This window comes from Cnephaeus nilssonii (assembly GCF_951640355.1).
Source record: "Cnephaeus nilssonii genome assembly, chromosome: X".
In the NCBI taxonomy this organism is placed as follows: Eukaryota; Metazoa; Chordata; class Mammalia; order Chiroptera; family Vespertilionidae; genus Cnephaeus; species Cnephaeus nilssonii.
In genome coordinates this window covers 40,851,086-40,995,264 of record NC_137071.1, presented here as the reverse complement: position 1 = coordinate 40,995,264, position 144,179 = coordinate 40,851,086, and the positions used below count along the sequence as shown (strand labels likewise).

At 41.0% G+C, this 144,179-nt stretch overlaps 1 protein-coding gene across 2 annotated transcripts; it reads left to right on the top strand.

Annotated features, from left to right (window-relative positions):
• The first annotated feature begins 29,174 nt into the window (after positions 1–29,174).
• Positions 29,175–112,929, top strand: UPRT (uracil phosphoribosyltransferase homolog). 2 transcript variants are annotated; one of them, XR_013813199.1, is made up of 7 exons: positions 29,175–29,700; positions 58,441–58,483; positions 90,184–90,253; positions 91,290–91,352; positions 109,668–109,829; positions 109,949–110,180; positions 110,483–110,581. XR_013813199.1 is itself a non-coding variant. In XM_079764775.1 (7 exons), exons 1-7 carry the CDS (start codon positions 29,324–29,326, stop codon positions 112,772–112,774), a joined length of 921 nt encoding a protein of 306 aa, XP_079620901.1. In that variant the 5' UTR covers positions 29,175–29,323; the 3' UTR covers positions 112,775–112,929. The 2 variants fall into 2 exon arrangements, 1 of the variants encoding a protein (XP_079620901.1); XM_079764775.1 differs by lacking the exon at positions 109,949–110,180 and adding an exon at positions 112,668–112,929.
• Positions 112,930–144,179: the final 31,250 nt, after the last annotated feature.

Below are 144,179 nucleotides of genomic sequence, written 5' to 3'. Positions count from 1 at the left end.
AACAGGTTTTCTATTCCTTGCTCAGTTTCCTTTCCTTCAGCTACCCCTATTATCCTGATGTTGTTTTGTTTCGTGTTTTCCCGTAGTTCTCTTAGGCTCTCCTCATGCTTTCTAATTTTTGTTTCTAGAAGCTGTTGTACTTGGGTATTTTTTTCCATCCTGTCTTCCAGCTCACTTATGCAGTCCTCTGCTTCTTCTAGTCTACTCTTGATGCTTTCTATTGAGTTCTTTACAGCAGTGATGTCATTTTTCATTTCTTCTTGGTTCTTCTTCATTTCCTCTTGGTTCTTACTCATATTGTCGAATTTGTCTTCCATCCTTTTCAGCCACCTATGACCATTTCTCTGAATTCTTTCTCTGATAGGTTGTTTGCCTCTAATTCGTTTACTTCCTTTTCTGGTGATGCCTGCTTTTCTTTCCTATGGGGGCTATTTCTTTGTCTCCCCATGGTCTCTCTTCTCCGGGTGTCTGGTTATGTAGTTCTCTCTCTCTGGCGTTGATTTAAAGGTACAAAATACAACACAACCAGGCACAACACACAAGGCACTGAACAGAATTGTATTCACGATATTAATAACCTCCAATAAAGGTGACCACCAGAGAAAGACAAATTAGGGAATAGGAGAGGATGAGGAAGAGTAAAAAGAAAGAACAAAAACAAACAAACAAACAAAAAAGATTGTGAATCTGAACTTGGAAAAAGAGAAGAAAAAAAAGAAAAGAAAAAAAGTAAGAGAGACAAGAACGATACTAAGAGAGAAAAGGGGAACAAACTATATATATGTGGAGTAAACTCCAATAGAACAACCACTAATCCCAGCAAATTTCAGCAACACGAGCCTGAGGATTAATACAAACTGCAACACCAACTAATATCAAGTGACGCAAGGGAAAACAAAAGTAAAAAACAAACAAAAACAAAGCAAATAAAAGAACCAACCAAAAAACAAAAAGAATAATCAAAACAATCTCACAAGAAAGCATAAAAATTCAATCTAATCAACATTCAAGCAAACAACAACAAAAGGCCAGAGAGAAAAACAATTTTTTATGGTAGCATAGATAGAGGTATATATGGACTTGGAGCAGGGGGTTGGGAATTAGATATATAAGTAGGGTGAAATTTTAGCAGAGGATAGACTGAAAAAGTAGGGAAAATCTAAAGCCCGAAAGGGTTAAGGTAAACAGGAGACCAAAAAGGGGAAAGGGTAGGAGGAGAGTGATGGCATAATGTTAGCATTGAGATAGGGTAAAACGATTGTAAGGGAAAGATGCAAATAGAATGTAGGACACTAATCCCAAAATAAAAGAAAGAGAAAATCAAATGACATTTAAAAAAAAAAGTAAAATAATAGTAATAATAATGCTGATTGAAAATAAAAATGTAATAATTGAAAAGGTAAAAATCGACTGAGGAAAAAGAAAAAAAATTAGTTTCTTAAGTAAAAGATGCAAAAAATGAAAATAAAAAATTAGAATAAAAAATGAAATAAAATAATAAATTAAAAAAAGAATTTAAAATAAAAAATAGGAAGACTAAAATGTGCAGTAGCGGCTGTCATTCACTTCCTCTATTATTCTGTTTGGTACGCCTGTTTCCCAGTCTGGGCGGTATTTCAGTTCCCCCGTCGTTCCAGTGCTCCTCAGTGTTGTAAGCCAGTCCTGATTTTTAAGCCGGCCGTGTCTTAATTTCTGGTATTTATTTTTGATTACACCAGAGACAATTAGCGTTTCAGCCCCTGGGTGGCAGTGTTTCTGAATTGACTTCCAGGCCTCTCTAGCTTTTTTTTTTTTTCCCCCTCTATGGCACTCACTACTGGTTTGTGGAGGTGTGCGCCTCAGAGCTGCCTCTCCGATGGTCACACCCATCTGTGCTCCCCAGGTTTCGAAAAACAACTTTCCCCTGCAGTCTTTCAGGGTATTTCCCAACTGGGTTTTCCTATGTATTGGGCTTAGTAATCAGAGTCGGAAAGAGCCCAAGTATGCTGACAGTGGGTTTGCGCGCAAGACTAAGGAGCCTGCACTACTTTGAAAATTCTTAGTCTGACCCTCTTCGTCAGATTAAAATGAGTTGCTTTTTTTTTAATGAATCTTTATTGTTCAGATTACAATTGTTTCTCCTTTTCCCCCCCATATCTCCCACCACCCAGTTCCCACCCCCCCTCTGCCCTTACCTCCCCCCCCCACTGTCCTTATCCATAGGTGTATGATTTTTGTCCAGTCTCTTCCCATACCCCCCACACAGACACCCCTTTCCCCCTGAGAATTATCAATCCATTCCCATTCTATGCCTCTGATTCTATTAAGTTCACCAGTTTATTCTGTTCCTCAGATTTTTAATTCACTTTACTTTTAGATTCACTTGTTGATAGATATGTATTTGTTGTTCATAATTTTTATCTTTCTTCTTCTTTTTCCTCTTTTTAAAGAATACCTTTCAGCATTTCATATAATACTGGTTTGGTGGTTATGAACTCCTTTAGCTTTTTCTTATCTGTGAAGCTCTTTATCTGCCCTTCAATTCTGAATGATAGCTTTGCTGGGTAGAGTAGTCTTGGTTGTAGGTTCCTGCTATTCATCACTTTGAATATTTCTTGCCACTCCCGTCTGGCCTGCATGGTTTCTGTTGAGAAATTAGCTGATAATCGTATGGGAGCTCCCTTGTAGGTAACTAACTGTTTTTCTCTTGCTGCTTGTAAGATTCTCTCTTTGTCTTTTGCCCTTGGCATTTTAATTATGATGTGTCTTGGTGTGGTCCTCTTTGGATTCCTCTTGTTTGGGGTTCTGTGTGCTTCCTGGACTTGTAAGTCTATTTCTTTCATCAGGTGGGGGAAGTTTTCATTCATTATTTCTTCAAATAGGTTTTCAGCATCTTGCTCTCTCTCTTCTTCTGGCACCCCCATAATTCTGATGTTGGTTCGCTTGAAGTGGTCCCAGAGGCTTCTTACACTATCTTCAACTTTCTGAATTCTCTTCTCTTCATACTTCTCTGGAGCAGTGTCCTTTGCCTCTTTGTATTCCAAATCTTTGAGTTGATGCTTGCGATCCTCTAGTCTGCTGTTGGGTCTCTGTATAATATTTTTTATCTCAGTCAGTGTATGTTTAATTTCTAGTTGGTCCTTTTTCATATCTTCGAGGGTCTCATTGAATTTATCGGCCTTTTCCATGAAATTCTTGAAAAACCTTATAACCGTGGTTTTGAACTCTACGTCCAGTCGCTTGTTCTCCTCCATTTCTTTGGTTTGTGATCTGTTTCCTTGCCTCCTCATTTCGCTGCTTCCCTGAATTGGTAGGGTAGCTTTTTGTACTAGATGTCCTATTGGTTCAATGGGTCAGCCTCTCAGTTACTTGAGGTGGACACTCTTGGTGTACCCTTGTGTACTGTGTGCCCCCCAGCAGGAGCTACAGCAAGAACTAGTTTTCTCCTCCTTTGCTTGGGCGGTTTTGGAGCAGTCTGACTGGAGCTGCAGTTTATTTGGTTAAGCTGCCACAGAACAGGCCATTTATATGCAAAAGCCGCTGTGTGGAGCCTGGGCAGGTTTGTAGAATGTGCGGGGCGGGCCTCAGGGCGGGGCGGGATCTCAGGGCGTCCCTAGGCTGGGGCGTGGCCAACGGCAATGGCTGGCGTCAGCCTTCTCTGCCTTTCCACGTTTCCAAGTCCCTGCGCCCCGCGTTCCAGCACAGTAAAAGAATGATTGCTGGGAGCACCTCTGCAAAAAAGTCACTCTCACTTTCTGACCCGATGGCCGAGAGTCCAGCTTTTCCCCGTAGGTGTCTGGGTCCCCCGCGAGTCCCCAGAAACTGGGTTTCAGAGTGATCGGGAGCTTGTCTCCCTGCGGGTTGAAGAAAAACCGCGCGCCCAGTCGCCCGCCGCCAGCCTGATTCACGCGCCTCCGTACCTCAGCTTTTCAGCGTTTGTGCTCCTTTCTCTCCTTAGTTGTAAATCTTCCACTCAGCCAGCTTTCCCGTGGTTCTGGGTGGTAGACGTTTTGTCTTTTAGTTGTATTTTTGAAATTGTTGTTCGAGGCAGCAGATTAGTTGTTTAACCATGCCGCCATCTTGGTTCCTCCAATGAGTTGCTTTTAAGAGATCACTTCTGTTAGCAGCTCAGAGGACCCCCTTCCACATTCACGGGTCACGGCAGCTTCTACTGCCGCAGATTTTTGTAGGCACAGACCTCCCAGGTCCTGCCGGTCCTGCGGCTCGCGCGCTTCCCTCTCCCACCGTGGTGACGAGAAACCACACCTTATCCCAGGCGAAATCTGACCTTTCCGTGGTGCAGTGAAGAGTTCCTTTGAATCCGAATGTTTGCGCCGATAGGGGACCAGTGTTCTGGTGCTCACAGCTGTTCAGTGTTTGCAGTTGTCGTGGAAAGTCAGGCTTCAATAAAATCCTCCTTTCCTTGCAAGATGGCGAGGCCCCTGGTGAGCCCGCAGCTTCGGGAGGGGACCTAGCCCCTGTGGGTGCTGCACAGTCAGGGGAACCCTGCCTAGCAGTCCCCTGCCTTCTCCTGGAGTTTAGCTGTCCCTTACCTTGCCAACATACACTCCCCCTGCGAACCTCTGCCGCTCCTACTCTCCACCCCAGGACTAGACTCCTAACACGACTCTATTCAGCCGCCATTTTGAGCAGACTCCCATCTTTCCTTTAGTATCATTTTACTCTATCTCAACTCTACCTTTATGCCATCACTCTTTTCCTAACTTTTCCCCTTTTGGTGTCCTATTTCTCTTACCCTTTTCCTTCTTTAGATTTTCCCTATTCTTTCTTTTTACCCCCAGTTAAAATTTCACCCTACTTATATATTTAATTTCCAATCCCCTGCTCCAAGTCCATACACACCGGTCTCTTCTCTTTCTTAACTATCCAAAAAATTGTTTTTCTCTCTGTCTTTTGTTGTTGTTTGCTTGATTGTTGATTATATAGATTTTTTCTGCTTTTTTGTGTGAGATTGTTTTGCTTATTCTTTTTTTGTTTTGTTTGCTTTTTTTTTTTTTTTTTTTTGCTTCTCTTTTCCCTCGCCTCCCTTGATATTAGTTGTTGTTTGTAGTTTGTATTAATCTCCAGGTACTTGTTGCTGGCATTTGCTGGGATTAGTGGATGTTCTATTTGAGTTTACTCCCCATATATATATAGTTTTTCTCCTTTGCTTTCTTAGTCTCTTTCTTTTCTCTATTACTTTTTTTTCCCTTTTCCTAATTTCTTTTTGGCACTCCTATTTTTTCCTCTTCTTCTTTCTCTCCATTCCCCTAATTTGCCTTTCTCTGGTGGTCACCTTTATTTGGGGTTATTAATATTGTGAATACATTTCTGTTCAGTGCCTTGCGTGTTGTACCTGGTTGTGTTGTATTTTGTGCCTTTAAATCAATGCAGGAGAGGGAGAACTACATAACCAGACATCCAGAGAAGAGAGACCATGGGGAGACAATAAAAGAGCCAGCCTATGAAAGAAAAGCAGGGATCACCAGAAATAGAAGTAAACAAAATGGTGGCAAGCAACCTGTCAGAGAAAGAATTCAGAAAAATGGTCATAAGGTGGCTGAAAAAAATGGAAGACAAACTCGACAATATGGATAAGAACAAAGAGGAAATGAAGAAGAACCAAGAAGAAATGAAAGATGATATCGTTGCTGTAAGGAACTCAATAGAAAGCATCAAGAGTAGATTCGAAGATGCGAAGGACCGCATCAGTGAGCTAGAAGACAAGGTGGGGAAAAAGACACAAGTAGAGCAGCTTCTAGAAAAAAAATATAAAGCAGGAGGAGAGCCTAAGGGAACTTTGGGACAACACAAAACAAAACAACATCTGTATTATAGGGCTTCCAGAAGGAGAGGAAACAGAGCAAGGAATAGAAAACCTGTTTGTAGAAATAATGACAGAAAACTTCCCCGATATAGGGAAGAAAAAACCCACACAAATCCAAGAAGCTCACAGAGTCCCAAGCAAAATGAACCCCAGAAGACCAATGCAAAGGCATATTATAATTAAATTGGCAAACATCAACGACAAAGTAAGAATCTTAAAAGTGGCCAGAGAGAGACAGAAACTTACATACAAAGGAACCCCCATCAGACTAGCAACTGATATCTCAACAGAAACTCATCAGGCCAGAAGGGAATGGAATGAAATATACAAAGTCATGCAAAGGAAGGGTCAGAATCCAAGAATAGTGTACTGAGGAAGACTATCAATCAAAATTGAAGTGAAATCAGGAGCTTCACAGACAAAAAGGACTAAGGGAATTTAATACTACCAAACCAGCAATGCAAGAAATACTAAAGGGTCTGCTGTAAAAAGAAGAAATAGGTAGTGAAGAAGGAACACAGGGGTAAAGAATAAAAATGGTGACAAATAAGTACCTATCAATAATAACTTTAGCCGTAGCCAGTTTGGCTCAGTGGATAGAATCGTCGGCCTGCAGACTCAAGGGTCCCAAGTTCGATTCCGGTCAAGGGCATGTACCTTGGTTGTGGGCACATCCCCAGTAGGGGGTGTGCAAGAGGCAGCTGATCGATGTTTCTCTCTCATCGATGTTTCTAACTCTCTATCCCTCTCTCTTCCTCTCTGTAAAAAATCAATTAAAATATATATTTAAAAAATAATAACTTTAAATGTAAATGGATTAAATGCCCCAATCAAAAGACATAGGGTAATGGATTGGGTAAGAAAAAAAGACCCATATATCAGCTGTCTACAAGAAACCCATCTCAGAAAAAAAGACGCACACAGACTGAGGGTGAAGGGATGGAAAAACGTTTTTCAAGTGAATGGAAATGAAAAAACAGCTGCGGGAGCAATACTTATATCTGACAACTTAGATCTCAAAGTGAAGGACATAACAAGATATAAGGAAGGCCACTTAATAATAAAGGGAGCAATCCAACATGGAGAAATAACTCTGGTAAACATATACACACCCAATACAGGAGCACCCAAGTACATAAAACAACTCCTGGAGGATATCAAGGGAGAGATTGACAGAGATACACTCATAGTAGGAGACTTTAATATCTCACTATCACCATTGGACAAATCCTCTAAACAAAAAATCAGCAAAGAAACATCAATCCTAAATGACTCACTAGACCAGATGAAATTAATTGATATCTTCAGACTGTTTCACCCCAAAGCCACAGAATATACATTCTTCTCAAGTTAACATTGGTCACTTTCAAAGGTAGACCATATGTTGGGTCATAGGCAAAGTCTCTTCATATTCAAGAAGATAGAAATCATATCAAGCATCTTCTCAGATCACAGTGGCATAAAACTTTAAATGAATTACAATAAAACAATCCAAAGAAATCCAACACATGGAGACTAAACAGCATGCTAGTAAAGAATGACTTGGTTACCAGGGAGATCAAGGACGAAATAAAAAATATCATGGCAACAAATGAAAATGAAAACACAACAATCCAAAATCTATGGGAAACAGCAAAAGCAGCCTTGAGAGGGAAGTTCATAGCTCTACAAGCTTACTGAAAAAACAAGAAACAATGTTAATAAATTACCTAACTCTATAACTCAAAGAGTTAGAAAGAGAGCAACAAGAAAGGCCCAGTGTAAGCAGAATGTAGGAAATAATAGAGATCAGAGCAGAGATAAACGACATACAGACCAAAGAAACAATACATAAGATCAACAAAACCAAGAGCTGGTTCTTTGAAAAGATAAACAAGATTGATGAACCTCTAGCCAGGCTCACCAAGAGGCAAACAGAGAGGACCCAAATAAACAAAATCAGAAATGAAAGAGGTGAAATAACAACAGAACCCACCAAATTACAAAGGATTGTTAAAAAACACTATGAACAACTCTATTCCAACAAACTGGACAACCTGGAGAAAGTGGACATATTTCTAGAAAAATATAACCTTCCAAAACTCAATCAGGAAGAATCGAAACATCTCCATAGGCCAATAACTATGGAAGAACTTGAAGCAGTCATCAAAAAGCTTCTGGCAAACAAAAGCCCTGGGCCAGACGGCTTCACAGGGGAGTTTACCAAATATCCCAGGAAGAACTAAAACCTATCCTCCTCACACTATTCCAAAAAATTCAAGAGGAAGGAACACTTCCAGGCTCCTTCTATGAAGCCAGTATCACCCTAATACCAAAACCAGATAAAGACAACACAATGAAAGAGAATTACAGACCAATATCCCTCATGAACATAGATGCTAAAATCCTCAACAAAATTCTAGCAAATCGGATCCAGCAGTACATCAGAAAGATCATACACCATGATGAAGTAGGATTTATCCCAGGAATGCAAGGATGGTACAATATCCACAAATCAATAAACGTGATTCATCATATAAACAAATTGAGAGATAAAAATCACATAGTTATATCAATTGATGCAGAAAAATCATTTGACAAAATCCAACACCCTTTCTTGATAAAAACTCTCAACAAGGTGGGAATAGAAGGATCATACCTCTACATAATAAAAGCTATATATGATAAACCCACAGTTAACATCATACTCAGTGGGAAAAACTAAAACCATTTCCCCTAAGAACAGGAACAAGACAGGGATGCCCACTCTCACCACTCCTGTTTGACATAGTACTGGAAATATTAGCTATTGTGATGAGACAAGAAGAAGAAATAAAAGGCATCCAAATTGGAAAAGAAGAAATAAAGCTGTCCTTATTTGTATATGACATGATATTGTACATAAAAAACCCGAAAGACTAAATGAAAAAACTAATATACGTAATAAATGAATTCAGCAATGTAGCAGGATACAAACTTAACTCCAAGAAATCTATGGCATTTCTATACACCAATAGTGAACTTACAGAAAGAGAGACTAAAAAAGCAATCCCATTTACCATTGCACGAAAAAAATTAAGATACTTATCTAAGGAGGTAAAAGACCTATATGCAGAAAACTACAGGACACTTAAAAAAGAGATAGAGGAAGATGTAAACAGATGGAAGAACATACCATGTTCATGGATTGGTAGAATCAACATCATTAAAAACTCCATACTACCCAAAGCGATCTATAGATTCAATGCACTCCCCGTTAAAATACCAATGGCATATTTCACAGACCTAGAAAGAACTCTCCAAAAATTCATCTGGAATATAAAAAGACCCCGAATAGCCACAGCAATCCTGAGAAAGAAGAATAAAGTAGGTGGGATCTCAATACCAGATTTCAAGCTGTATTACATAGCCACTGTTCTCAAAACAGCCTGGTACTGGCACAAGAACAGACATATACACCAATGGAATAAAATAGAGAATCCAGATATCGACCCAAACACTATGCTCAATTAATATTTGACAAAGGAGGCATGAACATACAATGGAGTCAAGATAGTCTCTTCAACAAACGGTGTTGGGAAAATTGGACAGATACATGCAAAAAACTGAAACTAGACCACCAACTTACACCATACACAAAAATAAACTCAAATAGATACAGGACCTAAATATAAGATGGGAAACCATAAAAATACTAGAGGAATACACAGGCAGCAAAATCTCAGACATATGCCGAGAGAAATTCTTCACTGATTTTGCTCCTAGGGCAATGGAAGCTAAAGAGAAAATAAACAAATGGGAGTACATCAATATAAAAAGGTTTTTCACAGCAAAAGAAACCATCAACAAAACAACAAGAAAGCCCACTGTTTGGGACAACATATTTGCAAATGTTATCACTGATAAAGGTTTAATCTCCAACATCTACAGGCAACATATACAACTTAATAAAAGGAAGATAAATGATCCAATAAAAAAATGGGCAGCGGACCTAAATAGAATCTTTTCGAAAGAAGACAGAAGGAAGGCCAAGAGACACACGAAAACATGCTCAGAGTCACTTTTTCTAGGAATATGTCGATTTTGTTGAGGTTGTCCAGGAATTTGTTGAGGAAAAGAGTTGTTCATAGTATTTTTTTTTCTTACAATCGTTTGTATGTCGGTGGGTTCAGTTGTTACTTCACCTATTTCATTTCTGATTTTGTAAATTTGTGTCATTTCTCTTTGTTTCTTGGTGAGCCTGGCTAGATGTTCATCAATCTTGTTTATCCTTTCAAAGAACCAGCTCTTGATTTAATTGATCTTTTGTATAGTTTTTTTTTTTTGTCTCCATGTTTTTTATTTCTGCTCTGATCTATATTATCTCCTTCCTTCTGCTCACTCTGGGTTTTTCTTGTTGCTCTCTTTCTAATTCTTTAAGTTGCAAGGTTAGATATTTTATTACAATTGTTTTCTTGTTTTTTTGAGGTAGGCCTAAAGAGCTATGAACTTCCCTCTCAGGACTGCTTTCATTGTGTCCCATAGATTTTGGATTGTTGTGTTTTAATTGTCGTTTGTTGCCATGATGCTTTTTATTTCTTCTTTGATCTCTTTGGTAACCCAATCATTGTTTTATAGCATGCTATTTAGCCTCCAAGTGTTTGACTTTTTAAATTGTAGTTGATTTCTAATATTATGCCATTGTGGTCTGAGAAGATGCTTGATATATTTCAATCTTCTTGAATTTGAAGAGACTTTGCCTGTGTCCTAATATGTGGTCTATCTTTGAAAAAGACTCATGTGCACTTGAGAAGAATGTATATTCTGTTGTTTTGGGGTAAAATGTCTGAAGATGTCAATTATGTCCATCTGATCAAGTGAGTAATTTAGAATTGCTATTTCTTTGCTGATTTGTTTTGTTTGTTTAGAGAATATATCCAGTGGTGTCAGTGGGGTATTAATGTCCCCTACTATGATTGTATTTCTGTCAATCCCTCCCTTGATTTCTTCCAGAAGTTTTTTTTTTTTATGTATTTGGGTGCTCCTGTATTGGGTGCATATATGTTTACCAGAGTTATATCTTTTTGTTGAATTACTCCCTTTAGTATAATGAACTGGCCCTCCTTATCTATTGTTATGGTCTTTACTTTGAGATATAATTTTTCAGATATAAGTATTGCTACCCCAGTTTTTTTTTTCTCATTTCCATTTGCCTGAAAAATTTTTTTCCATCCCTTCACTCTCAATCTGTGTATCCTTTGTTCTGAGGTGGGTCTCTTGCAGACTGCATATATATGTGTCATGTTGTCTTATCCATTCAGCTACCCTACGTTTTTTGAATGGAGCATTTAATCCATTTATGTTTCATGTTATTATTGATAAGTACAGTTTGTCCTCATTTTTTTTCTTAAAATTTGTGTTTCTTCTTGTCTTTCTGTTTCTTCTTTTTACCGCAGTCCCTTTAGCTTTTCTTGCATTGCTGGCTTGGTACTAATAAACTCTTTTAGCCTTTTTTTTTGTCTGTGAAGCTCCTGATTCCACCTTCAATTTTGAATGATCGCCTTGCTGGGTATGGTATTCTTGGGTTCAGTCCCTTGCTTTACATCACTTTGTATATTTAATTCCATTCCCTTTTGGCTTGGTGTGTTTCTGTTGTGAAATAAGTTGATATTCTAATGGGAGATCCCTTGTAGGTAACTTTATGTTTCTCTCTGGCAGTCTTTAAGATTCTTACTTTGTCATTGATTTTGCCAGTTTAATTGTGATGTGTCTTGGTGTCAGTCTTTTTGGGTTCATTGTGTTTGGGACTCTATGTGCTTCTTGGACTTGTGTGTGTTTTTTTCTTGCCAACATCATGGAAGTTTTGTCCTCATTTCCTCAAACAGGTTTTCTATTCCTTGCTCTTCTTTCTCTCCTTCTGGTACCGCTATGATGTGGATGTTGTTTCGTTTTGTGTTGTCCCAAAGCTCCTTTAGACTCTTCTCCTGCTCTTTTTTTTTCCATTTCTTTATTGATTAAGGTGTCACATATTTGTCCTCATCCCCCCATTCCCATCCCACACCCCTCCCCACGGATGCCCCAACCCCCTGTTGAACTTAACCATTGGTTAGGCTCATATGCATGCACACAAGTCCTTTGGTTGATCTCTCCCCCTCCCCCCACGCTCCCCTATCCTCCCTCTGAGGCCCTATAGTCCGATCGATGCCTCCTTGTTTCTGGTTCTGTTCTTGTTCATCAGTCTATGTTGTTCATCATTTCCCCTAGATGAGCGAGATCATGTGTCACTAGAGATATACTTATATGAACTGAATGTGAGATGAGCAATAATAGTTATGCTGACAGGCAAATGAATCAGTCTGTAGTGAGTTTCTTTCTGGACCAACAGTTCTTTTGAGACCCAATATCAATGTCCACCAGTTCCTTATGTGTACATGTCGGCACTGACCCCTCAGCTCTGGATGGTGGACAAATGGTGGTAATGCAGGTCCAACTCCCTCTGGTTTGGTCTCGGCCGGACCCTCTCCTGCTCTTTAAGGTGTTTTTTCCCCCCAGTTTCTGCTGTGTCTCTATGTTTTTTTACCTTGTCTTCCAATTCACTGGTGCAGTCCTCATCCTCTTCTAATCTACTGATTATGCCTTCCATTGTGTTCTTTATTGCAGCTAGGCCATTCTTCATTTACTCTTGGTTTCTTTTCATGTTGGTGACATTCTCATTCAGCTCCTTATAATTCCTGTTGAGTTGTGTGTATTTGTCATCCAGCTTTTGAGCATCCTTATGATCATTACTCTGAGTTCTTTCTCTGACATGTTACTTGTCTCCATTTCATTTAATTCCATTTCTGGTGATTCCTCTTTTTCTTTCCTTTGGGGATTTTTTTTGGTCTATTTCTTTGCTGTTACATTTTAATTGTTTCTATGTCTCAGATACAACTGCTTTGCTATCCAGGTTCTTTTGGGGGTGGTGCTATGTAGTTGGTGATTTTTGGGACCCAGTGGTGTGGTCTCTTAGGTCTCCTGGGCTTGGTGATCTAGCTGAGCTCCCTACTTGAACTATTTGGGTTCTCTTGATGTTGTTGTGTCTTGAATATCAGTTTATTATTTGTGGATGAAATCTCATCATGGATTGGCAATGTGACTCACTCAGCTTCATTGTGCAAGCTGTTTTGGATGTGATTGTCATTCTGGTTCTTGTGGAAAGGATTGTCTGAGGTCTCACTTGTATGTGCTTATTGTGGGTTCCCAGAATCCACCGTCTGGGAGGAAGGAGTCTCAGGGCCTGAGGCTCAGGTACTGTGACTTTGGCCAGTGTTGTGTGATTCTTGCTAGATTAGTGTCACTCTGCAACTCACCCCCCAGTGGGTGAGGCAGTGGGTCTCTGGCCAAAGTGATTTCCCTCTCTGAATCACGAGGGGGTTCAGGATCCAGCAGCTGGGGATGTGGTACTCTTGGAGTCTGTGGCTGATACAATGTGACCTTGTCCATGGCAGCGATTCCGCAGTAACTCACCAAGGTGTCCAGATATAGGCAGCTTGGAGGGGGATGTCATGGATCCTGCTGAGGGAACTGTGCACCCTTGGTTGGAGAGGTACATGCCCAGTGGCAGCTCACAGAGGTGCCCAGGAGCTGTCTGCCAGGGCTGTATGCTCATGAGGCCCACTCGCTGGATTGGAGCAATTGTGGTCTGCCACTGGCCCTGTGTAGGGAGAAGTCCCAGTTTCTGTGTTGGGAGATGTGCAGTCCTGGTTGGATACGCATGCTCAGCGACTGCTTACAGAGGCATCCAGGAGCTGTCTGCTGGGGCAGTGGGCTCATGGGCCCATGTGCTGGAGGGAGCAGTGCTACCATGGGGATTGGATGCCAGTAGCTGGGGTTTTGCCTTGTGGCAGGTCAAAGAGGCACCCAGGGCTGTCTTACAGGGTAGTGGGCTCAGGTGGCTTCTGCCCTAAATCAGTTTGACTGCGGAGACTGGAGGTCAGTAGCCAAGGAGTGGGAAGTCCGTGTTTCTGCTGCTGGGGCCTTGCACCCTTGGTTGGTTACAAGTGTGCCTAGTGGCAGTTCACAGAGGCACCCGCAGTTGCCTGCCGGGGCGGCGGACTCAGGGGTACTGCATGCTGAAACCACGTGACAGCAGTGTCTGTGGGCAGGAAGCTTGGTAGGGGGAAGTTCAAATTGTTACTGCCTGAGCTGTTTTCCCTTGTTTGGATAAAAGTGTGCCCAGTGGGAGCTCAAAGAGGCACCCAGGAGCTGCCTGTAAGGGCAGTGGGCTCAGGAGGCCTGCATGCTGTAAAGGTGCAACTGTGGTGTCTGGAGGTCAGCAGCCAGGGAGGGGGAATTCCCAATTTTTGCTGCCTTGCGCCCTTGGTTGGATTCACTTGTACCCAGTGGGGGCTCTCTGAGGCACCTGGGAGCCGCCTGTCAGGGTGGCAGGGCTCAGGAGGCTGAAGCACTGGAAAGGCATGACTGCGGTGTCTGGCGGTAAGTAGCTCTGGAGGGGGAAGACTCAGATTTTGTTGCAGGGCCGTGCGCCCTTGTTTGGATAAGAGCATGCCCAGCAGGGGCTCACAGAGGCACCCAAGAGCAGCCTGTGGGGTGGTAGGCTTAGGAGGCCTGCATTCTGGAAAGGTGTGACTATGGTGTCAGGCGGTTAGCAGCTGTGGAGGGGGAAGACTCAATTTTTGCTTCTGGGGCCTTGCCCCCTTGGTTGGATTTGCCATGCCCAGAGTCGTCTTGCAGAGGAGCCTGGGGGCTATTTGCCAGGGCGGTGTACTCAGAGGGGCCCAAGCGCTGAAGCCGCGTGACCATGGTGTCTATGTGCAGGCAGGCGGGGAGGGAAAAGACCAAGTTTCTGTTGTTGGGGCCGTGCACCCTTGTTTGGATATGAGCACGCCCAGTGGGTGCTCACAGAGGCACCCAAGAGCTGCCTGTGGGGCGGTGGGCGGCTCAGGAGGCCTGTGCACTGGGAATGTGCAACTGAGGTGTCTGGAGGTTGGCAGTCAGGGAGGGGGAAGTTGCACTTACTGTTGTGGGAGCTGTGGACCCTTGGAGGTGGACATCTTAGGTCTGCAGGTCTGTGGGTGGGGCAGCAGGATTTTGGCTGGAGTGGCTGCACTATGACGGGCAGTGTCGAAGGCTGGGTGGTGGTGCTGACGATTTCCTAGAAGAGGCCGTTCTCCCCTTCAAGATGGCGTAGGCTCCATGCCCGAGCCCCACAACATAGGGAGTGCATGCGGTGGTGGTAGGTGCTCCCTGTCCAGGAGAGCCTGGTCTGCCAGCCTCTGATACTCCTGCCAGATTTAACTGTCTCTCCTTCACTCACACACACACCACACACATCCACAGACTCTCACCCCCTCACTCACTCACACCCTCTCCCTCACCTCCGTCCTGGCAGCCGCCATCTTCCAAATTGTGATTGGCTCTATTTTATTTTATTTATTTATTTGTTAAATTACTTTATTGATTAAGGTATCACATATTTGTCCTCACCCCCCCCCATTCCCATACCAAACCCCTCCACACGCATGCCCCCACCCCCTTGTCTGTGATCACTGGTTAGGCTCATATGCAAGCACACAAGTCCTTCGGTTGATCTTTCTCCCTTATCCCCACCCTCCCCTACCTTCCCTCTGAGGTCTGACAGTCTGATCAATGCTGTTCTTGTTCTTCAGTCTATGTTGTTCAGCATTTCCCCTAGATGAGTGAGCTCATGTGATACTAGGAATACACTTATAGGATCTGAAAATGAGACAAGCAATAATGGTTATGCTGAGAGGCAAATAAATCAGTCTATAGTGAGTTTCTTTCTGGGCCAACAGTTCTTTTGAGTTCCAATTTTTATGTCCAACAGTTCTTTATGTGTACATAACAGCAATGATATTTCAGTTCTGGATGGTGGACAAATGGTGGTAATGCAGGTCCGAACCTCTCTGGTTTGGTCCTGAGCAATCTGCAGTGACACACATCTGCTGACTGCTAGTATGGCAAGGTATCGTCAGCGTCTTCCATCTCTGGACTGTTTCTCTTCTGTCTTCATGGCTGGAGCACTCCTGTAAATTCCTCTCTATTGCAGGAATCCACCTAGTCTCGGAGTTGTTTTCTGAAAATATACAAACATATTCTCGACCAAAAGTTAATAAAGGAATATTTTCTATAAATTTGACTTGTGATCCTTTTTCATTTTTTGCCCAAACGATTTTCACTTGGCTTGTTTTGACACTATGTATGTTTTACCTGGGTGTCTTGCTGTTAGCATTACAAATGAAAGTTAATATTCTAAAGTAAAAATTTTTTAGATGGAATTTATTTACAGGATATTTTTCCTTACATGATATTCTTCTACTATCCCTCCTTTTTTGGTTTAAATATTAGAAGGCTTTTGGAAATTTTATGCTGTAAACTTGATAGCTTTTAAATTTTACTTTTTTGCACTAAAATGTGACTGTTTTAGGTTCATTATATGTTACACAATTTTACCAATAAAAATTTTAGTTAACACTTTAGGAACAGCTTTTTTGTTCAGTACAATTGATTTTTCTGGAATATTCACTTATTTTGATTGGCCAATTTAAATTAGTCTGAAAACTTGACTACTATTTTACTGTCAAATTTAATACTCTAACAACCATCTTATTTTACCCTGTAAATATTAGTGGAGAGGATTATTTGCCTTCTTGAGTAGGCCCTGAGCATTCCTGGTGCTAGGCTGGGTTTAGATATCAAAGACCCCAGTTCCCCACATCATGGGTGCAAGACATCTTCATCAAGTCTTGTTGCAGTGAGAGGGCATCTGCTGTCAGCCAAGTCTCTGTTACCTGGGTTCCGATTTGAGCTGTGCATGGGAAGCAAAGCAGCCATGGGGGCAGGAGACCTCCCTCAGCAGGGGTGAGGGTTCAGGCCCCTGCAAACTTGGGGAGGTGAAGGTCTGTGCCTCACCTCTGTTGACCCCCAAGTTGTCTCCTGATGGCCCCATTGCGACTGTGCCTGTCTTAGGTTGTTCTTTCCCTAAGGAATCTTACCCGTCTCTGGCTAACCAGCCATCCTCAGGGGCCAAGCAGGGTGATGTGAGGTTTAGTTCTGTTTCCTTGGTCACCTACGTCCCCATGGCCTCCATGCCCAGCACCTGCCTTGGGATCCCCTCGCCTGCTGGCAGGGTCCCAGCACTGATCACATATCTTGTGGAACCCAGGTTTCTTCTCCAAGGAGGCCCAGCTCACCCCACTGGGCGAGAGACAGATCCATGGTTCCAGCTATCACGAGGCTTCAACCTTGGCATGAACAGAAGCTCAGGCAACAGCTGTGGACAATTGGATTGTGAGAAGAGGGTCCCTCTTGGCCAAAAGGGCAAGAGGGGCCGTGATTGGCTCTATTTTAAAGTTCCAGTCCCTTTGGTAAAGTACTGATTTTGTTCATTAATTTGTTTTCTGAGTGCATTAAATTGCTTGTCTGTATTTTTTCACATAGCATTGAATGTTTTCAGAATAGTAATGTTGAATTCTCTGTCATTTATATCACAATTTCCATGTATTCCAGCTTGCTCTCTAGAGATTTTTTTGTTTTCTTTCTGTGCTTCCTCATTCCTGTGGTTATTTCTGGTATTTGCTGGTCTCCTCTGTCTAGGCATCTATGTATTGACCTTTCTATAACAGCTTTCTCTGAAGAGGTCTTTCTATTGTTTTCCAGTAGGTGGTGCTGAATCACAAGATTTTTACATCTGTTACCTCCCTGAGCTGACCTCCTTGGCTTTCATCACACAGTACAGCCACACTGCTTGGGGGTGGGGTCTGTTTTGCCCTCACCTTAATGGCAACCCTGAAACTCTGCCAAGTCCCCTCACATACCCCACCTGGGGATCAATGACAGAGGGAAACAGCAATTCTCCTGCAACAGCTCTTGGTTGCAGATAATGTGCTCCCCTACCTTACACCAAGAGTAACTGGAGGTGTTTTGGGAGTCTAATGGGCAGTGGGACTCTGTGGCTCCATGTCTTTGTTTGGAGCACAGGCCACCTGACAGGAGATAGCAGGGCAGAACTCATACACTGGGTTCTTGCTCAGGTGTCTCAGCTGGCTCAGTCACAGTTCACACTGCTCACCCTGCTGAAGAGCCAACAGAGGCTCTCCTGGCCCATGGAAGTGCCTGCTACCAGCAGTTTCCTCCCTTCTTTGGATGGAGCTGGTCAACAGTTCTCAGCTGCAACACTGCATCTGTGGCCACCTGAGCTTTCTTCCTTTCTTGTTCCCCATTTATTCCCAGTTGCCTATCTTCAGAAGCTTCAATGTTCAGGTCCTTCAGGCATGCTTCTATATTGAGTATGGAATCCATTGTTCAGTTAAAGTTGATTTACTTGTTGAAGTTTTAGTGGGAGATGCCAAGGGATCGCTCATACTACCATTCTTCTGATGTCACTCCCCCATGACTAATTTTATAACTAGAATTTTTTCTTCCTAATCCTCTTTTTCTTTTCTGTTCCTCCCTTCATTCTCTTATCCTCTGGCGACTATCAGTTTTTTCTTTGTATCTATGAGTTTGTTTCTGTTTAATTTTGGTTTTTGTTTGTTTTTTATATTTCACAAGTGAATTCATATGATATTTCTCTTTCTTTGTCCAACATATTTTACTTAACATTAATCTCTAGGTCCATCCATGTTGTTGCAAATGGCAATAATTAATTTTTTATTTCAGAGTAATATTCCATTATATAGCTCACATCTTCTTTACCCATTCATGTACTGATGGAGATCTAGGTTGTTTCAATACCTTGACTATTATAAATAATGCTGCAGTATATGCATAGAGATGCATATATCTTTTTGGATTAGTGTTTTTGTTTTCTTAGGATAAATATCCAAAAGTAGAATTGCTGGGACATACGGCAGTTCTATTTTTTATTTCTTAAAATATATTTTTATTGATTTCAAAGAGGAAGCGAGAGGGAAAGAGAGATAGAAACATCAATGATGAAAGAGAATCATTGATTGGATGCCTCCTGTATGCCCCCTACTGGGGATCAAGCCCACAACCCAGGCATATGCCCTTGACTGGAATCGAAACCTGGACCCTTCAGTCCGCAGGCCAACGCTCTATCCACTGAGCAAACCAGCTAGGGCAGTAGTTCTATTTTTAATTTTCAGAGTAATCTCCATACTGTTTTTTCATAGTGGATGCACTAATTTACAATTCCACCAACAGTGCACAAGGGTTCCCTTTTCTCTACATCCTCATCAATACTTATTACTTGTTATCTTTTTTATAATCGCCATTCTGAAAGGTGTGAGGTGATATCTCAACACAGTTTTGATTTTCATTTCCCTGATGGTTACTGTTGTTGAACACTTTTTCATGTGTTTGTATGGCTTCTTTGGAGAAATGGCCTCTATTTTTTAATTGGATTGTTTGTTGTTGGTTTTTTTTTTTGATGTTGAGTTTTATGACTTCTTAATATATTTTGGATATTAAACTCTTATAGGATGTATCATTTGAAAGTATCTTCTCCCATTATTAGTTGCTTTTTCTCAAGAGAACTTAAACTGAAATTTGTCAATTCTGCTGTTAGTGTCTTTGGTGTAGGTTTACATGATGTCTAACATTGTCTTTTGGTTTTCAAAGATCCATAATATCCATAACCTCTATAACTATAGTGAATCTTAATATCTTGACTCATTTTTTTTTGGTATCTATTTGAGCACCTATCAACATACATGGCAAATAGTGAGGGGTTAAACCAGCATTTGTTAACTTACTGATTTTTTTGAATATGTAGCTGTGTGTAAATAAGACTGAATTTAAAGTCAAAACACTGAGGTTACTGTCTTGTCTCTTTTTCTTTTTGGATGGGTGACCTTGGACAATCACTTTAGGGAGAATAATTATGCATATGTCATTTATAAACTGGGATTGGTTATCCTCAAGCTTTTTTTGAGAATTAAATGAGAAAATATATAGAAGTTCTTTGTAAATTATAAACCACTATATTTAAGGTGTTATGATTAATCCTTAGTGAATTTTGCTTTAATAGCATCTTAAATTCTTAATCTGACTAGATAGATTTGCTAGTGATTATTGGTTAATATAGGGAAATATATGCATGGGTGTTTTCTGTAAGAGTAAAAATAGTTCCTTTGAATTTAATTATGTGCTGGGTGTAAAGATGCACAGACCTTCAAAAGTCAGTCACATTATAATTCTAGGCTGCAATTCTTTTCATCCAATAAAATTTAAACTCTGTATAATTATAGCTAATAGTGTACTGACCTAAAGGGTCAGACAAACACTAGAGACAGTGGGACATAAAGGGATAAAAATAATATTAATACCAAAACATTAAACAAACATGAAATGGATCAATTCCCATCAAAGACCTAGATATTCCTGTTATCTGTTATTTATGTTTCTCTGAATCTCTGCATCTGTTGCTTATGCTCCTGTGTGGAGCAAGACATTTTAAGAATTGGCTGTTTGCAAGGCAAGCAAATAGAATTTTAGAATTTCTAAATTGGAAGAATATTTAGGGGTTAAATTGTTAAAGCATCTCACATAGATGGGGAAGGGATTTGTTAAAAGCTGCTCTTTTTTTTTTTAAGCAAAATTATCAGATTTTTGACTTTCAGCTTGTAGCTCTTTAAAAATGGAGCCTATAAGTCACTGTTCAACAAAAAGTACCATGTAAAAAAATCAGTTTGCTGGATTAGTTGTTAAGAATAAATATTCTTGGGTTCCATCTCAGATTTACTGAAACAGAATCTCAAAAGTAGTCCATGAGAACCTGCATTTTAGCAAGCTCTACAATTGTAATACACACTGATGTTGAAAAGTAGTGCTCTAGCCATTCTTTTTTTTAATTTTTGTTATTATTATTATTATTATTATTTTTATATGTGTCCTTATTCCCCCATTACCCCCCATCCCCAATTCGTGCCCCACCCCCCTGTTGTCTGTGTCCATTGATTAGGCTTCTTGCATGTACACAAGTCCCTTGGTTGATCTCTCCCCCTTTCTTCCACCGACCCCCCTCTTTCCCTGAGGTTTGAGGTTCTGATTGACGTCTCTCAGTCTCTGGATCTGTTGTTGTTCATCAGTCTATGCCGTTCATTATATCCCACAAATGAGTGAGCTCATGTGATATTTATCTTTCTCTGCTTGGCTTATTTCACTTAGCATAATGCTCTCCATCTCCATCCATGTTATTGCAAATGGTAAGAGCTCCTTCTTTTTTTACAGCAGTGTAGTATTCCATTGTGGAGATGTGTCAAAGTTTTATAATCCACTCATCTGCTGATGGGCATTTAGGCTGTTTCCAAATCTTAGCTATGGTGAATTGTGCTGCTATGAACATAGGGGTACATATATCCTTTCTGATTCATGTTTCTAGTTTCTTGGGATATATTCCTAGAAGTGGGATCACTGGGTCAAATGGGAGTTCCATTTTTAGATTTTTGAGGAAACTCCATAATGTTCTCCACAGTGGCTGTACCAGTCTGCATTCCCACCAGCAGTGCAAAAGAGTTTCTTTTTATCCGCATCCTCGCAAACACTTGTCGTTTGTTGATTTGTTGATGATAGCCATTCTGACAGGTGTAAGATGGTACCGCATTGTTGTTTTGATTTGCATCTCTCTGATGATTAGTGACTTTGAGCAGGTTTTCATATGTCTCTTGGCCTTCCTTCTGTCTTCTTTCGAAAAGTGTCTATTTAGATCAGTTGCCCATTTTTTGATTGGGTTGTTTATCTTCTTTTTGTTAAGTTGTATTAGTTCTCTGTAAACGTTGGAGATTAATCCCTTATCGTTGATATCATTGGCAAATATGTTCTCCCATGCAGTGGGCTTTCTTGTTGTTTTATTGATGGTTTCCTTTGCTGTGAAAAAGCTTTCTATTTTGATGTAGTCCCATTTGTTTATTTTCTCTTTAGCTTCCATTGCCCTAGGAGCAGTATCAGTGAAGAAGTTTTTTCAGCATATATCTGAGATTTTGCTGCCTGTGGATTCCTCTAGTATTGTTATGGTTTTCCATCTTATGTTTAAGTCCTGTATCCATTTTGAGTTTATTTTTGTGTATGGTGAAAGTTGGTGATCTAGTTTCATTTTTTTTGCATGTATCTGTCCAATTTTCCCAACACCATTTGTTGAAGAGACTGTCTTGACTCCATTGTATGTTCATTCCTCCTTTGTCAAATATTAATTGGGCATAGTAGTTTGAGTCGATTTCTGGGTTCTCTATTCTATTCCATTGATCTATGTGTCTGTTCTTGTGCCAGTACCAGGCTGTTTTAAGAACAGTGGCTTTGTAATACAGTTTGATACCTGGTATTGAGATCCCCCCTACTTTGTTCTTCTTTCTCAGGATTTCTGCAGCTATTCAGGGTCTTTTTTATTTCCTGATGCATTTTTGGAGAGTTCATTCTAGGTCTGTGAAATATGCCATTGGTATTTTAATGGGGAGTGCATTGAATCTATAGATTGCTTTGGGTAGTATGGGTATTTTGATGATGTTGATTCTACCAATCCATGAACATGTTATGTTCTTCCATCTCTTTATGTCTTCCTCTCTTTTTCTCAGTGTCGTGTAGTTTTCCACGTATAGGTCTTTTACTTCCTTAGTTAAGTTTATTCCTAGGTATCTCAATTTTTTTGGTGTGATGGTAAATGGAATTGCTTTTTTAGTCTCTCTTTCTGTAAGTTCACTATTCGTGAATAGAAATGCCATAGATTTCTTGGCATTAATTTTGTATCCTGCTACAATGCCAAATTCATTTATTAAGTCTAATAATTTTTTGATGGAGTCCTTAGGGTTTTCTATGTACAGTATTATGTCATCTGCAAATAAGGACAGATTTACTTCTTCTTTTCCAATTTGGATGCCTTTTATTTCTAATTCTTGTCTGATCGCAATGGCTAGTACTTACAGCACTATATTGAACAGGAGTGGTGAGAGTGGTCATCCCTGTCTTGTTCCTGTTCTTAGGGGAAATGGTTTTAGTTTTTGCCCATTGAGTATGATGTTGGCTGTAGGTTTGTCATATATGGCTTTTATTATGTTTAGGTATGATCCTTCTTTCCCACCTTGCTGAGAGTTTTTATCAAGAAAGTGTGTTGGATTTTGTCAAATGCTTTTCCTGCATTAATTGATATGTCTATATGATTTTTATCTCTCAATTTGTTTATGTGATGTATCACGTTTATTGATTTGTGAATATTGTACCATCCTTGCATCCCTAGGATAAATCCTACTTGGTCATGGTGTATGATCTTTCTGATGTACTGCTAGATCCTATTTGCTAGAATTTTGTTGAGGATTTTGGCATCTATGTTCATGAGGGTTATTGGCCTATAATTCTCTTTCATTGTGTTGTCTTTATCTGGTTTTGGTATTAGGGTGATGCTGGCTTCATAGAAGGAGCTTGGAAGTGTTCCTTCCTCTTGAATTTTTTGGAATACTAGTCTGAGGAGGATAGGTTTTAGTTCTTCCTTGAATGTTTGGTAAAACTCCCCCGTGAAGCCGTCAGGTCCTGGGCTTTTGTTTGCTGGAAGCTTTTTGATGACTACTTCAATTTCTTCCATAGATATCAGCCTATTGAGATTTTTAGAATCTTCCTGAGTAAGTTTTGGAAGGTTGTATTTTTCTAGGAATGTGTCCATTTCCTCCAGGTTGTCTAGTTTGTTAGAATAGAGTTGTTCATAGTATTTTTTAACAATCCCTTGTATTTCGGTTGAGTCTGTTGTTATTTCACCTCTTTCATTTCTGATTTCGTTTATGAGGGTCCTCTCCATTTGCCTCTTGGTGAGCCTGGATAGAGGTTCATCAATCTTGTTTATCCTTTCGGAGAACCACCTCTTGGTTTTGTTGATCTTTTGTATTTTTTTTTGTCTCTATTTCATTCATTTCTGCTCTGATCTTTATTATTTCCTTCATTCTGCTCACTGTAGGGTTTTCTTGTTGCTCTCTTTCTAATTCTTTGAGTTAGATGATTTATTACCATTTTTTCTTGTTTTTTTGAGGTATGCTTGTGGAGGTATAAACTTCCCTCTCAGGACTGCTTTCATTGTGTCCTATAGGATTTGCAATGTTGTGTTATTATTTTCCTTAGTCTCCAGGATGTTTTTAATTTCTTCTTTGATCTCAATGATAACCCAATAAATTTTTAGTAGCATGCTATTCAGCTTCCAAGTGTTTGGATTTTTTGGAATGTTTTTATAGCAGTTTATTTCTAATATTATGCCATTGTGGTCTGAGAAAATGCTTGATATAATTTCAATTTTTTGAATTTGGGGAGACTTTGCTTGTGACCCAATATGTGGTCTATTTTTGAAAATGACCCATGTGCACTTGAGAAGAACGTATATTCTCTGGCTTTGGGATAAAATGCTCTGAAGATGTCAATTGGGTCCATCTGATCTAGTGTGTCATTTTGAATTGCTGTTTCGTTGCTGATTTTTTTTGTAGAGGATTTATCCAGTGATGTCAGTGGTGTATTAAAGTCCCCTACTATGATTGTATTATTGTCGACCTCTCCCTTGATATCTTCCAGGAGATTTTTTATGTATTTGGGTTCTCCTGCATTGGTGCATATATGTTTACCAGAGTTATATCTTCTTGTTGAGTTGCTCCCTTTAGTATTATGTAGTGGCCTTCCTTATCTATTATTATGGTCTTTACTTTGAGGACTATTTTATCAGATATAAGTATCGCAACCCCAGCTTTTTTCTCATTTCCATTTGCCTGAAAAATGTTTTTCCATCCCTTCACTCTCAGTCTGTGTGAATCCTTTGCTCTGAGGTAGGTCTCTTGTAGACAGCAAATATATGGGTCATGTTTTCCTATCCATACAGCTACCCTATGTCTTTTGATTAGTGCATTTAATCCATTTACATTTAATGTTATTATTGACAAGTACATGTTTGTTGTCATATTTTTCCTTAGTGTTTGTGTTTCTTCTTGCCTTTCTCTTTCTTCTTTTTACAGCAGTCCCTTTAGCATTTCTTGCATTGCTGGCTTGGTAGTGATAAACTCTCTTAGACCTCTTTTGTCTGTGAAGCTCCTGATTACACCTTCAATTTTGAATGATAGCCTTGCTGGGTATTGTATTCTTGCATTCAGTCCCTTGCTTTGCATCACTTTGTATATTTCATTCCATTCCCTTCTGGCCTGGTGTGTTTCTGTAGAGAAATCAGTTGATATTCTAATAGCAGAGCCCTTGTAGGTAACTTTCTGTCTCTCTCTGGCAGCCTTTATGATTCTTACTTTGTCGTTGGTGTTCTCCAATTTAATTACGATGTGTCTTGGTGTCGGTCTTTTGGGGTTCAACTTGTTTGGGACTCTATGTACATCTTGGACTTGCATGGTTTTTTTTCTTGCCAATATCAGGGACGTTTTCTGTCATTATTTCTTCAATCTGTTTTTCTATTCCTTGTTTCTCTTCCTCTCCTTCTGGTATTCTATTAAGTGAATGTTGTTTTGTTTTGTGTTCTCTCAAAGCTCTCTTAGGCTCTCCTCTTGCTTTTTAAGTCTTCTTTCCAGTTGCTGCTGTGTTTGTGTGTTTTTTCCTACCTTGTCTTCTAATTCGCTGATGCAGTCCTCAGCCTCTTCTAGTCTACAGTTTAAGCTTTTCATTGTGTTCTTTATTGCAGCTATGTCGTTCTTCATCTCCTCTTGGTTCTTTTTTATGTTGGTGACATTCTCATTCAGCTCCTTATTATTCTCATTGAGTTGCGTGTATTTGTCATCCAGCCATTTAAACATCCTTATAACCATTACTCTGAATTCTTTCTCAGATAAGCTGCTAGCTTCAATTTCATTTAACTCCCTTTCTGGTGATTCCTCTTTTTCTTTCTTTTGGGATTGCTTTTTTGTCTTCCCATGTTTTCCTGTAATGTTATAGTTGTAGATCCACTTGCTTTGCTACCCAGGTTCTTTTGGGGATGGTGCTACTGGTGTAATCTCTCAGTTCTCCTGGGCTTGGTAATCTAGTGTAGCGCCCTACTTGAGCTATTTGTGTTCTCTTGATGTAGGCCTGTGAGTTTGACAGGCACAACTGCGGTGTCTAGAAGTCAGTAGCTGTGGAGGGGAGTATCCCAATTTTTGCTGTCTTGCACCCTTAGTTGAAATCACGTGTGCCCAGCAGGGACTCACAGTGGCACCCAGGAACCATCTTTTGGGAGAGCTCACAGTGGCTCCTGCTAGCGCCCTGTGGGTAGATGGGCTCAGGGTGCCTGCCTGTTGGAATTCGCATCTGTGGAGGTGTGTTTGCAGGCGCAGAGCTCTGATGCGCTCTGAGGGGTCCTGGCACTGAGGTTGAGCAGCTAGGGCGAATGTTGGCAGTTATTCAGGAAGAGAGGTTTCAGAATTTCTACTGCGGGGCAGCGTGTCCTTGTCTGTACAGAATCACACCCAGCAGGGGTTCAAAGCAGCTCCCCAGAGGACCCTGTGGATATATGTGCTCAGGCTGCCTGCCTTTTGGAAATGTGCACGTCTGTGGCAGTGAGTTTGCTGGCACAGAGCTCTGACACGCTTTGAGGGGCCCTGGCACTGAAGTTACCCTGCTGGGGTGTCTGTGCAGATGTCCAGGATGAGTGAATTCAGAATTTTTACTGCCAGTTGCTGTGCGTTCCTGTTTGTCCAAGATCACACCCTGCCAGGACTCACAGTAGCTCCCACAAGTGTCCTGTGGGTAGATGGGATCAGGGTGCCTGCCTGTTGGAAGTGTGCATGCAGACTTGCGTTGTGTTTGCCTGCACAGAGCTCTGAGACACTTTGAGCGGCTCTGGCACTGAAGTTAAACAGATAGGGTGTATGTGGGCAGTTATTCAGGAGAAAGGAGTTCAGAGTTTCTGCTGTGGGGTAGCGCGTCCTTGGCTGTACAGAATCACACCCAGCAGGGGCTCAAAGCAGCTCCCCAGAGGACCCTGTGGATATATTGGCTCAGCGTGCCTTCCCTTGTCTGTGGTGGTGAGTTTGCTGGTGCAGAGCTCTGACGCACTCTGAGGGGCCCTTGCACTGAAGTTGCACAGCTGGGGTGTCCGTGGGCAGTTATTCAGGAAGAGGGAGTTCAGAATTTCTACTGCAGGGCCGCGTGCCCTTGTTTGTGCAGAATCACACCCTTGGGGGCTCTCAGTGGCTCCCAAGCGCTGCTTAAGTAGTGGAGTGCCTGGCTGCCTATGGGGCTGGTAATGAGAGAATCTGGTGAATCCTGAGTTCTGCAGCGGGGGAGGGGGAGGTTGTACTTACTGCTGCATTGCGGCGCACCTTTGGAGGTGGAGGTCTGCTCTAGCCATTCTTACTGCAAGTATTTATATTGATTCCACACACTAAAAAAGTTTCTTTTTCAAGCATTAAAAAACCCCCACAAGTTGTAATGTTAATTATGGGGTTAGCCCTCGGTAAAGAAAGAATTCATAGCCAACAACTCTAGTGAAAGTTTATTTAGACTTTTAGAAAGAAAGTCATAGAGGCAGAAATGAGCCAGCTGTGTTGAATCATGGATGCAGGAAACAAGTTACAGAGACAAAAGAAGGGCCCTTGGAGACAGGTTCAGGGGCTTAGCCCTGGAAGAGTTGCTGCTGCCTACTACTCCTCTGGTTGCAAGTCTCCTGGCAACCTTTAAGGCTTAGGAGAAAGAAAGCAAAGCTACAAACCTTAGAAAAGAATGGAGGGAGGCACAGGCATGCTATAGACTCTAAGACTGAATTTAAAGTCAACAGCGGCTCGGGGCTTGGGGTAGAGGCAGAATTTATAATATAATGTTATCTCTAGTTGGACTCAGGGTGCTGGATGAGGCCATTTTGAATCAGTTGTCTCAGTTTCCCCATTGTCAAGAGAGAGAGAGAGAGAGAGAGAGAGAGAGAGAGAGAGAGAGAGAGAGAGAGTTAGTTCACTGGGTTCTTTCTCTTAAAGGGTTTTATCTGTTTGGTACAGGCAGGAATTTTAGGGGAGGTCCAAGCAGAGGGTTTCAATAGAATATTAATCAGCTTTCCATGCATATACTTTCAGGGTTGTGCTAAGGTAGGAGATCATTAGTTGTTGCAGCTGGGCCTGATGCCAGCCATGCTGTTGCTTCTGGTTTTGCTGCTTTTCTGGGCCTGGAGCTGAAACATAACTGAGGCCTAGATGTTATCTCTAGTTGGACCAAAACTCTGTCTCTGTTGTCAGCCAGACCTGAGGCTTTTCAGAACCTCATTGTCCTGAGGGCTTAAGGCTTAAGGGAGTCGTAATGCAAGGGAGAAGGGGGCAGTTGACTCAGGGTGCTGGATGTGGCCATTTTGAATCAGTTGTCTCAGTTTCCCCATTGTCAAGGAATTTTCCTGGCTTCTTACTATCCTGCCCAGTAGTGGATCTAAAATGCTATCAGAATCCCCATGGTATTTGTACAATGTAGGATCCAACCAATACAGATAAGGAAAATGCTAGCAGTCAAGCACACTTGGGAAGCTGAAACTGGTTGAACAGTCTAGTAGAGGGAAGGTTCTTGGGCAGCATTCTAGGCATATTTTTACTTCCTCTTTTGGTTAAGTGGGGGCTAAAATATATTAATACTTTTCATACCACCTTCTAAGTTCTTCTGGCTGGGCTAATAACCAAGTGAATAAGGACAGATTGACAGAAGAAAATCAAAGTTTAATACATGCAATGGTGAATTCACATAGATATAATAAATCCATAAAATATCCAAAGACAATGAGGCAACATTAGGTATATAAGACATTTTGAACAAATGAGAAAAGGAGAGGAACAGGACATTAGATTTCAGAAGTGAAAATGGGGGATTTACAGGTAGTTGAGGAAGAGCAAAATGCATATGGCAAAAACATCCTTGCTAGGTAACTCAGAAACATTGGGACACAGTGGGTATCTAGCTACCAGGTCCCTGCCTGAAGTTCTCTTGTTTAGCATACTTAATTCAAATTAGGCTAAAGGGAACACCCTAAATTCTACTTCTTGAATCAGGTTCTTTGAGTTTCTTGGGTAGGTTCTTTCTAAGTCTTATTTTTAAATAAACAGCTTAAACTCAATATCCCCCAAAGCAGCTTCAGGGTGGCAGAACTTTGGTCCTTTCGGTCACATAGAGAAGCTAACTGAAGATGTAGTTATTGAAGTATAAACTCTCTGTCAAGAAACAAAGTCTGAAAACATGGGCCTTGTGTGTGTCATCATTTTATCACCCCCCTAGTTTTTCCTAGCTCTAAAACTCACCCAAAGTTCTGCATTCAGAATCCTCAGGGGCTCCTGAAAGATCCTGCAACGAAGCATACTTAGCCTCAACTGATCTGCCTATCTAGCAGTGGAAACTCACAACACTGGAGTGACTCAAAGGGTTAACAAACAGTGTGCTGCTGCAGAGTGGCAGGGAGAGAAGCCAATAGAGTGTCTAGCAGGCTGTACATTGGTGGCTGGGCTGGGAAAGGGCGTGGCCAAAGGGAACCAGAGGAAGTCTAGCGGGTGAGAGGGCGAGGAGGCTCTAAGTTCCTAGGAGGTGGGGGCTATCAGGAGAGCACGTGAGCACGCACCCTTTCTCCCGGTTTTCCTTTATTCTTAAGGGTTGGTAGCTGTGGGGACAGCCCGGGGTCGGTGTATGGCCACGGAGTTACGGTGTCCGGACTCCATGCCCTGTCACAACCAACAAGTAAACTCTGCCTCTACCCCAAGCCCTGAGCCGCTGCGACCTGGCGACCTGATCCCAGATTATGTGGGGGGAAACAGCACCTCCAAGGCCAAACCGACTCTCCTCACCAGTCATGCCCATTCTAGTGTATTGGGGGAGGGGAGCCCTCAGGCCTGCAGCAGCGCCAGCCTCAACCCGGAGCACAACTGTGGCAGTGGCAACTATGACGCATCGGCCGGCGACTCCCTCCTAAGGGACAGCCAACTCTCCTGGCAGATTGGGGCTCAGCTTAAGCTGCTACCCATGAATGAGCAGATCCGGGAGCTGCAGACCATCATCCGGGACAAGTGAGCCAAGAGCTGAAGGGGAGAGGGAGTTGGAGGGTCTTTCTGGAGGTGGGCGGGAATTAGAAGTAAAAGGGCTCAGGGTTAATTTTCTGGGCCTGGGGAAACTGGCTTGTGGCGATCTGGGCAGGGCTTTTACTTTGAAGGGCTCTCGTGACGCCTACCCTCTTTTTCCTAGTCCCAGTGTTTGACCTCGCTTTGTGTTTCCCCGAGGAAGGAAACCTTGTAGGTAGCCTCCTGCTTTCTCTTTGTCTCTTCTGAGCAATGAGGAATCCATTTCAGGCAGGTAAACGCACCTATGCTATTTGTCCGGTGCCTATCTACGTGGTAAATCTATAAAACTACCTGAGGTTATACGCTACCTGCAATCACCTCAGGCTCACAATAGAAATAAAGCCATTTCAAGGAAATTCTGTTGTGCTCAACAGGCCATCTGTCCCTTTGGGATTTGCTATTACAGATACCTGTTTGTCTAAGGTCTTTTAGTCTTGGAGTTGAGGTTTACTTGGTCACGTGCAAACTTGTCATCCAACTCTTACCAGGATTGTTTTACTGTAAACTTATAGAATATCGACTGTTTCCTGTATAATTAATGGAGGAAAAGGAGCCTAAAGGAGCCTTTGGTGCTCTTCCTAATCTCACAAGCTAAGGTAGCAAAAATTTCATGTTAAATGCTACTTTGAAATCTCAAAACTTATGTTGTAGATGGGGTTTCTCAAGGGTCATATGCACCATGATGGAACTATAGCTGGCTTCTATATTGGCAGAACTTTAAATGAGTATGTACTGCATGTCTAAAAATTAATTTTTTGGTGGATTCTTTGATCTTTTAAAATGACTACTGAGTTAGGACATCACTTCCTAAATCAGACTAGTAACCTTTTCTTAATACTATTGTAATAGGCTCCTAATTTGTTTCCCTGATCCAGTTTTTCTCTTTTCCACATGCATCCACACATTACAGAGCAACTGACCTTATTAATATCCCACTTTGATTAGATAACTGCCCAACTCAGCAGTTCTCTGGCTTCCGAGGGCCTACCATATAGGTAGGCTTCTACTCTCATCTGAAATTCTTTCTACTCCTCTGCATGTTCAAATCCTATCTATTCTTCAAGGTCAAATCCAGCATTAAATGTCCACCTCTGCCAAGAAGCTTTCCTTTAATCATTCTTCCTCTGCTATCTTCCCTGACCTTTTAAATGCATAATTCACCTACTATTTTGTATATTGTTATTTGTGTATTGATCTTATCTCACCTTTTAGATTTTAAGCTCCTTGAGGACAAAAAAATGTATTTTTTACATATTTGGATTCCAACCATGCCTTGTAAATAATAGATACTCGGTTACTAAAGGTTCTTTCTAAAGCTCTTAAAAATTGTAGTTATAAAACTATACTATTTGTTTTAATGAATCCATATTTAAAATCTGTGGTCATGTGATTTAATAGATGAAGTAGTGATCTTAAAATGTAGGACACATAAGCTTGGTAGTTGTGGTGGGGGAAACTGAAATAAAATTAACTGTAAAACAAAGAAAATAGGATGATGATTCTTGTTTCTATAGAACAAGTGTTGCTGGCCTTGAGTTTTGACTCCCTCTGCATCTGTGGATGGGCTTAGGGGCTTTAGTAAACCTTCCAAAATTATCTGGGAAATATTACTTGTATGTGCATTTTTAAAAATAAAATATTTATTGATATATAATTCACATTCCATATCATACACTGTTTAAAGTGTACAATTTAGTGACTTTCTAAAATATTCATGGCTGTGCAACCATCACACAATCAATTTTAGAACATTTTCATCACTCCGACAAGAAACCTCATACTCCTGAGCATTCAGCACCCATTTCTTCCCAACCCACCTGAAGCCCTAGACTACTTTATGACTCTATTGATTTGCCTATTCTGGACATTTCATACAAGTGGAATCATACAACATGTGATGTTTTGTGACTAGTCCCCCCCCCCCCCCATTTAGCATAATGTTTTCAAGGTCTATTCATGTTGTGTCAGTACCCCATTCCTTTTTTGGCTGAATGATATTCCATGTTATGGATATATGACAATTTTTTAATCCATTCATCAAGTGATGGACATTTGGGTGATTTCCACTCTTTGGTTATTATGAATAACACTGCTATGAACTTTTGCACATGTGCCTTTTTTATGGGAAAGGGTTCCTTAGATTTCATTAGATTTTTACATGAGGATGTAAGAGTAAAGCATTGCTGTAGAACTTGGAAAGGGCATGACATTCAGCATTCATATATGACAATATCAGTACCTGATTTTATTACATTACTTAGAAAAGCCTGGGTAGTATAGTAAACCTGGGTGTAAGGGAAACATTTTTTTTTCTGAGTTTGGAAGGGGACATCAGTATCCATAGTGATCTTAGGCAAGATGTTTAGCATCTCTGTGTTTCAACTTTATCATTTGTAAAATGAGGATGTTGGCAGTGTTTCACGGGGTTCCTGGAAGGCCAAAAGAAGATATTTTACTATCTGAAAATTTGTTATAAACAGTGAAGAGCTGTGCACATTTAAGGTATTTCAAGATTTCACATTTGGATTTGTGCATGGTTCTGATTGCATCCATAAGTGCTGGTTTCTTGAGCTTCCAGGAGATAGTAAAAGAAATTAAATTGTACATACAACTCACATTGTTATTTAAAAAAACAACACCAAGAGATTCTAGATAATTTTTATCATGCTATGATACAGTACGGAAAGACGCACTATGATTTTTGATAATTAATTGATGCTTAGTTGCTTAGGCTGCAGACAGTGTTTTAGTTTTGTTTTTGTTAATCAAATCTGTTAAGAGAGGCCTCTTTTGCTTTTATCTTCAAAAATTGGCATCTCTCAACATTAAAAAGACCTGCTTCATCCCATTTAGGGGTTTGTGTAGCGTACCTGTGGTAAGAGGAACTATATTTATTTAGGTCTAGTTATAGAAGGTGCCATCACTTAATCATATGCTGTCTTCCTCGAGGCTTTATACTCTTCTCTATTTTGATGTGACATCATATGATGGGGATGTCTGATAATAGAAGACATTGTAGTACTTGTTATTCCTTTTATTTTTTTTTTAAATATTTAGTGCCTATCTAGTGAAGGGATTGCTTTCTGAATTGACTTTGCTATGGGGAAATAGGGTTGAGCCAGGAGGAATGCATGTTGTTGTAACTATATAAAGCAGGCAAGATTGAGAAAATGGGACTGATTAAAAATGTGCAATATTTGAAACATTTTATGTTGGTTATATTGTGGAATATCAAGGAAATGGTTTTTTATCTCACTGAGAGTGCAGTAATTAAAAACGTCAATGGTCAGATAATTTATTGTTATACATGGGTCACACAAGAGAAATGACTCCTTCAATTCCAATTTCTATTGTTGCAGTGGGTTAAACCACACATACTTCCCCTGCTGCTACCTTTTTGTTCTAAACCCAGGAAAATCTGAGTGTAATGCACTTTTCCCTTATTGGTCATGACCTCATAGTTAAGGCAATACAGTATATTTAAAAAATAAGCGTCCCTCCCTGTTTTTTTTTCTTTTGTCTCCTGAAACATTCAAGTAAAGCTGTTTCATGAGCAGTCAAATATTTGAATATTTCCTATATACTTATTCTCAAAGGGGGGTTGCCATGGCCTCAGTTTGAAGCTTGTATGAAAGTTGAACCATCTTAGCAAGTTTAGTCTGTGAACTAGCATTAAAGAAAGAGTACATTCAGTCTTGTGACTTTATTTTAGTTACCTGGAGTGGAGAAAATTAACGTTAGGCTGTATGAACATCCTGTGCAGTTCTAATGTGAGTGCAGCCTAATGTGATTTGAGTAATCTGATTAGGTAATATAATATTTTTAACCAAAGCTGTGCAACTGAAGTGCCTGGGGAGTCTTTTTTCTGTTTTTACTTCTCATTCTTAGTAGTCTTGGGTGGAACCTGACCACCTGTAGCTTTACAAACACCTCTGGTGATTGTGCTGTGCTCAGGCTGGGCCACTGCCTTTTGTATAGTGATTTGCCTGGCTTCAAATTTAAGATATAGGCTGAATCAAGGATTCCACACACTAAACAGAACTAGCCTAGAAAGCCTGGCCTGGCATCACCCTGAGACAAGAGAAATCTCAGAACTTTACCCTTCAAATTGGACAAAACCAAAATGTCCACTACAGAAAACACACACACACACACACACACACACACACACACACACACACAAAAAAAAAAAAAAAAAAAACCCCAAAACTGTCACCTGCAAGTTGTTTAAAACATGGATATGTTTTTGGTTTCCCTGAGTATTTCATGTGAATTTTCCTACTGGCTTTTAAGCTAGGAGGGAGGAAGTTGCCTCTCTTAACTATACATACTTCTGTTATAATATTTATTGGGCATACCCTAGTAATGTCTCAGGAGCTAGTCTGGATCCCAAGGAGGCAGAAAGGTCTGGCCTGTCACAGTACCTAGCACATAGGGGTATTAATATTGCAATCATTATAAAAAATACACTTCTGAATGACTGAAACCTGGGTTCTAAGGGAAAGTAATAGTTTCTCTTTATTTTTACCTGATTTTGAATGTTTACATTGAACTTTGCTTTGAGGTACAAGTAAATAATTAATGACAGTATTTTATGAGCTTTTAAGGAGGTATTAAAGAGCTGTAGCCTTGATGACTTGCACCTGGCAGTTAGTAAAAGCTATTTTTTTCATTTTTAAAAGTCAGATTAGATTGGCTCCAAGTACTTCACCAGGGGTATCTATAATAATAAAAGTGTAATATGCTAATTAGACCGGACAGATGAACGAACTTCTGGATGTCATTCCAGATGTCCTTCCAGACAAAGCCGCTGTGGTGGGCAGTTAGGGGCAATCAGGAAGGCAGGCAGAGTGGTTAGGGGCGATCAGGCAGGCAGGCGAGTGGTTAGGGGCAATCAGGCAGGCAGGTGAGTGGTTAGGGGCGATTGGGCAGGCAGGTGAGCAGTTAGGGGCAAACAGGCAGGCAGGTGAGCAGGTAGAGGCAATCGGAAAGGCAGGTGAGTGGTTAGGAGTGATCAGGCAGGCAAGTGAGTGGTGAGAGGCAATCAGGCAGGCAGGCGAGTGGTTAGGGGTGATCGGGCAGGCAGCCAGGCAAGCCTTTAGGAGCCAGTGGTCCCAGATTGCAAGAGGGATGTTCGACTGCTGGTTTAGGCCTGATCCCTGCAGTTGGACATCCCCCAAGGGGTCTCGGACTGTGAACTGTGAGAGGGTAAAGGCTGGGCTGAGCCCCCCCCCCCCCCCCCAATGCACGAATGTCATGCACTGGGACTCTAGTGTTTTTATGAGAGTGAAAGAAGGAGCAGTAAAATCATTTATAAATCATCTGCATACCATGACCAACCTTGGAACTATTCGTTATTTTAGTGATTGCATAGCAACAAAGTAACTATGGAAATAGAGTTTATATGTTTAGAGCTTTCACTACAAATTAACTTTAAATGAAATATTCCTTTAGTTTAAATCTGAAAAAAAAAACCCTTTTATGTTCTACTTCCCTTTTACCTGTTGCTTAAAAAACTATAAAAAACTCCCCTACTTAAAACTCTGCACTGTCTTTCATTATACTTGGAATAAAATCCAAACTCCTTAAAAGAAAACACACAACCTAATGAATGGGAGTAGATATTAACTAATGATACATCTAATAAGGGGTTAATCAAAATATATAAGGAACTTATGCATCTTTTTTTTCCCTATTTTTTATTAAGGTATTATATGTGTACATATCTTACCATCCCCCCCCCCCCCATACATGCCCTCACCCCCCAGTGTTTTGCATCCATTGGTTATGCTTGTATGCATGCATACAAGTCCGGTTGATCTCTTATCTCCCGCAACTCTCCCTAACCTTCCCGCTGTAATTTGACAGTCTGTTTGATGCTTTACTGCCTCTGAATCTAGCTTTTTGTTCATCATTTTATAATGTCCTTTATTATCCACAAATGAATGAGATCATGTGGTTTTTTTTCTTTCATTGACTGGCTTATTTCACTTAGCATGATGTTCTCCAGTTCCATCCAGGTTGCTGCAAATTGTAAGAATTCCTTCTTTTTTATGGGAGCATAGTATTCCATTCTGTAGATGTACCATAGTTTTCTGATCCACTCATCTGCTGACGGGCACCTAGGCTGTTTCCAAATCTTAGCTCTTGTAAATTGTGCTATGAACATAGGGGTGCATATATCCTTTCTGGTTCGTGTTTCTAGTTTCTTGGGATAAATTCCTAGGAGTGGGATTACTGGATAAAAATGAGAGTTCCATTTTCAGTTTTTTGAGGAAACTCCATACTGTTCTCCACAGTGGCTGCAACAGTCTGCAATCCCACCAGCAGTGCACAAGGGTTCCTCTTTCTCTGCACCCTTGCCAACACTAGTCGTTTGTTGATTTGTTGATGATACCAATTCTGACAGGTGTGAGATGATACCGCATTGTCATTTTGATTTGCATCTCTCAGATAATTAGTGACTTTGAGCATGTTTTCATGTGTCTCTTGGCTTTCTGTCTTCTTTTGAAAAGATTCTATTTAGGTCAGTTGCCCATTTTTTTATTAGATCATTTATCTTCCTTTCATTAAGTTGTATAAGTTGCCTGTAGATGTTGGAGATTAAACCATTATCAGTGATAACATTTGCAAATATGTTCTCCCATACAGTGGGCTTTCTTGTTTTGTTGATGGTTTCTTTTGCTGTGAAAAAGTTTTTTATTTTGATGTAGTCCCATTTGTTTATTTTCTCTATAGCTTCCATTGTCCTAGGAGCAGTATTAGTGAAGAAGTTCTTTTGGCATATGTCTGAGATTTTCTGCCTGTGGATTCCTCTAGTATTTTTATGGTTTCCCGTCTTATGTTTAAGTCATGTATCCATTTTGAGTTTATTTTTCTGTATGGTATTAGTTGGTGATCTATTTTCATTTTTTTTTTGCATGTATCTGTCCAATTTTCCCAACACCATTTATTGAAGAGACTGTCTTAACTCCATTGTATGTTCATGCCTCCTTTGTCAAATATTAATTGAGCATAGTGGTTTGGGTTGATATCTGGATTCCCTATTTTATTCCATTGATCTATATGTCTGTTCTTGTGCCACTACCAGGCTGTTTTGAGAACAGTGGTTTGTGATACAGCTTGAAATCTGGTATTGCGATCCCTCCTACTTTATTTTTCTTTGTCAGGATTTCTGTGGCTATTCGGGGTCGTTTTTTATTCCAGATGAATTTTTGGAGAGTTCTTTCTAGGTCTGTGAAATATGCCATTGGTATTTTAATGGGAAGTACATTGAATCTGTAGATTGCTTTGGGTAGTATGGACATTTTGATGATGTTGATTCTACCAATCCATGAACATGGTATGTTCTTCCATCTGTTTATGTCTTCCTCTATCTCTTTTTTCAGTGTCCTGTAGTTTTCTGCGTATAGGTCTTTTACCTCCTTGGTTAAGTTTATTCCTAGGTATCTTAATTGTTTTGGTGCAATGGTAAATGGGATTGCTCTTTTAGTCTCTCTTTCTGTAAGTTCACTATTGGTGTATAGAAATGCCATAGATTTTTTGGCATTAATTTTGTATCCTGCTACATTGCTGAATTCATTTATTAAGTCTGTTAGTTTTTTGATGGAGTCTTTTGGGTTTTTTTATGGACAATATCATGTCATCTGCAAATAAGGACAACTTTACTTCTTCTTTTCCAATTTGGATGCCTTTGATTTCTTCTTCTTGTCTAATTGCAATGCCTAATACTTCCAGTACTATGTCAAACAGGAGTGGTGAGAGTGGGCATCCCTGTCTTGTTCCTGTTCTTAGGGGAAATGGTTTTAGTGTTTGCCCATTCAGTATGATGTTTGCTGTGGGTTTATCATATATAGCTTTTATTATGTTGAGGTATGACACTCCTATTCCCACCTTGTTGAGAGTTTTTATCAAGAAAGGGTGTTGGATTTTTTCAAATGTTTTTCTGCATCAATTGATATGACTGTGATTTTTATCTCTCAATTTGTTTATGTGATGTATCATGTTTATTGATTTGTGGATATTGTACCATGATTGCATTCCTGGGATAAATCCTACTTGGTTGTGGTGTATGATCTTTCTGATATACTGCTGGATCCTATTTGCTGGAATTTTGTTGAGGATTTTGGCATCTATGTTCATGAGGGATATTGGCCTGTAATTCTCTTTCATTGCGTTGTCTTTATCTGGTTTTGGTATTAGGGTGATGCTGGCTTCATAGAAGGAGCTTGGAAGTGTTCCTTCCTGTTGAATTTTTTGGAATAGTCTAAGGAGGATAGGTTTTAGTTCTTCCTTGAATATTTGGGAATACTCCCCTGTGAGGCCGTCTGGCCCCAAGCTTTTGTTTGCTGGAGGTTTTTGATGACTGCTTCAATTTCTTCCACAGTTATTGGCCTATTGAGCTGTTTAGATTCTTCCTGATTTTGTTTTGGAAGGTTATATTCTTGTAGGAATATGTCCATTTCCTCCAGGTTGTCTAGTTTGTTGGAATTGAGTTTTTCGTAGTATTTTTTAACAATACTTTGTATTTTGGTGGGGTTTATTGTTATTTCACCTCTTCCATTTCTGATTTTGTTTATTAGGGTCCTCTCCCTTTGCTTCTTGGTGAGCCTGGCTAGAGGTTCATCAATCTTGTTTATCCTTTCAAAGAACCAGCTCTTGGTTTTGTTGATCTTTTGTATTGTTTCTTTGGTCTCTATGTTGTTTATCTCTCCTCTGATCTTTATTATTTCCTTGCTTCTGCTTACACTATGCTTTTCTTGTTGCTCTCTTTCTAACTCTGTGAGTTGTAGGGTTAGGTAATTTATTAACATTGTTTCTTGTTTTTTTTTGCAGTAGTGTTGTAGAGTTATGAACTTCCCTCTCAAGACTGATTTCGCTGTGTCCCATAGATTTTGGATTGTTGTGTTTTCACTGTCGTTTGTTGCCATGATGTTTTTTATTTCCTCCTTGATCTCTCTGGTAACCCAGTCATTGCTTAATAGCATGCTGTTTATTCTCCATGTGTTTCATTTCTTTGGATTTTTTTAAAATTTATTTTTAATTACTTTATTGATTAAGGTATCATATATTTGTCCGCATCCCCCACATTCCCATCCCAAACTCCTCCCTCGCATGCCCCCACCCCCCTGTTGTCCTTAACCACTGGTTAGGCTCATATGCATGCACACAAGTCCTTTGGTTGATCTCTCCCCTTTATCCCCACCCTCCCCTACCCTCCCTCTGAGGCCCGACAGTCTGATCCATGCCTCCTTGTTTCTGGGTCTGTTCTTGTTCATCAGTCTGTGTTGTTCATTATTTCCCTTAGATGAGTGAGATCATGTGCTATTAGAAATACACTTATAAGAACCGAAAATGAGAAAAGCAATAATGGTTATGCTGACAGGCAAATGAATCAGTCTGTAGTGAGTTTCTTTCTGGGTCAACAGTTCTTTTGAGACCCAATTTCAATGTCAACAGTTCCTTATGTGTACATGTCAGCAATGACATTTCAGTTCTGGATGGTGGATAAATGTTGTTAATGCAGGTCCAACTCTCTGGTTTGGTCCTGGGCAACCTGCAGTGATGCACAGCTGCTAACAGCTAGTATGGCAAGGCGACCTCGGTGTCTTCCATCTCTGGACTGCTTCTCTTCTGTCTTCATGGTTGGAGTAGTTCTGTCGATTCCTCTCTGTTTCTGGAATCCACATGGTCTCAGAGTTTTTTTCTGAAAATATACAATAATATTCTTGACCAAAAGTTAATAAAGGAGTATTTTCTATAAATTTGACTTGGGATCCTATTTCATTTTTTGCCCAAATGATTTTCCTCTGGCTTGTTTTGACACCTTGTGTGTTTTTCATGGGTGTCTTGCTTTTAGCCTTACAATTAATTTTCTAAAGTATTAATTTTCTAGATATAATTTACTTACAAGTTATTTTTCCTTACATGATATTCTTCTACTATCCCCCCCTCTCCTTTCTTGATTTAAATATTAGGAGGCTTTTGAAAATTTTATAATGTAGTCTTGATGGCTTTTAAATTTTAATTATTTGCACTATAATATTACTGTTTTAGTTTCATTACGTGGTGCGCAATTTTATCATGATATGAAGTACCAATAAAAATTTTAGTTAACACTTTAGGAACACCTTTTTGTCCAGTACAATTAATTTTTTTTAGCATATTTGCTTGTTTCAACTAGCCAATTTAAATTTGCCTGAAAACTTGGCTACTATTTTATTGTCAAATTTATTACTCTAACAACAATCTTATTTTACCCTGTAAATATTAGTGGAAAGGATTATTTGCCTTCTTGAGTAGGTCCTGAGCATTCCTGGTGGTAGGATGGATTTAGATATCATAAATCCACTTCCCCACACCATGGGTACAAGACAACTCAAACAATTCTTGTTGGAGGGAGAGGGCAGCTGATGTCGGCCAAGTCTCTGTCGGTCACCTGGGGCCTGATCTGAACTGGGCAAGGGAAGCATGAAGCAGCCATGGGGGCAGGAGACCTCCCTCAGAAGGGGCTAGGGTTCAGGCCCCTGCAATGTTGGGGGAGGTGAGGTTCTGTGCCCCACCTCTGTTGACCCCCAAGTTCTCTCCTGATGGCCCCACTGCGACTGTGCCTGTCTTAGGTTGTTCCTTCCCTGAGTAATCTTACCCGTCTCTAGCTAACAAGCCATCCTCCGGGGCCAAGCAGGGTGACATGAGATTCAGTTTTGTCTCCTTGGTAGCCTATGCCCCCATGGCCTCCATGCTCAGCACCTGCCTTGGGATCTCCTCGCCTGCTGGCGGGGCCCCAGCACTGATCACATATCTTGGTGAACCCGGGATTCTTCTCCAGGGAGGGCTCAGTTTGCCCCACTGGGCAAGAGACAGATCCATGGCACTGGTCATCACGAGACTTCAGCCTCGACATGAACAGAGAGCTCATGCAACAGCTGTGAGCAATTGAATTGTGAGAAGCGGGTCCCTCTTGGCCTAAAGGGTAAGAGAGACCAATAAAGAATTCTCAGGTGCCTTCCCAGGAGGCCCTTTACACAATGAAATGGATTAAATCCTTACATGTCCTTTTTAAATTGCTGCCAGACATTCAAAGAATCAGTTTGTAAGTTTGCTTGGGATAATTGTATATTATGCTGTTGTAATTCTAAAATATCAAGAGATGTGTTACATTTGTCTCCAAGCACCAAACAGATGATTTTTTAAATTACTTTTATTTTTATATTTTTATATTTTTTCATCCCCAAGAGTTCGAGGAACTATTATAAGTACTGGGGGTTATCCAAAACTGGGAAAAATTTTAATGACAGTGTAGAATAATATCATGTATGGATATTCTTTGTTCTAGTCCATGGCAATTCCCTTTCAAATTGGCTGTCCATTTCTTTTTATATAGACAAGGTGTTAGTTACATTTTCTGCACCTCTACTGGGGGCAAGTAGTGATAGTAGTGACACCCTTTCTTTGGTGTCCTCACAAGCCAGAAACCTCTCTTTAATTGTACATCCAAAGGGGCATTGTTTTGATTTTGTGTCATACAAAAGGGAAGCTGGGTGGAGACTCCTGTGTATTTATACTTTCTTGCCCCACCCATGGACCTCCTGGATGACCAAGGTGTTTGGTATTATTGGTAACTACATTAGTCAGGGGATCAGCCCACGTAAGGGGTCTTACCCATGAAGGGTCAGGAGCATAAGTCCAAAATTCTTACCCTCTTATCCCAGGTAAAATTACCATACATCTGATGATTGCTAGCGTGGCTAGAAAGGTGTTCTCAGGCATTCTTGGGTTTCTGGTTACCTCACAATTTTTTCCCTGAGGTTTGACGTTCTGATTGATATTTCTCTGTTTCTGGATCTATTTGTTTCCCCATCAGTTTATGTTGTTCATTATATTCCACAAATGAGTGAGATCATGTGATATTTATCTTTCTCTGCCTGGCTTATTTCACTAAGCATAATGTTCTCCATCTCCATCCATATTGTTGCAAATGGTAAGAGCTCTTTCTTTTTTACCACAGCGTAGTTTTCCATTGTGTAGATGTACCACAGTTTTTTAATCCACTCGTCTGCTGATGGGCACTTAGGCTGTTTCCAAATCTTAGCTATGGTGAATTGTGCTGCTATGAACATAGGGGCGCATATATCCTTTCTGATTGATGTTTCCAGTTTCTTGGGATATATTCCTAGAAGTGGGATCACTGGGTCAAATGGGAGTTCTATTTTTAGTTTTTTAAGGAAACTCCTTCCTGTTCTCCACAGTGGCTACACCAGTCTGCATTCCCACACTCAGTGCACGAGGGTTCCTTTTTCTCCACATCCTCTCCAGCACTTGTCATTTGTTGACTTGTTGATAATGGCCATTCTGACAGGTATGAGATGGTACCGCATTGTTGTTTTGATTTGCATCTCTCTAATGATTAGCGATTTTCAGCAGGTTTTCATATGTCTCTTGGCCTTCCTTCTGTCTTCTTTCGAAAAGTGTCTATTTATATAAGTTCCCCATTTTTTGATTGGGTTGTTTATCTTCTTTTTGTTAAGCTGAATGAGTTCCCTGTAAATGTTGGAGATTAAACCCTTATCGTTGACATCATTGGCAAAATATGTTCTCCCATGCAGTGGGCTTTTTTGTTGTTTTATTGATGGTTTCCGTTGCTGTGCAAAAGCTTTTTAGTTTGATGTAGTCCCATTTGTTTATTTTCTCTTTAGCTTCCTTTGCCCTATGAGCTGTATCAGCAAAGAAGTTCTTTTGGCATATGTCAGAGATTTTTCTGCCTGTAGATTCCTCTAGTATTTTTATGGTTTCCTGTCTTATGTTTAAATCCTTGATCCATTTTGAGTTTATTTTTGTGTATGGTGTAAGTTGGTGGTCTAGTTTCATTTTTTTGCATGTATCTGTCCAATTTTCCCAAAACCATTTATTGAAGAGACTGTCTTGACTCCATTGTATGTTCATGCCTCCTTTGTCAAATATTGAGCATAGTGATTTGGATTGATTTCTGGGTTCTCTATTCTATTCCATTGATCTATATGTCTGTTCTTTTGCCAATACTAGGCAGTTTTGAGAACAGTGGCTTTGTAATATAGGTTGAAATCTGGTATTGAGATCCCTTCTACTTTGTTCTTCTTTCTCAGGATTGCTCTAGCTATTCGGGGTCTTTTTTTTATTCCGATGAATTTTTGGAGAGTTCTTTCTAGGTCTGTGAAATATGCTCTTGGTATTTTAATGGGGAGTGTAATGAATTTATAGATTGCTTTGGGTAGTATGGATATTTTGATGATGTTGATTCTACCAATCCATGAACATGGTATGTTCTTCCATCTGTTAACGTATTCCTCAATCTCTTTTTTTCAGTGTCCTGTAGTTTTCCGCGTATAGGTCTTTTACCTCCTTAATTAAGTTTATTCCGAGGTATCTTAATTTTTTTGGTGTGATGGTAAATGGGATTGCTTTTTTAGTCTCTCTTTCTGTAAGTTCACTATTAGTGTATAGTAATGCCATAGATTTCTTGGTATTAATTTTTTATTCTGCTACAGTGCCAAATTCATTTATTAAGTCTAATAGTTTTTTGATGAAGTCTTTCGGGTTTTTTATGTACAATATCATGTCATCTGCAAATAAGGAAAGTTTTACTTCTTCTTTTCCAATTTGGATGGCTTTTATTTCTTCTGCTTGTCTGATCGCAATGCCTAGTACTTACAGCACTATGTTGAACAGGAGCGGTGAGAGTGGGCATCCCTGTCTTGTTCCTGTTCTTAGGGGAAATGGTTTTAGTTTTTGCCCATTGGGTATGATGTTGGCTGTGGGTTTGTCATATATGGCTTTTATTATGTTGAGGTATGATCCTTCTATTCCCACGTTGCTGAGAGTTTTTATCAAGAAAGGGTGTTGGATTTTGTCAAATGCTTTTTCTGCGTCAATTTATATGACTATATGATTTTTATCTCTCAATTTGTGTATGTGATGTATCACGTTTATTGATTTGCGAATATTGTACCATCCTTGCATCCCTGAGATAAATCCTACTGGGTCGTGGTGTATGATCTTTCTGATGTACTGCTGGATCCAATTTGCTAAAATTTTGTTGAGGATTTTGTCATCTATGTTCATGAGGTATATTGGCCTGTAATTCTCTTTCATTGTGTTGTCTTTATCTGGTTTTGGTATTAGGGTGATGCTGGCTTCATAGAAGGAGCTTGGAAGTGTTCCTTCCTCTTGAATTTTTTGGAATAGTCTGAGGAGGATAGGTTTTAGTTCTTCCTTGAATGTTTGGTAAAACTCCCCTGTGAAGCCGTCTGGCCCCAGGCTTTTGTTTGCTGGAAGCTTTTTGATGACTGCTTCAATTTCTTCTATAGTTATTGGCCTATTGAGATTTTTAGAAGCTTCCTGAGTAAGTTTTGGAAGGTTGTATTTTTCTTGGAACGTGTCCATTTCCTCTTGGTTGTCTAGTTTATTAGAATATAGTTGTTCATAGTATTTTTTTTTAACAATCTTTTGTATTTCAGTGGGTTCCTGTTGTTATTTCTCCTCTTTTATTTCTGATTTTGTTTATTTTGGTCCTCTCTTTTTGCTTGTTGGTGAGCCTGGCTAGAGTTTCATCAATCTTGTTTATCTTTTCGAAGAATCAGCTCTGGTTATGTTGATCGTTTTTATTGTGTTTTTTTTTTTTTTATCTCTATGTCATTCATTTATATTCTATCTTTATTATTTCCTTTCTTCTGCTCACCTTGGGCATTTCTTGTTGCTCTCTTTCTAATTCTTTGAGTTGTTGAGTTAGATGATTTATTATCATTTTTTGTTGTTTTTTGAGGTAGGCCTGTAAAGTTATAAACTTCCCTCTCAGGACTGTTTTCATTGTGTCCCATAGGATTTGCAATGTTGTGATATTATTGTCATTAGTCTCCAGGATGTTTTTAATTTCTTCTTTGATTTCATTGATAACCCAGTCATTGTTTAATAGCATGCTATTCAGTCTCCAAGTGTTTTGTTTTTTTGGAATGTTTTTATTGTAGTTTATTTTTAATATTATGCCATTGTGGTCTGAGAAAATGCTTGATATTATTTCAATGTTTTGAATTTGGGGAGTTTTTGCTTGTGACACAATATGTGGTCTTATTTTTGAAAATGTCCCATGTACACTTGAGAAGAACACATATTCTGTGGCTTTGGGGTAAAATGCACTGAAGATGTCAATTATGTCCTACTGATCTAGTGTGTCATTTAGAATTGCTGTTTCTTTGCTGATTTTTTTGGTAGAGGATTTATCTAGTTATGTCAGTGGTGTATTAAAGTCCCCTACTATGATTGCATTGTTGTCGATCTCTCCCTTGATATCTTCCAGGAGATTTTTTATGTATTTGGGTTCTCCTGCATTGGGTGCATTAATGTTTACCAGAGTTAAATCTTCTTGTTGAATTGTTCCCTTTAGTATTATATAGTGGCCTTCCTTATTTCTTATTATAGTTTTTACTTTGAGGTCTATTTTATCAGAAATAAGTATCGCAATCCCAGCTTTTATCTCATTTCCATTTGCTTGAAAAATGTTTTTCCATCCCTTCACTCTCAGTCTGTGTGAATCCTTTGCTCTGAGGTAGGTCTCTTGTAGACAGCAAATATATGGGTCATGTTTTCTTATCCATTCAGCTGCCCTATGTCTTTTGATTAGTGCATTTAATCCATTTACGTTTAATGTTATTATTGACAAGTACATGTTTGTTGTCATATTTTTCCTTAGTGTTTGTGTTTCTTCTTGCCTTTCTCTTTCTTCTTTTTACAGCAGTCCCTTTAGCATTTCTTGCATTGCTGGCTTGGTAGTGATAAACTCTCTTAGACCTCTTTTGTCTGTGAAGCTCCTGATTACACCTTCAATTTTGAATGATAGCCTTGCTGGGTATTGTATTCTTGCATTCAGTCCCTTGCTTTGCATCACTTTGTATATATCATTCCATTCCCTTCTGGCCTGGTGTGTTTCTGTAGAGAAATCAGTTGATATTCTAATAGCAGAGCCCTTGTAGGTAACTTTCTGTCTCTCTCTGGCAGCCTTTATGATTCTTACTTTGTCGTTGGTGTTCTCCAATTTAATTACGATGTGTCTTGGTGTCGGTCTTTTGGGGTTCAACTTGTTTGGGACTCTATTTACTTCTTGGACTTGCGTGGTTTTTTTCTTGCCTATATCAGGAAATTTTTCTGTCATTATTTCCTCAAACAGGTTTTCTACTCCTTGCTTCTCTTCCTCTCCTTCTGGTAATCTATTACGCGAATATTGTTTCTTTTTGTGTTCTCTCAAAACTCTCTTAGGCTCTCCTCTTGCTTTTTAAGTCTTCTTTCCAGTTGCTGCTGTGTTTGTGAGTTTTTTCCTACTTTGTCTTCTAATTCGCTGAGGCGGTCCTCAGAGTCTTCTAGTCTACTCTTTAAGCATTCCATTGTGTTTCTTTTTAAAAAAATTTAATAAATCATTATTGTTCAGATTACAATTGTTTCGCCTTCCCCCCCCCATATCTCCCCACCTCCCGGTTCCCACCCCCCCTTTTCTCTTACCCCCCTGTCCTTATCCATAGCTGTATGATTTTTGTCCAGTCTCTTCCTGTACCCCCCACACAGACATCCCTTTCCCCCTGAGAATTATCAGTCCTCTCCTATTCTATGCCTGATTCAATTATGTTCACCAGTTTATTCTGTTCCTCAGATTTTTAATTCACTTGACTTTTAGATTCATTTGTTGATAGATATGTATTTGTTGTTCATAATTTTTATCTTTACTTTTTTCTTTATTTTCCCCTTTTTAAAGAATACCTTTCAACATTTCATATAATAATGGTTTGTTGGTGATGAATTCTTTTAGCTTTTTCTTATCTGTGAAGCTCTTTATCTGCCCTTCAATTCTGAATGATAACTTTGCTGGGTAGAGTAGTCTTGGTTGTAGGTTCTTGCTATTCATCACTTTGACTATTTCTTCCTACTCCCGTTTGGCCTGTATAGTTTCTGTTGAGAAAGCAGCTGATAATCGTATCGGTGCTCCCTTGTAAGTAACTAACTGTTTTTCTCCTGCTACTTGTAAGATTCTCTCTTTGTCTTTTGCCCTTGGCATTTTAATTACGATGTGTCTTGGTGTGATCCTCTTTGGATTCCTTTTGTTTGGCATTCTGTGTGCTTCCTGGACTTGTAAGTTTATTTCATCAGTTGGGGGAAGTTTTCTGTCATTATTTCTTCAAATAGTTTTTCAGCATCTTGCTCTCTCTCTTCTTCTGGTACCCCCATAATTCTGATGTTGGTACACTTGAAGTTGTCCCAGAGGCTTCTTACACTATCTTCAACTTTCTGAATTCTCTTCTCTTATTGCTTCTCTGGAGGAGTGTCCTTTGCCTCTTTGTATTCCAAATCTTTGAGTTGATTCTTGCGTTCCTCTAGTCTGCTGCTGGGTCTCTTTATAATATTTTTTATTTCAGTCAGTGTATGTTTAATTTCTAGTTGGCCCTTTTCTTTTTTTTTCTTTCTTTTTTTACTTTCTTTTTCTTTTTTTTTATTGAGGTATTATATGTGTACATATCTTACCAATACCCCCCCCACCCCACACCCATAAATGCCCTCACCCCCCAGAGTTTTGCGTCCATTGTTTATGCTTATATGCATGCATACAAGTCCTTCGTTTGATTTATTATCTCCCCACCCCTCCCTAACTTTCCCCCTGTAATTTGAAAGTCTGTTTGTTGCTTTACTGTCTCTGTATCTATCTTTTTGTTCATCAGTTTATAATGTTCTTTATTATCCATAAATGAGTGAGATCATGTGGTATTTTTCTTTCATTGACTGGCTTATTTCACTTAGTATAATATTCTCCAATTCCATCCAGGTTGCTGCAAATGATGAGAATTCCTTCTTTTTTATGGCAGCATAGTATTCCATTGTGTAGATGTACCACAGTTTTCTGATCCAGTCATCTGCTGACGGGCACCTAGGCTGTTTCCAAATCTTAGCTATTGTAAATTGTGCTGCTATGAACATAGGGGTGCATATATCCTTTCTTATTGGTATTTCTAGTTTCTTCGGATATATTCCCAGGAGTGGGATTACTGGGTCAAATGGGAGTTCCATTTTCAGTTTTTTGAGGAAACTCCATACTGTTCTCCACAGTGGCTGCACCAGTCTGCATTCCCACCAGCAGTGCACGAGGGTTCCTTTTTCTCCGCATGCTCGCCAACACTTGTCGTTTGTTGATTTGTTGATGATAGCCATTCTGACAGGTGTGAGATGGTACCTCATTGTTGTTTTGATTTGCATCTCTCGGATAATAAGTGACTTTGAGCATGTTTTCATGTGTCTCTTGGCCTTCCTTCTGTCTTCTTTTGAAAATATTCTGTTTAGGTCCGTTGCCCATTTTTTTATTGGATCATTTACCTTCCTCTTATTAAGTTGCATAAGCTGCCTGTAGATGTTGGAGATTAAGCCTTTATCAGTGATAGGATTTGCAAATATGTTCTCCCATGCAGTGGGCTTTCTTGTTGTTTTGTTGATGGTTTCTTTTGCTGTAAAAAAGCTTTTTATTTTGATGTAGTCCCATTTGTTAATTTTCTCTTTAGCTTCCATTGCCCTAGGGGCATTGTCAGTGAAGAAGTTCTTTTGGCATATGTCTGAGGTTTTGTTGCCTGTGGATTCCTCTAGTATTTTTATGGTTTCCCGTCTTATGTTTAAGTCCTGTATCCATTTTGAGTTTATTTTTATGTATGGTGTAAGTTGGTGATCTAGTTTCATTTTTTTGCATGTGTGTGTCCAATTTTCCCAACACCATTTATTGAAGAGACTGTCTTAACTCCATTGTATGTTCATGCCTCCTTTGTCAAATATTAATTGAGCATAGTGGTTTGGGTCGATATCTGGATTCTCTATTCTGTTCCATTGATCTATATGTCTGTTCTTGTGCCAGTACCAGGCTGTTTTGAGAACAGTGGCTTTGTAATACAGCTTGAAATCTGGTATTGAGATCCCTCCTACTTTATTCTTCTTTCTCAGGATTGCTGCGGCTATTCAGGGTCTTTTTTTATTCCAGATGAATTTTTGGAGAGTTCTTTCTAGGTCTGTGAAATATGCCGTTGGTATTTTGATGGGGAGTGCATTGAATCTGTAGATTGCTTTGGGTAGTATGGACATTTTAATTATGTTGATTCTACCAATCCATGAACATGGTATGTTCTTCCATCTGTTTACGTCTTCCTCTATCTCTTTTTTCAGTGTCCTGTAGTTTTCCGCGTATAGGTCTTTTACCTCCTTAGTTAAGTTTATTCCTAGGTATCTTAATTTTTTTGGTGCGATGGTAAATGGGATTGCTTTTTTAGTCTCTCTTTCTGTATGTTCACTATTGGTGTATAGAAATGCCATAGATTTCTTGGCGTTAATTTTGTATCCCGCTACATTGCCGAATTCCTTTATTAAGTCTATTAGTTTTTTGATGGAATCTTTTGGTTTTTTTATGTACAATGTCATGTCATCTGCAAATAAGGACAGCTTCACTTCTTCTTTTCCAATTTGGATGCCTTTTATTTCTTCTTCTGGCCTCACTGCGATAGCTAATACTTCCTGTACTATGTCAAACAGGAGTGGTGAGAGTGGGCATCCCTGTCTTGTTCCTGTTCTTAGGGGAAATGGTTTTAGTTTTTGCCCATTGAGTAAGATGTTTGCTGTGGGTTTATCATATATAGCTTTTATTATGTTGACGTATGATCCTTCTATTCTCACCTTGTTGAGAGTTTTTATCAAGAAAGGGTGTTGGATTTTGTCAAATGCTTTTTCTGCATCTATTGATATGACTATGTGATTTTTATCTCTCAATTTGTTTATGTGATGTATCACATTTATTGATTTGCGGATATTGTACCATCCTTGCATTCCTGGGATAAATCCTACTTGGTCATGATGTATGATCTTTCTGATGTATTGCTGGAGCCGATTTGCTAGGATTTTGTTGAGGATTTTGGCATCTATGTTCATGAGGGATATTGGTCTGTAATTCTCTTTCATTGTGTTGTCTTTATCTGGTTTTGGTATTAGGGTGATGCTGGCTTCATAGAAGGAGCTTGGAAGTGTTCCTTCCTCTTGAATTTTTTGGAATAGTCTGAGGAGGATAGGTTTTAGTTCTTCCTTGAAAGTTTGGTAAAACTCTCTTGTGAAGCTGTCTGGCCCCGGGCTTTTGTTTGCCAGAAGCTTTTTGATGACTGCTTCAATTTCTTCCATAGTTACTGGCCTGTTGAGCTGTTTAGATTCTTCCTGATTGAGTTTTGGAAGGTTGTATTTTTCTAGGAATATGTCCATTTCCTCCAGGTTGTCCAGTTTGTTGGAATAGAGTTGTTGGTAGTATTTTGTAACAATCCTTTGTATTTCGTCGGGGTCTGTTGTTATTTCACCTCTTTCATTTCTGATTTTGTTTATTTGGGTTCTCTCTCTTTGCTTCTTGTTGAGCCTGACTAGAGGTTCATCAATCTTGTTTATCCTTTCAAAGAACCAGCTCTTGGTTTTGTTGATCTTTTGTATTGTTTCTTTGGTGTCTATGTCGTTTATCTCCGCTCTGATCTTTATTATTCTTATTTTTTAAAAAATATATTTTATTGATTTTTTACAGAGAGCAAGGGAGAGGGATAGAGAGCTAGAAACATGGATCAGCTGCCTCATGCACACCCCCTACTGGGGATGTGCCCGCAACCAAGGTACATGCCCTTGACCGGAGTCAAACCTGGGACCTTTCAGTCCACGGGCTGACGCTCTATCCACTGAGCCAAACTGGTTTTGGCCATTTTAAGTTATTCTTGATAGTTACTTATTTGTCACCATTTTTATTCTTTACCCCTGTGTTCCTTCTTCACTTCCTATTTATTATTTTTTACAGCAGACCCTTTAGCATTTCTTGCATTGTTGGTTTGGTGGTGATAAATTCCTTTAGTCCTTTTTTGTCTGTGAAGTTCCTGATTTCACCTTCAATTTTGATTGATAGCTTTGCTGGGTACAGTATTATTGGACTGAGACCCTTCCTTTGCATGACTTTGTATATTTCATTCCATTCCCTTCTGGCCTGATGAGTTTCTGTTGAGAAATCAGTTGCTAGTCTGATGGAGGTTCCTTTGTATGTAACTTTCTGTCTCTCTCTGGACGCTTTCAAGATTCTTACTTTGTCATTGGTGTTTGCCAATTTAATTATAATGTGCCTTGGCTTCGGTCTTTTGGAGTTCATTTTGCTTGGGACTCTGTGAGCTTCTTGGATTTGTGTGTTTTTTTTTTCTTCCCTATATCAGGGAAGTTTTCTGTCATTATTTCTTCAAACAGGTTTTCTATTCCTTGCTCAGTTTCCTCTTCTTCTGGAAGTCCTATTATTCAGATGTTGTTTTGTTTTGTGTTGTCCCAAAGTTCCCTTAGGCTCTCCTCCTGCTTTTTAATTTTTTTTCTAGAAGCTGCTCTACTTGGGAATTTTTTTTCCGCCTTGTCTTCCAGCTCCCTGATGCGGTCCTCTGCTTCTTCTAATCTACTCTTGATGCTTTCTATTGAGTTCTTTACAGTAGCGATGTCATTTTTCATTTCCTCTTGGTTCTTACTCATATTGTTGAATTTGTCTTCCATTCTTTTCAGCCACCTTATGACCATTTCTTTGAATTCTTTCTCTTATAGGTTGCTTGCCTCTATTTCGTTTACTTCCTTTTCTGGTGATGCCTGCTTTTCTTTCATTTGGTGGCTGTTTGTTTTTCTCCCCATGGTCTCTATTCTCTGGATGTCTGGTTATGTAGTTCTCTGTCTCCTTATCCCAGGCGAAATCTGACCCTTTCGTGGTGGCGTGCAGAGCTCCCCCGTATCCGCATGTTTGCGCCAATTGAAGACTGGTTCTCTGGGGCTTGCAGCTGTTCGGTGGCTGCCGCAGCTGTAGATTTGTAGGCTTCCAATAAGATCCACTCTCTCATTCACGATGGTGTGGTTTCCCCGTCTGAGCCCGTAGCCCTGGGAGGGGACCCAGCAGCAGTGGGGGCTGCCCGGTCAGGGGAATCCCATCCAGCAGTGCCCCCTTTCTCCTGGAATCTAGTTGTCCCTTTACTTGCCAACAAACACTCCCCGTGCGACACTCAGCTGCTCTTTCTTTCCGCTCCGGGACAAGGCTCGGAACACGTCTGTCTATTTTCTGAGTCAGCAGTGAATGCTTTAATTAGAAGTCAAATACTTATAAAGAGATGACAGTTCATATTAGTTCATAGTTCATTTTTAGGAATGTAGAGAAGGTAATTACTATGGGAAAGTTATCAGCTGAAGCTTGTATTTTGGGGGAAAGTGTGAAAGGTATTAAAATGTCTGATTCCAAAGTAAAGTTAACAGATTTGGTCAACTCTGATCACTTAAACTAATATAACTTTTCTGTGTAATAAATTTATGTATAACTGTTCAGAAATTAAAAACACACATTTCAGATGTGTCACCAAGATATGTTACTGGATATTTCTTTAAGACCTATCAGAGTTTCCTTCCCTATTGAAAAACTGGGTTCTGGGTGCCTAGACAAAAACAACATTGTACAGGTCTAGAAGACAGGGCATTAGGCTTCAGTATTTCTTTTGTAGTCCACTGACTTTTTCTTTCTTGACAAGCATGTTGTGAAGATTAAGAACAGAAATGAAGGGTGCTATTGTATTTGTATGGTTTCATTTATAAATCACAGTACATAACACAAAACCTTTTTTAAGTGGGCTCTCTATGTAGTAGGTGTGTGTGAATAGGGTTTTCTGAGTTTCGGGAATATCTATAATAATAGCGTAATATACTAATTAGGCTGGACAGCCAAATGACCTTCTGGATGTCATTCCGAACCTCCTTCCAAACAAAGCCATGGCAGCAGGGGTCGAGGCAGAGGCAGTTAGGGGCGATCAGGCAGGCAGATGAGCAGTTAGGGGCAATCAGGTAGGCAGGCGAGCGGTTAGGGGCAATCAGGCAGGCAGGCAAGTGGTGAGGGGTGATCAGGCTGACAGGTGAGTTGTTAGGGGCAATCAGGCAGGCATGCAGAGTGATGAGGGTTTATCAGGTAGGCAGGCGAGTGGTTAGGGGTAATCAGGCAGGCAGGCGAGTGGTTAGGGGTGATCAGGCATGTAGGCAGAGGTGGTTAGGGGTGATCAGGCAGGCAGGTGAGTGGTTATGGGTGATCAAACAGGCAAGCATAGGCAGTTAGGGGCAATCAGGCAGGCAGGTGAGCAGTTAGGGGCATCAGGCAGGCAGGCAGAGTGATTAGGGGTGATCAGGTAGGCAGGCAGAGTGGTTAGGGGTGATCAGGCAGGCAGGCAGGCAGGCCAGCAGTTAGGAGCCAGCAGTCCTGGATCGCCTGAGGGATGTCTGACTGCCGGTGTAGGCCCAATTGCAGATTGGGCCTACACCGGCCGTCGGGCGTCCCTGAAGGGGTCCCGGATTGCGAGAGGGTGCAGGCAGGCTGAGGGATGAATTTTGTGCACTGGGCCTCTAGTTTATATATATAAAGAATACTAGAGGCTCAGTGCACGAATTCGTGCATGGGTGGGGTCCCTAAGGGTGGCCTGCAGAGATTGGGCCCCAGCTCACACCCCTAGCCTCACAGCCCCAGCTTGTGCTCCCATCCCTGCAGCCCTGTCACCCCACCTGGCACCCTGCCTTGGCTTGGTGCCACCCCCTTACCTGCTCCACCATCCTGCCTGCAGGATGATTGGCCAGGGCCAGTCCCCCCACCTGGCTCCCTCAACACCTGGGAGCGGGGCAGTGGCCCTGCCCCCTGGCCCCATTGCTGGTCACTGTCTGAGGGGCGATCAGTGGGGCGATTGGGCCTGCGCTCACCCCACCATGGCCTGGTGGCACCCGCTCACCTGATCCACCATCCCAACACTGTCCTGCTCTAGTTGGGGCCCATTGGGGCTGTCAGCGCCTCCACTACCACCTGCTGCCAGCGCCGTATCGCCCACACCTGCCATGTTCCACGATGCCCCCTGGTGGTCAGTGCATGTCATTGCGAGTGGTCGAACTCACAGTTTAAAGACTGCCCGAGGGGACAATTTACATATTAGGCTTTTATTATATAGGATAGACCTATATTCTTGCTATTGCTCAATTATGGTCCATATTTTAGAGAATAAAAGTAACTGAACAGGACAACAGTTCATCCCTCTTGGCACACAGCAGAGCCAAACACCAAATACCCAGTTTTGCAGTGGAGAAAATACAGTCACTTTTTCCCCCCAGAACGCTAAATAAGAAAAATGGAAAGCTGTATTACTTAATACCAGAACTTCCAAATGACTTATCCTTTAGGGCTTTTAAGGGAAAAAGTCATGAGTAAGGGGTTCAGGGTCATGGGCTGTGTTGATTGGTCAATTTCTATGCAAGCTTCAGTTATCTAATTTATTCAGCTCCTAGTGGCATCCTGCCCTGATCTAGTTAACTATGTCTGTAGTTGAATAGAAAGAGAGTTAGGTAAAACATCTTGGCTTTGTGAGTCAGTTACATTATCTTAAGAACAGAAAGAAAAGAACAAGGCTATATATTTCATGCTTACCAGGCTATATTCTTCTGTCATCTTAAGCAGAGAATACCTTCTTAAACTTGTTTTACAGTCAGGTCTGCAGCATCTAAGACATTACTACATTCTAGTGCAACTATGACTCTTGAGAAGGACTAATTTAATCATTTTAACTAAAAGCTATATTCATTTTTTAAAATAAAACTTTATTGTTCAGATTATTACAGATGTTCCTCTTTTTTCCCCCCATAGCTCCCCTACACCTGATTCCCCCCCACCCCATGCCCTCCCCCCCGCCACTGTCCTCATCCATAGGTGTAAGATTTTTATCCAATCTCTTCCCACACCCCTCATGCCCCCTTCCCCACAAGAATTGTCAGTCCACTACCTTTCTATGCCCCCAATTCTATTATATTCACCAGTTTATTCTGTTCATCAGATTTTTTATTTACTTGATTTTTAGATTCACTTGTTGATAGATATGTATTTGTTGTCACTTTTTTGTTCATAATTTTTATCTTTACCTTTTTCTTCTTCCTCCTCTTCTTAAAGAATACCCTCCAGCATTTCATATAATACTGGATTGGCCGTGATGAACTCCTTTAGCTTTTTCTTGTCTGTGAAGCTCTTTATCTGCCCTTCAATTCTGAATGATAGCTTTGCTGGGTAGAGTAATCTTGGTTGTAGGTTCTTGCTATTCATTACTTTGACTATTTCTTGCCACTCCCGTCTGGCCTGCATAGTTTCTGTTGAGAAATCAGCTGACAGTCGTATGGGTACTCCCTTATAGGTAACTAACTGCTTTTCTCTTGCTGCTTTCAAGAATCTCTCTTTGCCTTTGCCCTTGGCATTTTAATTATGATGTGTCTTGGTGTGGTCCTCTTTGGATTCCTTTTGTTCGGGGTTCTCTGCGCTTCCTGGACTCGTAAGTCTATTTCTTTCACCAGGTAGGGAAAATTTTCTGTCATTATTTCTTCTAATAGGTTTTCAATATCTTGCTCTCTCTCTTCTTCTGGCACTCCCATAATTTGGATGTTGGTATGTTTGAAGTTGTCCCAGAGGCTCCTTACACTATCTTCATTTTTTTGGATTCTTTTTTCTTTTTGTTTTTCTGGATGGGTATTTTTTGCCTCCTCATATTTCAAATCTTTCGTTTGATTCATGGGGTCCTCTAGTCTATTATTGGATTTCTGTATATTATTCTTTATTTCAGACAGTGTATGCTTAATTTCTGAGTGGTCCTGTTCCATTTTTTTTGGCATTCTCATTAAGATCCTTGAAGGTCTCACTAAGTTCCTCAGAGGTCTCACTAAGTTTCTCAGCGGTTTCTAGAAGATTCTTGAGTAACTTTATAACTGTGGTTTTGAACTTTATATCCTGTAGTTTGCTTTCTTCCATTTCTTTCATTTGTGACCTGTTTGTTTGTCTCCACAATTTGGCTGCTTCCCTGTATTAATGGAGTGGCTTTGTGTCGTAGGTGAGCTATAGGGCCCAGTGGCTCAGACTCCCCAATCACCTGAGGTAGACACTGTTGTTGCACCCCTTTGTGGGCTGGGTGCACAGTCTTGTTGTAGTTAAGCCTTGATTGCTGTTGGTACCTGGGAGGAATTGACCTCCAGGCCAATTGGCTGTGAGGATCAGCTGTGTCTATAATGGAAGAACTGCTGTGCTGGAGACACCCTTATGGGGCAGGACTTGCTTCAGTGGGGCTTTGGTGCTCGCTGAATCTGCCTCCTGAGTGCATCACTTATGTATGTGAGGAGTTGAAATCTGGTGTCGTCTCACACTGACCTCTAGGTACACTGGTTCCTGGATCTCCAAGGAGGTGCAAGTCAGCTACTGTCTGAGGCCACCCAGCAGGAGCTACAACGAGATCTGCAGATTTCTCCTCTTTGCTTGGGGTTTGGAAGTTTTGGAGCTGTCTGACCCAGCTGGAATTTGTTAGGTTAAGTTGCGAAAGAGCAGGCTATTCATATGCAAAAGCCGCTGCGCACAGTTTGGGTGGGTTTGTAAATTGGGTGGGGCAGGGTCTCAGGGAATCACTAGGGCGTGGCAAACAGCAATGGCTGCCAGTCAGCCATCTCTTCATCTCCGCGTTTCCACATCCCACATCCCGCACCCCAGCGCAGTAAATAATGATTCCTTCACGCACCTCTGTGAGAGAGCCACCCTCACTTTCCGACCCGATGCCAGACAGTCCAGTTTCTCCCCGTAGGAGTCTGGGTCCCCAGAGTCTTGCCAGAAACTGGAGCTTAGAGCAGTAGGGAGCTTGTGTCTCCCTTCCAATTGAAAAAAAAAAAACACAGCGTACCCAGTCACCAGCCCGATTCGCGCGCACCACCGTACCTCTGCTTTTCTGAGCTTCTGGGCTTCCTACACAGTCTCAGTGAGCTTCTTTCTTTCCTTCTAGTTGTAGAACTTCTACTCTTCCAGCTTTCCCATGGTTCTGGGTGATAGTCGTTTTGTCTTTTAGTTGTAGTTTTGGTGTGGTTGTGAGAGGCAGCATGTACAGGTGTATATCTTATGCCACCATCTTGGTTGCCCTAAAAGCTATATTCTAATATATCTAATCTGTTATGATTTCCTGTTACATTAATATCCATAATGTGATAGAGCTCTGTTATTCTAATAAACCCAATGCCATTTGTATCGGGAATATTTCATTAATTTTTCATGTCAGAGAAAGTGAATACAAGAAAAATTGCATATGTAAACATATATTATCTTAGTATACCATTAATGCGCATATGCATTTGAAAAAAGTCATGATTGATGGTATACTGAGATAATATATGTTTGCATATGCCATTTTGATGCTGTGTTAGGGAACGTTTTAGGTATGCTATGTATAGGCAGATGAAGATTTTTAAATACATAAACTGCATCTCAGTCTGTTCAGTTAAGTCATTTAACTTGTATGGGAGAAGGAGAAATAATACTTGATTTTTATGTACTGGAAAAAATTGTCAGCCTTGTAACATTTTCTTTTTTGACTGGTTAACAGCTTGTGGGTAGGTGCAGTCTGGTATTATTATTACTTGGATACCTCAGGATATGCAAGGATTGACCAGAAAAAAAAATGTACAGGAAAATGTCAGAAAGTCAAGGGAACAAATTATTTGATTGAAAATAGGCAAAAGGAACAAATTGTCAATAATTTGAGAAAGAGATCTTAGAAGTTCGGTTATGCATTGTTGAAAGCAATGGCAAATAATTAACAATTTGAGAGAGAGATCTTAGAAATTCGGTTATGCATTCTTGAAAGCAATGGCAAAAGTATAGGATTTATTTGTTTGTACCATTCTCATTCCAAAAAGTATTAGAGATAAAGTAGATAGGTTATTTATGTTGGTAATATGGCAAGGTGGATGGAAGGTGAAAACCTGATTTTTGTAACTACAAAGTTTTTCTCTTATGTGGGTTTGCTTCCATCTTGTTCATCTGATTGAATAACATATTTGGGCAGCTCAGTGGGCAACTACATAATCTTTCCAATTCCTAACTCTAATGTTGATATCAAATAAAGTATTCTCAATTATACTTATCAAATCACTCCATTTAAGCTCCTGTATCCTAGTGAAAAAATAACTTGCCTTAATAATGTCTGTACATGTAAAATTTTAAGCTTTTATTATGTAACTAGTGGCCCAAATAAAAGGCCAGGGTCCCTATGCCTAGCCTGTGATCAGGGCCATCTTCCACCCTCTCGCCAGAACCCGGTTCCCCGTGGTTCCCTGTTCACCATCCATCGATCAGAGCCTGCAGGCTGGGGGGAGGGACCAAGAGGTCTGCCTTCTGCCTGCTTGCCAGTCTCAAGTCCCACCCCATCGCTGACACCCACCCTGGTTCCGTGTGGTTCCCCATTTGCCATCCAGTGATCGGAGCCTGTGGATTGGGGTGAGGGATCAAGAGGTCTGCCTTCTGCCGGCTCACCAGTCCCACCCTGCCACCACCCACTGCAGTTCCCCATGGTTCCCTATTGGCCATCCAGCAATCAGAGCCTGCGGGCTGCAGGGAGGGACCGAGAGGTGGTCAATTCACCTCTTAGCAACTGGTTGATTGGTCATTCTTGTCATTATGCCGTTATGGTTGCTTGCCTTTTATTATATAGGATAGGTCATAATATCAGTGTTATTATATGTAATGAGTAATATTTTACTTTAAAGCTCTAATCTTGACTAAAACTTGTACTATTTTTTTTTTTTTAGGACAGCGAGTAGAGGGGACTTCATGTTTTCTGCAGATCGTTTGGTAGGTGGAAGCTTTCCATTTTGATTTCATTGTTGTTCCTAATGATATAACCATAGTAGGCCAAAAGGTTTTTTTTTAATTATTTACAGCAATCTGGGGGTGAAAGAGATTGTACCAGTTAACCATCATCTTGCTAGACTTCTGAAGTATTGTTTTTACTGTTGCATTAAAACTGTGTCTCAATCCCTTTCACCTCAAGGCATTTTCCATAAACTCATTTTCTGTAGCTCTCAGGTACTCCTACCTTTATCTTGGTAACCTTCTCATAAATAACCCTTAAATGCCTCATCTTAGAGCAGTAAAGTGAAGTACATTAAAAGAAAATCAAATATGTAAGGAGACCTAGTAGTTAGTTACCCTGTGATAGCCATCTAATGCAAAAAAATTAATAACTGTTGTAGTTTACATGGGAGGAATTTATTTAGCCTCTTCTTTTCTATACTATCCTCGCATATGAAATATTAAGTTGGACTATCTACGATTTCCTCAGGGACTTTCAGTTAAGGGTTGACCAAGCTCAATTCTGTTTAGCTAGTGTGATGTGAGAGGATCTCAAACCAGATTGTGTTGTCTTCAGGGTAAATACTGCGTTTCCTTCTTGTGTTTATATCTAAGTGTTCTCAGTGATTACAATGAGGTTGACACATTTTCTGCTGTGGTTATTAATATTCAACCATTCCTGAAGTATATATTGAACTCCTGTAATTCAGGCACTGTGCAAGGCTGTGTTGCTGGGGGAGGAGATACAGTAGTAAAGAATACAAGGCTTCTCTCCAGCTAGTCTTCAGTTGGTTATTCAGGGTGATTTTTCTATATTTTAGTTGTAATTCCAGTTTGGTCCTGAGGGAAGGTCAGTGTAGCTTCCACTTAATTCTCCACCATCCTGGAATCTCCCAGCAGTAAAGAACACAGACACATGGTCCCTGCTCTCATAGAGTTTGCAATCTAAATATTATTATCAGTATTTCATTTGGGAAAGAGAAAAAAATGTTTTATTAATTTTCATTTACATTTTTTCCTAGGAAAATCTTTATTTCAAAAAAATGTAGACAACTATTCTACTTTAGGCTTTAAAGATTCTTAGTTCAGAGGCAACTTCTGTTTACAATTATTTGAGTTTGTAAGGGCAGTAACAACCCTTGGATTTCATCAAGATAAATGTAATTGACATTTCTGGAGTGACAGGTCATTATGTCATTATGCTTTTATCAAACTAAAGGAACAGGTCCAAGGAGGAAGCAACTTGTGTCAATGGCTGCTGTGGGGAAAACGGAGGTCCTGGTATTCATTGGTAGAAAATGCTTCCTCTTTCCTTTCTTTGGTTCCTTCCGTCTTTCCTTCCTCTTTCCTTCCTTTCTTCTCCCTCCCTCCCTCCCTCCCTTCTTTCCTTTTTTTCTTTCTTATTTCCTTATGTCCTTTTTCTACAGAAAATAAGAGTTAAGTTTGTGGTTATTATAAAACACTTACCAGGAGACATATGAAAACATACTCAAAGTCACTAATCATCCAAGAGATGCAAATCCAAACGACAGTGAGGTACCATCTCACACCTGTCAGAATGATTATCATCAACAAATCAACAAAGGATAAGTGCTGGAGAGGATGCGGAGAAAAAGGAACCCTCATACACTGCTGGTGGGAATGCAGACTGGTCCAGCCACTGTGGTGTTTCCACAAAAACTAAAAATGGAACTCCCATTTGACCCATTAATCCCACTTCTAGGAATATATCCCAAGAAAACAGAAACACCAATCAGAAAGGATATATGTACCCCCATGTTCATAGCAGCACAATTTACAATAGCTAAGATTTGGAAACAGCCTAAGTGCCCATCAGCAGATGAGTGGATTAGAAAACTGTGGTACATCTACACAATGGAATACTAAGCTGCTATAAAAAAGAAGGAATTCTTACCATTTGCAACAGCATGGGTGGAACTGGAGAGCATTATGCTAAGCGAAATAAGCCAGTCATAGAAAGATAAATATCACATGATCTCACTCATTTGTGGAATATAAAGAACATCATAAACTGATGAACAAAAATAGATCCAGAGACATAGAAGCATCGAACTGATCATCCAACCTCTGAGGGAAGGGGAGGTGAGATATCAACCAAAGGACTTGTATGCATGCATATAAGCATAACTCATAGACACAGACACTATGGGGTGAGGGCATGTTCTGGGGGGAGGGGGAGGCTGGGGGAAGGTCAATGAAGGAAAAAGGAGACATTTGTAATACTTTAAACAATAAAAAATATTTAGCTGAAAGAGCAGGCATTATATCTTAATCAAATGAGATAATAAGGACCAAGGGCATAACTCACCTGAATGGATGATAATTCGGGCCTTTCTGTTCTCTGCAGATGGTTGTGTAGGTTCTCATATTGGGAGGTGTGGGGTAGAGCGTTAGTGTGGTTGTAATAAGGAATGAAGCTGTTTAGGTTTATAGTGTTGAAGATTTCTAGTAAACTGTCTCTTCTAGGACAAGGATCCCATTATAGTTTACATTAATTATATCCTGAATTTATCAGGATTGGCTTCCCTGGCGCTCAGATCTTAACCCTACCAGACCGCTGTACTGATTTTTTGGTAATTTCCGAATCTGCCGCTATACTGCTGTACCTAATTTTTGGTACTTTGCCTAGTACATGAAAAAAATGCGTCACAAACTAAAAATAACCAACCAATCATGGTCAAACCTCATGGTTAGCCATTGCAAATGTCTGCCCCCATGTGTTTGAATTGCTCAGGAGCCCAGGTATAGGGGACAGTTAGGTTCAGGGCCTCAGGCCTGGTAGGGTTAAGTTCTTTATGTTTTAGTCACCATTCTTCTGGTTTTATGTTCTTTTATAAGGCTTGGACACATGAATTTCTATCCCAGAGTTGCAGGAAAGGTAAGACTCTTTAGAGGAATGTTACTAGGAAGAGATCTAGGCTCTTTAAAGAAAAGGATCCTATTCTACCCTTACAATCTACACTAATAAAAGAGAAAGATGCAAATTGACCATACCTTCATGATGCCCGCCAGCCAATCAGGAGTGAGTATGCAAATTAACCTCATTGCCTCCGCCTCCGTGGAGACTGACAGCAGGGTACAAAGAGGCCTGCTTGGCCATCGCCATGGCGACCTGGGAGCAGGCAAGTGCAGCTGTAGGCAGCACCCAGTATGGCCTCAGAGACCCGGGAGCAGTGAAGCGCAGCCTGTAGGCAGCACCCAGCATGGCCTGCTTGGCTGTTGCCACGGATACCCGGGAGCAGGCAAGCCCGGCCTGCAAGTAGATCCCAGCATGGCTTCAGAGACCCGGGAGCAGTGAAGCGCAGCCCACAGGCAGTACCCAGCATGGCCTACTTGGTTGTTGCCACAGCGACCCAGGAGCAGGCAAATGGGGCTCGCAGGCAGCTCCCAGCATGGCCTGCTTGGCCGTCGCTGCGGTGTGGAGCAGGCAGGCCCCACAGAGAGCAGAGAACCACAGGGAGCGGGCCTAAGCCATCAGTAGGACATTCCCTGAGGGCTCCCAGATTGGAGAGGGTGCAGGTCAGGCTGAGGGACACACACCCCCGTGCACAAATTTCATGCACCGGGCCCCTAGTCTACCTATATAAAAGGCTAATATGCTAAGTGTCCTTTCCACCTTCTGACTGGTCGCTATGACATGCACTAATCACTAAGTGGCAGATGTTCAACAGAGGAGCTGCCCTGGTGCTCACTTGCCATTTACAGAGAAATTGCAGTGCGGACCTGGCTGACAAAGTAACACTCAGCTTCCCCCAAGTGGGGCTCAGGCCCTGCCACCACCCCAGAGCAACAACCCACCAAATTGCAGCCAAAGCTGCTGCCGAGACCCCATGGCCAACCCAGAAACGGTAGCTGTGGGTGGCGGGTAATGACATCACATAGCAATACCCGGCTTCCTCTCCCTAGCGACTAGCCCCCTTGCAGTTTCTCCAGCCCAGCAACATGACTTGCTTTATAGCCAAGTGCAAACACTTGACACTGTAACCAAATGTTTGTGAAGCGTTTTCCTGTGCCTAATCTCACTTGATCCTCACAGAAGTCCTGGAGTAGATAGATAGGAGACTCGATGGAATCATATTTCCTAAATAGAGATTTAGAAAGCTTAGAAACTTGACCTGATTGAAAAGAAATAAGAAATGGTGAGAGACTGTACCATCTTAAATGGGAGAGTGGCTGTGATCAGAAGTCTAGCCTTACCTTCAATCGGAAAGAATCAGATACCTCCTGGGACCCTAAAACCACAACACCCAGGGACCAGCTGCGAACCCACAAACACTGGGTCTCAAGCAGCACAAATATGTGGACTCAGACGAGCTCTGCACCTTCTCATGGAAAGGTCAGATTGCACCCAGTGAAAGGTGAGGTCTGCAATCCCGGCTGAAGAGAGAAACGCATGCAGTGGGTTCTGGATGTCCAGAGGAAGTCTGTGCCCCACAAAATCCATGGACGTTGGGGCCAGCATAGTCCGTGGATGTGGAAGGGGGTCCACAGGGCTGCTGACAGAAGGGAACTCTAGAAATCAACCCATATCTGGGCTAGATATAAAAAGGCAGCCTGAAGCTTTACCAGCAAACCGGCTGCACTGTGCCAGGGGAAAAAAAAAAAACGTGCACCAAGACGTGAGCAGTGTTGCACGCAGTGCCAGGGCGAAAAAGTCGTGAGTTTGCACACTTACTCTGGCTCTTTTTTCTCTTTAAATCCTTGCTTTTGATTACTAAGCCCAGTACATAGGATCACCCAATTAAAAATACTCCCAGTGACTGCAGGGGAAAGTTGTTTTTGTGGAACCTGGGAACCAGATCGGGGAGAAACAATCAGAAAACCAGCTCTGGGGCAGTCCATACCCCCAAACCAGTATTAAGTGCAGCAGGGAAAACAAAGTCTAAATACTGGGTAGAGAGGACTTATAGCCCTGGATCTCAATACAGAAACACTCTGACCCAGGGGTTGAATAAAAAATTGACTATTGTGTAAATATAACCACAAGCAAGCTGAAAAACAAAGAAATACTGCCTGCTTGAAAACAGGATTGTGTCTTATGACAGAGAGGAGCTGTGGAACGCAGGGAACTTCAATACTATCCTGATTAACTGACAGGAAACAGGCATGCCAAACAGAACAGTAGAGGAAGTGAATTACCTTCACTACTCCACATTTTAATTTTTTTTCTTTTATTTAAGAAACTAAACTTTTTTTTACTCAGTTGATTTTACATTCTTAGTTATTATATTTTTATTTTTAATCAGTATTATTACTACTATTATCTTAATTTTTTTTAAGTTTCATTTTATTTTCTCTCTATTTGATTTTGGGTTTAGTGTTCTACATTCTATTTTCATTTATCCTTTAGCATCATTTTACTCTATCTCAACTTTACCTTTATGCCAACACTCTCTTCTTCACTTTCCCCCTTTTGTTGTTCTGTTTTGCTTACCCTATTCATGCTTTAGATTTTCCCTATTCCTTCTTTTTACCCCTTGTGAAAAATTCATACTACTTATAGATCTAATTTCCAATCCCCTGCTCCAAATCCATACACACTTCAGTCTCCTCTTCACTGTCCACATTTTTTTCTCTCTTACCTTTTTTTGTTTTTTGTTTTTTTATTTATGTTTTTTGTTTTATTTTGTTTTGCCCTTCTTTCTCTCTGTCCTATTGTTGTTTTTAGTTTGATTGTTAATTAGATTGGTGTTTTTGTTTATTGGTTTGTGTAATTTTTTCTCTATTTTTTTGCTTCTGTTTTTTTCCTCTCCTCTCTAGTTACTGGTTGTTGTTTGTAGTTTGCATTCATATCTGAGTATTAGTTGTTTGCATTTTTTTGGATTAGTTGTTGTTTTATTGGAGTTTCCTCCCCATATAAATAGTTCTTTCCCACTTCTTTTATATTCACTTTCTTTTCTCTCTTACTTCTTTTCCTTTTCTCAATATCAATATTGCACTCTTTTTTTTATCCCCAAATTCTCTTTTCTCTGGTGGTCACCTTTATTTGGGATTATTAGTATTGTGAATACATTTGTGTCCAGTACCTTGTGCGTTGTGCCTTGTTGTGTTGTATTTTGTGTCTTTAAGTCAATGCAGGAGAGAGAAAGCTACGTAACTAGTCACCCTGAGAGGAGAGATCATGGGGAGACAAAGAAACAGCTCTCACATGAAAGAAAGGAGGCATCACCAGAAAAGGAAGTAAATGAAATGCAGGCAAGAAACATGTCAGAGAAAGAATTCCGAGAAATCGTCATAAGGTCACTGAAAAGGTTGGAAGACAAATTCAACAATATGTGTAAGAACCATGTGGAAATGAAGAAGAACAAAGAAGAAATGAAAAATGAAATCACTGCAATACAGAACTCAATAGAAAGCATCAACATAGATGAGAAGAAGCAGAGGACTTCATCAGTGAGCTAGAAGACAAGGTAGGAAAAAATACTGAAGCAGAACAGCATCTAGAAAAAGAAAAAAAACGTGAGGAGAGCCTAAGGGAACTTTGGGAAAACTGGAAATGAAACAACATCTGCATAATAGGGGTGCCACAAAGAGAGGAAACTGAGCAAGGAATAGAAAAGCTGTTTCAATAAATAATGACAGAAAACTTCCCTGATATAGGGAAGAAAAAAAACTCACACAAGTCCAAGAAGCTCATAGAGTCCCAAACAAAATGAACCCCAAAAGACTGATGCCAAGGCACATTATAATTAAATTGGCAAACACCAACGACAAAGTAAGAATCTTAAAAGCTCCCAGAGAGAGACAGAAAGTTAACTACAAAGGATCCCCCATCAGACTAGCGACTGATTTCTCAACAGAAACACATCAGGCAAGAAGGGAATGGAATGAAATATACAAAGTCATGCAAAAGAAGGGTCTGATTCCATGAATACTGTACCCAGCAAGGCTATCAATCAAAATTGAGGGTGAAACCAGGAGCTTCACAGACAAAAAAGGACTAAGGTAGTTTATCACCACCAAAACAACAATGCAAGAAATGCTAAAGGGTCTGCTATAAAAAGAAGAAACATAGGAAGCAAAGAAGGAACACAGGCGTAAAGAATAAAAATGGTGACAAACAAGTACCTATCAATAATAAATTTAAATGTAAATGGATTAAATGCCCCAATCAAAAGACATAGGGTAACTGAGTGGATAAGAAAACATGACCCATATATCTGTGGTCTACATGAAACCCACCTCATAAAAAAAGACTCACACAGACTGATCATGAAGGGATGGAAATAGGTTTTTCAGCTGAATGGAAATGAGAAAAAAGCTGGGGTAAAAATACTTATATCTGACAAATTAGATCTTAAAGTGAAGGACATAACAAGAGATAAGGAAGGCCACTTCATAATACTAAAGCGAGCAATCCAACAAGAAGATATAACTCTGGTAAACATATATGCACCCAATACAGGAGCACCCAAATACATAAAAAAAACAACTGGAGGATATCAAAGGAGAGAATGACAGCAAGAGAGTCATAGTAGGGGACTTTAATACCCCACTAACACCACTGGACAAATCCTCTAAACAAAAAATCAACAAATAAATATCAATCCTAAATGGCACCCTAGATCAGAGGGAATTAATTGACATCTTCAGAACATTTCACCCCAAGCCACAGAATATATATTATTCTCAAGGGCACATAGGTCACTTTCAAAGATAGAACATATATTGGGACACAGGCAGAGTCTCTTCAAATTCAAGAAGATATAAATCATATTAAGCAACTTCTCAGATCACAATGGCATAAAACAAGAAATTAACTACAGTAAAAAACCCCAATCACATGGAGACTAAATAGCATGGTATTAAACAATGAATGGGTTACCAGAGAGAACAAAGAAGAAATAAAAAGCATCATGGCAACAAATGACAATGAAAACACAACAATCCAAAATTTGTATACCACAATGAAAGCAATCTTGAGAGGGAAGTTCATAGGTCTACAAGCCTACCTCAAAAAACAAGAAACAATGGTAGTAAATTATCTAACCCTACAACTCAAAGACTTAGAAAGAGCAACAAGAAAAGCCCAGTGTAAGCAGAAGGAAGGAAATAATAAAGATCAGAGTGGAGATAAATGACATAGAGACCCCCCCCCCCAAAAAAAAAGAAAATATCAACAAAACCAAGAGCTGGTACTTTGAAAGGATCAACAAGATTGACCAACCTCTAGAAAGCTCACCAAGAAGCAAATAGAGAGGACCCAAACAAACAAAATTAGAAATGAAAGAGGTGAAGTAACAATCGATAACACTGAAATACGAATGATTATGAAAAAATACTATGAACAAATCTATTCCCCAAAAAATAGACAACCTAGATGAAATGGACCTATTCTTATAAAAAACAAAAACAAGCTCCCAAAACTCAATCAACAAGAATAAAAAAACCTGAATCGGACGATAACAAAAGAAATTGAAACAGGGAACAAAAATCTTCCAGCAAACAAAAGACCTGGTCCAGATGGCTTTACAGGTTGTCTTCTACCAAGCATTCAAATAAGAACCGAAACCTATCCTCTTCAGACTATTCAAAAAAATTCAAAAGGAAGGTACACTTCCAAACTCTTTCTATGAAGCAAGCATTACCCTAATTCCAAAAACAGACAAAGACATTACAAGAAAAGGGAACTACAGGCCGATATCCTTGATGAACATAGGTGGTAAAATTCTCAACAAAATTCTAACAAATCGGATTGAACAATACATTAGAAAGATTATACCTCATGACCAAGTGGGATTTATTCGGGGATGCAAGGATGGTATCATATCTGGAAATCAATAAATGTGATATATCACAGAAACAAATTGAGAGACAAAAATCACATAATCATATCAATTTATGTAGAAAAAGCATTTGACAAAATCCAACACCTTTTCTTGATAAAAACTCTCAGCAAAGTGGAAATAGAGGGATCATACCTCAACATGATAAATGCCCTATATGACAAACCTCCAACCAACATCATACTCAATGGGCAAAGTCTAAACCCATTTCCCCTTAGAACAGGTACAAGACAAGGATGCCCACTTTCACCACTTCTGTTTGACATAGTACTAGAAGTACTAGCCATCGCGACCAGACAAGAAGAAGAAATAAAAGGCATCCAAATTGGAAAAGAAGTAAAACTGTCCTTATTCGCAGATGACATGATACTATACATAGAAAACCCCAAAGACTCCATCAAAAAACTACTAAACCTAACAAATGAATTTGCTAATGTGGCAAGGTACAAAATTAACTCCCAGAAATCTATGGCCCTTTTACACACCAATGAAGTCAAAGAAAGAGAAATTTTAAAAAATCCCATTTACCATTGCACCAAAAAATTAAGATACTTAGGAATAAACTTAACTATGGACGTAAAAGAACTATACTTGGAAAACTACAGGTCTTGAAAAGGGTAGCAGAAGACATAAACAAATGGAAGAACATACCATGTTCATGGATTGGTAGAATCAACTTGGTTAAAATGTCCATACTAATGAAAGTGATCTATAGGTTCAATGCAATAACCTATTAAAATACAAATGGGTTATTTCAAAGATCTAGAACAAACTCCAAAAATTCATCTGGAATAAAAAAAGACCCCAAATAGCCACAGCTATCCTGAGAAAGAAGAACAAAGTTGGAGGGATCACAATACCAGACATCAAACCATATTACCAGGAGAAACCAAGATGCGGCATAGGTAAATACCTGAACTTGCTGCCTTGCACAGCCACTTAAAAACTATAACTAAAAGACATAACAGACATCATACAGAACCACAGGAAGGCTGGCTGAGTGTAAATTCTACAACTAGAAAGAAAGAGAAAAGCACACTGTGACTCAGATTGAGGTGCGGAAGTGAAGTACAGATGTACGGTGGTGAGCGCATGCGGAAAGGGGCTGGCAACTGAGGACATGGTTGTCTTTTTCAATAAGGAGGGAGACACAAGCTCCTCACTGCACTGAACTCCAGTTACTGGCGAGACTCTGGGGACCCAGACTCATACAGGGAGGAACTGAACTGTCTGGCATTGGGCCGGAACACAAGGGCGGCTTTCTCTCAGAGGTGCTTGCAGTGATTACCATGGGACACTGAGACACGAGGGCCTCTTAGAGCAGGGTTTATGGTCAGCCTTTGCTGTTTGCTCCATCCTGGTGATTCCCTGAGACCCTGCCACACCTAATTTACAACCCCACCCAAGCTGTGCGCAGAGGCTTTTGCATATGAATGGCCTGGCCTTTTGCAATCTAAAATAACAAACTGCAGCTGGGTCAGAGAACTGCAGCTGGGTTAGAGAACCCCAGAACTCCCAAAAGAACACCCAAGGCTCCACAGCAGCTTGCATTGCTTCACAAGTGGGCCTCATCTGGGCACCTCCAAACTCCAAACAAAGAAGAGGTATGTGCAGATCTCTCCGTAGCTCCTGCAGGGTGGCCTCAGGCAGAGGCTAAATTAGCACCTCCTTGGAGATGCAAGAGCCACTGTACCCAGTCGTCAGAGTGGGACCATCCAGATTACAACTCCTCAGATCCATAAAGGACACTCAGGGGTCAGACTCAGTGAGCACCAAAGCCCCACTGAAGCAAGTCTTGCCCTATAAGGGTGTCTCCAGCACATAAGTCCTCACATCATAGACACAACTGATCCTCACAGCCAATTGGCCTGGAGGTCAATTCCTCCCAGTGATACCAACAACAATCAAGGCTTAACTACAACAAGACTGTGCACACAGCCCACAAAGGGGTGCACCAAGAGTGTCCACCTCAGGTAATTTGGGAGGCTGATCCACTGGGCCCTATAGGACACCCAGCACACAAAGCCACTCTATCAACACAGGGAAGCAGCCAAAATGTGGAGACAAAGAAACAGGTCACAAATGAAAGAAATGGAGGAAAGCAAATTACAGGATATAGAGTTCAAAACCACGGTTATACAGTTACTCAAGGACCTTCTAGAAACCTCTGATAAATTTAGTGATACCTACATGGATATGAAAAAGGACCAACTAGAAATTAACCTTTTGCACTCGGATGTCGAGTGTGACTCGACACGGTTAGCATCGGTAGCAGGAATCGAGAAAAAAGTAAGCAAGTGCAAAGGGTTGAGCATACACTGACTGAAATAAAGAATAATATACAGAGATCCAACAGCAGATTAGAGGATCCCAAGAATCAAGTCAAAGATTTGAAATACAAAGAAGCAAAAAACATCCAACTGGAAAAACAAAATGAATAAAGAATCCAAAAATATGAAGATAGTGTAAGGAGTCTCTGGGACAACATCAAGCATAACAACATTCGAATTATGGGGTTGTCAGAAGAAGAGAGAAAGTAAGATATTGAAAACCTATTTGAAGAAATAATGACAGAAAACTTCCCCTACCTGGTGAAAGAAATAGACTTACAAGTCAAGGAAGTGCAGAGAACCCCAAACAAAAGGAATCCAAAGAGGACCAGACCAAGACACATCATAATTAAAATGCCAAGAGCAAAAGACAAAGAGATAATATTAAAAGCAGCAAGAGAAAAACAGTTAGTTACCTACAAGGGAGTACCCATACGATTGTCACCGAAGTTCTCAACAGAAACTATGCAGGCCAGACAGGAGTGGCAAGAAATAGTCAAAGTGATGAATAGCAAGTACCTACAACCAAGATTACTCTACCCAGCAAAGCTATCATTCAGAATTGAAGGTCAGATAAAGAGCTTCACAGATAAGAAAAAGCTAAAGTTCATCACCACCAAACCAGTATTATATGAAATTCTGAATGATATTCTTTAAGAAGAGGAGGAAGAAGAAAAAGGTAAAGATAAAAATTATCAACAACAAATACATATCTATCAACAAGTGAATGTAAAAGTCAAGTGAATAAAAAATCTGATGAACAGAATAAAGTGGTGAATATAATAGAATCAGGGGCATAGAAAGGGAGTGGACTGACAATTCTCAGGAGGATGGGGTTGTGGGGGTGTGGTAAGAAACTTACAAAAATCGTACATCTATGGATGTGGACAGTGTTGGGGAGTATGGGCAGAGGGTTGGGTAGGAACCAGGTGGAGGTGAGTTATGGGGGGAAAAAAGAGGAACAAGTGTAATAATCTGAACAATAAAGATTTATTTTTTAAAAAACTGTGTTACCAAGCCACAGTTCTCAAAACTTCCTGATACTGGCACAAGAATATACATAGACCAATGGAACAGAATAAATGACCCTGAAATTGACCCAAGCCATTATACTCAATATTTGACAAAGGACGCAACAGCATACAATGGAGTCAAATCAGTCTCTTTAATAAATGGTGTTGGGAAATTTGGTCAGATAAATGCAAAAAAATGAAACTATGTCACCAACTTTTCACCATAAAGCAGCGGTTCTCAGCCTGTGGGTCGCATCTCCTTTGGGGGTCGAATGACCCTTTCACAGGGGTCGCCTAAGACCATTGGAAAACACATATTTCGAATAGTCTTAGGAACCGACACACTGCTCCTCTATCCGTCTCCAGGCGGGTCCTCCCACCTTCAGATACGCCCACCAATGAGTACCCGCTATGATGACATCATTGCACCAACCCCATTACATACACCCTGTACAAATACAGGTGTATGTGACAGGGTTGGCGCCATAATGTACTTATGCCGACCAGTCACACATGTCTAGAGAGCAGCTACTGTGTAGAAAGCAGCTGCTGTGTTGAAAGCAGCTACTCTGTTAAAAGCAGCTATTGTGTTGAAAGCAGCAGTATTGGAGGAAAAACGACACTTCATGAATTATAATTACTGGGTAAATGTAAAATCATGTACTGTAAAATCATCAACTACTCTAAAAAATATAATCTGTACCATGAGAACTTAATCTGGATGCTGATCGGTCTTTTTATATTCAGCTGTGGTTGATGAGAATACTGCCCCCTTGTGATAGTAACAGGTATGTGAAAAAACAACAACACAGAGAATGGTAAATCATAGGAAACTTTAATGAACTGTATTGACTGAACTATGCCATGTATCATCTTTTGTATTATTAAAGCTATTGTTATATATTATTTTAATTAGCAAACCATCCCATGACAATGGATCGTGTAGAGAAGAACGTTAAGAAAAGAAAATATAATGAGGATTTTTTACAGTATGGTTTTACTTCAATAATTACAGCAGAATTTGAGAAACCACAATGTGTTATTTGTTGTGAAGTTCTATCAGTCGAATCTATGAAGCTGAACAAACTAAAATGCCATTTTGATAGCAAGCATCCAAGCTTTGCTGGAAAGGATACCAACTATTTTAGAAGCAAAGCTGATGGACTCAAGAAAGCCAGACTTGACACTGGTGGCAAGTACCTCAAACAAAATGTAGCAGCCATTCAAGCTTCATATTTGGTGGCACTCAGAATCGCCAGAGCTATGAAACCTCACACCATTGCTCAGGATTTACTGTTGCCAGCTTCCAAAGACATTGTTCGAGTTATGATCGGAGAGAAATTTGTTACGAAATTGAGTGCAAGTTCCTTATCTAACGACACTGTCTGCAGAAGAATAGATGACATGTCTGCTGATATTCTTGATCAGGTAATCCAGGAAATTAAATCTGCTCCACTTCCAATATTTAGTATCCAGCTTGATGAATGTACAGACGTTGTAAACAGTTCACAGTTACTGGCTTATGTGAGGTATATTAATGATGGCGACTTTAAAGATGAGTTTCTTTTTTGCAAACTTCTTGAATCGACAGCTACTGTATGTTATGTATTTGACACAGTTGGTTCATTTCTGAAAGAGCATAAGATCTCTTGGGAAAAGGTTTGTGGTGTTTGCACAGATGGTGCTCCAGCTATGCTAGGATGTCGATCTGGATTTCAACATTTGGTACTGAATGAGTCACCAAAAGTAATTGGAACTCACTGTATGATTCATCGGCAAATATTAGCAATGAAGACGTTGCTACAAGAGTTACAAGAAGTAATGAAAGCGTCATAAGTTCTGTCAATTATGTAAGGCGAGCACTTTAAACAGTCGACTGTTTTCGTAACTGTGCAACGAGTTGGATGCGCAGAACAATGCTCTATTTCACACTGAAGTGAGATGGTTGTCGAGAGGAAAAGTTATTAAATGTGTTTTTGAGCTTCGTGATGAACTCAAAACATTTTATAATCAGAAAGCAAGACCCAGCTCAAAGCACTTTTCAGTGATAAAATGAACTGCAGAAAATAGATTACTTGGTTGACATCTTTGCCATCCTGAATGAGTTAAATTTATCACTTCAAGGACCAAATGCAACATGCCTCGATTTGTCTGAAAAGATCCGATCATTGCATATGAAACTTCAGCTTTGGCAAAAAAAATTGGATGGAAATAAAATTTACCTGTTGCCTACCTTATCTGCTTTCTTTGAGGAACATGACATTGAACCAGACAAAAGGATTACAATGATAATTTCTGTGAGAAAACACTTGCACATGCTTGCAGATGAAATTTCATTGTACTTTCCCAATCTACCTGACACCCCATTTGCACTTGTCAGAAGCCCATTCACAAAGTTGAAGATGTTCCTGAGACAGCAAAAGAGGAGTTCATTGAACTTATTAACAGCGATGCAGTGAGAACTGATTTCTCTACAATGCCAGTTACAAAATTCTGGATAAAGTGTTTGCAGTCATATCCTGTTCTGTGCCTTCTTCTTTCATTTCCAACAACATATCTTTGTGAAACAGAGTTTTCCAGCTTGTTGGTTATCAAGTCTAAATACAGAAGTAGACTTGTTGTGGAAGATGATCTTCGTTGTGCTCTTGCAAAGACTGCCCCGAGAATTTCTGATCTGGTGAGAAAGAAGCAATCTCAACCTTCACACTGACATTTGCTTTTTAAGCATACTGTCGCAAAATGTAGCAATGTAGTTTACTGTTATATTAAGACTGTTACCGATGCTACACCATTATTCAAGACAAAATTTTATTTATTTGTAATTAGAAATAAATATTTCACAATAGATAATTACATATTGTTTTTGTGTTTAATCACTATGCTTTAATTATGTTCAATTTGTAACAATGAAAATACATCCTGCATATCAGATATTTACATTACGATTCATAACAGTAGAAAAATTACAGTTATGAAGTAGCCACAAAAATGATTTTATGGTTGGGGGTCACCACAACATGAGGAACTGTATTAAAGGGTCGCGGCATTAGGAAGGTTGAGAACCACTGTCATAAAGAAAACAAACTCAAAATGTCTAAAGGGTATTTAAGATGGTGACCGGCAAGAAGGTAGGGAGGGAGAGTGTGTGTGAGTCAAGGAGCGATAGAGGAGTGTGTGGACATCTGTGAGTGAAATAGGGACAGTTAGATCCTGCAGTTCTTTCAAGAGGCTGCCAATCAGGGCAGTGTTAGATGTCAAACCCCGCTGCCACCACAAACACTCCAGGGAGGACACTGGTGGCACAGAGACCACGCCATCTTGAAGAACAGAACTGCTTGAGACTAGGATCCTAGCCTCGCCACCACCCAGTCTGGTCTCAGTAGCAAACTGGGACCCTACAGCCACTTGGGTAAAACCACAGCTGCAGACTCAGGGACACCAAAACTCCAGGTACCCGGGCTGCAGATTTCTGTGAGTCACAAAGCCAATCCCCCTCCCCGCCGGCCCTGCGGCAGTGTCACAGGAATTGCCAGACCTTGGCCGCACAATCAAGCTTTCTGCCTACACACAGCAACGGCAGCTCTACGTGATTTTGAGCCTTGGTGTGCAGACACGGGAAGTTGTTTCCCGCGCCCAGGCTCCACGCCCATGCAGGGAGACAGCACTGAATTTGAGCCTGGGGGCGCGAACCTGGGGAGTTTATTTCCAATGTCCAGACCCTCCATCCAAGCAGGGAGGCAGCACTGAATTTGAACCCGGACGTGTGAACTCAGGGAGTTTGTTTCCCATGTGTAGACTCCAAGCCCAGGCAGGGAGTTTGTGCTGAATTTGAGCCTAGGTGCACGACCTTGGGGAAAGTTTTTTTTCTGCGACCAGATCCTACGCCCATGCAGGGAGACAGCACTGAATTTGAGCCTGGGGATGCAAACCCGGGGAGATTGCTTCCCACAATCAGACCTTGCACCCAAGCAGGGAGGCTATGCTGAAGCTATGCTGAATTTGAACCGGGACGTGCAAACTCCAGGGGTTTGTTTTCTGCGAACAGATCCCGTGCTCACACAGGGAGACAGTGCTGAATTTGAGCCTGGGGGTGTGAACCCGGAGAGTTTGTTTTTCATGTCCAGACGCTGCACCCAAGCAGGGAGGCTGCGATGAATTTGAACCTGGATGTGCGAACTCGGGGAGTTTGTTTCCTGCAACCAGACTCCGTGCACAGGCAGGGAGGCTGTGCTGAAATTGAGCCTAGGTGCGCGACCTTGGGGAGATTGTTTTCCGTGACCAGATCCCGCGCCCACGTGGGGAGACAGCACTGAATTTGAGTCTGGGGGCACAAACCCGGGGAGTTTGTTTCCCATGACCAGACCCTGCACCCAAGCAGGGAGGCTGCGCTGAATCTGAACCTGAATGTGCGAACTAAGGGAGTTTGTTTCCCACGACCAGACCCCGTGCCCACACAGGGGGGCAGCACTGAATTCGAGCCTGGGTAAATGGACACGGGTAGTTTGTTTCCCTCAGTGCACATCCGCATAACCAGACTCCACACCCACACTGGGCGGCAGTGCCCCCTGACTTTTATTCAGGGCAAGTGCACACAGAAGGCTGTTTTCCGCAGGGCAGGAATGGAAATCCTGCTGACACAGTGCAACTGTGCAACCCGGTCTCCCAAGCAGATCAGGAACCCTGAATCTCCACGCAAGAGGCAGCAATGGGCACCAGTGACTAGATTCTGTTTCTCATCGCGTGTGCTTGGGATCCCTGATTCCCAATACATTCACACTAAGAGCCAGTGACTCCAATTCTTAGTTCATGCGCACACAGGAACCCTGAATCTCGGCGTGAGACTGTACCAAGCAACAGAGACTCTGATACTCTATCCCAGGCGTGGACACAGGGGGTCTCTTACTCCTGACACGTGCCAGGGGACTCTGATTTTTGGCACATGCCAGTGGGGTCTCTGTTTCAGCATGGTGCAAGCAGGGTCCCTGATTCTATGTATGCACACGCTGCCACATTAAGCATCTGTGACTCTGATCATGGGCAAGCGTGGCTCCCACCAACCCATCACAGCCACACGTCTTGGAGTCAGAGCACTTCATTGACACTCAGGGGGTGTGAAGCTCCCACTGCACACGACCCAAGCCCCCGCAACTCGATATTTGAACCTTCTGGTGATAGTCAGAATGGGGAGACAACCTAACAATCCCCATAAAAAAGAAAAGGAGGAATCACCAAGAAAGGAAATAAGTGAAATGGAAGCATGCAACATGACAGAAAAAGAATTCAGAGTAATGGTCATACAGTTCAAACACTGGATGGACAAGAAAATCAACCTATGCAAAAATCAGGAAGAAATCAAAAGTGATATAGCTACAATCACAAACACCATTGAAGGCTTCAGCGGTAGACTAGAAGAAGCAGAGGACCAAATTGGTGAGTTAGAAGATAAAGCACAGTAACAAGCCCAATCTGAACAGCAACTAGAGGAAAAAATTAAAAAGCAGGAGGAAAGCCTTGTTTTCCATTGTTCCTTTGGGACATTTTCCATTGTTCCTTTGGGACAATGGAAAACAAAATAACATACACATAATAGGGCTGCCGGAGGACAAGAAGAGCAGCAAGGATTAGAAAATGTATTTGAAGAAATAATCACAAAAAACTTCCCTGATATGGGGAAGAAAAAAGTTACACAAGTATAGAGAGTCCCAAGCAAGATGAATCCCAAAAGACCCACACCAAGACCCGTCATAATTACAATGGCAAATGTTAATGACAAAGAGAACATCTTAAAGGCTGCAAGATAGAGACAGAGAATTACCTACAAAGGATCCCCCATTAGATTATCAAATGATTTCTCAACAAAAACACATCAAGCTAGAAGGGAATGGAATGAAGTATACAAAGTGTTGCAAAGCAAAGGAACAAGACAGGGATGCCCGCTTTTAACAGTCCAGTTCAACATAGTACTGGAAGTGCTATCCAAAGTAATAAGACAAGAAGAAGAAATAAAAGGCCCCCAAATTGGAAAAGAAGAAGTAAAACTGTCCTTATTCTCAGATAACATGATACTGTACATAGAAAACCATAAAGACTCCATCAAAAAATTATTAGACTTAATAAATGAATTCGCCAATGTAGCAGTATACAAAATTAATGCCAAGGAATCTATGGCATTTTTATACACCAATAGTGAACTTATCGAAAGAGAGACTAAAAAGGCAATCCCAATTACCATTGAACCAAAAAAAAAATGAAGATACCTAGAAATAAACTTAACTAAAGAGGTAAAAGACCAATGCGTGGAATACTACAGGACACTGAAAAGAGATAGAGGAAGTCATAAACAGATGGAATAACACACCGTGTTCATGGATTGATAGAATCAACATCGTCAAAATGTCCATACTACCCAAAGCAATCTATAGATCCAATGCACTTCCCATTCAAATACCAATGCTATATTTTACAGACCTGGAATGAACTCCAAAAATTCATCTGGAATGAAAAAAGACCCCGAATAGGTGCAGCAATCCTGAGAAAGAAGAACAAAGTAGGTGGGATCTCAATATCAGATATCAAGCTGTATTACAAAGCCACTGTTCTCAAAACAGCCTGGTACTGGCACAAGAACAGATATATAGATCAATGGAATAAAATAGAGAATCCAGAAATCAACCCAAACCACTAAGCTTAATTAATATTTGATAAAGGAGGCATGAACATACAATGCAGTCAAGACAGTCTCTTCAATAAATGGTGTTGGGAAAATTGGTCAGACATATGTAAAAAAATGAAACTAGACCACCAACTTACACCATACAGAAAAATAAACTCAAATTGGATAAAGGACTTAAATTTAAGACAGGAAACCATAAATATACTAGAGGAATACACAGGCAGCAAAATCTCAGACATATGCCGAAGCAATTTCTTCACTGATACTCCTCCTATGGCAATGAAAACTAAAGAGAAAATAAACAAATGGGACTACATAAAAAAAGCTTTTGCACAATAAAGGAAACCATCAACAAAACAACAAGAAAGCCCACTACACGGAAGAACATATTTGCCAATGTTATTACTGATAAGGGTTTAATCTCCAACATTTACAGGGAACTCATACAACTCAACAAAAGGAAGATAAACAATCCAATCAAAAAATGGGCAATGGACCTCAATAGAATTTTTTGAAAGAAGACAGAAGGAAGGCCAAGAAACATATGAAAACATGCTCAAAGTCACTAATTATCTGAGAGATGCAAATCAAAACATCAATGCTTTACCATCTCACACCTGTCAGAATGGCTATCATCAACAAATCAAAAAATGACAAGTGTTGGTGAGGATGCGGAGAAAAAGGAACCCTCCTTAACTTTTGGTTGGAATGCAGATTGGTGCAGTGATTGTGGTAAACAGTATGGAGTTTCCTCAAACATTTAATAATGGAACTGCCATTTGACCCAGTAATACCACTTCTAGGAATGTATACTAAGAAAACAGAAACACCAACCAGAAAGGATATATGCACCCCTATGTTCATAGCTGCACAATTTTCAATAGCTAAGATTTGGAAACAGCCTAAATGCCCATTAGCAGATGCCTGGATTAGAAAATTGTGGTACATATACACATTGGAATACTACGCTGCTATGAAAATGAAGGAATTCTTACCATTTGCAGCAGCATAGATGGACCTGGAGAGAATTATGCTAAGTGAAATAAGCCAGGCAGTGAAAGAAAAATACCACATGATCTTACTCATTTATGGATAATAAACAACATTATAACTTGAAGAAAAAGAGATACACAGGTATATTAGCATTGAACAGACTGTCAAATTACAGCAGGAAGGTTAGGGAGGGTTTGGAGGAGGTGAGGTAAGAGATCAACTGAAGGACTTGTATGCATGCATATAAGCATAACCAATGTACACAAGACATGGGGGTGGTGGTGTGAGGTCATGTGCTGGGGGGTAGGGGAAGCCAGGGTTAAGTCAATGGGGGATAAAACGGAGACATATGTACTTCTATTTGTAATACTTTAAACAATAAAATAAAATTAACCCTTTGCACTCACTTTTTTCTCGATTCCTTTATTCTACTCGGGATTTAATTTTTTAAATACCCCAGATTTTACAAAGTGCAGCAGTAGAATAAAAAACTGGAGTTTCTTTTCATACAAACCTATTTATTTGGATTTTTTTATATTTCAAATTATTGATACATTCAAAGAGTATAAAAAGAGCTGCTACCGATGCTAACCGTGTCAAGTCACACTCGACATCCGAGTGCAAAAGGTTAAAAAAAGAAGTAAGAAATGGTATACCTTGAAAATGATTTCAGGTTTTCTCACTGTGCAGAATATATTCAAATACTGCTTCAGTTAAATATTTTACCCTTTTTTCTCCCTGCGTGATCTACAGTAGTAATGTGTTTCATGTTGATAATTACTGCTGTGTTGCTTACAATTACCTGAAAGAGAAGTTGGGGTGCTTCACTGGGCTGGAAAAGGTTTAGCTGAATCAGAAAGCAGTTCTACTTAAGCAAGTTTATTCTATCCTAATATATAAAAACCCTGGGTCGTAATGACCAGTAACAACCAAGGCTCGTCCAACCGGAAGTCAGTCCTGCAGTCAGCACTGACTGCTTCTGCTGCAGGCGTGGTGCCCCAGCACTGACTGCTGAGGGGGCTGCAAATCAGGGCCAGAGAAAGGCCTGAAGAGAGAAGCAGGGACTGATCTGTTACCTCTGTAGCAGCTTTTGGTCAATATTTGCTTCTCTCTTTTTCTCCCAGTATGGCCAGCAGCCGTGCCTCCATTTCTTTTTTTTTCTTTTTTTTTGTTTTTATTAAGGTATTATATGTGTACATATCTTACCATTGCCCTCCCCACACCCCCCTCCCATATATGCCCCCACCCCCCAGAGTTTTGCATCCATTGGTTATGCTTATATGCATGCATACAAGTCCTTTGATTGATCTCTTATCTCCCCCACCTCTCCCTAACCTTCCCCTTGTAATTTGACAGTCTGTTTGATGCTTTACTGTCTCTGTATCTATCTTTTTGTTCAAGATTATAATGTTCTTTATTATCCATAAATGAGTGAGATCATGTGGTATTTTTCTTTCATTGACTGACTTATTTCACTTAACATAATGTTCTCCAATTCCTCCCAGGTTGCTGCAAATGATGAGAATTCCTTCTTTTTTATGGCAGCATAGTATTCCATTGTGTAGATGTACCACAGTTTTCTGATCCAGTCATCTGCTGACGGGCACCTAGGCTGTTTCCAAATCTTAGCTATGGTTAATTGTGCTGCTATGAACATAGGGGTGCATATATCCTTTCTAATTGGTGTTTCTAGTTTCTTCGGATATATTCCCAGGAGTGGGATTACTGGGTCGAATGGGAGTTCCATTTTCAGTTTTTTGAGGAAACTCCATACTGTTCTCCACAGTGGCTGCACCAGTCTGCAATCCCACCAGCAGTGCACGAGGGTTCCTTTTTCTCCGCATCCTCGCCAACACTTGTCGTTTGTTGATTTGTTGATGATAGCCATTCTGACAGGTGTGAGATGGTACCGCATTGTTGTTTTGATTTGCATCTCTCGGATAATTAGTGACGTTGAGCATGTTTTCATGTGTCTCTTGGCCTTCCTTCTGTCTTCTTTTGAAAAGATTCTATTTAGGTCTGTTGCCCATTTTTTTATTGGATCATTTACCTTCCTTTTATTAAGTTGTATAAGCTGCCTGTAGATGTTGGAGATTAAACCTTTATCAGTGATGCCATTTGCAAATATGTTCTCCCATGCAGTGGGCCTTCTTGTTGTTTTGTTGATGGTTTCTTTTGCTGTGAAAAAGCTTTTTATTTTGATGTAGTCCCATTTGTTAATTTTCTCTTTAGCTTCCATTGCCCTAGGGGCAGTGTCAGTGAAGAATTTCTTTTGGCATATGTCTGACATTTTGCTGCCTGTGGATTGCTCTAGTATTTTTATGGTTTCCCGTCTTATGTTTAAGTCCTGTATCCATTTTGAGTTTATTTTTGTGTATGGCGTAAGTTGGTGATCAAGCTTCATTTTTTTGCATGTATCTGTCCAATTTTCCCAACACCATTTATTGAAGAGACTGTCTTTATTCCATTGTATGTTCATGCCTCCTTTGTCAAATATTAATTGAGCATAGTGGTTTGGGTCAATATCTGGATTCTCTATTCTGTTCCATTGATCTATATGTCTGTTCTTGTGCCAGTACCAGGCTGTTTTGAGAACAGTGGCTTTGTAATACAGCTTGAAATCTGGTATTGAGATCCCTCCTACTTTATTCTTCTTTCTCAGGATTGCTGTGGCTATTCGGGGTCTTTTTTTATTCCAGATGAATTTTTGGAGAGTTCTTTCAAGGTCTGTGAAATATGCCGTTGGTATTTTAATGGGGAGTGCATTGAATCTATAGATTGCTTTGGGTAGTATGGACATTTTAATGATGTTGATTCTACCAATCCATGAACATGGTATGTTCTTCCATCTGTTTACGTCTTCCTCTATCTCTTTTTTCAGTGTCCTGTAGTTTTCCGTGTATAGGTCTTTTACCTCCTTAGTTAAGTTTATTCCTAGGTATCTTAATTTTTTTGGTGCGATGGTAAATGGGATTGCCTTTTTAGTCTCTCTGTCTGTAAGTTCACTATTGGTGTATAGAAAGGCCATAGATTTCTTGGCGTTAATTTTGTATCCTGCTACATTGCCGAATTCATTTATTAAGTCTATTAGTTTTTTGACGGAGTCTTTCGGATTTTTTATGTACAATATCATGTCGTCTGCAAATAAAGACAGCTTTACTTGTTCTTTTCCAATTTGGATGCATTTTATTTCTTCTTCTTGTCTAATTGCAATGGCTAATACTTCCAGTACTATGTTAAACAGGAGTGGTGAGAGTGGGCATCCCTGTCTTGTTCCTGTTCTTAGGGGAAATGTTTTTAGTTTTTGTCCATTGAGTATGATGTTTGCTGTGGGTTTATCATATATAGCTTTTATTATGTTGAGGTATGAGCCATCTATTCCCACCTTGTTGAGAGTTTTTATCAAGAAAGGGTGTTGGATTTTGTCAAATGCTTTTTCTGCATCAATTGATATGACTATGTGATTTTTATCTTTCAATTTGTTTATGTGATGTATCACGTTTATTGATTTGCGGATATTGTACCATCCTTGCATTCCTGGGATAAATCCTACTTGGTCATGGTGTATGATCTTTCTGATGTACTGCTGGAGCCGATTTGCTAGAATTTTGTTGAGGATTTTGGCATCTATGTTCATGAGGGATATTGGTCTGTAATTCTCTTTCATTGTGTTGTCTTTATCTGGTTTTGGTATTAGGGTGATGCTGGCTTCATAGAAGGAGCTTGGAAGTGTTCCTTCCACTTGAATTTTTTGGAATAGTCTGAGGAGGATAGGTTTTAGTTCTTCCTTGAATGTTTGGTAAAACTCTCCTGTGAAGCCATCAGGCCCCGGGCTTTTGTTTGCCGGAAGCTTTTTGATGACTGCTTCAATTTCGTCCATAGTTATTGGCCTATTGAGCTGTTTAGATTCTTCTTGATTGATTTTTGGAAGGTTATATTTTTCTAGGAATATGTCCATTTCCTCCAGATTGTCCAGTTTGTTGGAATAGAGTTGTTCGTAGTATTTTGTAACAATCCTTTGTATCTCAGAAGTGTCTGTTGTTATTTCACCCCTTTCATTTCTGATTTTGTTTATTTGGGTCCTCTCTCTTTGCTTCTTGGTGAGCCTGGCTAGAGGTCCATCAATCTTGTTTATCCTTTCAAAGAACCAGCTCTTGGTTTTGTTGATCTTATGTATTGTTTCTTTGGTCTCTATGTCATTTATCTCCGCTCTGATCTTTGTTATTTCCTTCCTTCTGGTTACACTGGGCTTTTCTTGCTGCTCTTTTTCTAGCTCTTTGAGTTGTAGGGTTAAGTAATTTATTACCATTGTTTCTTGTTTTTTGCAATAGGCCTGTAGAGCTATGAACTTCCCTCTCAAGACTGCTTTCGCTGTGTCCCATAGATTTTGGATTGTTGTGTTTTCATTGTCATTTGTTGCCATGATGTTTTTTATTTCTTCCTTGATCTCTCTGGTGACCCAGTCCTTGTTTAATAGCATGCTGTTTAGTCTCCATGTGTTTGATTTCTTTGGATTGTATTTATTGTAGTTGATTTCCAGTTTTATGCCACTGTGATCTGAGAAGATGCTTGATATAATTTCTATCTTCTTGAATTTGAAGAGACTTTGCCTGTGACCCAGCATATGGTCTATCTTTGAAAATGACCCATGTGCACTTGAGAAGAATGTATATTCTGTGGCTTTGGGGTGAAATGTTCTGAAGATGTCAATTAATTCCATCTGGTCTAGTGAGTCATTTAGGATTGCTGTTTCTTTGCTGATTTTTTGTTTAGAGGATTTGTCCAGTGGTGATAGTGGGGTATTAAAGTCTCCTACTATGATTGTGTTGCTATTAATCTCTCCCTTGATATCCTCCAGGAGTTTTTTTATGTATTTGGGTGCTCCTATATTGGGAGCGTATATGTTTACCAGAATTATTTCTTCTTGTTGGATTTCTCCCTTTAGTATTATGAAGTGGCCTTCCTTATCTCTTGTTATGGCATTTACTTTGAGGTCTATTTTGTCAGATATAAGTATTGCTACCCCAGCTTTTTTTTCATTTCCATTTGCCTGAAAGATATTTTTCCATCCCTTCACTTTAAATCTGTGTGAGTCTCTTGTTCTGAGGTGGGTCTCTTGTAGACAGCATATATATGGGTCGTGTTTTTTTATCCATTCAGCTACTCGATGTCTTTTGATTGGAGCATTTAGTCCGTTTACATTTAAAGTTATTACTGAAAGGTATTTGTTTGCAGTCATATCTATTTTTGTGTCTGTATTCCTTCTTACCTGTTTATTTCTACTTTTTACAGTATTCCCTTTAGCAATTCTTGCATTGCTGGTTTGGTGGTGATAAACTCCCTGAGGCTTTTTTTGTCTGCAAAGCTCCTGATTTCCCCTTCAATTTTGATTGATAGTCTTGCTGGATATAGTATTCTTGGATTCAGTCCTTTGCTTTGCAACACTTTGTATACCTCCTTCCATTCACTTCTAGCTTGTTGTGTTTCTGATGAGTAATCATTTGACAATCTGATGGGTGTTCCTTTGTAGGTAACTCTCTGTCTCTCTCTTGCCGCCTTTAGGATTCTCTTTATCATTTATATTTGCCATTGAAATTATGACATGTCTTGGTGTGGGTCTTTTGGGGTTGATCCTGCTTGGGACTCTCTTTACTTGCGTAACTTTTATCTTTCCCATATCCGGGAAGTTTTCTGTCATTATTTCTTCAAATAGATTTTCTAATCCCTGCTGCTCTTCTTGTCCTTCTGGCAGCCCTATTATACGCATGTTACTTCGTTTCATGTTGTCCCAAAGCTCCCTTAGGCTTTCCTCCTGCTTTTTAATTTTTTTCTCCAATTGCTGTTCAGCTTGAGCTTGTTTCTGTACCTGATCTTCTAACTCACTAATTCGGTCCTCTGCTTCTTGTAGTCTACTGTTGAAACTTTCCATGGTGTTTTTGATTGTAGCTATATCACTTTTCATTTCTTCCTGATTCTTGCATAAGTTGTTGATTTTCTCATCCATCCGATGTATAAATTCCATGACCATTACTCTGAACTCCTTTTCGGTCATGTTGCAAGCTTCATTTTCACTAATTTACTTTATTGGCGACTCCACATTTTCTTTCCTCTGTGAGTTATTTCGTTTCCCCATTCTGGCTATTACCAGAAAGCTCAAGCTTCTGTTTGCGTGGACCTGGGCCGTGTGCTGTGGGGACTTCGCTCCACCCTAGTTTCACTGAAGTGCTCTGACACTAGGACGTGTGGCTGTCTTTGGTTGGTGGGAACCAGACTTGCCCAGGATCAGTGTCCCCAGTGTTCTGTGTGGTCTCGTGTGCACATTTAGAATCAGGGGCCCTGTCTGCACCACACTGTTGGTGTGTGCCGAGAATGAGATCCTTAGCATGTGCCAGGAGTCAGAGTTTCCCTGTGTCTGCACCAAGACTCGAGTGTCAAAGTCTCTGTTGCCTTGTGCGGTTTCTCGTTGAGAATCAGGGTCCCTGTGTGTGCACGCACCAACAATTGGGGTCGCTGGCTCTTAGTGTGAATGCGCTGTGAGTCAGGGATCCCAGGCAGCTGTGTCTGGCGTGCCAAATTCCCTGAAGTGGAGCTGCGTCCTGTGTGTGCTCTCTCTACTGAGCCAAACCGGCTAGAGCGCACATTCTTAAAAACCTGAAGGTGAGCCGGCTCAGTGCACTCTCCCAAAGTCCCAGAAGGGGGGCGGAGTCCGTCCTGCGCGCCAAATTCCCCAAAGGGAAGCCCCTCTGTGGATGCTCTTAAGAATCTCCGAAGGGGAGCTGTGACCCGCGAGCCAAATTCCCCCAAATTCTCCGAAGGGGAGCCCTCTGTGCGCACTGACAAATTTCCCCAACGGGGAGCTGCTTCTGTCCCGTGCGCGAGCGCGCGCCAAGTTCCCTAAGAGGGAGCGCGTCCCTGTGCAAAGCTCGGCAGCTTGGGCCAGGGGCGGGTCTATCAGTTACTATGGCGCTGTCTGTGCGCGCCTGTGAGCAGCTTGGGCAAAGGGCGCGTCTATCAGTTACTATGGCGCTTTCCGCGCGCCTGTGGGCGCTCAGCAGCTTGGGGGAGGGGCAGCTCTATCAGTTACTATGCCTGCGAGGAGGGGGATAGGCTCTTTGACTCACGGAAATCTGCCGGGAAATCTGGATTCTTGTTTGTTTGTCTGAAGCTGTGATAGCAGTTCTCTGTCCCCGGTGGCTGCAGGGTCCTGGTTTGTGTCAGAAGCCAGGATCCGAGTCTCAGGCAGCTCTGTTTCTCAAGATGGCATGGTCTCTGTGTCCACACCAGCCGCCGAGAAGTCTCCGCTTTGTGCGCGGGGCTGCGCCGTCTAGGACTGCCCAGTTAGGGAGCCCCTTGGAAGACCTGCAGAATCTAACTGACCCTATCTCATACACACACACACACACACCACACACATCTACACTCTCCTCTATGGGTTCCTCACTCACACTCTCTCTCTCCCTACCTTCCTGCCGGTCGCCATCTTTTTTCCGTGCCTCCATTTCTCTCCAAGCCTCCACCGCGGTTGCTGATCAGCCCCACCTTTCTGATCAGGCCCCGTGGATAGACCCAGAGACACTGAGTGGCATAGGAACCGACCAATCAGAACCAAATGTGGGTGCTGTGATGAACCAATGGCTGCCTAGGATGTGGAGCTTTTGACGCTGACTGTCATAGAAACCAACCAATCAGAACCGAATCTGGGTGCTGTGGGGAGCCAATGGCTGCCTAGGAGGCAGAGCTTTTAATGCTGACTGGCTTAGAAACCAACCAATCAGAACCAAATTGGCCAGCAGTGGAGGGCAGTTGGGGGTGAGATCAGGCCTGCAGGGGAGGGCAGTTGAGGGCAACCAGGCTGGGAGGGGAGGGGAGTTGGTGGTGAGATCAGGCTGGCAGGGGAGGAACATTGGGGTGAGATCATGCCAGCAGGGGAGGGCAGTTGGCGGCGAGATCAGGCCCATAGGGGAGGGCTCTTGGAGGCGAGATCAGGCCAGAAGGCGAGGGCAGTTGGGGGCAACCAGGCCGGGACGGGAGGGCAGTTGGGGGTGATCAGGCTGGCTGGCAGGTGAGCAGTTAGGAGCCAGCAGTCCCAGATTGCCTAAACTGGCATTCGGACATCCCCCAAGGGGTCCCCAATTGGAGATGGTGCAGGCTGGGCCTCTAGTCCTATGTAGTAAAAGCCCAGTGATTGAACTGCAGAATGCCCAGCCGGCCCCACCCCTGAGTGGGCCCCCCCACCCTGATCGGGGGTAAGGCTGGCTGGCAAGCCAACCACAGCGCCTCGCCCCACCTGGTCCTGCCCCTGAGTGACCAAAACACCCCTAAATGACTGTCTGGCTCCCTGGTGCATGTACATTTAGGGAAAGTACAAGGAAATAATTATCAGTCCCTTCTGTCCCCAACCAGAGTCTCTAGAGGGCTCTTCTAATACTGCAGCCAAGGCATGGAATTCTCCCTCTACAGCCTGCTTCCCCAGAAGATCTTCCAAGTTATCAAAAAATGCGACCGAAGCATTAACGGGACGGCTGCTCTTTGCTGAGGAATATAGAGAGGCTGGGTGGGGATTTTGTGAAATTGCGGTGCCTTGCAGATTAGGTGAGCTTTCAATCTCTCTTTAAAATGGGCGACAAAGAGGACCCGCAGGCTGCCAGAAACAATAGCAAAGGGTAGGCACATTTAAAAACAGGAAAACTTTTAAACAAACAGACATTAAGATCATATTGGGAAACTGAGGGCAGAGCCCCGAGAAGAATGTAAAAATCATTCAAGGGCCATCATCCATCTTGATATATGTTTGCAAATAACACATATACAACTTCATCTCATGGCATGTGAAATGCAAAACAGTTTTGTTATGGGTTTTCTTTTGGCCATCCTTAAAGTATAATTAGATCCAGCTGGGGGGAAGCTATAGCTTCCAGCATTAGACCCCATGGCCGGCCTCTCCCGATGGGTCCCCATTGGGGTGGGCCCACCGGACCCCACCTGTGCATAATTTCATGCACTGGGCCTCTAGTCTATACTAATTAAAGTGTACTATGCAAATTTGTCGAGATGCCCTCACGCAACTGAACAGCAGGCTACGTGGGGCGACCAGGCCGGCAGGGGGTTTAGTGAGGGGTTACTAAACGACCGAGCAGCAGGCTGCGTGGGGCAACCAGGCAAACAGCGGTTAGTGAGATGTGACCAAATGACCAAATAGCAGGCTGTGTAGGGTGACCAGGCCTGCAGGGGGGGCAGTTGGGGGCGACCAGTCTGGAAGGAGGGCAGTGAGGGGGCGAACAGGATGGCAGAGGGGCCAGTTAGGGGCAACCAGGCCGGCCAGGGGCCAGTTGGGGGCAACCAGGCTGGTGCGGGGGGCAGTAAGGGGCGACCAGGCCGGCAGGGGAGGCAGTTGGGGGTGACCAGGACGACCGGGGGGGGCAGTAAAGGGCAACCAGGCCAGTGTGGGGGGCAGTTTGGGGTGACTAGGCCGGCTGTGGGTGCAGTAGGGGGTCACCAGGCCAGCAGGGGGTGAAGTTAGGGGCGATCATGCAGGCAGGCAGGTGAGCAGTTAGGAGCCAGTGGTCCTGGATTGTGAGAGGGATGTCAGACTGCCGGTTTATGCCCAATCCCCAGGACATCCCCCGAGGCATCTTGCATTGGAGAGGGTGCAGGCTAGGCTGAGGGAACCCCCCACCCAGTTCATGAATTTCATGCAGTGAGCCTCTAATCCTATCTAACAAAAGAATAATATGCAAATTGATTGTCACTCTAACACACAAGATGGCTGCCCCCATGTGGTCAAAGATGGCTGCCCCCATGTGGACACAGATGGCCGCTAGAAGATGGCCAGCAGGGTAGGGCAATTGGGAGGAACCAGGCTTGAAAGGGAGGGCAGTTGGGGGCGATCAAGCCTGCAGGGGAGGGCAGTTAGGGGTGACCAGGTCAGCAGAGGAGGGAAGTTGGGGGTGACCGGGCCTGCAGGGAAGGGCAGTTGGGGGGGACCCAGGCCTGCAGGGGAGGGCAGTTAGGGGCAAACAGGCTTGCAGGGGAGCAGTTAGGCATCAATCAGGCTGGCAGGGGAGTGGTTAGGGGGTGATCAGGCTGGCAGACAGGCGAGCAGTTGGGAGCCAGAAGTCCTGGATTGTGAGAGGGATGTCCGACTGCCCGTTTAGGCCCAATCCTACCTGGATCAGGCCTAAATAGGCAGTTGGACATCCCTCGAGAGGTCCCATATTGGAGAGGGTGCAGGCTGGGCTGAGAGACACACTCCCCCTGTGCACGAATTTCGTGCACCGGGCCTCTAGTATATATATATATATATATATTTTTTTTTTTTTTAAAAAAAGGCTAAGTTGACTCATGCATTCGAGATACATATAAAGCTCTCACTGGCGCCTATCGCACACGTGTGTTTCCATCTGTCATTGATCCTGAATTTGGTTTACACTTCTATTATAAAGGGCGAATAGCAGTATTAACATATTTCCTGTAATTAATTTTCTTTCAAAGTGCACGAATTTGTGTGCTGGGCCACTAGTTTGCGCATAAGAAACATTAACCTCCACAGAAGTTGGTGGTTAGAAGTGAGTTAGCACACACACAGTATTTATGAGGTTCCTGGACACTCTGTGTGGTGCTGCAGACTGAAAAAGTGCTGGCCCATTTAGCATTGATAATTTTATTGGCAACAACAGGGTGTTGTGTTGTGACAGCACAGCATGGGCCTGCATTTCTACTAGCTGTTCCTGATTCTCAACCAATAGTGTAATATTGATTGTAGAAAATGTGGTAGCAGACTCCAGGTGCTTGCTTATAGAAAGGAATATCATATCTGGTTTTTGGAGGCTGTTTCTTATAGTTCTGATGGATTCTTTCCTCTATTCCACACATTAAGATCACTAGGAACCTTTATTGTTTAGCTGGCAAGCCCCAATGCATCCAACCACTTTCTATCACTCATTGGCTTAATGTAGGGAGTGGCTATAGGGTTAAGCCTTGGACTGACCTGTTGGCAAAGCCACAAACAAGTCCCAGCTTAGAGGGCACAGCCCTCTTAGCATAATTAAGTTTGACCTTATGACATTCCCTAGATCCTTCCTGGGTAGCTAATGGGCTGTGGGAGGTGCAGCAAGTGCTGCCAAAACAAGTGAAACTCACAAGAACATTGTAACTTATGTTGGCCACTACCTTGTTTGTTTCCAACGATAAAATAAAGCCTCAGCTTGCTGGCTGGATCTTTCTCTGTGGCCTCAGCCAGGCACAGGAGATCCCCCCCGCAGCTATTCTCTTTGTCTTTTCTTTAATCCTTCACGCCCCGCCCCCCCCCCCCCCCCCCCCCCCCCCCCGTCCCAGGCTCACCAAACCCTTGGCTGTGCTGGCCTGGCACAGCTTAACCCTATCCACTCATTTATTTCTTATTAAGAAGTTTCAGGATTTCTTTGGATTATGGTGGGCCTAGTTAAAATACAATCTAATTGAACAATTTCAAAGTACTGAACAAGGCAAAGACGTTCTCTCTTGGCACTATTTCCAGAATAACAAAAAGTTTATTACTTCCAAGACTGTCTGCCATGACTGTCTGCCATGACTCTTCTCACTTTTTGTAATTTTGCATCTCTTTTAAAATAGCCTGAACTGACTGAATGAGAATCATAAGGCATACTTGAGCCTTTTTATTTTTGGACAATCAGGTGCCTAACCAGGGTTGAATACCTACTAACAAGCAGCCTGGCATTTGGATCTATCTCTCTATCAGACACAATGGGGGTCCCCTTTCTTCCTCCATAAGCTAAATCCTTGCCTAGTGTGTTACTGAATTTTGCCTAGTGTTCAGCTCCGGATGCTAACAGGTAATGGGAAATTCTTAGCAGATATTCAACTTATTCTTTCTTTTACTTTCTAGATCAGACTTGTTGTGGAAGAGGGATTGAATCAGCTGCCTTATAAAGAATGCATGGTGACCACTCCAACGGGTAATCACAGCTGTTACTGTAATATTTTTCTCATAAAAATTCTGAGTTAGAAGTGGGGGAAATGGAAAGAAAACAGCCTGCATAAATTAGTATGCAGAATGTGGAGTCCAAGTGGAGCTGTTCTTTTAAACAACTTAATAAACCTAGAGACATTTATTAAAGAAATTTATGTGGCTGACTTTTTGTTACTGGCTTGCTTGTCAATTCAAGTTAAAGGTTAATGAATATTCTTCAGCATGCAGGTGATGCCTTTGGTGACAGCCCATTGGGACCAGAATTAAGAATTGCTGGCAGTTTATCTTCATCTCTTTGGGGAAGCAAATGGATGTACTGGTTTGGCATTGAAACTCCAAATAAAAGGATGAGAAGTAAAAAAGAAAAAGAAAACAAAAAATGATGAGAATTAGAGAAGGTGCTTTGTGCTACTAAAATAGAAAGCAGCCAAAGATTCTTGTTTCAGGGATTTAAAATACTGATTTGTTTTTTTAGTAAGTAATGGAAGCTGTTCTATTCAAAGTTTGACACTAAATTGGGAGATGAGCTTGCTGCATAATTGAAACAGATTCAGGATGAGACCAAGAGTTGAACATGTCTTGGTAATGATTTCAGTCTCTTTCTTTTGCTTTTAAAGGCAGAATGGAGGCTCATAAAAGGGACAGAATGAGGAGGCTCTCTGCTGTGGCTCACAGTGGGTGCTGGTTGAATTGATGGTGCTTATAGCATTCTTGGAGTGCAGTGATTCTCTGAATTCAATTTGAGGAATATGTTTGTGAATATCATGCTATCATATGTCCTATTCCCACTTGGTGAAGTCCACCTCCCCCAATTATCCACACAGGTTTCTTATGAAGAATTAAGAAATAACTATGAAAAGTTTTGACTCTTCTCATTACTTTCACAGGGAACCTAAGACATTTTATAGTGTGTCTGGAAAAGGGTTGCTCAGTACCCATCTGTTTTACACCATAGGGACTTTATAAAATAAGTAGGTTTTTCCAATGATGAAAGATACATTCTTTGAATTTATTTTCAACAGGGTACAAGTATGAAGGAGTGAAATTTGAGAAGGGAAATTGTGGCGTCAGCATAATGAGAAGCGGTAGGTTCACATATGTGTGATATTGTCCATTTGCATGCATATAAACACTTGCAGTTTCCCAGGAGAGAAGTGAGATTTTCTGTCATAATTGAAGCATGCTTTAGCTTAAATCGCACTGTCTGTGTTGTTTATCCTCATGGTGCATTGGAATCATGGCCTGTGTGTTGCTTAGTTTGGCTAATTTTAACTGCAGAGCATCTTTCCTAGTGGCCTGCCCCATAGGCAAGCCAGCTGGTAGGAATTCAGACTGGTGCAGCCACTATAGAAAATAATATGGAGTTTCCTCCAAAAATTAAAAATTGAACTGCTATTTGACCCAGTGATCTCACTTCTAGGAATATATCCTAAGAGTTCCAAAACACCAATCAGAAATTATATATGTACCCCTATGTTCAGAGCAGCACTATTTATAATAGCTAAGATCTGGAAACAGCCCAAGTGCCCCTCAGTAGATGAGTGGATAAAAAACTGTGGTGCATTTACACCATGGAATACAATGGTGTAAATGTACCACAGCAGTAAAAAAAAAAAAAAAAAAAAAAAAAAAAAAAAAAAAAAAAAAAAGGATCTCTTACCCTTTGAGACAGCATGGAAGGACCTGGAGAGTATTATGCTAAGCAAAATAAGCCAGTCAAAGAAAGACAAGTATCACATGATCTTACTCATATATGGAATCTAATGAATACAATAAAGTGATGAATAAAATAGAGCCAGAGGCATGGATACATGGAACAGACTGTGATGAATCTCAGAGGGAAGGGGGAAGTCAGGGTGGGAAGAGATTAACCAAAGAATTTACATGTATATATGCATAGCCCATGTACACAGACAATAGATAGGTGAAGGCCTGGAATGGGATGGGAGATGGGTGAAAGGGGACACAGGGGGGAAATGAGGGATATCTGTAATACTCTCAAGAATAAAATAAATTTAAAAAAACACCTGTAGTACAAATATACAATGGAATACTATATAGCTGTAAAAAGGAAGGATCTCTTACCCTTTGAGATAGCATGGAGTGACCCAGAGATGATTAGGCTAAGCAAAATAAGCCTGTCAGAAAAAGACAAATATCACATGATCTCACTTATATGTGGAATCCAATGAGCACATTAAACTGATGAATAAAATAGAACCAGAGGCATGGATACATGACACAAGAGTGACAAATCTCAGAGGGAAGGGGAAAGAGGGAAGAGAAGAAATTAGCCTAAGAACTTACATGCATACTAGTGGCCCAGTGCACAGATTCATGCACATTGAAAGGAAATTAATTAGAAGACATATTTTAATATCACTATTCACCCTTTCTGAATAATAGAAGTATTAGAGATGAAAGAAAATTAGTAAAATGTATCCTATATAATAAAAGGCTAATATGCAAATCGACTGAATGGCGGAATGACTGGACACTATGATGCACACTAACCACCCGGGGGCAGATGCTCAATGCAGGAGCTGTCCCCTGGTTGTCAGCATACTCCCACAGGGGGAGCGCTGCTAAGCCAGAAGCCAGGCTCATGGCTGGTGAGTGCAGCAGCAGTGGTGGGAGCCTCTCCTACATCTGCTGTAGGTGGGTGGTAAGGAGCAAGGGGTCCCAGACTGAGAGAGGGCACAGGCCAGGCTGAGGGACCCCCCCCCCTTCCAGTGCATGAATCTTGTGTACTGGGCCTCTAGTATGAAAATAATATATAAATTGATTAATAAATAAACAATAAGAACATGATATAACAACAACAAAGATGATATAAAAACAACATTGATAAAAACAATGATAAATTGATTAAACCTATTCTAATATCTCCCTGTATGCCACATTAAGAGTAAAAACACTTTCAGAGTGCTTGACTAATTTCCCTTGTGATGAAGTATTTACAACTTTAACTTTAACATCACATGTTCTTCGAACTTGAGAGAAAGCAACATATAACTGACCATGTCCGAAAACAGGTTCAGGTAGAAATATTCCTACTCTGTCTAGAGTTTGTCCTTGTGAGTTACTAATCGTCATCGCAAATGCTGGCATCACGGGAAACTGTCTGAATTAATTTAAATGGGAAGCTAGTGTTAGACCAGGACAAATCAATTCTTGGAATCAGAACAACCTCTCCTTCTGCAGATCCTGTTAATACTTCAGCTTCGATTATGTTAGGTTGCAATCTTGATAATAAATCTAGTACCATTACAAAGATCCCATTTACTCTTAAGAGTATTCAGCAGCATGATGATTGAACCTACTTTCAATTTTAATTTATGACACAGCATTCCTGAAAGGAGTAATGCTATTAAGAAATTCGATGGAAGTTTAATTTGGGGACTGAAAAAATGGCGGCTGGCAAGACAGAGGTGAGGGAGAGGAAGTGAGTGAGTGAGGGTATGAAAGGACAGTGTGTGGATGTGTGTGGTGTGTGTGTGAGTGAGTAAGGGACAGTTAAATCTCGCAGGACCAGCAGGGGCTGGCAGACCAGGCTCTCTTGAACAAGGAGAGACTCCCACCACTGTGGGCATCCCCTGGACTGCAGGACTCAGGCACAGAACCCATGCCATCTTGCAGGGGACAGCGGCCATTTCTAGGAACTCATCAGAACCATCACCCAGTCAGGACTTTCACACTGCCTGCAACCCAGCAGCCACTACAGCCAAAATCTTGCTACCCCAGCCGTAGACCTGTAAATCCTGGGACCTACACCTCCAATGGTGCACCATTCCCACAGCAGTAAGTGCACCTTCTCCATCCCCAGCGGCAGAACTCCGGACCCCACATTCTCACGTCTCCAGCAGCACAGACATCCAGGGCACATCACTCTGTAGGCAGTGCTTGGGAGACACTGGAAGCCCCTGCTGGTGTGATTCTGGACAGACAAGGGCATGCTGCACCGCAGTAGGAATTCTGAATTTCCTCTGCCTGAATAACTGCCTGCAGATACCCCAGCTGCATAACTTTGGCGCCAGGGCCCCTCAAAGTGCGTCAGAGCTCTGTGCTGGCTAACACACTGGCAAACGCACTGCCAGCCACAGACCGCGTGCGCATTTCCAATGGGCAGGCACCTTGAGCCCATCTATTCACAGGGCACTTGTGGGAGCTGCTGTGAGTCCTTGCTGGGTGTTATCTTGGACAAATGGGGATGCACTCCCCCTGGCAGTAGAAATTCTGAATTCACTCATCCTGGATACCTGCCCACACACTCATCAATTATGCAGTTTCAGTGCCAGGGCCCTTCAGAGAGCTTCAGCGCCCCTCACTGGCAAATGCACCACAGGTACCCATGTGAGCCTCTACTGGGAGTGTGCACATATCCACCACAGGTGCAGCAGCAAAAGCTGAGTCTGCCCACCCCACAACTACAGAACTCTGGACACCACAGTCACGCCTTTCCAGAGCGCAGGCCTCTAGAGCCCCGTCACCCCAACAGATAGTTCTTGGGTGCCACTATGAGTCCCCACAGGGCATGCGCAACTCCAATCAAGGGCGCAAGAAAGCAAAAAATTGGGACACCTCCCCCCCGACGGCTGCTTACTTCTAGGCACCGCAGTTGTACATTTCCAGCTCACAGGCCTACATCAACAAACCCAAATAGCTCAAGTAGGGAGCTACACTAGATTACCAAGCCCAGGAGACCTGAGATATCACACCAGTAGCACCATCCCCAAAAGAACCTGAGTATCAAACCAATCGGACCTACAATTAAAACGTTACAGCAAAACATGAGAAGACAAAATAGCAATTCCCAAAGGAAAGAAAAAGAGGAATCACCAGAAATGGAGTTAAATGAAATTGTGGCTAGCAGCTTATGAGAGAAAGAATTCAGAGTGATGGTTATAAGGATGTTTAAATGGCTGGATGACAAATACACATAACTCAATGACAAATACACACAACTCAATGAGAACTATAAGGAGCTGAATGAGAATGTCACCAACATGAAAAGGAACCAAGAGGAGATGAAGAATGACATAGCTACACTAAAGAACATAATGGAAGGCTTCAACAGTAGGCAAGAAGAGGCTGAGGACTGCATCAGCAAATTAGAAGACAAGGTAGGAAAAGACACACAAACACAGCAGCAACTGGAAAGAAGACTTAAAAAGCAAGAGGAGAGCCTAAGGGAGCTTTGGGACAACACAAAATGAAACAATATTTGCTTAATTGGAATACCAGAAGGAGAGGAAGAGAAGCAAGGAATAGAAAACCTGTTTGAAGAAATAATGACAGAAAACTTCCCTGATATTGGCAAGAAAAAAACTATGCAAGTCGAAGAAGTACATAGAGTCCCAAAGAAGTTGACCCCAAAAGACCGACACTAAGACACATCATAAGTAAATTGGCAAACACCACCGACAAAGTAAGAATCTTAAAGGCTGCCAGAGAGAGACAGAGAGTTACCTACAAGGGATCTTCTATTAGAATATCAACTGATTTCTCAACAGAAACACACCAGGCCAGAAGGAAATCAGGAGCTTTGCAGACAAAAAAAGAACTAAGGGAGTATATTACCACCAAAACAGCAATGCAAGAAATGCTGAAGGGTCTGCTGTAAAAAAAAGAAATAGGAAGTGAAGAAGGAACACAGGGGTAAAGAATAAAAGTGGAGACAAACAAGTACCTATCAATAACAACTTTAAATGTAAATGGATTAAATGCCCCCAATCAAAAGACATAGGGTAACTGAGTGGATAAGAAAACATGACCCATACATCTGCTGTATACATGAAATCCACCTCAGAAAAAAAGACTCACACAGACTGATCATGAAGGGATGGAAATAGGTTTTTCAGCTGAATGGAAATGAAAAAAAAGCTAGGGTAGCAATACTTATATCTGACATATTAGATGTCACAGTGAAGGACATAACAAGAGATAAGGAAGTCCACTTCATAATACTAAAGGGAACAATCCAACAAGAAGAAATAACTCTGGTAAACATATACGCACCCAATACAGGAGCACCCAAATACATAAAAAAAAAAAAACCTCCTGGAGGATATCAAGGGAGAGATTGACAGCCATAAGCCATACAGTCAGGTAGGGGACTTTAATACCCCACTATCACCTTTGGACAAATCCTCTAAACAAAAAATCAGAAAAGAAACATCAATCCTAAATGACTCACTAGATCAGATGGAATTAATTGACATCTTCAGAACATTTCACCCCAAAGCCACAGAATATACATTCTTCTCAAGTGCACATGCAGGGGCCTGATGCGGCGGGGGCCAAACATGCCCAGGTGCCTCCCAGGCGGCCCTCTACACCTCACCCTTTCTTTTGTTTTTAAGCTACTATAATAAAATTAAAATTTAAACATTAAGAATAAAGCTCTAATATCAACACAATTGCAAAAAATGCCAATGCAAAACTAAACTACATACATGTTATCACTTTCAAAACTTGAATGTCAAGAGCAAATCTCTGGCTATTAATAACAAAACAATGCCAATGCAAAACAACAATAAGAGAAATCAGAACTATGTACATGTTAACATTTTTAGCTAATAAATGAAAGAAAGTCTCTCTTGCTGCTGGTGTATATTTACTCAAGAGTCCTTGGACTTGGCTGCTCAAGACTTTGCAGAAGACTGGCAGCTAACAGATGCTAGCATGAGCAGGAACATGGTTGAAGAAGTAGCCTCAACTTCTTGCTTTTCCACAATCTGCTGTGCTTCAGTTGTTTTCTTCAGATGACTCCATGTTGGCACCTCAGTCCTTTGTGTAGCTTTCAGTTTTCTTCTTCCTCCGCTTTGCTGTCATCAGGGCAGCTCTCAGTCCTTTTGAGTGAATGGACACAGGAGCTTCTCTGGGTCCATTGTGGTGACGGATGTAACGCTCTGGCACCCGAATTGGCTGCATTGCTCCTTCTGGAAAAATATAAAATATAACCTATTCCCCACATTATTACTGAATCTGATAAAACCCTTGTCTTGTTTTGTGCTTCCTTCCACCTAGCTGACTTGGTGAAGGCTATTATATAGGAGGCCTGATGCCTTTCACCTGCTGTATGATCCTCTGCTCACAATTCAAAATTTTTAAAGTATAAAAAGCATGACTGAGCCTCTTTTGAGGTGACACATAACACCTGTCTCCCCCTTTTTGTTTTAATAAATGATTTTAAGAGTACGATGGGCTCTTTCCACTATTGAGTGACATCTATTTTGTCAATTTGATTAGGTTTAAGTCCTCGGGGATTTACCCCTAAGCACAGAGAGGTGGATAACAGACTGAGAACACTGTTTCCAATAAAACATGGAAATTGTCCTTCTCTAATAACATTTTAAAGGCTGAAAATTAAATGAAAAGTTTCCTCTGAATTAGTGTGCCCTATAGTAGCGGTTACAATAATTTTGGCCATACTTACCACATATGCACTATTACTATAGGTTGATGGACTCTGTAGCAAAATCTGTTAAGGCACAAGTAAGAGCTTGTATTTCTACTGAAATATAAAAAGTTTGAAGGATCTTTGTTCTCCTGCTGCAGTAGATCCAGCCTTTCCAGAACTGGATCCATCTGTAAAAATGGTTAATGCCTGAGGTATAACATTTCTTTTAATGTGTCAGTTAATACCATTCCGTGAGTTAGAAATAAGGCAAGACCCCAAGTCAGGGGTCCTGGTAAAAACACAAAACATCAAACATTTTGACTTCTATGCAGAAGGTGTGCACACATGGCCTGGAAGTGCGTGCACACCGACCTTCCTTGCCCTTGGTCATGGGCAACCTGCAGCAATGCACAGGTGCTGACTGCTAGCATGGCAAGGCATCTTCACTATCTTTATTTCTGGACTATTTCTCCTCTGTTCTTGGGGGCCACTTCTTCTTCTGTGGCTGCAGTAGTCCTATCAGGTCCTCTCTGAGATCTGTTGTTGCAGGAATCCATATGGGGTTTGGAGTTTTCTGGAAATATAAACACATTCTTGACCAAAGGTTAATAAAGAACTCTTTTCTATAAATTAGACTTGGGATCCTTTTAATTTTTGCCCAAACAATTTTCCTTTGGTTTATTTTGACACCATGTGAGTTTTTCATGGGTGTCTTGCTGTTTGCATTACAAATAAAAATTAATTTTCAAAGTAAAAAATTTCTAGATGTAATTTACTTTCAGGATATTTTTCCTTACAGAATATTACTCCACTATCCCCCCTTATTTTTATTTAATTATTAGGAGGCTTTTGGAAAATTTTCATAATGCAGTCTTGATAACTTTAAATTTTAAGTTTTTGCACAAAAATATGACTGCTTTAGGTTCATTGAATGTTAAGTAATTTTACCATGAAATGAACTATCAATAGAAATTTTGGTTAATACTTTAGGAACAGCTTTTGTACAATTAAATTTTCTTGAATATTCACTTATTTCATTTAGGTAATTAAATTAATTTGAAAACTTGACTATTTTACTGTCAAATTTAATACTCTAACAACAATCTTAGTTTACTCTGTAAATATTAATGAAAAGGATTATTTTGCATCCTTGAGAAAGCCCTGAGCATTCCTGGATTTAGATATAGGGCAGCTGCCATCAGCCAACTCTCTGTTGCCTGGGTCCCAATCCAAGCTGGGCCAAGTCTCTGTTATCTGGGTCTCTTCCCGATCTGAGCTGGGCCAAGTCTCTGTATGTTGCCTGGGTCCCGATCTGAGCTGGGCATGGGAAGCGCAAAGCAGCCATGGGGCAGGAGACCTCCCTCAGAAGGGGCGAGTGTTCAAGCCCCTGTAATGTTGGGGGGGGGTGAGGATCTGTGCCCCACCTCTGTTGACCCCCAAGTTCTCTCCTGATGGCCCCTCTGCAACTGTGCCTGTCTTAGGTTGTTCCTGCCCTGAGGAATCTTACCCGTCTTTGACTAACCAGCCATCCTCCGGGGCCAAGCAGGGTGATGTGAGGTTCAGTTTTGTCTCCTTGGTAGCTTATGCCCCTATGGCCTCCATGCCCAGCACCTGCCTTGGGATCCCCTCGCCTGCTGGTGGGGCCCCGGCATTGATCACATATCTTGGGGAACCCAGGTTTCTTTTCTATGGAGGGCCCAGCTCACGCCATTGTGTGCGAGACAGATTTATGGTACCAGCTACCACGAGGTTTCAACCTCAGCATTAACTGAAAACCTAGGCAACAGCTGTGGGCAATTGGATTGTGAGAAGATGGTCCCTCTTGGCAGAAAGGGCAAGAGAGGCCAATATAGAATGCTCAAGTGCCTTCTCAAGGGGCCCTCCACACCGTGGAAGGGATTAAATCCTTTCATGTCCTTTTAAATTGCTGCCAAACATTCAAAGAATTAGTTTGTAAGTTTGGGATAATTGTACAATATGCTGTTGTAAAATATCAAAAATTATAATGAAATTGTAGAATATCATGTAAGAATATTCTTTGTTCTAGGCCATGGCAATTCAATCTCAAACTGGCTATCAATTTCTTTTTATATAGAAAAGGTTTTAACCAGTTAAAGTCTCCTAATAATTTCTAAAAGTCATTTAATCTTTTAAGACAACCTTTTCTTATCTCCACCTTCTGAGGCCTAATGTATTGATTATCAATTACAATCCCTATGATATTTGAAAGAAACCTCTTCTTATTTCTTTCCAAAATAATTTTCAGACTACAGAGACTTTCATTTAAGAATCTTTGTCTTTCTTTTACAACAAGTAATCTGTGTGGTTACAGCTTGAAAGGCAAGCCTCAGGTGACTAGCTAGCTATATTACAAGTACTCTTACAGTAAGGCTGACTACTAATTTACTTTCAGATTTATCATTTTAACAATAATCTTCAGTTTATACTGTAAATGTTAGTGAAAGAGAATTTAAAATTTTAAAATTTCTCCTTATAATAAATTTATAATTATATTTTTAAAGTATCCTCTTTGCTTATTTGCATATACAGAGGGATCATGGGAAGCCTTCAGTAACTTTCTTAGAAGACTTATTTAAATTGCTTTCAAAGACATTGGCTTATTTAAAGGAAAGGGGTTGGCCTTTGTTATTTCAAGATGGCGGGCAGTAACCACTTGGCCAGAGGGGCAGGCAAGATGGCGGCTGCCTCACAAGCTGCAAATGTTGCTCCTCCTCTAGCTTAATTAAGAATGCAGGCTACTACGAGTCAGGATTCAACTACTTATAAAAACATTGGCTTCTCATGTAACTTAATTTATATGAGACATTGATTATATTTTAAAAATCCAATTTATAAGGTAACTTAAATAGGTATCTTTAATTTAAAAAGCAAAGAAACTTATTCAGTAAAACTTATACGTTTGATACTTTATTGTTCTGATCCAAAAGCATAAACAGTGTCCCACCTCCAGCCGATTCAAAAATGCAGGCTGCTTGAGGCTTTTGTCTTTCTTGAAATTCTACTGCTGTTGAAAATTTTGGCTATATATAAGAAATATATTGTTTTTGTCTTTCTTACAGGTGAAACCTTTCATAACATTTAATATATATGTATATAAGTAAAATACATTAATTAATTTTTATTTGATAAAGCTTTCCATGCAATTTCAAGTATCAATCGGTTTAATTAAAAAATATTTCTTTTAAGAGAGAATAGACTTTTGAAATACATTTCAAGGGCCCAATGAAATGTCCAAAAGCCACTCTCAAAACCTTGAAATACACCTGGAAAGATCAAATATATAATATATATTTATATATATGATTTAAAGATTATATACTTAAAAATTATCTTAAAGAATATCAATTAAATTTAAACTGTATCACAGAATTAATTCTCTTTTTTAAATCAGACCAAGAAGTAACATATTTTGAATTTCTAATTATTCAAGAGAAAACATTTTATTTTCTCAAAAACACGTTTTTATATTTTAGGTATTATACCACATTTATATAATTTCTCTCAATTCAATTTGCACTTTAAACTTTCAGAGCTTGCAAGTCAAATATTAGCAGTTCTTTGATTAACAACTCTTTTATATTCTTAATAATAATAAATTTCTAAAACACAAGACATAATCAAAGAGATTCAATTCTGTCCTCTAAATCTTTCATGAGGCAAATTTAGATTAATATTTTAATGTTTTTCCATTTCAAAATATCTAGATATTTAATAAACTTTTATTATTTATGTAATTAAGCAAACTTTTAAGATTTTTAAGCGCCAAAGCCAAACCTATTTAAAGATGGCGAAACAGGTTTGGTCTATTCAAATGTAAATGACATTCTTAAAAATGGCTATTGGCAGGAACTTGCCTACCTGAATGCTGGGGGTAGGTCGACTACGCCTTCCTGCATTAACAAGGGGCATAGCAAGTCTTTATCTGGGCTACTTTATTTTTATATATATATATATATTTTTTTAACAATTTTTGAGTTTCAAATCCAATTCCAATTGTTTTAAGGCATTTACTTTGGATAAATTTTGTCTTGAAGACCTTAAGGTTAAATTTTTAACACCTTTCATTAGCATTTTAAAAACTACTCTTTATTATGGAAATGCCAATCTGCTGCTGGAACTAGCCTGTTTTTTTTCTTTTGGTCAAATCCGACATTTTTCTTAGGAAAAAAGGTTCTGGGTTTTTCATTTTTGTAGCCTTTTCATGATGAGAAAATAGACTTAAACTTTCAGAGCTTCAATTTTTCAGGTAGCAAATCAAATACTTAGCATTTCTCAAATCAATAATACTTTTACATTTTTAAGGATACATTTCAAATAAAATATAAGGCATATTCAATTAATAGATTAACTTATATCATCTAGACTTCATACTAGGCATATTTAGTATATGTGCTGCCGAAGCGAGCACATACTAGGCATATTTAGATCAACATTTCAGTATTATCAATTTCAGTACATTTAGATAATTTAAATTTATCATTTGATTTAGTAAACTCCCAAGTTCTTTTAAATTTCCAGCCCATAGGCTTCGCCCAGCCACTAAATTTCAAAAAGATCACAATTTTCCTGCTGGGGAAGTCAAGAAGCAAACTCTCAGCCATTCATATGTAAACTTGACTATTTACTTGCTGGTTACCTGCCTCGGGTGGGAAACTTCAAAAGAGCTACCTGCAGATTGCCCAGGACCAAACCGGACAGAGTCGGACCTGCATTACCACCATTTGTCCACCATCCAGAACTGAAATGTCAGTGCTGACATGTACACATAAGGAACTGTTGGACATTGAAATTGGGTCTCAAAAGAACTGTTGGCCCAGAAAGAAACTCACTACACACTGATTCATTTGCCTGTTACCATAACCATTATTGCTTGTCTCATTTTCGGTTCTTATAAGTGTATTTCTAATAGCACATGATCTCACTCATCTAGGGGAAATAATGAACAACATAGACTGATGAACAAGAACAGACCCAGAAACAAGGAGGCATGGATCAGACTGTCGGGCCTCAGGGGGAGGGTAGGGAAGGGTGGGGGTAAAGGGGGAGATCAACCAAAGGACTTGCGTGCAGGCATATGAGCCTAACCAGCGGTTAAGGACAACAGGGGGGTGGGGGCATGTGTGGGGAGGGGTGTGGGATGGGAATGGGGGGACGAGGACAAATATGTGATACCTTAATCAATAAAGAAATTAAAAAAAAAAGAGCTACCTTAGATCGCCTTGGGGAACTACTCTGTATTTCTTTCTCTGGTTCATCTCCGCCATTTTTAAGGCCAAGACAGTCTTGGGTTTTTATTCTGTACACAGCAAAAGGTCAAGTTCAGCTCAAAACTATGCGCACTCGTTTTTAAACTGGCCTTTTCCCTTTGCATGTGCACAGAAATCCTGGATGCATTTATGATTTTGTAAAAGCTTTAAGTCATTAGCTGGAAAATAAATAAAGATGGAGAAGATGAGGCCTCTCAAAGTGGCTTTCTTGGGGAGTGGTGTCCATATTGGATCACCACGTGTCTCCCTTCCCCCACCTCCTTGTTTCTTCAGGGGAAGTTTCAGTAATGGTCTGGCATCTGTTTTTATTTTATTTATTTTTTCATTTTTTATTTTTATTATTTTTTTTAAGGAAAGAAAAGGATTTTTTAAGATAAAGAATTATTGGCAGTTGCTGAGAAACTTCCTTTAATCTTTTTCTACTTGTTACAAGTAGTTTACAGGTGGAGGCAGAGTAGGTGCAGATGGTATTCTTAGAGACTTGCACCCTTCCACTGCAGGCTGTAAGGCCTTGGCTGTACCCCACTTAGACATTCTTAAAGTCTCCTGTGCTGAATCAAGCATGCAACTGCTTTCTGACCTTTTCCCAGGTTTCATCAACAAAACTTAAGAAAGAAATCAAGAATCTGACTATGCTTAACAGAGCATAGGTTAAAGCATTTAGAAGGATTACCCATGTTTAACACCTGGCTATTTCAATTCAGTTCAATACAATACACTCCCCATTACCTTACATTTCTTAAATCTGTGGCGCGCGCAAATTCTTGGGAGCGATCCCTTGCCTCTTACCTCTTGTTGCCTCTTTCACGGCCCACGTTGGTCGCCATTATGCAGGGGCCTGATGCAGCAGGGGCCAAACATGGCGGGGATCTCCCTTTACCGCGTCCCGCGCGGAAAGAGAGATGAACAAACCGGTCCTAAATGGAGGCGGCCAGGGATTGAGAAATAATAGAAATAAAGAAAACAAGACGCAGAAATAGATTCATGGGGCTGGGTGGGGCGCCATCTTTCCTCTCTGATGGAGAGGCAGCATGACGACGACCCTGAGCCACCCAGCAGGTTTATCTTATATCCCAAAAATCCAGGAAGTAACACCAAAACTTAGGATCAAAGGAGCTTATTTGCATTCTTAACTAGACCCTAGCATTACTGGATTTACATATCTAGACCTGCCCCTGCTGACACCAGGGCTGCTATGAAGTCAGAACTGATTAACATGCCCAGCCTCATTGGGGAAGCATGTTCCCAGGGTGTGACTCAGCCTAAGCCCTGAGTTCAGCTGATGATAATTAAGGAAATGCCCAGGTGCCGCCCAGGCGGCCCTCTACAGCACATGGGTCATTTTCCAAGATAAACCACATATTGTGTCCCAGGCAAAGTCTCTTCAAATTCAAGAAGATGGAAATCATATCAAGCATCTTCTCAAATCAGAATGGCAGAAAACTGGAAATCAACTACAATAAAAACAATCCAAAAAAATCAAACACATGGAGACTAAACAGCATGTTATTAAACAATGACTGGGTTACCAGAGAGATCAAGAAGAAATAAAAAACATCTTGGCAACAAACGACAATGAAAGCACAACAATCCAAAATCTATGGGACACAGGGAAAGCAGTCCTGATAGGTAAGTTCATAGCTCTACAAACCTACTGAAAAAAAGAAAAAAAGAACAATGGTAATAAATTACCTAACCCTACAACTCAAAGAGTTAGAGAGCCGCAAGAAAATCCCAGTGTAAGCAGAAGGAAGGAAATAATAAAGATCAGAGTGGGGATAAATGACATAGAGACCAAAAATAATAAAAAAACAACAATACAAAAGATCAACAAAACCAAGAGCTGGTACTTTGAAAGGATAAACAAGATTGATGAACCTCTAGTCAGGCTCACCAAGAAGCAAAGAGAGAGGACCCAAATAAAATCAGAAAATAAAGAGGAGAAATAACAACAGACCCCACTGAAATACAAAGGATTGTTAAAAAATACTATGAACAACTCTATTCCAACAAACTGCACAACCTGGAGGAAATGGATATATTCCTAGAAAAATACAACCTTCCAAAACTCAATCAGGAAGAATCTAAACATCTCAATAGGCCAATAACTATGGAAGAAATTAGTTTTTGTTAGCTGAAAGCTGTCATCAGAAAGCTTCCAGCTAACAAAAGTCCAGGGGCAGACGGCTTCACAGGGGAGTTTTACCAAACATTCAAGAAATAACTAAAACCTGTCCTCTTCAGAATATTCCGGAAAATTCAAAGGAAGGAACACTTCCAAGCTTATTCTATGAAGCCAGCATCACCCTAATACCAAAACCAGATAAAGACAACACAATGAAAGAGAATTACAGGCCAATATCCCTCATGAACATAGATACCAAAATCTCCAACAAAATTCTCTCAAATCAGATTCAGCAGTACATCAGAAAGATCATACATCATGACCAAGTAGGATTTATCCTAGGGATGCAAGGATGGTACAATTACCGCAAATCAATAAAGGTTATAAATCACATAAACAAATTGAGAGATAAGAGTCACATAGTCATATCAATTGATGCAGAAAAAGCATTTGACAAAACCCAACACCCATTTTTGATAAAAACTCTCAGCAAGGTGGGAATAGAAGGATCATACCTCAGCATAATAAAAGCCATATATAACAAACCCACAGCCAACATCATACTCAATGGGCAAAAACTAAAACCGTTTCCCCTGAGATCAGGAAGAACACAGGGATGCCCACTCTCACCATCCCTGTTCAACATAGTACTGGAACTATTAGCCATTGTGATTAGACAAGAAGAAATAAAAGGCATCCAAATTGGAAAAGAAGAAGTAAAACTCTCCTTATTTGCAGATGACATGATATTGTACATAAAAAACCTGAAAGACTCCATCAAAAAACTAATAGACTTAATAAATGAATTCGTCAATGCAGCAGGATACAAAATTAACACCAAGAAATCTATGGCATTTCTATACACCAGTAGTGAACGTACAGAAAGAGAGATTAAAAAAGCAATCCCATTTACCATCGCACCAAAAATATTAAGATAATTAGGAATGAACTTAACTAAGGAGGTAAACGACCTATATGTGGAAAACTACAGGACACTGACAAAAGAGATAGAGGAAGACATAAACAGATGGAAGGACATACCATGTTCATGGATTGGTAGAATCACCATCATTAAAATTTCTGTACTACCCAAAGCAATCTATAGATTCACTGCACTCCCCATTAAAATACCAATGGCATATTTCACAGACCTAGAAAGAACTCTCCAAAAATTCATCTGGAATAAAAAAAAGACCCCGAATACCCACAACAATCCTGAGAAAGAAGAATAAAGTAGGTGGGATCTCAATACCAGATTTCAAGCTGTATTACAAAGCCACTGTTCTCAAGATAGCCTAGTACTGGCACAAGAACAGAGATATAGACCAATGGAATAGAATAGAGAACCCAGATATTGACCCAAACCAGTATGCTGAATTAATATTTGACAAAGGAGGCATGAACATACAATGGAGTCAAGACAGTCTCTTCAATAAATGGTGTTGGGAAAATTGGACAGATACATGCAAAGAAATGAAACTAGACCACCAACTTACACCATACACAAAAATAAACTCAAAATGGATAAAGGACTTAAACATAAGACAGGAAACCATAAAAATACTAGAGGAATCCACAGGCAGAGAAATCTCAGACATATGTCGAAGCAATTTCTTCACCGATTCCCTTCCTACGGCAATGGATCAAGAGAAAATAAACAAATGGGACTACATCATAATAAAAAGCTTCTGCACAACAAAAGAAATCATTAACAAAGCATCAAGAAAGCCCACTGTATGGGAGAACATATTTGCAAATGTTATCACTGATAAAGGTTTAATCTTCAACATTTACACGGATCTCATACAACTTAATAAAAGGAAGATAAATGGTCCAATAAAAAAATGGGCCACGAACCTAAATAGAAACTTCGAATGAAGACAGAAGGAAGGCCAAGAGACTTATGAAAACATGCTCAAAGTCACTAATTTTCTGAGAGATGCAAATCAAAACGACAATGCGCTACCATATCACACCTGTCAGAATTGCTATCATCAACAAATCAACAAACGACAAGTGCTGGCGAGGATGTGGAGAAAAAGGAACCCTCATGCACTGCTGGTGGGAATGCAGACTGGTGCAGCCACTGTGGAGAATAGTATGGAGTTTCCTCTAGAAACTAAAAATGGAACTCCCATTTGACCCAGTAATTCCACTTCTAGGAATATATCCCAAGAAACTAGAAGCACCAGTCACAAAGGATATATGCACCCCTATGCTCATAGCAGCAAATTCACCATTGGTAGGATTTGGAAACAGCCTAAATGCCCTTCAGCAGATGAGTGGATTAGAAAACTATGGTACAGCTACACAATGGAATACTACGCTGTTATAAAAAGAAGGAATTCCTACCATTTGCAGCATTATGGATGGAACTGGCGAGCATTATGCTAAGTGAAATAAGCCAGGCAATGAAAGAAAAATACCTCATGATCTCATTTATTGAAAATAAAGAACATTATAACCTGATGAACAAAAAGATAGATACAGAGGAAGTAAAGCATCGAACAGACTGTCAAATTACTGCGGGAAGGCTGCGGAGTGTTGGGGAGGTGTGGAAAGAGATCAATCAAAGGATTTGTATGCATGCATATAAGTACAACCAATGGACACAAGACACGGGGGATGGGATGAGGGCATGCGACAGGGGGTAGGGGAGCCTGGGGGAAGGTCAATGGGGAAAAAAAGGAGATATATTTACTATTATATGTAATACTTTAAACAATAAAATTAAAAAAAAAAGAAATTCGATGGGAGCCTTATATGTATCGCGTATGCGCAAATCAACGTTTATTTTTAAATTGCAAATGCGCATCATATGTACCCGCCGGTCTGTCACACAGTTAGACAAGTGGTCGGTCACTTGGTCTTTTATATATATAGATATGCATTGCCCATTAACACAGACAATAGGGTGGTGAAGGCCTGGGGTCGGGTGGGGACCAGGTGGTGGGGAGCAAGCGGGGGTGGGGAGGGAAGGTGGAGCATCTGTAATAATTTCAACAATAAAGATTTAACAAATATTCAGGGGAGGATGGGATGATAGGAGGATGCGATATTGCTGTCTTGGGGAGAATAGGGCAGCTTGAAGACTTCTGAATGATGGTACAATTTCAAGCCCACAGACCTTTGCATACTTGGCTGGAGAAATTTTTTTTTCTGTTTTTTATTTCTTTTGAGCTGGACTGAATGACTTGTTTAGTAATTTTAATTTTATATTTGATGAGTATGTGACCATGTAGGCAAAATCACTTAACTGTCATTAACTCTAGGTATTTACAGTTTTTGCTGGTCTAATAAATATTGTATTTGGTTTGACTACAACTGATTACCCTTATAAACTAACCTTTGTGCAGGAAAATCACATGCCTGTAATTGGAACCTATATGTGTTACATGGGGATGATTATTTCTATTCAGCAATTTGATTATTTTTTACACAAGATCCAGGGTACAGTGGAAGCCCCACTTGCTTGCAGTGGAAACAGATGGACTATTATTTTAAAAAAAACATATAAACTTGCCCTTTTCTCCTCTGGCTATAAAGTTCTATTTGTGAGCAACTGAATACTTGAATTAAAGTAGGAGGTTTAAGCTTCCTTGTGTTAGGATATTTGGGATAATGTTGTTCAGTTTTTTAATACTGGTAAAGACAATGGATATGGAATTCTAAGTTACAATTTCTTCTGTTTCAGTCCAGCTCCTGCCCTAAGGCAGCAGCCTGGTCCTCAGATGCCTAGTGTATACCAAATGACCATGTGTGATGCATAGATACAGTTGTTTTTAACCTTAAGAGCTATTGGTCAATTTTCACATATGTTAGAAACTATTTCTATGTTTACAGTAGTGATTATAAACTTTCTTCTTAAAGTACATGCAAACAAAAATGATTAACTTAAAGAAAAATATTAAGTAAATAATAATACAAGTAGAATTCTGATGTAGCCTAAAATCTTTAAGATGGTATGACAATGATTGACTTTTGGCAAACACTTCCTTAAAAGAATTCAGACTCAGAATAGCTCCATGTTTAGAAACCAAGTGGGTGGTGGTGGTGTTGGTTGTGGTTCTCTGGGGCATGGGAGAGGGAACAATGCACTATTTTTCCATTAATTGTCAGCAAAACCTTTGCCACTAAAGTCATTGCTAATTGATGTCTCCTAATGCCACCTTGATCTAAAAGGAGATCTTAGGTCTGTTGCCTTCATTCTTCCATAAACCTTTTATATTTTTTAGATGAAAGTAACAAGTTAGGTGGTTTAAAGGCTCCCTTAAGTAATAAGAGTAAAATGTTCCTGATATTGGAAAAGCTCAGGGAGCAGCTTAACAAAATACTTTTTTCCCTGTAATCATGGAAAATGTTCAAACCAGCAATAAAACTAGCTTATTCTACTTTCATTGATCTGCATTAAGTATAAAATATGAACATATCAGAAGTAAAGCTGTTAGCTTAAGAAGAATTGCTTCTGTCTTGACAATGTCCTTTTTATGTTAATAACAGTCACAAACACTGCTTTGGCCTATTCTTGGACTTTCACTATATCTCCCCTAACCCTTTTTTCCCCTTTTTTATTATCTTCTTCAAGGTGAGGCAATGGAACAAGGTTTACGAGATTGCTGTCGATCCATACGTATTGGAAAGATCCTGATTCAGAGTGATGAGGAGACACAAAGAGCCAAAGTATATTATGCCAAGTTCCCTCCAGACATTTATAGGAGAAAAGTCCTTCTGATGTACCCAATTCTCAGTGAGTGGCTTGAGTTAAATCTGTAACCTTTGGTTAGAGTTTAAATTCAATTTAGTGCCTACCTTCTGGGTACCATTTATAAGGCAAAAACTGTTTCTAAATGTTTTTTTCTCACTTAGATTTGGAGTTGCCCTGGGCAGTTCACTGGAGAATTTTTATTGAGTAATAAGAGAATATACATTAGTCAAACTTTATTAGTTCCAAAGAGCTTCTTTCTTAAAATGAACACATTGAAGCAACGGATCTAATGAGGCAAAATATATAGAACACAGAAAATATATTGAAATATGTCCCCTCTCTAGCCCAATGAGTTATAGCAATGATTTTCTCAAGGATTTATCATCTCTGGAGGTAAATTTTTTCTCATTGTATTTTGTTTTCTAAGCTTACTCAGATCATGGCATGGTCTCCTGGGGTTGGGATGGAGGGTGGGTGTTATATTTGATATCTCAAATACTGAATAAATTTTGGACTTGTTGTGCCTTTGAAAACTGTAAAGTGTATGTTTCATGTCCATCATTAAAAATAATGAAGCTTTGCCTAGTGATGCCTTATGTTAGATTACTAAACTGCCTTTACTTTAAATAAGCATCAAATACATTTTGAGAAAAATGTTAAAGTTGACAGTTCATTTGGTTGTCATTTGATTTTAGGCACTGGAAATACTGTAATTGAAGCTGTAAAGGTTCTTATAGAACATGGAGTTCAACCCAGTGTTATCATCCTACTCAGTCTGTTCTCCACTCCTCATGGTAAGTTTAGCATGAGGTAGTAACTGGGCTCCAGATGGTCTTTGGGTGGGTAAGTATGCATCTGGCCAGCCTCTCGACCTGATAAAAAGTTTATTTGCTTCCACATTAAATCTAAATCTAATTTTGGTAGTTAAAACTTGTGTTTCTTATCTGTAAGCCTAGTGATAATATTTTACACCATTATAATGTTATTCAAATGGAAAAGCATGAACTAACCCCATGGAATGGGATTGTGATTATTTTCCTAGGGGCTCTGTTTGGTAGAGCCTGTAAATAGCCAAAAGGTCTCTATATCTCCTGGTTCCTCATATGAGCCCAAGAACTGCTCCCAAACATCAAGAAATTAGAGGTTCTAGATAGCCCTGTGGTCTTACTTAAGTAAGCTTTGCAGTGTGAAGCAGAGCAGAAATTTTTAAAGTTAGACTTCTGCTCAAAGGGCCTCGTGAGAAAACTATATGTTCTCCATTTCTTGAGGAAGGTAAGCCTAATTTAAGACCCTACTTTTTTTTTTTTTTTTGCCATGCAATCTAGGACAGTTATGAAAGTATCCTAATAAAATAATCATAGATGCATATAGAAATATTTCATGTAAGAAAACAATTTGAAAATATGTAAATGACTTACAATAAGGAAATGGTTAAATAAATATATATTCAAATGATGTAATATTATGAAAATGTTAAATCATATTTTTACCAATGGACACAGACAACAGGGGGTTGAGGGCATGAGGGGGGGATGGGGGGTTAAGGACACATATGTAACACCTTAATCAATAAAGAAATTTAAAAAAAATCATGTTTTTGAAAAATAATGACATAAAAAATCTATGTGGTAAATGTAAAAGAGCAGGATAAAAAAATAACAGCATTAAAATAGTGTTAAATGTTATTACCAAGTTCTGAAATGACTAATACAAATGATGACTATTATGACTACCAAAATCAGACTTAGATTTAACATGGAACCTAATAAATCTTTCCTCAGCAAGAGAGGCTAGGCAGATGTGTAATACTATTTCAATTTTCATTTTAAAATGCACATACAATGTTAATAGTGGTTATCTTCGGTTGGTAGGATTCTAAGTGATTTATTTTTAAACTTTTTTTTTATTTTCAAAATGTTCTACAATGAATTTGTATTTGTTTCATAATTGAAGAGAAAGAGAAATATATGACTCCTCGTTAGGGCATTTCCTCATTTCCAAAGGTTCCAAGTTTCAGCCAACCCTGAATCGGTTATGGAGTATCCATTTTGGGAGAGCTACGTTCAGTAGGCCATTGATTATTTTGCTGTTTTATAATTTTAAAAATTACCTGTAGTTCAAATGTTGATGGTGACAAGGGGTAATTTGCTTGGTCATCTTTTTATATATAACAGGTGGCATTGTAAACATTGAGATAACCAAATAATTATTGGGTTGTCTGCCTTTGGGGGTAGAAACTTCACTGTGTTAATTCTAATGGTATACATTACAATATTATACTATTCTTTAACATTATAGATGAAAAAATCATATTCTTTGGCAGCCTTTCGATGGCTTTTTAGTTTGAATGGGATACTAGCTATTCTCTTTCCCTGCTCCCTCCTCCTACCTCCCCCCCCCCCAGCAAAAGTTAGAGTACTAATTTCTTAAAAGCTAGCTTGCTCTGACATAAGAAGTCTTTGCACTTCTTTCACAGTGTTCCAGTTGAGAAACCATCAGCTTACGTATGATCCTACTTTCAGAAAGAACTATTTTCTCTTTATTCCAGCTGCCTTTAAAATAAAACAAAACAAAGCAAAAGACTCTTCAGGGGGAAAGTTGCTATAATTGAATATATTTTTCAAATCATGGATATGAAATAATTGATTGTAAGAATTTATTAGTGAGTGAGCGAAGGTGTAATCTGACTATTATCAAAGCTTTTCAGATATCAGACATTAAAAACTAAGAGACCAAATCTCACTAGGTACTCAAAGGTCATTGCTCTCGATCCTCTGTCAATATGAGGCCTAATGACTGACCGTAAAATCCCTGAATTTGAACTAATGTTACCAAAAATCCTGCATTAATAATAATTTTCTTCCTTTTATTTTTTTGAAGGTGCCAAATCAATCATTCAAGAGTTCCCAGATATCACAATTTTAACTACTGAAGTTCATCCTGTTGCACCTACACATTTTGGACAGAAATACTTTGGAACTGACTAAGTTGTTAAAGGAAAGTTAATTATCTTGTGTAATATTACAGTTATATTTTGAGTTTCTATCTGTTTTACTGATTCACTTGAGGACTGGCAGAGAAAATTGTGTTAAAGATGCTTTGTAACTTTTGGAAGTGGGTATAGTAAAAAGAAAAGATTTGAGGTTTCTTTATTTTATTTGGTTCTTTCTTGACTGTCGGCACCAAATTCAACAATGAAACACACACAACTCTTAGAAAATACTTTAATAATATTTTTATGCCAATTGCTTACCCCTCAATACATTGAACTGTTCCCTAATTTATTAACTTCTCTTGCAGCCACAAATAAACCCAAATGGGAGTAAGTTCTTTGGCCCAGTATAGTTTGCATTTTGTGTAGTTTGCTTTTAGTTCTAGGGAGTTTTCATTTTTGTGGCTGTTTTCACCTTCTTCTACTATTTACTTTCGATGCTGGTAACTTGGAGAGGATGAAAAAAAATTCCTCCTTGTATTTTACATTTCCTTAATATCCTCACTCAATTGGCAGACCCAGGATATATATATATACTAGAGGCCCGGTGCACGAAATTTGTGCACTCTGGGGGGGGGGGGTGTGTCCCTCAGCCTGACCTGTGCCCTCTTGTAGTCAGGGAGCCCTCAGGGAATGTCCGACTGATGGCTTAGGTCTGCTCCTCCTGGGAAGCAGGCCTAAGCTGGCAGTCGGACATCCTTAGTGCTGCCACGGAAGCAGTAGAAGCTCCCGCCACTGCCACTGTGCTTGCCAGCCATGAACCCGACTTCTGGCTGAGCGGCGCTTCCCCTGTGGGAGTGCACTGACCACCAGGGGGCAGCTCCTGTGTTGAGCATATGCCCCCTGGTGATCAGTGTGCGTCATAGTGACCGGTCATTCCACTGTTTGGTCAATTTGCATATTAGCCTTTTATTATATAGGATATATATATATTTTTTTTTTTTTTCAGCCAAGCCATTATGTTCTTCCTGACTCATTTCCTACCCTATGTAGTGCTGATAGGGTATTGCAGTGAAAAAATGGTGGGGCATTTCCTGCATTTGTAACTTTAACTTACATAGATCAAACCAAGAATGTCTGGATGCTGACAAGGAAGGGCTAAGTACTGTTAATGCCATCAATGTCCTAGAAAGAGGACAACTTTTCTAGTCATAGGACTTCCATTCAGCCAGATTTCAGGTGTTTCTGAATGATGGTTGTTCTGTAATTTTGATGTGGTTGTGAGGGCTGGTGAATACCGACATTTACCCACATTGCCATCTTTAATGTTATTATTATGAATGGTTTTAAACCTACCATCTTGCTATTTATATTTGCGTTCTATTAGGCCCATTTGTCCTTTTTTAAACATAATTCTTTATTGTTGAAAGTATTACATATGACCCCCATTTTCCCCCATTGACCCCCTCCAGCCCGCCTCTGCCCCCGCCCCCGCCCCAGGCCTTCACTGCCCCATTGTCTGTGGTCATGGTAGGCCCATTTGGTTTTTTATTCACTTTTTCTTCTTTTTCTACATTTTTTTGGATTGAATAATATTTATCATTCCATTTTATCTCTTAATGGCTTATTAGATATAATGCTTTGGTTTGGTTTTTTTTAGGGTTTATATATACCTTTAACTTATCACAGTCTATTTCGTGTATAATATAAGAATTTAAACAAAATCCTTCCATCCCCCCAGCCTTGGTGCTACTAAAGAGATGTAAAAGAAATAAGAAAAAAAGAAGTTATTATTATTTATCCATTTTTGGTACTGTTCATTTCTTCATGTAGATCCAGATTTTCATCAGGTATTATTTTCCTTCTATCCGTATTACTTCCTTTAACATTTCTTATGGTGTAGCTCTCCTATTAATGGAGTCTTTCAGCTTTTGTGTCCGAAAAAAGTCTCTATTTCACCTCCACTTGTGAAAGATATTTCCCTAGTATAGAATTCTAGATTGGCAGCTTTTCTTTCTTTCAGTACTTTGACATTGTGTCACTGCTTTTCTTGTATGTTTTTGATAAGTCTCCTGTTATTTATTTATTTACATTTAATTACTGATAAAGTAGGATTCACATCTATAATTTTGCTATTTTATATGTCTCACATACCTGCTTTATTCCTCCATTACTTTGTTCTTTTATATTAATTGAATATTATGTAGTGTACCTGTGCTGGGGATCCCAATGACCACTCCCAGGACTCAATAAGACTCAGAATTCACTATATTTATGGTTATGATTTATTACAGCAAACGGATACAAAGAAAAATCAGCAAAAGGAATTAGGTACATGCTGCAAAATCTGGAGAAAACCAAGCACAAGCTTCCAAGTGTACTCTTCCAGTGGAACTGCACAGGATATACTTAATTCTTGTATTTACAAAGTGTAGCAATAGGTGTGAAGTATAGTATATCAGAGAAGTTCACTTGAGCATAAGATTCCAGAGTTTTTATTGGGGCTTGGTCACATGGGCATACTGTCTGCATGATAGAGCACAGTTATCAAAACAGACCATCTTAAGGAAAGCAAATCATCACCTTAAATCTCATTATTTGCACAGACTATCTAGACATTGGTCCAGTGTGGTTCAAAGAAGCTCCAAGCGTGCAAAAAACCTTTTATGAGTTAAAACATTCCAAGACCTCAATGTCCATCAGTTGGATAAGGGCCATTGATGAAAACAGACTCTTCTGGGAATGTGCAAGGTGTGAGCAACTTACACTTGCTAAGTCAACTATTTCCTGTACAATTTACCTGCCTGGCTTTTGTCCCAGGCTCTCTGACACGAAAACAATTGTATTTTTCTGAACACCCACATTTAGTATAGGATTTATATAACAGATATAGTCATAATATCAACCTGAGTATATCCAGCATTTGGAGGAGTCAGTGCTACATAGAGATAGACATGAAGTAGCAATTAATACATACTATAAAGTCATTATGTATATCTCCACATTTTGTGTTAATTTACACCTCATCTACAGTTTGTGCTTTATGATAAACTTCAGTAGAACTACAGTAGGTTACCCTTATCTATAGTGGATATTTTCCAAAACTCCCAGTGCATGACTGAAATCACTGATAGCACCATATGCTTTTTTCCCATACATACATACCTATGATAAATTTAATTTATAAATTAGGAACAGTAAGAGATTAACAATAATTAATAAAATAGAATTATAGCAATATAATGTAATAAAATTAATGTCAATGTAGTTTCTCATAAATATCTTATTGTACTGTACTCACCCTCCTCATGATGTGAAATGATAAAATGCCTACGTGATGAGATAAATTAAGGTGAATGATGTAGACACTGTGTTGTAATGTTAGGCTACTATTGACCTGACGATATGCAAGGGGATTCATCTGTTTGAGTGATCCTGGATCACTGTGCCATGACATTGATGCATATCAGAAGCAGATGATGTCGATGGTTGGGAATCTCCAATATTTGAAGTTTTTTTTTTCTTTTCTGAAACCTTTTGAAGAACATTGCAGTCTGAAATTGTTGTCTTTTTATTTTAACTCATGGAAGTGTTGCTGTCCAGGTAATCCTTTGGTGATCATGTGGGTGACTTTAATCTGAGTTCCATCTCAAAGTCATATTCCTTAATTTTGTCCTTTAATGCCTGCAACTAGAAACACTTCAGCAAATGCTAGTAATGTCCACATTGCTGGTTCTGTTTCAGTTTTTCATCTTCCTTTTCCTCTGTAGATACCTCAACAAATTCTTCTAAATCCTCTTTTGTTAACACTTGATGGCCTTCAATATGTTCTTTAACTTCATAAAACATGTCAGCAATTTTTTTCCACCAACTTGTCTTGCTGTGTGAATGATTTTTCTGACTTCTCCATCATCCCTGGAAGCCTTTATTTATTTTTAAATCTTTATTGTTAAAAGTATTACATATGTCCCCTTCCCTCATCCCCATTCACAACTTCAGTCCATAAGTTCTTCCAGCAGGCATTTATAGTTTTCCACTTTAGTTCCTTCATTGCAGCTTTGGTGAATGTTACTGCATCAGCATTAGTAAATGAATCCTTGTACTGAATTATGTCCAGATTAAGGTATCCATCAATTACTGATTGAATGCAATCAAATATCAGGTGTGTGTTTATTGCCTTGACAAACAATGATGCCCTGGTTAAAGGGACTCAAGCAATGAAGTTGTATTTAGAGGTAAAAATAAAACTTTGACATTTTCCTTTTCATAAAAAACAGATTCAGGATGATCAGGTGAATTGTCTGCTATTAACAGGACTTTCTTACAAGTGTTTTGTTTGTTTGTTTGTTTTACTGCTGAGATGAAATCTTGGTGGAACTATTGCATAAACAAGATAGCTGTCACTCATGCTTTCTGATTATGTTGCTAGAACATGGGCAGATAATTTTTGGTTTTGTTTGTGAAAGCATATGTGTTGTTTGTGTGTTATGCCTGGCTTTATCATATGCCCTGCAGTGTTGCCACATAGTACAAGAATTAATTTGCCCTTCCATATTTTCCCCCATACAGAATAATGACTTTAATGATTTTTGGCATTAATTCCAAGCCCCAATGTACATGACAGTGACTGAAGATTGCAGGATTACTTGCTGAATCTGTGTGAGTTACAGGAACAGAGTAAACAGAACTCTGCTTCCTAATCCCCATCAGAAGCACTCATGCTCTTTTACTCTACCAAGCTGTGCTCATAACCGTTGTAGTTTGACAGTCTTCACGTGAGAGGGGCAGAAGTGAATTGTCCGATGTACCTCATTGTGATGCACCCAATATTCCAGCCTCAACTCAAGCAGAAGCAAGAATACTGGTACAGCCCATAAAAAGGCAAGGATATTCTGAAATTAGACAGAGACTCTATAACTTCCAAGAGTCTGGAGTCTGAGTTTTTATAAGGAACAATTATCGTACTTGTTTTCTGTTGTTGTGTTCTCTATTAGGTAATGAGACAAGCAATTTACTTCTCACAATTAAAGTGCGAGAATTTGGAAGTCAAAAGGAGCAGTCTGACTGTTCTTCCATGTTTTATGTCCTGGTGCCTCCTTTGCATTTTTATGAGTGCAGGTTCTCTTGAGAATCTTCCAGATGAGCCAAATTTTATCATGACTGAAGACTTGCTTTGAATGGTATCTTTTCTCCTTAATCAACTTATTCAACTCTGCAATAATGGTGACAGCGGCTTCCTCATGGGCAGATGCAGCCTCTCCAGTATTTTTTGGTTTTCAGTCCAAATCTATTCCTGAATCTGTATAACCATTCCTTACAGTAAATGGCTTGATGTCACTCATTTCAGGGGATCCCTTGCTGAAGTCTTCATAATACCCTCGCTACTTTTTGACACATTACGTTGTCATTAACTGGAACATGGTTTCTGTTCACATCTTCCACTCACAAATTTAATGTCTTTTTTCATCTTAATGAAGTACTTATGTATCATGCACATAACTTTTGCAGTTTGAGATGTGACAGCAAAACTAGCACAAATCTATTTTCCTTTAGAATCTCACGGATAGAAGATTTGTTCTTATAGATCTTAGCAACCTCAACATACGGCTTTTTTCTTTGAACTTTAAATTTTCACTTAAAGGAAGCACTTTGTGGCTTCTCTTTCGCATATCTGAATTGCCAACATCACGTCTCTTGCACTTTGGGGCTGGTATAAAATAAGGGTGACTTCAACATAAGCACTGCAATACCACAACAATGTGATAACTGATTCTCTCTCATTATTGATGTTTCAGGAACCTGCACTCATAGATACTAGTACATTAGACAAAGGGATGCTTTACATCCTGAGCAGGATGGCATGATTTTATTACACTACTTAAAATGGCTTGCAACCTAAAACTCATTAATCGTTTATTTTTGGAATTTTCCATTTAATAATTTTGGATGGCAGTTGATTGTGGGTAACTGAAACCATTGAAAGCAAAACTATGGATAAGGGGTGAGACTACTCTATTTAGCATGTTAATTAACTGATATTAACTAGATCTGATTCCTCCTAATACCAACCATTTTCCATTGATATCATAACCTGAGGAGGCTTTAATTCAATTTCTTAATACATATAGTTATCAATATCTATATTATAGGATTTATTTATGTAAGGTAATTTAATCTTATCAGCAATGCCAATGTTACACCATATCACACTATAGTTATAGTACAGTTCTTTTTTATTCCACAAGTCAGTAAGAATTAGAGATATTTTTTAATGGGTACAACCTTTATTTTATTTTATTTTTTTAAATTAAATTTTATTGGGGTGACATTGGTCAACATGAACATATAGGTTTTATGTGTAGATTTCTAAGTTACAAAATCTGTATATAACACCATATGCCTACCACCCAAAGTCAAATCATCTTCTGTCACCTCATATTAGGACCTCCTCCTCCCCTACCCTCCTCACTCTGGTAAACACCACACTGCTGTTTGTGTTCAGGAGTTTCAGTTTTTTATCCCACATGTGAGTGAAATCATATGATTCTTAGCTTTTTTCTGTCTTATTTCACTTAGCATAATGTTCTCAAGGTCCATCCATGTTGTTGAAAATGGTGCTATTTCATCCTTTCTTATGGCTGAGTAGTATTCCATTGTGTATATGTACCACGTCTTTATCCAGTCTTCTATTGCAGGACACGTTGGTTGTTTACATGTCTAGGCCACCTTGAATAATGCTGCAGTGAACATAGGGGTGCATATATCTTTGGGAATAAATGATTTTGAGTTTTTCGGGTATATACCCAGGAGTGGGGTTGCTGGGTCAAATGGTAGCTCTAGTCTTAATTTTTTTGAGGATTCACCAGACTGCTTTCCATAGTGGTTGTACCAGTCTACATTCCCACCAGCAGTGAATGAGGGTTCCCCTTTTCCACAACCTCTCCAAGATTTGTTATTGCTTGTCTTGCTGATAATGGCCACTCTAACTGGTGTAAGGTGGTATCTCATGATAGTTTTAATTTGCATTTTCCTAGTTGCCAGTGAGGTTGAACATCTTTTTATATATCTATTGGCTGTTTGTATGTCTTCTTGGGAGAGGTGTATTTTCAGGTCCTCTACCCACTTTCTGATTGGATTGTTTGTTTGGTGTTGAGTTTTATGAGTTCTTTATATATTTTGGAAATTAAACCTTTGTCAGAGCTACTGTTTGCAAATATCATCTCCCATCTGGTTGGCTGCATGTTTGTTTTGTTGTCCGCTTTTGCTGTGCAGAAGCTCTTCAGTTTGATATAGTCCCATTCATTTATTTTTGCCTTTACTTCCCTTGCCTTTGGGGTCAAGTCCATAAAATATTCTTTACCACCAAGGTCCATAAGTTTAGTACCTATATTTTTTCTATGTGACTTATAGTTTTGGGTCTTATGTTTAAGTCTTTGATCCATTTTGAACTAATTTTTGCACATGGGGACAAACTGTAATCCAGTTTTATTCTTTTGCATGTGGATTTCCAGTTTTTCCAGCACCATTTATTGAAGAGACTATCTTTACTCCATTGTGCATTTCTGGCTCCTTTGTCAAAAATTATCTGTCCATATACATGTGGTTTATTAGCTGGGCTCTCTATTCTGTTCCATTGATCTGTGTGTCTGTTTCTCTGCCAATACCATGCTGTTTTGATTTTCATAGCTCTGCAGTGTAATTTGACATCAGGTAGCGTGATACCTCAGGCTTCGTATTTTTATTTTTATGTTTTTCAGGATTGCTTTAGCTATTCTGGATCTTTTGTGGTTCCATACAAATCTGATGATTTCTCGGTCTATTTGTTTAAAAATTGACATTGGGATTTTGATGGGATTACATTGAATCTGTATATTGCTTTGGGTAATATGGCCATTTAAACTATTTGTTTCTTCCAATCCATGAACATGGAATATTTTTCCATTTTGTTGTGTATTTTTCAATCTCTCTCCTTTTTTAAATTTTTATTTTTTAATTGATTTCAGAGAGGAAAGGAGAGGGAGAAAGAGAAACATCAATAATGAGAGAGAATCATTGATCAGATGCCTCCTGCACACCCCCCACTGGAGATTGAGCTCACTACCCGGGCATGTGCCCTTGACTGGCATCGAACCTGGGACCCTTTGGTCCGCAGGCCGATGCTCTCTCCACTGAGCCAAACCAGCTAGGGCTAAATTCTTTATTGTTGAAAGTATTACATATGTCCCCATTTTCCCCCATTGACCTCTCCAAGCCCGCCCCCGCCCCCCAGCCCAGGTCTTCACCCCCCCTATTGTATGTGTCCATTGGTTATGCTTATATGCATACAAGTTCTTTGGTTGATCTCTTACCTGTCCCCCCACCCACCTTCCCTGCCTTCCTTCTGAGGTTTGTAATAATACTTTGTAATTTTCAGTATATAGGTCTTTCACATTCTTTGTTAAGTTTATTCCTAGGTATTTTATTCTTTTCATTGCTATTGCAAAAGGAATTGTTTTTTCCATTTATTTTTCTGAAGTTTTGTTGTTGGTATTCAGGAAGAGGCAATGGATTTTTGCACATTGATTTTATATCCTGCAACTTGAGTGTATTTGTTTATTGTTTCCAGTAGTTTTTTTGTAGAGTCTTTAGGGTTTTTCTACATACAGCATCATGTCGTCCGCAAAAAGTGACAGTTTGACTTCTTCTTTCCCTATTTGGATGCCTTTTATTTATTTCTCTTGCCTTATTGTTCTGGCTAGGACTTCCAGTACTATTTATAACAATAAATGCATAATATGCTAATTAGACCGGACAGCCGAACGACCTTCCAGATGTCCTTCCAGATGACCTTCTGGACAAAGCCGGGGCTGCAAGGGCAGAAGCAAGCCGCCACAGCTCCAAGGGCTGAGCCCCTTGCACAAATTTCATGCATCGGGCCTCTAGTGTTGAATAAGAGTGATGAGAATGGACATCCTTGTCTTGTTCCTGATCTTAGGGTAAAAGCTTTCAGTTTTTCACCATTGAGTATGATATTGGCTGAGGGTTTACCATATACTAGAGGCCTGATGCACAAAATTCGTGCAAGGGCCTTGGCCCTGGCCCTGGCCCCCACCTGCCGCCACTGCGGTCGGGGGCCTCGGCCGCCTCTGCCTTGGCCCCCACCCACTGCAGCTTTGTCCAGAAGGAAGGATGTCTGGAAGGACGTCCAGTCTAATTGGCATATATGCTTTTATTATTATAGACTAGTGACCCGGTGCACAAAATTTGTGCACATTAAAAGGGGATTAATTAGAGGAAATAATTTAACATTGCTATTTGCCCTTTCTCTATAATAAAAGTGTCAGAAATGAAAGAAAATTATTAAAATGTATATGAAAACCTTCCTCCTGTCAGAGTCTGGCGCTCACCACGGGACCCAGAGTCAAGTCCCCGACCACCCACATGCACCTCAAAATCGCATGAGACCCAGACCCGGCCAGCCCACCCCCATTGGGCTAGATCCAGACCCGGCCAGTCCCACCCTTGTCAAGCCCTGCCAGGCGGGGCGCATAGCCTCAGGTCCCCTGGCCCGGCGCCAGGACGGGGGGCATGTCCTGAGGTCCCCCAGCCCAGACCAGGGTGAGGGGTGTGCCTTGAGGTCCTCCATCAAGCCCCACCAGGTGGGGGACACAGCCTGAGATCCCCTGTCAAGCCCCACTGGGTGGGGGGCATGGCCTCAGGTCCCCCGTCAAGCCCCGCTAGGCGGGGGCGCGGCCTGAGTTCCCCCGACCCAGCACTGGGGATGCACCTTGAGGTAACCCATCAAGTCCCACTGGGCGGGGGGCACAGCCTGAGGTCCCCTGTCAAGCCCAGCCAGGCAGGGGGGTGCAGCCTCAGGTCCCCTGGCCCGGTGCTGGGGCGGGGGGTGCGGCCTGAGGTTCCCTGTCAAGCCCTGCTAGGCAGGGAGTGTGGTCTGAGGTCCCCGGCCTGGTGCCAGGGTGGGGGGCCTGGCCTGAAGTCCCCTGTCAAGCCCTACCTGGTGGGGGGCACAGCCTGAGGTCCCCTGGCTTGGCGCTGGGGCTGGGGGGAGCAGCCTAAGGTCCCCTAGCCCAGCACCAGGACGGGAAGTGCACCTTGAGGTCCCCTGTCAAGCCCCGCCGGGTGGGGGTGTGTGGCCTGAGGTCCCCTGTTAAGCCCAGCCAGGCAGGGGGTGCAGCCTCAGGTCCCCTGGCTCGGTGCTGGGGTGGGGGGCGGGGCGGCCTGAGGTCCCCTGTCAAACCCTGCCGGGTGGGAGGTGTGGTCTGAGGTCCCCCAGCCTGGTGCTGGGGTGGGGGACATGGCCTGAATTCCCCTGTCAAGCCCCACCTGGTGGGGGGCGTAGCCTCAGGTCCCCTGGCCTGGCACTGGGACCGGGGGTGCAGCCTGAGGTCCCCCAGCCTGACGCCAGGGCGGGGGGCATGGCCTGAGGTCCTCTGTCAAGCCCCACAGGGGCGGGGGAGGGCGTAGCCTCAGATCCCTGCTGATTGCTTGTTAAGGCTCCTTAAGGGAACTTGGCCTCAGCTGTGGGTGCAGCCATCTTTGTGATGGAGTGATGGTCAATTAGCATATCCCCTCTTTATTAGATAGGATGGCCTTTATTATGTTGAGGTAGTTTCCTTCTATTCCTATTTTATTGAGTGTTTTAATCATAAATGACTGTAGTATCTCATCAAATGCTTTTTCTTCATCTATTAACAAAATCATATGGTTTTTATTCTTTCTTTTGTTAATGTGGTGTATTACATTGATTGATTTGTGAGTGCTGACTATCCCTATGGCCCTGGAATTAATCCCACTTGATCATGATGTATTACTTTTTGGATGTATTGTTGTATTCAATTAGTTAGTATTTTGTTTAGGATTTTTGCATCTGTATTCATCAGGGATATTGGTCTGTACTTTTCTTTTTTGTGTATTATCTTTGCCAGGTTTTGGTACCGGGGTATATTGGCCATGTAGAATGTGTTAGGAAGTATTGCCTCTTCAATTTTTTGGAAGAATTTGAAAATAATAGGTCTTAATTCTTCCTTGAACATTTGGTAGAATTCAATGGTGAAGCCACCTGGTCCTGGACTTTTATTTTTTGGGAGGTTTTTGATGGTTGTTTCAATTTCCTCACTGCTGATCGGTTTATTTAGACTTTCCAGTTCTTCATGATTTAGTCTAGGAAGGTTGTATATTTCTAGGAACTTATCCATTTCTTCTAGGTTATTGAATTTGGTGGCATAAAGTCTTTCATAGTATTTTGGTATGATCCTTTGTATATCTGTGATGTCTCTGGTGGTTTATTCTCTCTCATTTGTGATTTTGTTTATATGGGTCTTTTCCCTTAATGAGTCTAGCCAGGGGTTTGTCAATTTTATTAATCTTTTCAGTTCTTTGTTTTATTAATTTTTCTACATAGTCTTTTTGTTCTCTATTTCATTTAATTCTGCTGTAATTTTTGTTATTTCCTTTCTTCTGCCAAGTTTGGGTTGCTTTTGTTCTTCTTTTTCTAGTATTTTAAGATGTGATGTTAGGTTGTTTACTTGGGATTTCTCTTGTTTCTTGAGATAGGCCTGTATTGATATAAACTTCCCTATTATTACTGCTTTCATTGCATCCCAGAGGTTTTGATGTTGTGTTATCATTCTCGTTTGTCTCTATACATCTTTTGATCTCATCTTTTATTTCTTTTCACCCAGTCATTTTTTAGTAGTATGTTGTTTAATCTCCATGTATTTGTGGTTTTTTTTTTTTACTTCCTTTCTGCAATTGATTTCTAATTTCAAGGCATCACGGTCAGAAAATATGCTTGGTATAATTTCAATCTTTTTGAATTTGTTAATGCTAGTTCTGTGACACAGCATATGCTGTATCCTTGAGAATGTTTCATATGTGCTGGTGAAGAATGTATAATCTGATGTTCTGGGATGAAATGTTCTATAAATGTCAAATATATCTCTGTGGTCTAATGTTTCATTTAAAGCTCTATTTCTTTATTGATTTTTTGTTTGGTTGATCTGTCTAGAGTTGTCAATGGAGTATTAAAGTCTTCAACTATAATTATGTTTTGATCTGTTTCTTCCTTTAATTCTGTGAGTAGATGTTTAATATATTTTGGTGCTCCCTAGTTGGGCGCACATATATTAAGAAGTGTTATGTTTTCTTGATGTAGTTTTCCCTTTATCATTATAAAGTGTCCACATTTGTCTCATCTTTGTCAGCTTGAGATATATTTAGTCAGATATAAGTATGGCTACACCTGCTTTTTTTCCTGGATGTTATTTGCTTGGATAATCATTTTCCACCCTTTTACTTTGAATTTACATTTCTCTTTGCTGTTTAGATGTGTGTCTCTCTATCTTTTTTAAAAATATATTTTTATTTATTTCAGAGATCAAGGGAGAGGGAGAGAGATATAGGAACACCAGTGATGAGAGAGAATCACTGATTGGCTGCCTCCTGCAAGCCCCCTACTGGGGATTGAGTCCGCAACCTGGGCTTGTGCCCTCAACTGGAATGGAACCTGGGACTTTTCAGTCTGCAGGCTGACATTCTATCCACTGAGTCAAACCAGCTAGGGCTAGATGTGTCTCTTGTAAGCAGCATATGGTTGGGTTTTGTTTTTTGATCCACTCTGCTACTCTGTGCCTCTTTACTGGTGAATTTAAACTATTTACATTTAGGGTAATTATTGATGTATGAGGATTTCCAATAGCCATTTTATATTTTGTTTTCTGGTAACCTTGTCCCTCCATTGGTTCTTTTTGTTAATGTTTCTGTCTGTTGTTTTTGTTTGGTGGTAGTCTGTACATCTTTTCCTCTGTTTTTATGCTTTATGTCCTATTTTGGGGATATTTGTGTGTGGTTGCCATTAGGTTTATAAAAAGTAAAGTTGCATATACAGGCAGTCCTTGGGTTACGTTGGGCTCGACATACGTCATTTCATGGTTACATCGCCATCTCCCATTTATTTATGTATAAAAAAAAGTTCCATCATTTTGACGTATGTACATATGTGCTTTATGTTTTTCATTATTTATTTACCACAAGTAAAGGTCAGGGATTGTTATCTTTCTTTTAAATTTCTTTAACTGGGAGAAACCAAGATGGCGGCATAGGTAAACACCTAAACTGCTGCCTCGCACAACAATTTCAAAACTACAACTAAAAGACAAAACTGACATCATCCAGAACAACAGGAAAGCTGGCTGAGTGGAAATTCTACAACTAGAAGGAAAGAGGAAAAACTCACAGAGAATCAGAGGAGCTAAAAAAGGCTGAGGTACAGAGACACACGCGCAGAGAGGAAGGGCGGCCGAGTGCCTGGCTGGATTTCTCTGGCGGGAGGGAAAAGGAAGCTCCTGACTGCACTGAACCCCAGTTCCAACTGCACTGAATCCCAGCTCCGGGTGAGACCCTGTGGACCCAGGCTCATATGGGGGGAATCTGGACTGTCAGGTAGAGAGAAAGGCACATGGAAATTCGAGGGAGCCACGGAAGGCAGATGTCTGGAGGTGCGCGCGTGTGCACACAGAGAGGACTGACTGCTGAGGTTGCCGCTGGCTTTCCCTAGTGCAGTGATGGTGAGCCTATGACACGCGTCACGCGTGTCAGCACTGACACGCGTAGCCATTTCTGATGACACGCGGTTGCTGAGGCGGCCGCATGCCGAGGATGAAACATTTGCTGCTCCTGAGCATGAGACATTTGCGAAATAATGTTTTTTCCTCAAAGTGACACACTACCTGAGTTATGCTCAGTTTTTTGGTGAAGTTTGACACACCAAGCTCAAAAGGTTGCCCATCACTGCCCTAGCGTGAGGGAGTTGGAAGCTCCTGACTGTACTGAATCCCAGATCCGACTGCACTGAACCCCAGTTCTGAGTGAGCCCCTGGGGACCCAGGCTCATATGGGGGGAATCTGGACTGTCAGGCAGAAAGTCAGGGGAGTCGCGAAAGGCAGAGGTCTGGAAGCACGTGCACAAGTGCACGCAGAGAGGACTGACTGCTGAGTGTGCTGCTGGCTTTCTCTAGCTGGAGGGAACTGGAAGCTCCTGACTGCGCTGAACTCCAGTTCCAGGTGAGAATCTGGGAATCCAGATTAATTGGGGGAGAAACTGGACTGTCTGGCAGCGGGCGAAACTTGAGGGCAGCTTTCTCTCAGAGGTGCTTTCAGCGATCACCAAGGGACACTGAGACCCAGGTGCCTCAGAGGGCAGGGCTGATGGGAAACCAAGGCTGTCTGCTCAGCCCTGAGACTCCGCCCCATCCAAGCTGAGCACAGAGGCTTTTGCAATTTTGCAAGTCTTGTCCCATAAGGCTGTATCTAGAACAGAAGTTCTCCCAGCGTAGACACAGCTGATCCTCACAGCCAACTGGCCTGGAGGTCAATTCCTCCCAGTGATACAAAAAACAATCAAGACTCAACTACAACAAGGCTATAAACAAAGTCCACAAAGGGGTGCACCAAGAGTGTCCACCTCAGGTAACTGGGGAGGCTGAGCCACTGTACCCTATAGGACACCTACCACACAAAACTACCCTACCAACTCAGGGAAGCAGTGAAAATGTGGAGACAAAGAAACAGAATACAAACAAAAGAAATGGAGGAGAACAAATGACTGGATATATAGTTCAAAACCACAGTTATAAGGTTTTTCAAGAATTTCCTAGAAAAGGCCAATAAATTTAGCGAGACCCTCGAGGATATGAAAAAGGACCAACTTGAAATTAAACATACACTGACTGAAATAAAAAATATTATACAGAGATCCAACAGCAGACTAGAGGAATGCAAGAATCAAGTCAAAGATTTGAAATACAAAGAAGCAAAAAACATTCAACCAGAAAAGCAAAAAGCATCCAAAAATTTGAAGATAGTGTAAGAAGCCTATGGGACAACTTTAAGCATACCAACATCCAAATTATGGGGGTTCCAGAAGAAGACAGAGAGCAAGATACTGAAAACCTATTTGAAGAAATAGTAATTGAAAACTTCCCCCACCTGGTAAAAGAAATAGACTTACAAGTCCAGGAAGCGCACAGAACTCCAAACAAAAGGAATCCAAAGAGGACCACACCAAGACACATCATAATTAAAATGCCAAGGGCAAAAGACAAAGAGAGAATATTAAAAGCAGCAAGAGAGAGGAGAAACAAAGATGGAGGCAGAGTTAAAAACCTAAACTGCAGCCTCGCACAACAATTTCAAAAATACAACTAAAAGACAAAACGGACATCATCCAGAACCACAGGAAAGCTGGCTGACTGGAAATCCTACAACTAGAAGGAAAGAGAAAACCACAAGGAAAATCAGAGGAGCTGAGGTACGGAGACATGGGCGCGCGCATGTGAAGAGGACGGAGCCGGAGAGGACAGGGCGGCTGAGTGCCTGGCTGGCATTCTCTAGCGGGAAGGAGATAAAAGCTCCAGACTGCGTTAAACCCCAGCTCCAACTGCACTGAACCCCAGTTCCAGACGAGGCCCTGGGGACCCAGGCTCATACTGGGGGAATATGGGCTGTAAGGTGGAAACGCAGGGGAGGGGTGAAAGGCAGAGCTCTGGAGGCGCGCACATGAATGCGCACAGAGGACGATCTGTTGACTGTGCCACTGAATTGCCCTAGTGCAGTGATGGGCAACCTTTTGAGCTTGGTGTGTCAAACTTCGCCAAAAAACTGAGCATAACTCGGGTAGTGTGTCACTTTGAGGAAAAAACATTATTTCGCAAATGTTTTATCCTCAGGAGCAGCAAATGTTTCATCCTCGGCATGCAGCCACCTCAGCGGCTGTGTGTCATCAGAAATGGCTATGCGTGTAAGTGATGACACGCGTGTCATAGGTTCGCCATCACTGCCCTAGTGGGAAGGAGACAAAAGCTCCGGACTGCGCTGAACCCCAGTTCCTACTGCACTGAACCCCAGTTCTGGGCGAGAATCTGGGAATCCAGATTCATTGGGGGAGAGACTAGACTGTTTGGCAGCGGGTGCAACTCCAGGGCGCCTTTCTCTCAGAGGTGCTTGCAGCGAATACCGAGGGACACTGAGACACAGGAACCTCATAGGGTGGGGCTGACGGGAAGCCAAGGCTCTAGGCTCCACCCTGAAACTCCGCCCCATCCAAGCTGAGCACAGGCTTTTACAATTTTGCGACTCTAGTCGAATAAAGCTGTCTCCCGGCATAGACACAGCTGATCCTCACAGCCAATTGGCCTGGAGGTCAACTCCTCCCACTGATACCAACAACAATCAAGACTTAACTACAACAAGGCTGTACACACAGTCCACAAAGGGGTGCATCAAGAGTGTCCACCTCAGGTAACTGGGGAGGCTGAGCCACTAGCCCATATAGGACAACTAGCAGACAAAGCTACCCCACCAACTCAGGGAAACAGCAAAAATGTGGAGACAAAGAAACAGATAAAAAACCAAAGAAATGGAGGAAAACAAATGACTGGAGATAGAGTTCAAAACCACGGTTATAAGGTTTTTCAAAAATTTCTTAGAAAAGGCCGATAAATTTAGTGAGACCCTCGAGGATATGAGAGAGACCCTCGAGGATATGGAAAAGGTCCAACTAGAAATTAAACATACACTGACTGAAATAAAAAATATTATACAGACACCCAACAGCAAACTAGAGGAACGCAAGAATCAAGTCAAAGATTTCAAATACAAAGAAGCAAAAATCACTCAAATGGAAAAGCTAAAAGAAAAAAAATCCAAAAATTTTAAGATAGTGTAAGAAGCCTCTGGGACAACTTCAAGCGTACCACCATCTGAATTATAGGGGTGCTAGAAGAAGAGAGAGAGCAAGATACTGAAAACCTATTTGAAGAAATAATGACTGAAAACGTCCCCCACCTGGTGAAAGAAATAGACTTACAAGTCCAGGAAGCGCACAGAACCCCAAACAAAAGGAATACAAAGAGGACCACACCAAGACACATCATAATTAAAATGCCAAGAGCAAAAGACAAAGAGAGAATATTAAAAGCAGCAAGAGAAAAAACAGTTAATTACCTACAAGGGAGCACCCATATGATTGTCAGCTGATTTCTCAACAGAAACTATGCAGGCCAGACGGGAATGGCAAGAAATAGTCAAAGTGATGAATAGCAAGAACCTACAACCAAGGGTACTCTACCCAGCCAAGCTGACATTCTGAATTGAAGGTCAGCTAAAGAGCTTCACAGATAAGAAAAAGCTAAAGGAGTTCATCAACACCAAACCAGTATTATATGAAATGCTGAAAGGTATTCTCTAAGAAGAAGAAGAAGAAGAAGGTAAAGATAAAAATTATGAACAACAAATACATATCTATCAACAAGTGAGTCTGAAAATCAGGTGAATTAAAAATCTGATGTACAAAATAAACTGGTGAATATAATAGAATCAGGGGCATAGAAAGGGCGTGGACTGACAACTCTCATGGGTTAAGGGGTGTGGGGAGTGCGGGAAGAGACTGCACAAAAATCGTACACCTATGGATGAGGACAGTGTGTGGGGGGGTAAGGGAAGATGGTGGGATAGGAACCAGGTGGACGGGAGCTATAGGGGGAAAAAAGAGGAACAACTGTAATAATCTGAACAATAAAGATTTATTAAATTAAAAACGTAAATAAAAGCAGCAAGAGAAAAACAGTTAATTACCTACAAGGGAGCACCCATACTATTGTCAGCTGTTTTCTCAACAGAAACTATGCAGGCCAGATGGGAGTGGCAAGAAATAGTCAAAGTGATGAATAGCAAGAACCTACAACCAAGATTACTCTATCCAGCAAAGCTATCATTCATAATTGAAGGGCAGATAAAGAGCTTCACAGATAAGAAAAAGCTAAAGGAGTTCATCACCACCAAATCAGTATTATATGAAATGCTGAAAGGTATTCTTTAAGAAGAAGAAGAAGAAGAAGAAGATAAAGGTAAAGATAAAAATTATGAACAACAAATACATATCTATCAACAAGTGAATCTAAAAATCAAGTGAATTAAAAATCTGATGAACAGAATAAACGGGAATATAATAGAATCAGGGGCATAGAAAGGGAGTGGACTGATAATTCTCAGGGGGAAAGAGGTGTGGGGGTGCGGGAAGAGACTGGACAACAATCGTACACCTATGGATGAGGACAGTGGGGGCGGGTAAGGGCACAGGGTAGGGTGGGGTGGGAACTGGGTGGAGGGGAGCTATGGGAGGAAAAAAGAGGAACAATTGTAATAATCTGAACAATATAGATTTATTAAATTAAAAAAATAAATAAATTTCTTTTATTGTTTCACTTTATTACTGCTCCATGTGAGTATGTATGTGCTCCATGTGAGTGAGGTAGGTGCTTATGTAGGTGGGTTCCGGGCGAAAATCATGTTACGTTGCACTGCAGGAATGGATCTCTGACGTAATCCGAGGACCTACTGTATACCATATTTTTTTTACCTTTTGAGTGAATGTGATCTTCATCATCCATTGCCAGTTCATACCATTTCTTCCCCTTGTTTGTTTTACTTTTCACAAATTATCACTATTTATGTTGCAAGTATTTTGGCAATTCTACTCATAGTGTTGTGACCTTATGTTTTTTGTTTCAGGTAGAATAACTCCCTTGAGTATTTCCTGCAATGGAGGTTTTCTAGTGACAAAATCCCTCCACTTCTGTATGTCCGTGAATGTCTTTATTTCCCTTTCATATTTAAAGGATAAATTTGCTGGATATATTATGTGTGGCTGGTAATTTTTCTGTTTTTGAAGTTTGAATATTTGGTTTCACTCTCTTGTTTGTAGAGTTTCTGCTGAGAAGTCAGATGAAATTCTGATTGGTTTTCTTTTGTAGGTCACTTCTTTCTTTTCCCTGGATGCTCTGAAGATTTTTTATTTGTCATTAATTTTTGACAGCTTCACACCCAGTGACTTGGAGAGGGTCTCTTTGAATTGAGGTAACTTGGTGTTCCTTTTGCTTCTTGGATTTGAGGATCTAGTTATTTCCATAGATTTGGGAAATTCTTATCCACTATTTGTTTTAATAGACTCTCCATTCCATACGCCCTCTCTTCCTCTTCCACTGTGCCTATGATTCTGATGTTACATTTTTTTATGGAATCAGAGGTCTTGTAGAGCTCTGTCATATTTCTTTATTCTCAGGTTTCTCTCTGCTTCCCTCTGCATCATTTCTTGATTCCTGTCTTAGATATCACTAGTTCTTTTCTCTAATTTGTTGGTTCTGTTTTCTATGCTCAACAGCTCACTCTTAATTTCTTTAATTGCATGCTTCATTTCCAGGATTTATGATTGATTCTTTTTTAAAATTTCAATTTCCTTGGAGAAATACTCAACTTTGTTCATTGATTTTTTTTTAGTGCACTGAATTGCCTGTCAGTTTTTTTTTTCTTGCAGCTCATTGAGTATTTTCAGAACTGCAATAATGAAATCTCTGTCATTCATATCACATAATTCCATGTGTTTCAGCCTATTTTCTGGGGATTTTTCATTTTCTTTCTGGTCATTGTTGTTGCTGTGGTTGTTCATGGTGTTCGCTGTTCTCCTTTGTTTTCCCATTTATCTCTGAGCAGGTCTTTCCATTCTATTCTAGTAGATGACACTGAATGGCATAATTTTTGCCCTCTGTGGCCTCTCAGTTTTTAGCCTCTGCAGATTTCACAGGACTGTACCACCTCTGTTGCTTGGGGGTGAGGTTTTCTTTTCCTTACTGTAATGGCTACCCCTGACCTCCACAGGTCCAGCCCAAGCACCCCTACTAGGGTTCTGTCACAGAGGGAAACTGTGTTTCTTCTGCAACAACTCTTGGTTTATAGGTAATCCTGGCGCCAACTCCAAGGGCAGCATGAAGCAAGTTTTGGGAGTCTAATCAGTGGCAGGGCTCTGTGATTTATTTCTTTGTCTGAAACACCACCGCCAGGCCTAGCAGTGGGGAGCAGCTCTGTAGGGTGGGTGTCTCCTGACTCACTTTTTGCTCCTGCCACTCACCCATGTCTCAGACCCTGTTCACAGCATGCCGGTTCAGACATTGCCCTTTCTCACTGTTTGTGTGCACAATCACACAACTCTGCAACTCCAACAGACAATGTCCTATCCTGCAGCTGGCAGATCACTGCTTGCCACTAGGCACTCTACTGGATGCCCCCCCACCCTGGAGCTCTCTGTTCCTCCTGATTGGCTGAGGGAAATGCCTGCTACTCATGCTGTGAGTTCCCAGCTGCGCTGCAGACACACTGCACTGTAGCTCTTTTGTGCTTCCCTCTCTTCTTGTCTCCCTGCTTATTCCAAGAGACCCACCTTAGTTGTTTCAGTGTGCAGGTCCCTCATGTATGCATTTGTTTAACAGGGAATTCTTTGTTGAATTATAGGTGGTTACTTCTTGAAATTTCTGGGGGAAAGGAAGAATGCACCCTTATACCAACATTCTTCTGATGTCACTCTGAGAAATTTATTATATCTTCCCAATGTAATTGACCTTTGCCCATATCTACAATAATAAGAACGTAATACGCTAATTAGACCAGACAGCCGAATGACCTTCCAGACATCATTCCGGATGTCCTTTTGTACGACCTTCTGGATGAAGGCATGGTGGCAGGGGCCGAGGCAGAGGTGGCCACCATGGTGGGAGGGGGCCAAGGCAGAGGCGATTAGGGGTGATTAGGCAGGCAGGCGAGTTGTTAGGGGCGATCAGGCAGGCAGGCGAGCAGTTAGGGGGTGATTAAGCAGGAAGGCGAGCGGTTAGGGGTGATCAGATAGGCAGGCGAGTGGTTAGGGGTGATAAGGCAAGCAGGCAGAGGGATTTGGGGCAATCAGGCAGGCAGAGTGGTTAGGGGTGATGAGGCAGGTAGGCAGAGTGGTTAGGGATGATCAGGCAGGCAAGCAGGCGAGCTGTTAGGAGCCAGCAGTCCTGGATTGTGAGAGGGGTGTCCAACTGCCGGTTTAGGCCCGATCCCACAAGGATTCCTGTGGGATTGGGCCTAAACCGGCAGTCAGACATCCCCCGAGGGGTCCCAGATTGCGAGAGGGTGCAGGCTGGGCTGAGCGACCCCCACCCACCCAAATTTCATGCACCGGGCCTCTAGTATCAGATATTATTATAGAAAGGTATCACAGTTGGCCCTGATTTGGTTATTTCTAGGTTCTAAATCACATATTAGTTTGCTAGAGCTGTCATAAGAAAATACCACAGACTGAGTGGCTTAAGCAACAGAAATTTATTTTCTCACAGTTCTGGAGGCTGGAAAACCAAGATCAAGGTGTTGGCAGGTTTAGTTTCTTCTGAGGACTCTTCTCCTTGGCTTGCAGATGATTAACTTCTTGGTGTGTTCTCACATGTCTTTCCTCTGTTTTCATACATCCTTGTGTGTCCAACTTTTCTCTTTTTATAAGGATACCAGTCAGATTATATTATGGCCCACCCTGATAGCCTCATTTTAACTTATTCACCTTTTTAAAGACCCTATTGTCAATACAATCACATTCTGAGGTGCTGGGGGTTACTACTTTGACATATGAATTTTGTGCATACATAATTCAGTCCAAAACATGGGGACAAAGTTAGACCAGTCACCTTGTATTAGTTCACATGATTTCACTGAGACTGTCTCCATTGTATGCTATTGTGTAGCAGGGCCCATCTTTCCTATGGCAAGTATAAGAGTGTAACTCAGAATTGTTCCTATTCCTGCTAACTGTACTATAAGGTATATCTTATTTTGATCCATTATTAGGATGAGAGAAGGCAGAGTGCATCAATGTAAATTACTCTTGTTCCCAGAAAACTTCCATAAGTTTAAAGGTCCATAAATTTTCCAGAAGAGTGCCCTTGTATGAAGAGTCATCGCTGCCCTGCTAGCTCAGGATTCATCTGTTTTAAGGTAGTCAGGAGACCCTGTTGGATCAAGGTATAAGCCCATTCCCAGCACTGAATCCTACTATTTTCCAGAATTATTCATTGAATATGCCTGATCCAGTTCACTAAAGCTTCATTATCTTTCCAGTCTCATTTCTATAATTTTCCTTTCCTCTAGAAGAGTATTGCTTCTAAGTGGTCTATTCTCTCTAACACAGCTTTTTTTCCTTAATTCCACTCATTAAAACTGAATTTAGTTTATCCTTCAATGTTTAAACTGGTACCTATCTCTCATACAGCTATTTTTCTGTCTCATGGACCAATGTTTAATCCACCAGGCATGTTGTTGCCATTGCGTATTAATTGCCTGAGTACAATTAGTATACATGTTTTGTACCCCAAAATATTGGGTTCCTGAAACTAAGGTTATGAGAGTAGTAGTCAAATCTAGATGTAATTTACTCTGAGTACTCCATAAAGGTCTCCCATGGCATTTCTTGTCTTAAGGTAGAATCATTTCTTGTGAGGATTTGAGCCCACTATATGACTCCTATTTTACTTTATTCCTGTCAGAAATGCATTGTTTCTTTTTTATTGAATAGCTTTACAACTACAGAAACAAGGATTATGATTATTTATACACAGCACACTTTGGCACCATAGCCATGTAGCTGCTATATTCTGTCCATAATAGCCAAGAGCCTTCCTAAATATTTGGAGATCAAAGTTTAAAGTTACACAGTGATGAAACTGCCAGGAGTTGTATACTGCATGGTTTGAGTTTTTGGTAGAGTAATTCCTGGAAATTTCTTACCGAATAATATCTTTTATGGTAGGAATAACTGGAAATTTAAGAATCAAAAGATATTGACACATTACTAGAGTTCAGTTTAATCATCAACAGTTGATCCTGTTCATCATAGCCCATTACCAGAATAGCTAAGGTTTTCAAGCTTCCATTTGACCTTGTCAAGGTACAAAAGTGGATGCAGTGTGAGCAAACATAGGTTCACCCTCTTGATCATCTGGTATAAGTATGCAGAGATAGTATTTTTCTCTACTTCTGAGCCTCCCTGGAGGAACCAGTATTATGTTGGATGTCTCTCATTGCATAAGCCACGTATTATATTTTTACCTTTAACTATGATTTTCCCTTTTTATATTTGTCATTAGTTTAACTCAAACATTTCTAACTTTGGAAGGAATGTCAGATTCAGCGACAGTGCTGGTTCAGATTGCTGGCAACAGCAATAAGAATCTAGCAAGTGATTTCCATTCAGTCCATTTCCATTCATATAGTGTAGTGTTACACAAACAGAGAACTAGTGAGTTATCTTGGCCACTAGGCAATACAGCTGCAATCATTGTCAATCCAAATTTTGCAATATGGGGTAAAAGTATAATCCATTCCCAAAGGCCCTTAGAAATTCTGACCTAAAGATTTAAAGGTATACTAGTAATTATAGTGGTTTTTTTGTTTGTTTTTGCTTAGGAGTCATCCCTTGTTCTGGCAGGCACGGTTGTATTCCTGGTCCTGAAATCACTGCACCAAGTAGGAAAAAAAAGTTGAGATGATTTAGGAAAACATTGTATAGTTGTACAGTTTCCTCTCTACCCCCACCTTTCTAGATCCCCTATGAAAGTAGAGGTCTCTTACAAGTAGGGACCAGTCTTTGTTCGTCCTCATGTTCAATGTAAGCACACATTCATAAAGGTATGAAAGCAATTATGCCTTTGTCTCTTGCTAGTTTTTAAATAAATCTTTATTGTTCAGATTATTACAATTGTTACTATTTCTTCCCCCCATAGCTCCCCTCCACCCGGTTCCCACCCCACCCCCTGCACTGTCCTCATCCATAGGTATAAGATTTTTGTCCAGTCTCTTCCAGCACCCCCACACCCCTTTCTCCCCAAGAATTGTCAGTCCACTCCCTTTCTATGCCCCTGATTCTATTATATTCACCAGTTTATTCTGTTCATCAGATTTTTTATTCACTAGATTTTTATATTTACTTGTTGATAGATACGTATTTTTTTGTTCATAATTTTTATCTTTACCTTTTTCTTCTTCCTCTTCTTAAAGAATACCTTTCAGCATTTTATATAATACTGGTTTGGTGGTGATGAACTCCTTTAGCTTTTTCTTATCTGTGAAGCTCTTTAGCTGACCTTCAATTCAGAATGATAGCTTTGCTGGGTAGAGTAATCTTGGTTGTAGGTTCTTGCTATTCATCACTTTGACTATTTCTTGCCATTCCCATCTGGCCTGCATAGTTTCCGTTGAGAAATCAGCTGACAATCGTATGGGTGCTCCCTTGTAGGTAACTAACTGTTTTTCTCTTGCTGCTTTTAATATTCTCTCTTTGTCTTTTGCTCTTGGCATTTTAATTATGATGTGTCTTGGTGTGGTCCTCTTTGGATTCCATTTGTTTGGAGTTCTGTGTGCTTCCTGGACTTGTAAGTCTATTTCTTTCACCAGGTGGGGGACGTTTTCAGTCATTATTTCTTCAAATACGTTTTCAGTATCTTGCTCTCTCTCTTCTTCTGGTACCCCCATGATTTGGATGTTGGTATGCTTGAAGTTGTCCCAGAGGTTCCTTACACTATCTTCATATTTTTGGATTCTTTATTCTTTTTGCTTTTCAAGTTGGGTGTTTTTTGCTTCTTTGTATTTCAAATCTTTGACTTGATTCTTGCGATCCTCTAGTCTGCTGTTGGATCTCTGTATATTATTTTTTATTTCAGTCAGTGTATGCTTAATTTCTGGTTGGTCCTTTTTCATATCCTTGAGGGTCTCACTAGATTTATCATCTTTTTCTAGAAAATTCTTGAAAAACCTTATAACTGCGGTTTTGAACTCTATATCCAGTCGTTTACTTTCCTCCATTTCTTTTGTTTGTAATCTGTTTCTTTGTCTCCGCATTTTGGCTGCTTCCCTGAGTTGATAGAGTGGCTTTGTGTGCTAGGTGTCTTATAGGGCCCAGTGACTCAGCCTCCCCAGTTACCTGAGGTGGACACTCTTGGTGCACCCCTTTGTGGGCTGTGTGCACAGTCTTGTTGTAGTTAAGCCTTGATTGTTGTTGGTATCACTGGGAAGAATTGACCTCCAGACCAATTGGCTATGAGGATCAGCTGTGTCTACGCTGGGAGAACTTCTGTGCTGGAGACACCCTTATGAGACAAGGCTTGCTTCAGTGGGGCTTTGGTGCTCACTGAGTCTGCCCCCTGAGTGTGTCCCTTATGGATCTGAGGAGTTGTAAACTGGATGGTCCTACTCTGACCCCTGGGTACACTGGCTCTTGGATCTCCAAGGAGGTGCAAATTTAGCCTCTGCCTGAGGCCACCCAGCAGGAGCTACGGAGAGATCTGCAGATTCCTCTACTTTGTTTGGGGTTTGGAGGTGCCCAGATGAGGCCCAGCTGTGAAGCAACGCAAGCTGCTGCAGGGCCTTGGGTCTTCTTTTCGATCTTCTGGGTCTTACTGACTCATCTGCAGTTTGATAGGTAACTTTAGAATTCATAGGACCATGCCATTTATATGCAAAAGCCTCTGCGCTCAACTTGGATGGGGCAGAGTCTCAGGGTGGAGCAAACAGTTATGGCTTCCTGTCAGCCCTGCCCTAAGAGGCCCCTGGGTCTCAGTGTCCCATGGTAATCCAGTAATCACTGCAAGCACCTCTGAGAGAAAGCCACCTTCAAGTTTCGCCTGCTGCCAGACAGTCCAGTTTCTCCCCATATGAGTCTGGGTCCCCAGAGTCTCACCTGGAACTGGAGTTCAGAGCAGTCGGGAGCTTTTGTCTCCCTCTCGCTTGAAAAAGACAGCCGCGTATTCATTTCCCAGCCCTCTCCGTGTGCGCGCCTCTGTACCTCTGCCTTTACTTCCGCAGCTCCCCTGAGTCTCAGTGTGCTTTTCTCTTTCCTTCTAGTTGTAGAATTTCCACTCAGCCAGCCTTCCTGTGGTTCTGGATGATGTCCGTTTTGTCTTTTAGTTGTAGTTTTGAAATTGTTGTGCAAGGCAGCAGTTCAGGTGTTTACCTATGCTGCCACCTTGTTTTCTCCCCTCTAATTTTTAATTGAGACATAATTTACATACCATAAAAATAATCCTTTAAATAGTATTCAAATTAATAATTTTAGTGTCTTTACAAAATTGAGCAAGCACCACATTTTAGTGCCAGAATATTTTTATCAATCCAATAAGAAACAATATATTCATTAGTAGTCACACATCATTCTCCTTCCTGCAGTTCCTGGCAACCACTAATCTATCTGTCTCTATGGATTTGCCTATTTTGAACAATTTGATATAATGCAATTATACAATATATGACCCATTTTCAGTTGATTTTCATGTATGGTGTAAGGTAGAGTTTGCCTTTATTCTTTTACATATGGCTATCTAATTGTCCCAGAACAATTTGTTAAAAATACTATTTATTACCCATTGAATTGTCTTAATACTCTTTTGAAGAATCAATTGATTATAAATGTAAGAGTATATTTCTAGGAGGAGGGAGTTCCATCTTCTTGCTCCCAATACCAGAACAGACTTTTGGCTAATCTGCAGAACATTCGACTTGAAAAACCAGCTGAAAAAAAAACAAAACTAATTGTAAATATTGTGAACCTGGAGCATGAAGATGGGACAGGAGAAGATGTGGAGTGGGTGAGCCAACTTGCCCAGCTGTGCAGCATGGTTGGAAAACCAGAAGAATGGTACAGCAGTACAGCTCCTGCCCCCTTGAAGCAAGGGGTCCCAGAAACATACAGAAATATCCAAACCAGAGTAACAGAGAAGGGAAGGGGAGCCCACATAGCATCGGACAGTGGGGATCAGTAGTGATTCAGTCCACCAGGGGAACTCAGACCACTTTATTGCAGGCAAAAAGCAAGTTCTGGGTTATAAAACTAACCTGGGACGCTCACCTGGATTGGTGTCTGTGGGAAGGGCTGCTCAGCAGAACTCTGGTTCTGCAGAGGAGTCTGAGAGGACCACCCAGCAGTGAATCTGAGGGGTCAATTAGTTTCTGAAAGAGAGAAAGATAGGGGCCAATAAGAGTGTTCTGGGAAAAAGGCGCCATACTCCTCATTTCTAGAGAAGAGTAGGCGCCCTTCCCCCACCTATGAAATGGATCTGGGCTGGAAATCTGTGCCCAAGTGGCTGGGCCTTGCAGTATGGGGGACTTATACATCTGGCCTGATGGGATCCTGGGCAGTGAGAACCAGCTGTGCTGAAAGATTAGAGAGCCAAGGGAGGCTGGGTTTATTTTTAATGCCCTTACTGCTAGAGGTGGCAACAAGGAGGTGCAGTGACCCAGGCATAACTGAGGTTTTGGAAGCAGAGAAAGTGCCCTCCCACCCCTCTGACAAGCTATGGGCACCACTCCCAATGGAAATCTTTTGAAACTAGACTCAGCAGGCCCAGAAAACCCACAGATCCCAGTTCCATGCAGAAAGGGAAAGTAGCCCAGAACAAGTACATTCAATGGGACAAGCCTGAAGAAGACCCAGCCTCTGGACTACGGAGACCCCACCCACTGGAATGCTTGGGTACCCGCCCTGCAGGGCTTCAGCCAGGCTTCCCAGGGCCACATAGGGACAGTGAACTCACATTGGCCTGCACCAGAGAAGTGCCCAGGAGGACTAGGACTCACAAACCCAGGGGCCAGATCCAACTGAATTGAATCAAAATCCTGTGATTTCCACAAACAGCAAACCCAAAGTTATTTTTTTCTTTTCTTTTTTGTTTATTTTTGTTTCAGTTTTTCTTTTTCTCCTCTCTTTTTCCCCATATTCTCTAATTGCTATTACTTTTTAGTCTATTTTTTTCTTTCTCATTCCCGTTAATTTTTATTTTTAATTCAATTTTTTCTTTTTTTCTCTCTTCTTTTCCCATTTTTCTTTTCCTATTCTATATCTTATTTTATTTGTTACTAGAGGCCCAGAGCACAAATTTGTGCATGGGTGGGGTACCTGGCTGGCAATCAGGGCCAATTGGGGGGGGGGGGGAGAGAACTGGCCTGCTGGGAGGAGGGACAATGGGATGTTGGCCCTAGCAGCAAGCTAACCAACAACCAATTCCATGAAGAATCAGGCTCCTTCCTCCTTCCTGTCTGGGTCTGAGGAGCAGGTGAACCAGATTCGGGGCTGTCAAGGCCCCAGCAGCAAGCTAACCAACAACCGATTCCGTGAGGAATCGAGCTCATTTCTCCTTCCTGTCTGGGTCCAGGGTGCAGGTGAACCAGATTTGGGGCTGTCAGGGCCCCAGCACTAAGGTCTGGGTCAGTGTGTATCATAGCTACCGGCCAGTTGTCCAGTCATTCTGGTCGTTCCTGTCGTTTGGTCATAAGGGTTACTTAGGCTTTTATATATATAGACTAGAGGCCCAGTGCACGAAATTCATGCATGGGTGGGTGTCCGTCAGCCCGGCCTAAAACCTCTCCAATCTGGGACATCCCTCTCACAATCCGGGACCACTGGCTCCTAATCACTCACCTGCCTGATTGCCCCTAACTGCTTCTGCTTGCCAGCGTGATCACCCCCTAACTGCTCCCCTGCTGGCCTGATCACCCCCAACTATGTCGGGTAGGGGGCAGCAAAAAATAGAAGACATCCTTCCCTATTGCACATGGACCCTATATACAGGCCCCCCGGGCCCAAGCTGGCAAAATACTTCACACATTCTCAGATCCCTGCTCAGGAGTTGGAGGGGTCACTAGTGGCAGCACACATGAGAGGGGACCTCCGGATGGCCACTCTGGCCCTGGCACTTCCTGGTCCTCAGTTCTTTCCTGGTCCTGCCTGCAGCCCTGGTCCCCCTACCTGGATCAGACTCCGCTCTCCATCCTGGCCTCAGATGGCTCCCTTAGCTTCTGGGGGCTCTGTCCTCCCCTCCCAACCTGGAGGTCCTGAGGGGACGTTATGTCTTCTCAGAGACTCCCCGGAAGCCCTGTCACTTATGTTCACACAGGGAAAGGGGTGGGTGTGGCAGAAGCAGCTGTGTAAATGCAGGTGCAGGGGCAAGTCTTCCAAGGTCACTTGGACAGTTTGCTGATGACATGGATCAGGGCCGCATTCTCATCCTTGAGGCGCTAGTTGTCAGCCCAGAGGTTGGACAGGCCCTTCATCTCCTCTTCCAGCCCAGTGGCCTTGCGCTCCAGGGCCTGGCGCTCAAATCTCCCCAGCTCCAGGGGGGCTGGCCTCTCTGCAAAGCGCTCCTGCCTCTGCATGGTGCACTCCAGCTCTACCTTGAGCTGTGCCAGCCAGCAGTGTGGTCTCGGTCAGGGCCTCACGAATTCTCTCATTCTCAATGCACAGCTCTGCGTAGAGCTTCCTGAAGCCTCCCTTGGGCTCTCCCAATTCGGGCTGAGGTTCTGGGTTGAGGGCTCGCTGCCTCTGGGGGAAGGGATGGATTCTGGGCTGATAGCCACTGGCTTTGCCTCCTCCCTCCTCTGCAGGCCTTCTCCTCTCCTTTCCAACTCTGCAGTGCTCCCTGGAGGCCTGTGGTCCCTGTCCCTGTCCATCAGGAGCCTCTACTCTCTGGGAAGGCCATTAGAATTCTCAACCCTAAGGACTCGGGGCTGCCAGGAAGGGTCCAGGCTCTGTGCAGCCCGCTCTTGATCAGGATGGGAGAGTCTGATCAGGGGCAGGCCGACAGGGGGAGTGGACGTGATATTGGCCAGCTCAACCCCTGATCAGGCTGGTTCACTGGTTACAGTGGGCGGCAGTTCAATGGGGGTGGGTGGGAGCCACAAGTGCCCACAGGAGGTGGGAGCAAGAGGGGGGAGTGAGCCGCCACTGCCCACGGGAGGCAGGAGGGAGCCCCTTATGCCCATGGGAGGTGGGAGGGAGCCCCTGGCGCCCGTGGGAGGTGGGAGGGAGCCACCACCGCCCATGGGAGGTGGAAGGAAGCTGCCACTGCCCGTGGGAGCTGGGGGGAGGGACAGAGAGGACAGCGGTTCAGCCTGCTCGCCAATCAATGCCACCTCATGGCAATCAATGCCACCTCAGTCATTCGGTCGTTTTGGTCATCACGGCTCCTAGCTTTTTATATATGGATTATTACATTTTATTATTATTATTCCATTCATTATTTCCATCTTTCATGTTTTATACTTACCCTATTTCTGGTCTCTTCTTTCTTTGTTTTCATATTATTTATTTATTTTACTTATTTCTTTAGCCTCCTCTAATTCTTCTGGTCTTGTGGCTCCTAGTATTGTTTTTCTGTATGTCTGGTTTTTGTTTGCTTGTTTGTTTGTTTGTGTTTTAGTCTTTTTGTTGAGGATGCTGATTTTTTTTTAATTGTTGGTGTTTTGTTTTTTGTTTGTTTGCTTGCTTGTTTGTTTTTGTGTGGCTTGGATTTTCTTTCCTTTTCTTCTCTCTTTTTCCCATATTCATTTCATGCTATCTTTTATTTTAGTCTAATCATTTTTCTTTCTGATTCTCTCTTTTGGTTAATTCTTATTTTTAATTCAATTTTCTTTTTTTCTCATTTTTCTTTTTCTTTTTTATATTTTCTTTTACTTAGTATTATTAATTTTAAAAATTATTATTATTATTATTTCACTAATTATTTTCAAGCTTACCCTGTATTTGGTCTCTTCATTCTTTGCTTTCATATACTGTTTCATTTTAATTTTTTTGTTCCTCTGATTATTCTGGTCTCAGATGTTCTAGTATTCTTTTTGTTTACTGTGTGTGTGTATTTGTGTTCTAGTCATCTTGTTAGGCTGCTTTTTTTTTTTATCATTGTTGGGTGTGTGATTTTTCATGTTGTTTTCGGTTTGGTCTGGTTTGGTCTTGTTTTGCTGTGTCACAGTAACCAGTTGGCATGGGGTGATCAGGGTTAAGACTTACTGTCAAAAAGACTGAGGACTGAAAAAAAAGATGGCGACCGGCTGGAAGGTAGGGAGAGAGTGTGAGTGAGGAACCCATAGAGGAGAGTGTAGACGTGTGTGGTGTGTGTGTGTGTGTGTGAGCTAGGGTCAGTTAGATTCTGCACGTCTTCCAAGGGGCTCCCTAACTGGGCAGTCCTAGACGGCGCAGCCCCGCGCACAAAGCGGACACTTCTCAGCGGCTGGTGCGGATGCGGAGACCATGCCATCTTGGGAAACAGAGCTGCCTGAGACACGGATCCTGGCTTCTGACACAAACCAGGACCCTGCAGCCACTGGGCACAGAGAACTGCTATCACAGCTTCAGACCAACAAACAAGAATCCAGACTTCTCAGCAGAAATCCGTGAGTCAAAGAGCCTACCCCACTCCCAGCAGGCGCGCGAGTGCCATAGTAACTGATAGACCCGCCCCTCCCCCAAGCTGCCGAGTTTTGCGCAGGGACTCGCTCCCCACTAGGGAATTTGGCGCGGCACGGGACAGAAGCAGCTCCCGGTCGGGGAAATCTGTCAGTGCGCACAGAGGGCTCCCCTTCGGGGAATTTGGCTTGCGGGTCACAGCTCCCCCTTCTGGGAATCTTAGAGCGTGCACAGAAGTGCTTCCCTTCGGGGAAGTTGGCACGCAGGACGGACTCCGCCCCCCTTCCGGGACTTTGGGAGAGTGCACCACAGAGTCAGCTCACCTTCAGGATTTTAAGAATGTGCGCTCTAGCCGGTTTGGCTCAGTAGAGAGAGCACA

Coding starts and splice junctions, on each gene's coding strand:
- UPRT (XM_079764775.1), top strand. CDS start 29,324: ATGGCCACGGAGTTACGGTGTCCGGACTCCATGCCCTGTCACAACCAA. Junction 29,701..58,440: donor CAGACCATCATCCGGGACAA/GTGAGCCAAGAG, acceptor TTTTTTTTTTAG/GACAGCGAGTAGAGGGGACT. Junction 110,582..112,667: donor TCTGTTCTCCACTCCTCATG/GTAAGTTTAGCA, acceptor ATTTTTTTGAAG/GTGCCAAATCAATCATTCAA.